General features: G+C 39.0%; 1 protein-coding gene across 2 annotated transcripts; it reads left to right on the top strand.

Moving 5' to 3' along the window:
- The first annotated feature begins 58,344 nt into the window (after nt 1-58,344).
- Nucleotides 58,345-137,578, top strand: ITGAV (integrin subunit alpha V). 2 transcript variants are annotated; one of them, XM_037043797.1, is made up of 30 exons: nt 58,345-58,735; nt 68,707-68,834; nt 87,554-87,645; nt 88,691-88,805; nt 93,812-93,873; nt 95,973-96,018; nt 98,951-99,076; nt 100,014-100,058; nt 101,140-101,183; nt 101,273-101,329; nt 103,250-103,302; nt 103,696-103,898; nt 107,871-108,062; nt 110,613-110,658; nt 112,398-112,505; nt 114,216-114,274; nt 115,735-115,889; nt 118,154-118,291; nt 120,591-120,658; nt 121,325-121,472; nt 122,011-122,103; nt 124,291-124,370; nt 124,732-124,812; nt 125,297-125,402; nt 126,008-126,166; nt 126,788-126,901; nt 132,613-132,726; nt 132,824-132,931; nt 133,550-133,672; nt 133,925-137,578. In XM_037043797.1, the coding sequence occupies exons 1-30, from the start codon at nt 58,551-58,553 to the stop codon at nt 134,018-134,020; spliced, it is 3,144 nt and encodes a 1,047-aa protein (XP_036899692.1). In that variant the 5' UTR covers nt 58,345-58,550; the 3' UTR covers nt 134,021-137,578. The 2 variants fall into 2 exon arrangements, with proteins under 2 accessions (XP_036899692.1, XP_036899691.1); XM_037043796.1 differs by having other exon boundaries at nt 58,346-58,735; nt 68,704-68,834.
- The last annotated feature ends 6,601 nt before the right edge of the window (nt 137,579-144,179 follow it).

The raw sequence follows: 144,179 nt of genomic DNA, 5'->3' as shown, positions 1-144,179 counted from the left end.
TGAAAATAAGAATTTTCAAGGTTTTGATAATATTCTTAGGTGCATAATGTAAGGTTTCGCTGCTCTCTGAAAAGAAATGCATGGTGCTAACAGTTTTCAGAAGCCTGTCCATCTTTCTCATCTTCTCTTTCCTTTAATAGTTGAAGATCAGAATACCAAATGCACAACTGTCAGAACTTGTCCAGAGGCAAACAATAGCAGCATAGGAAAAAATTAAAGTGAACCAATAGGATTTCAGAGGCTTTGACAACAAACATAGGCTGCTAACAGGTTTATTCTTGTACTGGCATTTTTATACCTGACTTAATTGTATACATAGGAGTTATATACTTGCTTGCAGAATTGAGAATGAGTCCTTGTATGAGAAATAGAGCAGTATTTAGAATTCACTGTACAGTGGCTTTCACGTAGAGATGTTTTGCTACAGTTTTAAATAAAATTTATTTTTCAGATGAGCTTATATAGTGAGCTATTTAAAAAGCATAAGCCAAATTTTAAAGAGGTTAATTGAGCCCTGGCTGGTATGGCTCAGTGGATTGAGCATGGGCCTGTGAAGCAAAGGGTTGCTGGTTCGATCCCCAGTCAGGGCACATGCCTGGGTTGCAGGCCAGGTCCCCAGTGGGGGACACATGAGAGGCAACCACACATTGATGTTTCTCTCCCACTCTTTCTCCTTCCCATCCCCTCTCTCTAAAAGTGAATAAATAAAATATTTTTTAAAAAGAGGTTAATTGATAGAAATGTCTGAATTAATTTCTCTGATAAAGCTGAATGCTCTTCATAGATCTTTTCTAAACTTTTTAAACAGCTTTATTAAGATATAATTGACACGGTAAACTGTACATATTTAAGGTGTGCAATTTGATGTGTGACAAATACATATACATGTGGACCCATCATCCCAATCTAGATATAATGCACATGTATAGTTTTCATAAATAGAATCATGTAACGTGTACTCTTTTACTTTCATTCAGCGTAATTATTTGGAGATCACTCATGTCATTGCAGGTGTCAGTGGTGTCAGTGTCAACTTTTTTATTGCTAAATAGTATACCTTTGGATAGAAGACGATTTCTCAGTTACCTTTTGATGAACTTTGGGGTTATTCCCATTTGGGGCCATAATAAAGTTACTAGGAACATTTACATACACATCTTTGTATTAATATATTTCATTTATTTTTGTAAAACAAAAGTGGGCTGTCTGGTTCATATGTTTAAGAAATGTTCACAATGTTTTTCAAAGTGGTTATACCGTTTTATGCCCCAGCCAACTCCGGTTGTTCCACATCCTCACTGACACTTGCTGTGGTCAGTTTTAATTTGGGTCTGTTATCCATTTGGGGTTAATATTTTAATATAGCTCAAAGGGCAGATAAAAGTTCACTGTTTTGGACGTGGTGAACAGTAGTGTTACTATTTCAACATTATACATTGGAAGGACTGTCCTACACTGAACTGCCTGTGCACCTTTGGTACATTTGTTGAAAATATACAGACGATCAAGCCCTGACTGGTGTAGCTCAGTGGATAGAAAATATACAGATGATCGGTTAGCATGTCAACTTTTTTTTAAACTCTTTTGTTTCTTTACGTCAATACCACGCTTCCTTGATAACTGTGGCTTTATATTAATGAAGTCTTGAAATCAGAATAAATTCTCCAACTTTGTTATACATATTTTTCAAAGTTATTTGGCTATTCTAGGTTCTTTGCATTTACATGTGCATTTTAGAATTAAGTTGTCCATGTTTACCAAAAAAAAAAAAAAAAAGCTGGAATTTTGACTGAGTTTGCATTAAATCTGTAAATCAGATTTACAGAGAATTGGCATCTCATTATTGAATCTTCTGGCCCACAAATCTGGTATATATCTTTACTTAGGTCTTATTGAATTTCAGCAGTGTCTTGTTGCTTTCAGCATGCAGGCTTTACACATCATTTGTCATTCATTCTTGTTTTCTATTTTTGATGCTATTGTAAATAGTATTTTTAAGTTTTAACTTAAAATTGTTCATTAATAGTATAGAGAAATACCGTTGATTTTTGCATTTTGATTGTATTCTGAAACCTAGCTAAACTCACTGTAGTAGCTTTTTTTGTAGATGTCGTGGTCTTACACAGTCATCTGATGGGCTTCTGTGAATAAATTACAGTGTTATAATCTGGATGCGTTTTATTTCTTTTTCTTGTATTATTGCATGAGTCAGCAAACCTGTTTCTGTAAGAAGAGTTTTATTCAAATATATTTATGTATCATCTTGCCTGCTTTCACGGTGCAGTGGCAGCATTGAGTAGTCACCACGAAGACTGAATGGCTCCCCGAAACCCGACTTAGCGTCTGTCCCTGAACAACAAAAACATTGGCCACACCGGGCCTCCCTGCACTGGCTGGGTAGTGGTAAAAACAAGCCATGTTGCCGTGTTCATGATCTTAGGTGAAGAGTATCCAGTCTTTTACCATTAAGTGATCATTTTAGTGGTAGATTTTTCATAGATTCTTTAGGTAAGATTAAGTTCTTTTCTATTCCCAGTTCACTAAGGGTTGGGATTTTTTGTTTTAATCAGGAATGGATGTTGGATTTTGTCTAAGCGATCACATGGCTTTTAAAAACTATGTTAATATTTAGTAGTACATCATTTAAAGAGTTAATATTTAATGTATCAACTAAGAAATATTTTCTTCTCTTTGATTTTCTGGGAGATGTATACAGAAGTGTGTATTTCTTAAGTATTTGGTGGAATTCACCAGTGAAACTGTCTAGACCTATCACTCCCTTTGTGGGCAGGTTTTGAATAACAAATTCAATATCTTTTAATAGATACAGGGCTGTTTAACGTATTTCTTGTGTGAGCTTTGTTAGTTTGTGTCTTTCAAGGAGTTTTTTCATACGTGTTTTCAAGGTATTGCCATAAATTTGTTCTTAATTTTCCTTTATTTTTTTTAGTATACTACTATATAGTAGGTAGTAATGCTAAATCTCTCAGTCCTAGTATTAGAGTTTGTATCTTCTTCCTGATCAGCCTTGCCTAGAGGCTTATCAACTTCTGATCATCTCAGAGAACCAGTTTTTGGTTTTACTGACTCTTGTCTCTAATTTTACTGTGTTTTGTTTCATCGGTGACCATATTAAAAATGATCAGTTTTACGTGTGAAAGGCCCAGCTCGAGCCTGGAAAAATCCGTTGCATCAGTAAGTAATCAACTCTGCATATTGCAGATTCCCATACTGCCTGGATTTATTTCACAATACTGGCAAAGAATCTGCATTCTTAACTGGACACATGTATGTTTCTCTTCCAAGCAGGTATTAAAGGCACATGGTCTCCTTTTCAGAGTCACTGCAGAATTGCTGCACTGTGTCTTGTTGACAAGTAGTCTAAGGTTCTGGATGTGTTGAAGTTGCTTAAAAAGATTCATTATCCTGCTCTGTTTTCCTCTTCATAGATTTATTATAACTCCAGTAGGCTGTACCATTTTTTTTCAGATATATGGAGAAATATGTGGTCTGCTTTAAAAAGTGAATTTTGTTATCCCTGACTGGTGTGGCTTAGTGGGTTGGGCGTCATCCAGTGAACTGAAGGGCCTCAGGCTCCATTCCCTGTCAGAGCTGGGTTGCAGCTAGGTCTCCAGTTGGGGAGGTAACCCACTGATGTTTCTCTCACACATCGATGTTTCTCTTCCTCCTATCCTCTCTCTCTAGAAATAAATAAAAGCTTTTTTAAAAAGTGGATTTTGTTAAATGAAGGAAAATATAGTTAAATAATTGCAAAGTCACTTTTTTCAGTCAGACTTCATATATTGTGTATGTTATTGGTGTTTACTGAAACATTAAAGTTGTGTGTGTGTGTGTGTGTGTGTGTGTGTGTTTTAAGAGATAAGTTTAGAAAGCTTGCTGGTATGCCTACTGTTTAATTTCAGCCTCATGGACAGTTAAGTGGAGTTTTTTGCATTTGAAGTGCTTTGATACGGCCTTGTTTAAAGGCAAAAGAATATGAATTCGCCTTAGAAGATGTAAAAATTTTAAATGCACGTTTTTTCCTTCATCAAATCAACCTTGAAATTAAATTCAAATGCCTTTTTGTATGTTTGTCCATTCCCCATAGTAATCTGTCCTGGTTTCTCCTGAGATTTGCATCACTAAGTAAGTGAAAAGGCACCACATGCTTTCACATGTGAACACTAAGCAAGCAGTTTGTCAGTAAGGTATGCAGTTCTGAGTACACTAATAATATAGACCATACTTGTATTCTTTAGTCTTCCTGTCCTCTCTGACGATTGTGGACTAAAGCTCAGCTTGATAGTTTATGGCAAGTTATGTAGGAAACTAACAATTTTGTACATATTTTACTGAACAAGAAAGTGAATGACAAAGAATGTAGACACACTTCAGTGACCTACATCACCTGCTGCTGTGTTTACGTGTGTCGGTCGCTCTAGTCCTGGTCTAAAAATATGTTTAGAACACTCAGGAGTTCCCACTCACAAGAACCATGTAATGAAAATGTCCTGAGATGACAAGCGAGACACAGTTCGTGAAGTTGCTCGTTGGTGTCCTGACCAGCCGGCTGTTTTCAGGCTCAGCATTCACATGCATGGTCGGTCATGTGGCCGGGCTCGGGATGGCCAAGTAATTACAGAAATATCTGTTAACTGGCTAATAACCGCATTTACTATTTACACTGTGAGAGTTTCCTAGATCGGTCTTTCTGAGGTGCTCCAGGCCTCTTTGCCATCTCTGTTCACTCTCTGTTCCTTGGCGATCTCCTTGACCCACGTGATGTCAGTAATCACTTCCATGTGGGCCACTGGCGCTCCGGCCTCACATTTCCAATAAGCTACCACACAGCTCAACATGAAGTCCTGCCAGNAATTACAGAAATATCTGTTAACTGGCTAATAACCTCATTTACTATTTACACTGTGAGAGTTTTCCTAGATCGGTCTTTCTGAGGTGCTCCAGGCCTCTTTGCCATCTCTGTTCACTCTCTGTTCCTTGGCGATCTCCTTGACCCACGTGATGTCAGTAATCACTTCCATGTGGGCCACTGGCGCTCCGGCCTCACATTTCCAATAAGCTACCACACAGCTCAACATGAAGTCCTGCCAGTACGTCAGATTCCAAACTAAAGTCATCATTCTCTCTCCTAAGTCTTTTCTTCCTTTTTTCCCAGTTCCTGAGATTTTGTCTAGCCGCTTGAACTAAAAAGACCTGATTGATTTTCCTACCACACCGTGTTTCCTCTCATATCCTTCCTAGTCATCATACCACTACCCCATATTACTCAGGTTCTCATCTACCTCCCTATTTACTCACATTATTTCTCTCCCAAACAGGAAGTCTTTGAGTGTGAAAGGAACATAGGAAGAGGGAAGCCGGTTCTTGAATACTGCTACTAGGACAACTGGTACGTGTGGAGACTGCCCCTGCCGACCTGGGCATGTGGTCACTGTGGTCTAATTTTCACTATTGCCTTTCTGCCTGTAACTAAGTCCTCCAAAGCAATACCAGGTCTATCTTAAAAGCATTGTTTTAATCATGAGGTTTCCATAGTCATAATTCTAAAATGGTGCCAAATTACTTACCAAATACAATCTAAACATTCAGACATGATCTTCAAAATCTTTGATGTGGTCGCGGCTTCCTGTCTCCCCTCATTTTTCCTAGTGTTATTGAGATGGGATTGACAGACAGCACTGTGTAAGTTTAAAGCGTACAGCATAATGGCTTGACTTCCACATATTATGAAATGATTACCACAGTGAGCTTAGTGAACCATTTATCATCTCGTATCAACACCAAAAGAGAAAATGTTTCTTCCTTGTGATGAGAACTCTTAGGATTCATTCTCCTAATAACTGTCAGTTGCACCATTCAGCCGCATTAACTCCAGTTATCGCGTATTATGTTCTCCAGTACTGATTCTGTATCTTACAGCTGGGAGTTCGTACTTTTTGACCATCTTCCTCCAGTTTCCCCAACCCCCACCTCCCTCCCACCTCCAGTAATCACAAATCTGATGTCTTTTTCTATCAATCTGGGGTTTTTTTTAGATTCCACATACAAATGAGGTCATACAGCTTGTCTTTCTCTGTCTTATTGCACTTAGCATAATGGGCTGGGGGACCATCCACGGTGTTGCAACATTACAGTTTCTTAAGTAACTCAGTGTTAACACTTAACTTTTCTGAGGTTGTCTCATTATAAAAATACAAGTTAAACTGTTTATTCCTCAGTTGTGAGGCTGAAATGGGGTACTGTATGGAAAGAACATAGCTTGGATCATAGGTACTTCATATTTGTGCCAAGTACTTGGAACATAGGCACTGAAGAACTGGTAGCTATTATATTTCCATATTGTAGTTTCTACCTATTCTAACTTTGTGAAATGTTTCTTACTCTCCCATAGTCTCCCAATGCCCCCATTCCTAAACCCTTCTTATCCTTGAGTATTCCAAAGATGTATTCCTTGAAACCACATTGAATCCCCCCAAACTGGGGGTCCAAAATTCACATGGCAGTTAGTATGTGTATATATATATATATTTCTACCTTGTTTATTTATATGCATGTCTTTGCTTCCGTGATAGAGTTTTGTTTGCTTGAGGACAGGAACTGTGTCATTTAGTATAGTGCCCTTCCCACCCCCCACAACCCCAGCACTGTGCTTTTAGGCAGTGAATATTTGTTAATTATTAAAATGTTTATCATTAACATTTTAATGAATTTCTTTGGAAATATGAGACCCATGAGTACTACAGTTGCCAAATATGGTACATTTGTATAATGATATACTACACAGCTGTTTAAACAGATGAAGTAGAATTTTCCATGTACTGACATGAAAGGTGACTGTGATATCCTGTTGAGTATCAAAAGAGAAAAAAGGTCAGTATGAGATATATATCTGTATATATCTTTTTTAAAAGCTCCTGATGCTATATACCTATTAATAGTAGTTGTCTTGGTAACATGGTGTTTATGTAGTATATTTGTGGTAGTTTGTAGCAGGGAGGGAGTATAATTTTAGAGAGCCTAACCTTTCATGTTTTTGTGTCCCCAAAAACCATATTAAATTCATCATTTTAACCATTTGTAAGTGTACCAGCTCAGTAGTGTTAAGTGTATTTGCATTGTTGTGCAACAGATCTGTAGAAGTCTTTTATTTTGTAAAACTGAATCTCTATGTCCATTAACACTAATGTCCCCTTCCGTCTTACCCCTGCCCTCAGCCCTGGGCAACTCTCTCCTCCTACGATTTTGACTACTTTTGATACTTCATGTAAGTGTAATAATACAGTCTTTGACCTTTTGTGATTGGCTTCATTTGATTTATCATGTCTTCCTGGTTCATTGATATAGCATGTGACAAAATTGCCTTCTTTTAAAGGCTGCATGTTATTTCCTTATATGTATATATCACATTTTCTTTATCCATTCATCTGTCTGTGAGTATTTGGGATGCTTCCACTTCTTGGCTATTGTAAGTAATGGTGCAGTGAACGTGGGTGTGCAAATATCTTTTGGACATATACCCAGAAGTAGGATTGCTTGGTCATATAGTAATTCCATTTTTAATTTTTAAGGACACTACATGCTGTTTTCCGTAATGACCACACCGCTTTACATTCTCACCAACAGTGCACCTATTTCTCTGCATTCTTGGCAACGCATGTTATTTTCTGTTGTTGTTGTTGTTGTTTTTTACTGTCGCCAGCCTGGTGTCTCATTGTGGTTTTTGTCTCATTGTGGTTTTGATTCGTACTTCAATTATGAATAGTGATGTCGAACATCTTTTCATATGCTTTTCATGACCTATTGGGTTGGCCGAAAAGTCCATTTAGTTTTTTTCATAAAATAAAAAGACACATTTTTTATTTTCACCAGTAACTATTGATTTCAATACTTTGAGTATGACGTCTATCTCCCAGGTGGTATAACATGGATCGTTCTCCATTAGTGTCTTTATTTGATTGCTGTCAAGTTCAGGTTGTCTACCCGACTGTGGAGCACCGTCCAGTGAGAAATCTCTAGCACCTTCACAAACCAATTTTGACACGTTCAGTCAGTCACAGCACCTTCTCCATACACTGCACAATCTTTTTTTGTGTTTCCATTGTGTTTTTACCTTGCTTGAAGTAATAAACCATACTATGCCAAAATGTTGCGTATTTTCTTCCATCTTCAGTATTAAAATGACTACACAAAAATTCACCAATTTTGATAAGTTTTTTTCAAATGCATGCTGAAAAGACAGCTGTCACAATACAATCTAACAAAATTGTTTTGAATGAAGTTAAAGACAACTAAGCACTACCAGAGACATCAAATGGAAAACAAAACAAATTTTTTTGGCCAGCCCACATATATCTTTGGAGAATTGTCTATTCCAGTCCTTTGCCCACTTTTTGATTGAATTACTTATTTTTTTCTTGAGTTATAGAAATTTCTTACAAATTCTGGAAATTGGCCCCTTATCATATGATTTGCTAATATGATCTCTGTCATTCCACAGGTTGCCTTTTCCCTCTGTCGTTTGCTTTGATACGAAATTGTTTTTAAGTTTTCTGTAGTTCCACTAGTCCACTTTTGCTTTTGCTCTCTGTACTTCTGGTGTTATTCCAAGAAATTATTGTCAAATCTATTGTCCTGAAATTTGTCTTTTATGGGTTTTTTTCAGCAGTTACAGGTTTAGCCCCTGTGTTTAGTCTTTCATGCAGGTTAAGTTAATTTGTTTATGTGGTGTAAGGGAAGTGTCCAACTTTATGTTTGGCATGTTTCCTGACACCATTGTTGAAGAGACTGACCTTCCCCTGTTGTGTAGTCTTAGCATCTTTGCCAAAAATTGTTTGGCCATATGCACAAGGGTTTATTTCTGGGCTTTCTATTCTGTTTCATTGGTCTATATATCAGTCTGTATATGACACAGTCTTGGTAACTGTTTCTTTGTAATTTTTTAAGTAAAATATGAGTTTATTTACAGTTTCTAGCCTTACAAAGCTCATTATTTGATTCACATATTTATTTCTCTCCACAGACTTTGCTAATGTCATATACTGCCAAAAAACCCAGTATATTTTTCTCCATAAACTATGTATAATTATTTCTAATGTTTGATCATAGTGACCTTTCTGAAGCATTACTCGATTTTTCTCCCTTTTTAATTTTTTAATTAAAGTTGGCCCCATTTTCTTTATAACATGTTATGAAGGCAGCAGATTTGAGGCCTCCAACTTTGTTTTTCTAGACTGTTTTGGTTCTAATGATTCCATATGAATTTGGGATTCTTTTTCTGTCTTTGTAAAGAAAGTTATTGACACTGTCATTAGAATTTCCTGAATCTGCAGGTTTTTCAGAGGTAGTATGAAATTTTTAACTTAACATAAAATGTTCAAATTATTTGTATCTTTTTCTATTAATTTTAGTGATGTTTTGTAGTTTTCAGTGTACCTCCTCAGTAAATTTATTCCTAAGCGTTTATCCTTTTTCATGTTCTAATGAATGGGACTTTTTAAAAAATTCCTCTTCAAATTGGTCATTATTCATCTGTAGAAAGGCCACTGAGTTTTGCATGTTAGTTTTGTGTCCTGCACCTTTGCTGAAATTGTTTATTGGTTTTAACAGGGTTTTGTTTGGGGTTGTTTTTTTTTTTGAGTATTTAGAGTTTTCTATGTATAAGACTACATCATGTGTGAACAGAGATTGTTTTACTTCTTCCTTTTCAATTGGGATGCCTTTTATTTCTTTTGCTTGTTCTGGCTAGACTTTCATTACTCTTGAATAATACTGGCGGGAATGGGCATCGTTGCCTTGTTCTGGAGCTTTAGTGGAATATCTTTCAGTCTTTCACCTTTGAGTACGATGTTACTGTGTATTATCATATGGCTTTTATTATGTCAAGATACTTTGCTTCATTTCTCATTTGTTGAGTGGTTTTATTATGAAACGGTATTGAACTTTGTTAAAGAACTTTGTTAAATGCTTTTTCTGCATCTGTTGAGATTATCACATAGTTTTTGTTCTTCATTTTGTAAACATGCTGTGTTACATTGACCAATTTTCTTATGTTGAGTTCTCTTTCTGTTTTGTACATGTCTGTTTTGTTTATATTATTTTGACTAGGGTTGTGTATTCTAAAATCCAAAAAATACCCAACTGTATTTGTGTGTGTGTTTGTGTATATACATATATATGAAAAACAAGATGAATAGCTTTACCATCTAAAAATAAATGTCTTAAGGGTCAGATGTGTTTATTTAGATTTATACTTTATTATAAATACATTATAAGTATTTAAACTTATAATAGAATGAATTACTGGATACTTAAGATGAAAGTATTTTTTAAAATATTTGTTTATTTATTTATCTTTAGAGGGGAAGGGAAGGAGAGAGGGAGAGAAATATCAATGTATGGTTGCCTCTCGTGAGTCCCCTACTGGGAACTGGCCTGCAACCCAGGCATGTGCCCTGACTGGGAATCGAACCTCGATTGTGTGGTTCGCAGGCCTGCACTCAATCCACTGAGCTGCACCAGCCAGGGCAAGATGAAAGTATTTTTGAAGGAATGCTTAAATTAATTTGAATTTTGTTAATTACTCTATTTAGATTTGATTTTAATTTAGTGGGGTTTCAAACCATATGGAATTAAGGAGGAATAACATTCCTATGCAGAAGCAGGAGTAGTGACGGTGATGATAGTGCTTTCTCTCTGTTGAGCGCTCACTGTGACCCGACTCTCATACTGAGTTCTTTACTTGCTCATCCCATGCATTCCTCACAACAACCCTGTGAGCTGACTACTATCATCCTCATGTTGCATAAAAGGTAAATGAGTTTCATGGAGGTTAAGAAAATGTCCCAAGGTCAAATACCAGTGTGAGAAGCAAACTAAATCTCAGCCAATCTTAAGGGCATTATTTTATGAATAGTTCTTTATTCTTAACCTTAGCTAATATACTGTAGAGCTATTGTTATTACCAATAGAAAAATCAACATTACTATGATTTAATTAGAAGAGCATCTGAGTCTATTCATCTATTCACTTTTAGACAATGGATGTACAAGATGAATTAATTGGGCTAAGGTACAGCAGATTCATTCAGCATGAATACTGAACCCTGGAACCCAAAGGATTGTGCAATGACACCAGTGAACTCGTAAAACGAAGCTTAGCCGTTTAATGAATCCATTCATTCCGTTCCTGGATCTACTCATTTCTTTCTCAGTGTGATGTTATCCTCACAATAGTCCTTATAACTGGAGCTTTTTAATTAGAATGACCAGAACCACCCTCATTAATAACATGCCATCATTACACATAGCATTAACTGTGTAAGGCTAACATGGACAGTTTGTTGCCACGGAGTAATTTACTGAAATCGTTATAAGAGAAAGAGTTAGTGTAGAAACTGACGATTTCGATGCTATGTCTGCTTAGCAAAGACTTTTGGTTCAGTCAGATGTGGAGGGGGAAAGTAGTAAATCTCCATCGGTTTGTTTGGTAAGCGTCTCAGCTTTTTCATTAATTTAACAAACACTTTTGCAACTACTATATGCAAGCATTATAGTAGGAGTTGGGGATAATAGAAGTTAAATTAAAAAAACAAAAAGCACCTGTCTCCACAAGGCCCCAGCCTCATGGGGAAATGGAAAAGTGCATGGGTGATGTTCGTACAGTGTGATAAAGATGAGTGTGGACCATGAGAGCATATGAGAGGATCATGCTTCTGGTAATAATACTTTAAATCTTGAAGCGTGAGCAAGTATGGCTCAGAGTTTAGAATAATTGGAACTTGAAGAGAGAAGGTGTCATGAGAGATTTCTGATTTATGGTTGAAAACATTCTAGGCATAGGAAACCATAGTTCAGATTCACGATAGATCCTAAAAATCCAAAAGCACGCTTTCACAGTCAAATAACATTACTAAAAAGGAATATTATAGGCTTGGTATTTCCCCCCCCCCCAAAAAAAAGATCAAATTCTTGAATTTTTTTAAGGCTTTTAATGACTTAAGTAAATTAGAACTGGCTAGAAATTGAGACCTGAAGTCCTGAGGAATGGAGGTGGCTTGTGCAGGGAATGAAGACGTCAGGGAGGCTCATTCCTGAGTGGATTCACCAGAGAGCACACAGAGCTAAGAGCTGACCAGCTTTTGCTTCTTAAGATGGTTGAAAAGCCCCACTGCCTACCGAACCTGAGGGGTCCCAGAGATGGGACCTTCTTTAGTAGTCAGTTTTGTCAAACCCAGAAAGATGCCCAGGGAATTTTATTGCCTATGTTATGCCATCAGAAAGGGCCAGGTTTCAATCTCCAAAAGGTGATTTCCCCCCTTTTATTCCATATCCCACTCATCCCAACTTCTTCTGATTCTTAATGAATTCCTCAGCAGCAACTTTCAAACATAGGTCTAATATGCATATAATTTGATAGACTTTAGCTTATTTATAGAGCATAAATTAGATTTAACTATGTTGACTAAATTATGTTTATTGAATTAGATAACCCAGAAAAAAGAATCTAACTTAATGAATTAAAATTATGGAACAGATGATTAAGTTATATGTGTCCAGTATTTACATGCAAAATTTATCCTTGTTTTTTTTATATATTCAACATTAGATTTAAAAAATCTATTACCAGAGTTTACCCCAATTTCAAGCTAATTTCTATCAACTTAGCTTTTTTTTCTTTCTGAAAAAAATAGCAAAATGACATGTTGGACCTTAATGTTTCCCATTAGCTTGGAGGGTATTACTATATGTTTCAGAGTTCCACATTTGAACACAGAAAGAAGAAATGTTTCTCTCTCCTTACACTCCTCCATCCTGGCCCTCATACTTAACTATGTAGAGACCACAAACTGACACAAGTTGTATATTCCATGACTGGATAAAAAAGACAGAATAAAATTACTTAGTCGTCGTGATTTCTCACTTCTCAGCATTCCTGAAAATTACCTCATGTCTGAACACATCCTCAACAATCAGACACCTCACCCCGTCTCCAGAAACCACGCAAACAAAGCCTGGCTGCCAGCACTCTGAGGGTTTCCTGACTCTGGACCCTCGGAAGCCCTGACTGGAGTGAAGTGCATGCATACGGCCCTCTCGGCCTCAGAAGTAAAAATTCATAGCCAGTGTGTCATCCCTCCTCCTGCTCAGCTGTGTAACCATCTTCTTTGCCAAGTGTTTTTCCCACCCGTGCACAGACACGGCTGTGTATGTGTGTGGAAAGGTGTGGCTGATTTGGACTTGAGTAAACTTTTTCTTGGAATGTTTTAACTATGATATAACACCACAAACAACGGCTTGTTACAGGAAAGGAAAGCCTGGTAACACACTGGTGGCCCCACATGGAGATGAGCTGCTATTGCAAATTCTTCAGAGAGCAGAAGCAAACAATGCTACATAGATTAAAACATTGTTTTAATTGGCACAGCACAGAACATGAATGGGGGTGAGGACATCTGCAGCAACAAATGAACTCAACATTGAATCTAAACAGAAAAGTGGATATTTAGTATTGCTGGAATACCAATAAGCTTTGGTAGGGCAGCTGTCCCAATGAAAACCCCAAAGACAAATTGTCTATCTACGTCTTAGTGTTTCAATACCGGGAATAAGGAAAGTATTTTGGTATAGATTCAAAGAATAGCAACAAAAAGAATGTGCGAGACATTCATTTAGAGACATTTAAAGGATTAAATGTGGGTTGGTTATGCAAAGGATGGAAGAAGAACCCCCGGCCTGCCCTTACATCAGTTCTTCCTGTTGTGTGAAGGGGGCGAGCAGGCCAGCTTCGATGACTGATTTGTGCTGGGGATGTAGCTCATCACAAATAGCTTTTGCATTGCCTGGGAACGCACAAAAGAAGAAGGGTCCCTCAGAGATTTCGGGAGGCTGTGGGCTAGTTTGAGTACACCATGCTCTCTTTATGCATAGTCTCCAGCAGAGTTCAAAGCACAAATAGGCACTTAATAAATAATGTTCACTTGAGTGAACTCACTAGATTTTTTTACTGTAGTTTAAAGTTAATCTCTTTGGGACAAATACCAAGTTATCTTTCTTCGAATGTTTCTAATGCAGTATACTTTAAACCACAATTCACAATTTAAACATGAATAATCATAATTTCATAGACATAGACCATGCAAAAAATTTTGTTCACTAAAAAGCCAGTTCAGGGGGACCCTGAAACCAACCCTTACACTAGATAGTAAATTTCACGGCATCTGGTAAGGACAGATGAGCTAATATATTCTATTTATAGTTTAACTCATCCCCCCGTCCTTGAATGGGTCCCAGGAAATAGGTGGAATATTGTCTCTGTGCAGTAGCATTTGATTATTCTTTAATTTATAGAAGTGCTGAAGGAAAATTTCCTCCTCCTATTTCTACAAAAGTCTCAATTGCAAGATTTTAAGCTCAATGGTAAGAACTCTGCAACATATTATCACCCTTGACATTTTCAAACTGAAAAGAATTCTTTTTTCCACTTGGTCTCTGGCTTCACTCACTGACTCAATAAATAACACTCATTTACTGTGGAAAGATTTAGAGACCAAACCCGGGCACACTGAAAACACCAAGAGGACAAGCTTCGGCGTGACACGGCCCTAGTTGCAAATCCTGACGATTCCTCTTAGTAGCTAGATGCCCTTAACCTTGGGATCCTTCCTCGTCTGGAGGAAGAAATGTGGAGAAAAAGATCTGCCCTGAGAGGCCGGATTTTAATGAAGAAAACGAATATGACGCACTCAGCACGAAGCCTCGGTTTGTAACTGTCAGCTCTCCTTCGCCGCTTCGCCTGTCTTCAGGTTGTACGACGTCACAACGCCTCTGGAAAGCAATACATTTCTCCATTCTTCACGTACACAAATTACGATTTTTTTTTCCTGCTGAGACTCGTCATTACGCAATTCCATCACATTATAATATGAACAATAATAAATTATGATTAAAATATACTAGCGATAATAATATTTTTCATGCCTTCCAAGTTGGCCAGATATTTTAAGAAACTCTATAACAGTCATGATCGCCTCATAGGACAGTCCAAGGACAGGGCTGATTCAGAGCCCTCATTGGGCTTGATTTAGATGCTCAAAGGATGTCATCAAGAACCCAGTTTTGAAGTTTTGACTTCATAATCCTCAGTGGCCCTGGTGATGCGGGAGAGAGAGGAGAATTCTGTGAGCTACCTGCTAAAGAGGGCAAAGAGCGGGTGAGCCAAGACGTTGAGGGCGATATCTGAGGGCAGGCATCCCAAGCAGACATCATGCGCAATAGTAACCAAGGGGTGTATTCGGAATATTGCAGAAACAGCAAAGAGGCCGGTGTGCCAGAGCGGAGTGAACCACACAGAGCATGGCGAGAGAGAAAATCAGAGAAGGAGCAAAAAGCTGATTAATTTAGGGTCTTCTAAGCCACTGCAGGGATATTGGCTCTTGTCCTGAGTAAGAAGTATAGCCATGGAGGGATTTAGAACAAAAGACTAGCATGATCTGCCTTACATTTTAAAAGGATCGCTCTGGTTGCTGGGTTAAGTAAGCCAAGGGGAAATAAGAGAAAGCAGGGACATTGGTCAGCACATTTGCAACAGAGCAGCTAGAAGATGATCATGCCTTGGACAAGGATAGAGTGATGACTTACAGGGAAGATTTGGAATCTGAGTATATAATTTTTAAAACTGATTTTAGAGAAAGAGAAACATCAATTTGTTGTTCTACTTATTTATACATTCATTGGTTGGTTCTTATATGTGCCCTGACCTGGAATCGAACCCTCAACCTGGTCATATCAGGACAACGCTCTAATCAACTACCTGTCCCATGCTGGAATCCGAGTATGTTTTGAAGGTAGAACCACGAGGATTTTCTCAGAGACAAGATGGGGGGAGTATGATAGGAAGCAAAGAATTAAGGGTGTTAGGAAAGGCGACCAGAGGGGGAATCTAAGGGAGAAAAATGAGCACTCGGTTTCGATCATGTGATGTGTGTAATGCCTACTAGCTAACACGTTTACAGCTGAGTACTTTCTGTTCCAGACACAATTTTAAGTGCCTTACATATGGGGTCCAGAACAAATAATGCCCCCTTTTTATTACATGTAAACCTTTTATCACAAAACCATAAGCCTGCAGTTCTGTAATATAACAACATCACACTCACACTCAAGCACACCATCTGACCCTTTAGGTGGAATGTTCAAACTGCTGTCCATCCCGTGCAGGACGTTCACACACCGCATACCAACCACATTCCATGACGGTACTTCTGCCAGACCCTGTATGTGAACTCATTTGGTCCTTAGCAGAACTCCATGTACTAGGTACTTGGAATTCACACCCTCAGTTACCAACAGTATTTAAAACCAAGAAAGTGTGTCTAGAACAGAAAAGAAGATCGAAGGCTGAGCTCAGTACACCACGGTGGTTAGCATTTACAGACATGAGGGGAAATCAGCAAAGAAGATCTGGAAAGAATGGGCCTTAGGGGAGGGGAAGAACATGAGAAACGGACGTCCCAGAACCAAGTGAACTAAGTGGATCAAGAAAGGTGAAGTGATCACTGTGTCAGAACCCATATTTTAAATAAGGTGGGGATTGAGAATTGACCGCATTTCAGTGGAATAGTGAGGGCGAAAGCCTGGGTTTGAGAGGCGGGGAGAGTGGAACTAGGGACAGCCAGTGAGCACGGACAATTCTTTTGAGGAGGTTTTTTTCTCTAAAAGGGAGCAGAGAAATGAGGTGGAGGCTACAAGGGAATGTGAGGTCCAGGAAGGTTCTTCGCTTTTTTGTGTTTTGTTTTTACACTGACTCTATTTTTTAAAGCAGTTTTAGTTCACAGCAAGGTTAAGCAGAAGGTACACAGATTTCCCATATTCCCTGAGTGTATGTGTGTATGTGTGTGTGTGTGTGTGTGTGTATATATATATATATATATATATATATATATACACACATATATATATATATATACAGACATATACAAGGGTATATATCTCCTCAATTATCAAAATCCCACATCAGCATGGTACACTTGTTTTAATCAATAAAACTGTGTTAATACATCATTATCACTCAAAGTCCATAGTTTACATTGTGATTCACTCTTGGTGGTGGGTTTCATTCCATGGGTTTTGACAAGTGTATAACCACAGGTGTCCACCATGACAGCATCACACAGTGTAGTTTCACTGCCCTAAACATGCTCTGTGCTCAGCCTATTGTGTCCCCACCCCGGCTTCCCCTGCACAACAACTGATCTTTTTAGTTTCCCCTAGTTTTGCCTTTTCTAGAATGTCATATAGTTGGAAACACACAGCGTATAACTTCTTCAGGCTTCTTTCACTTAGGTTCTTTCCTTGTCTTTTCATTGCTTGATAACTCACTTCTCTTTGGCACTGAATAATGCTCCATTTTCTTAATGTACCATATTTTAGTTTTCCATTCACCCACTGAAAGGCTTCTTGGGTGCTTGCATGCTTTGGTGATTATAAACAAAGCTTCTATAAACATTTTCACATGCAAATTTTTGTGTCGACATCACTTTTCAACTCCCTTGGGTAAATGTCAAGGAGTGCAATTACTGGATCTTATACTAAGAGACGTTTGGTTTTGTAAGAAATTGATAAACTGTTTTCCAAAATGGTTGTACTATTTTGCATTTTCACCAGCAATGATGATTCCAATTGGTCCGTTTTCACCAGCATTTATTGTTGTTAGCATTTTGGATTTTGGCCGTTGTAATAGGTGTGTATAATGATATCTTGTTACTTTCATTTGCGATTCCCTAATGACATATTTTCATATGCTTATTTGCCTTCTGTGTGTTTTCTTTGTAGGGTGTCTGTTCAGGTCTTTGGCTCGTTTTTTGATGCAGTTGTTGGTTTTCTTATATTGAATTGTGAGAGTTATTTGTATATGTTAGGTAACAGTCCTTTATCAAATATGACTTTTGCAAGTACACCATCCCACTCTGAAGCCTGTCTTCTCATTCTTTTGACATGTCTGTTGCTGAGTACAAGTCCTTAATTGTAATGAAGTCCAACTCATCGATTCTTTCTTTTGTGATTTTGGTGTTATCTGAAAAGTTATCACCCTCTGCAAGGTCATCTAAGTCTTCTCCAATGTTATCGTCAAGGAGTTTTATAATTTTGCATTTTGGTCTATAATCCACTTAGAGTTAATTTTTATGAAAAGTATAATTATTCTCTAAATATCTGTGGAATCTGTAATGATATCCTTTCATTTTTCTTTCTTCTCCTTCAGGTATTCCTATTACGGGTACGTTATACCTTTCATGGGTGTCCCACAGCTCTTGAACATTCCGTTCTGGGGTTTTTCCCCCAGTCTTTTTGTTCCTTTATTAGCTTTTCAGTTTTTGGTTTCTATTAAACTATCCTCAGACTCAGAGATTCTTTTCTCAGCTGTGTCCACTCTAACAATAAGCCCATCAAGAGCACTCTTCATTGCTGTTATACTACAGTGTTTTTGAACTCCAGTACTTCTTTTTTATTTTTTCCTAGAATTTCCCCCTCTCTGCTGACATTGCCTAAGAATTCTTGCATGTTGTCTTCTTTATTTATTAGAGCACTTAGCATCTTAATCATAGTGGTTTTAAACTCCTCGTCTGATCATTTCAACATCCCTGCTGTATTTGAGTCCAAGTCTGATGCTTGCTGTCTCTTTCAACTGTTTTTGTTTTGGGGAGGTTGGGTGTTTTTTTTTTTTTTTGCCTTTTAGTATGCATCTAAATTCTTTCTTGATAGCTGAACATGATATACTGAGTAAAGAACTGCTGGGAATAATATGCTGGTGAGGTGTGGGGGAAGGGAAAGCATTCTGGGTCCTGTGAGTAGGTCTCAAGTCTTTCAGAGAGCCTGTGCCTCTGGACTGCGAACTTCTGAAATGCTGCTCAGTTGTTGCCTCTCACCCCCTTAGGGGGACAGGATGGCCGGTGGGGAGTGGAGTTGCCTGCTTTCCTTTCTCCAGGTCGGTTAGGCTCTGATGAAATCCCAATAGTGCAGGCCCTGGTAAAGTAGTTTCCCTTATGGGCAGGTCTTAACACAAGAGTGTGCTCTTGCATATTTCAAAGCAATCTCCTTGCCTCTCCCACTGCTAGAAGTACAAGTGGATTTTTCTTGGATATTCAGTGTGATAACCAGGTAGGGCTCCTGGAGGTAAAACTCACAGAACTGAGGGGGAGCTCCCCTATGACTGGGTCCCCCTGAAGTTTTAAACACTCAGACTTGTTGACACTGAGCCTCCAGCAATTTGGCAATGAGAGTTCAAGTTTTCCTAGCCCAGCACTCCTTCTCACTCAAAGCTCCTGCTCCAGGAAGTTGTAATTCTCTAGAGTTACCTGTCTGTCTTTCCAATTTTGGGGAAAGTGGCTCACCTGTAACCTCACTTCTCTGATGGATCTAGAAAAGTTGTTGATTTTTTCAATGTTTCCAGCTATTTACTTGTTGTTGGGACAGAATGACAGCTGCCAAGCTCCTTACATGCCAGACCTAAAACCAGAAGTCTGCTTTTGTTTTTGTAGTGAAAAACTACAGCGTATCAGATTACTGCTGGGAATGATTTAGTGGGATGAGAGAGTTGACGACAAAGGAGAGGGGAAATTTCAAAGATGGAGTTCCTGGGGAAGTGAGGGGTGGGGGGCTCCAGTGCGCAGGGAAAAGCTATTGGATGCAGGCCGGAGCAGAGACGCGGGTCGCAGGCCCATAGATGCGGTGGTGAAAGCAGGTGGTGAAAGCAGGTGGTGAAAGCAGGTGGTTGTTCCCTTCTGGTTTTTTCTATCTTCTCAATGAAGAGGGAACTAAGTCATCAGAAGAGTGAAGATTAGAGAAATGGTAGCAAAGATTTGAAAAGAGAAAACGTAGGAAATAATCAACAAATGAATTGACGTGGAAAGCAGAGTAGGCTTTCAGGACTCTGCCAAGCCGGGAGTTTGAAGGGAGAGCAATCAGCAAGTTTGTTCTTCTTTAGCCGTGCTCAGCTTTCCCCGTTCAGGCGGGGGGAGCAGCGACTTTGAGTCCGTCAGGGAGGGGCGGTGCTGCAGTGCGTGAAGGCTGAGCGTGCAGATTCTGGAGTCGGACTGCTTGGATTGAAACCGCGGTCCCGCCACTCTACAGCTGTGCCGTCTCGAGCACGCTGTGTACTCTTGCTGTGCTTTGGGTTCCTTATCCGTTTCCCACTTAGAGAGGGACTAGAAATTCCGAAGAGGTCTGTGACATTCTCCTCCTCGCTGTCTCCCAGCCCACCTGCATCCGGTCCATGTACTCTGCCATGTGCTCTCCGAGCGTGGTCCAGTGAACAGGTACATAGTGCTTAGAACAGTGGTTTACACATTGCCTGCTAAGAAAGTGAGATGGAGGAAGAAAGTAGCAAGAAAGCTCAGGGAGCGTACAATGGAGTGACCTGAGTGAAAAGGGAGGAGTGAGGAACTGCCTGCTTTTTTAGATTCCAAAAACAAAAAGGTGGAGGAAATTCCATTTGCTTCAGGGAAACCCCTTCATCCAAAAGATCACTGTGGAATTTGATTTGAACCCAAGCGAGAATGAGGCAACCTGGAACACGTGATCTCTCGTACAGTTCAGTGGTGAAAGGAATATGTGCCAAGAAAGTGACAAACCCGTAGTGCAAATCAGAGAAGTTCCACAGCTTTGTTGAAAACGGTCCTTTTTCTGCTGTAATTACTCGAGTGGCCTAGACTTGATGATAACCCTGCTCAAAAGCAGCCTTGGAGCTGTTTCATGCGACCCCTTTCAGGAATCTAGAGTGACAGGCAGCTTGCTGCTGCGTATCTCAAGTGTTCCGTGCTCACTGGCCACAAAATTACTTCCATATTCCTCTTTGTTGGAGAAAAGGCAGTTTCAGTAGCTGTCCTTACAGAGTTCCACCAGAGCTTATTTTCCTGTTCATTCAGTGACTAGGTCATGTTTGCCAGGAGGGCCTGTCTTTCCCAAGGTGTCATGAGGCGCCTGCTAGAGAAGGAAGAAGGGAACGGTTGTAGGAAGTAGCAACGCATTTGGCAGCCATACAAATAAGCAAGTGATTCATACAGATAGGCAAGAGATGCCCAGTGGTGAAGAGTGCAGCCTGTGAGAGCAGACTGCCGGGGGTCAGCCCTCGGCGTCCTTCACTTCTGTTAGCTGCACACACTTCGAGATTTCTCTTGGTTTTCTCATTTGTATAATAGGCATCATCGTGGGGCTAAGCATGAAGATTCAAGGGGCTAATATGTAAAATATTCAGATGAGGTTTTTTCACACAATACTCCGTATAAGTATTATATGCCACAATCAAATCAAACACGCATGAATGGATTATAGTTTTTTCCTAAACCCTGTGCCTTGGGATTCAGCACGGCCAAAACACATTTAAATACCCCTCTCCTTTTTTTCTCTCTCCTTTTTCAAAGAACCCTGGGCTTGCCCCTACAGAAACTGTCTGCAGGATAGCTCAAGTATATAAGGGGCACAAAACACAAAGCAGAGATTTTTCAGGTAGGATCCTGAGTTCATACATTCCATTCTATACTCATTGAGTTAGGTTTGAATTAGAGTTGAGTTTGTGTGTATAAAGTGCCTAGCTGAAGTGTTTGTTATCTGCTAGGAGAAAAGAGGGAGGAAGAGAGTAGCGAGGAATCAGAGGGAGAATGACCTCCAGTTACCCAAACCACCACCGAGTCTGGTCTGTTTTCTCCCGCTGCCGCCGGGTGCGTCCCGTGCCTCCCGTGCCTGAGCGCACCGCTCCTTCGCGCTGCAGGACCCCTGTGGGTGCGGGTTGTTCCGCCTGAAATGCTCTTAGCACAGCAAATCTACCCGCCCCCTTTCACTTTATAACCCCTTTCCCCACTTCAGATCTCAGTTCAGGGGTTGGTTCTTCCTGCATGAAGGTTTTTTTGACTCCTCAGTCAGGCCTTGCACCCTCTGTTCCTTTGTTCCAGGGAGACTTCCTAGCACTTATCTTCAGCTGTAATCATGCTTATGACTATTTGTTTGTCTATTTGTGGTTAGTCTAATACATGGTAAGTGATCTGCATGTATGTATTAACTAGTGAATAAATATTGCTCCCATTCTGACACTTTGAAAGTTTTCTCCTTTTTCCTAAGTTTTTCACCGTGTGTTAGTGGTTGGACTAGCCAGAGGAGAAAAGGGTCTGGCCCTGTGCCATCTAGTGGGTACCTGACTGGGGCAAATGCAAAAAGGGCTTAAAGTTCACTTAAAAAAGCATAGAATTCAGCAATTGGCAGTGTTCTTACAGATTATCTTGTCCAACATTTTGGGTATCGACAACACAGGAAAATCTACCATTTAGAGGTTGAGCACTCTTGCCTGGACTTGAGCAAGCTACCGGGCAGGCACCACTTCATACGCAAATAAAAATGTGTTTCAAACTATAAGATTTCAAATGTGACTCATTAACATCTGCTTTCCTTAAATATAGTTTTCCCAGAGACTAAAAACCACCTAAAGGATAGAACAAACTCTCACAACTTAACACACAGCAAAAGACAGGCTTTTACGCCACTGGCTCTGTAGTCCCCTCACATACCATCGCCCGCAGCTTCATCACAGGACTCCAGTGAGGAACATTCGGAAGGGTCTTTGGAATCATGGCGATACAACTATTCGTTTAAGTTTGCTTCAACACGGGGCTAATCAAGGCAGCATCTAATTTCAGTGGGAAACTGCTACCTTTTGACTCAGTAAGTGGCCCAAATACTAGAGGACTGAAAGAACTCCGGCTACGGGGAGAAAAAAAACGGTTTGTGTTGAGAGGGTTCCCTTTTTGTCTTCTACTGTCTTTCCTCCTGACGAAATTGGCCCTGAGGCTGCTTCCTTGCTACCCAAAGCCCTCCATAAAAGTTCTTCAAGAACACAGGCCTGGTGCTGTGTCTCAAACATGCTTTTCTTTCTCTCCACCTCTCATTTTCCCCAGTAAAACTGAATGGCAAAAACATTTAATCAGAGAACACAATCATTGTTGATATGTGAATAGGCTGATAGCCAGTCTCAACAAAAAATAACATCCTTCACCCAGTTAAAATCCACATTCCCAGAAAGTCCCTTAGAAGTGACTCATGGAAATTTCAGTCATGGCATCAGACTTACGGAGTTGAAATATATTTGAGCAGTTGAGTCTTTCTTTCCTTCTCCTTTACAAACTGTGTAAGGGGCTTCCTGTAGTTGACTGTGGGCAGAGTTGACCCTGGAGATCAAACAGTTAGTTACCATCAGTAAAACAGCCTAAGAACCAAAGAGACCAAGAAGTTCTGTGCACATGAAACAGTGCTTCCTGCAGTAGCACCTCCAACAATGCTGAAAGGCAAAGACTGGACCTACACAGCCATAAAAGAATTCGTTTCTAGGCTACCTGAAGAATTTCTGCAAATTAAGGAAACGTGAACAAACCAATAGAAATGCAAGTAAAATTTGTGAATATGAGATTCACATAAAACTAATGTAAATGACCCACAAATAGTTGGAAACATGGGCGATGTCATCTCTAACCAGCAAAATGCATACTGAAAGAGCAATGAGATGCATTTTCGTCTGCCAGATTAGCAAATATTTAAGAGTTTGATTTTATCAAAGTTTGGCTAGGAAGTAGGGAAACCTTTCTTTTTCTATATACCACTACTGATGCTCATGAGAACATAAAGTGACAATGTCCTTTGTAAGAGCATACAGCATTGAAAACATGCCTTCTGTGGGAGCCATTCTGTATCTCCCCATGCATCCCAGAAAATACTTCCCACGTGCATAACGAGGCTTCTGCAAGGGTGCTGATTATAGCATCATTTGCACAGCCAAATAGGAAATGGTGTTTCTCCATTGTCTTATTCCCCAAACTGAAATCAATAGGTGCTAGCCCCCTCACATTCTAGAGAGATCCACTAACGATCCCTCAAACTCAGGATACCTGAAACTGCAACCATGATATTGGGGACAGGGAGGGAAATAGCCTAAGGGGACAATCCAACTAGCGAAGAAAGAATCGGGCCTTTCCCGAATGCAGTAAGCCAAGGCTACTAAACACTGGAGCAGTTCCCCCTGGGGATTTCTGGTTTGGGGGTAGTCAGTGTCTGTTACTGAAGACTTTGTTGGTTAGGCTTCCTAACAGTCCTCAGCCAGTCATCCACTCACCCCCAAACCTCTTAACACCTTCCTTGACTTCATCCTCTATCCGGTCTCCTGCGCCCTAAGCCCTGTCATCCCCCCAAGGTCAGACAGTTATGATTCATGAAAATGCTGAAAGCTAACCTGAAATCTTAATAAAAACTATACTTTGAGCTCTTGTTGGGTATCAAATGTGAGACATTTTATATACATCATCACATTGAGTCCTCGTAACAACTCTAAAAGTTGAGAACTAATATGAGCCTAATTTTACAGATGGGCAACATGTGGAAAGGTTTTGCAGCTTGCACAGGGTCACCTAACTGGAGAGAGATCTGGGCTTGGAGCCAGGCCACTCTGGCCGGCCCACTGGGTCGTATTCCTGCACAGCCTTTCAAGGTGCCCCTGCTTTCTCGGCTTCCTGCAGCAGGGCTCCCACCCACTAAACTGCCCCCCTACAAGGCCTCCCTAGACTGTTTCACTTGACCTTCCATTTGCAAAATCTTGACCCCTGAGAATCCACACTTTATCTTCAAGTTCTTCCATGTCTGCATGGTCAGTGAACTTGTTTTTAATCCTCATGGTATCCATGTGTGTCTTGAATTCTCTCTTTCCCGCACCGCATCTTCCCTTTTCCCGGTTCCTGTGTTATGTCAGTCATACACTATTAACCACCGAACCACATCCTTTACCATTGTTCTCTTCTCTCCTTCCACCCTCAGCATGATCGAGCGTAGTATAAAATATGCTCTGTAGGCTCCTACTCCCTGGGCATCGAACATTTCTAGAAAAAGTCACTAGAGTAGATCTATTTTCAATGTATTTCAGCTAAGCTCTCATTACCTTTCAGAAATTATTGTACTCAGCTATAGCCAGCTTTAATTAAAAGGTTTTTTCTATTAGAGTTGACATACAATATATTAGTTTCGAGTGTACAACATAGTGATTGGACATTTATATATCTTATGAACTAATTACCCCAATAAGTCTAGTATCCATCTGACACCGTACATAATTATCACAGTATTATTGACTATATTCTCTCTGCTGCATTTTACACCCCATGTACAGTCACCTTTCAACAGCAGCTCCTCCACTGGGTTCCCCTGTCCCTCAGTTCCCACCAGCTTCCTGGAAGTCTCTGAGAACATAGTGGTCACTTTCTTGTTTGCCTGTAAGATTCAAGATATATGATGGAGACCTCATGCAATTCCCCTTGGGCTATCTCGGCATCCCTTTTTTATTTTTTTAAAGATTTTATTTATTTATCTTTAGAGGGGAAGGGAAGGAGAGAAGGAGAGAAACATCAATGTGTGGTTGCCTCTTGTGAGTCCCCTGCTGGGAACTGGCCTGCAACCCAGGCAGGTGCCCTGACTGGGAATCGAACCTCGACCCTTTGGTTCGTAGGCCTGCGCTCAATCCATTGAGCTACACCAGCCAGGGCTATCTCAGCATCTCTTGACCATCTTAATCTGCCCATGCCTTTGTTTTACTCTTGCCTCCAAGAAAGATGTGCATCTCTGCCTTAGTAAAACCCAACCTAGCCCTATTCCAATTCTTCCCTGTTTTCTCCATAGTCTTACTCTACCAAGGACATTTCTTGATGGTCTTTTCATTTTTCCCCTTTTTTAGTTCCTACAAAGATTCCCTCTCCTTATAAAAATATTTCCCTTGACCTCAGTACTTTTTTTTTTTGCTCTTCTTTGGAAACATCTTTAAAAAGCAGGCTACCCTCATAGCTTCCATTTTTCTGACGCCCACTCCCTACTTCCTCAGAATCTAGATTTCACCCTTGATTCACTTTCTAAAGCCGTTCTTGGAAGGTCACCAATGACCCCATCACTAGCAAAGTCTACAGTTTTTCTCAAGCTTTCGTGTGCCCTGAGCACTGTAGACGTTCCTCCCCCTTTCTGTAAGGCTCTCCTTTCCTGGACTGGGGCTAGTGCTGTTTTGCTTCTAGATCACTGAGCTTCCCTCGATCATTCTTCCCCAGCCTCTCTCCTTCCTCCCATCTGCTCTGAGCAAACAGCCAGTAAGGTTTTTCCGCCCTTCTCTCTCCCTGTGCTCCCTCAGGGTTCTCAAGGATAGTCTCCATGCATCTGAGTCCAAAATCCGTACCTGAAGCCCAAACACTCCTATGTTACTAATGCACAGAGCAAACTGCCCTCTAGGTATTTTCAGTTTAAATTTTAAAACATTGTCTATCCACCTACTTGATTTTCTAAGTGAAATCGGTATCAGGAAGATTCTTTTAAAAACCCAGCTAATGGAGAGATGACAATTATCCACCTACTATAACTGTAGTGCTAGTACTAGCTGTAATAATAATAGTGATACTTGGAGTCTTGACTGTATGCCAGTTATTCTGTCAAATGCACTCAAGAACTTTTTAAATCTTCCCAACTCTGGGAGCTATTAGAACTATCCTCTTAAAAAGTTCTGCGTGTAGATCACCTCATAGGTCTTTATTACAATGAGATTATTGTAGTTATTCTTCTGATCCCCACTTTGAACATGAGTAAACCAAGGTCTAAAGAGGTTACATAATTGCACAGCTGGTAAATGACAGAGCGGGCATTTGAAGATGACTCTGTACAGATAGATGGTGATAGCTCTGTGGCCTAGCACCTACCGCATGCCAGGACCTGTGCAAGACAGGTACCAATGCTATCTAGCTTTCAGGGGTTCATGACATAGGTTCTCATTTTGACATATTAGGAAACCGAGGCTGAGAGACATTAAATAAAAAAACCCTTGGTTACAGAGCTAATAAACTGCAGAATTGGTGGTAGTAGAGAGTAAAAGTGGCAACAAATTCTTTGTAGTTTCCGCCATAGAGACATCGAGTCTGTTTCCTACCAGTTGGAGGATGGAATGGAGCCAGAAGTGACTAGAGTTATTCACTTAATGTCCCAGTGGCATCTCAAACTCAGTACTCAAGTCTGAGTTCATTGTCTCATCCCCTAAAACAAATCTTTTTTAAAAATGTGTTTTAGAGGGTGGTGGGGAAGCCTGGAGTGGAGGGGAGGGGTGGGGGGGGGAGACAGAAAACTGTACTTGAACAACAATAAAAATGTTAAAAAGTATGTTTGAGTCTGATAGATGGACACTTAGTATCAAACAAATAGGGAGCTAAATCTCAGCTCTACCCCAATCACTCCCATTCTCCAACCTCTGAATCAGATCTGCCTTGTGTATCACTGCCTGATTAATCTTCACTAAGTGCAACTCCAAAGTTAGTGCCAGTTCAAACACTTGTAATGGGTTTCCACCATCTGGCCCAAACATGTCCAGCATCTTCCTATGCTTTATTCTAAATTTCAGCCAGAATGAATTACTTGTATCTCCACAGACATTGCCTTGTTGCTTGCCCTCTCCTGGAATGCTCATGCTTTTCTGCCTCCCTGGTGTTAAAATGCTTCCCCCACTGTGTTCAATCTGTTAGGTAGTAACCATTTTATTTTTATCTTTTATTTAATCTTTCTCATATTTTTCCATTACTATTTAGCCCCCTTATACCCATCTCTCCCTGCAATCAACACACTGTTTTCAATGTCCAGGAGTCCTTTTCCTTTTTTTGCTCAATCCCTCTACCTCCTCACCTCCTACCCACTAGCTGTCATCCTATTCTCCACCTATGAATCTATCTGGATTTTACTTGTTAGTTCAGTTTGTTCATTAGATTCCACATATGAGTGAAATCGTAGCTAGTTGTCTTCCTCTGACCGGCTTATTTCACTCAGCATAATGTTCTCCAGGTCCATCCACACTGTCACAAAGGTTAAAATTTTCTTCTTTGTTATGGCCAAGTTGTATTCTCTTATGTAAATGTCCCATAGTTGTTTTATCCACTCATCTACTGATGGACACTTGGGCTGCTTCCATATCTTGGTGATTGTAAATAACGCTGCATTGAACACAGGGCTGATTATGTTCTTTTGAATTAGTGTTTTGGGTTCCTTCTAATATATTCCCAGAAGTGAGGTTGCTGGGGTCAAAAGGCAGTTCCATTTTTAATTTTTTGAGGTAACTCCATACTGCTTTCCACAGTGGCTGCACCAGTCTGCACTCCCATCAATAGTGCACTAGGGTTCCCTTTTCTCCACATCCTCTCCAGCACTTGTTGTTTGTTGATTTATTGATGATGGCCATCTGACAGGTATGAGGTGGTATCGTATTGTGGTTTTAATTTGCATTTTTCTGATGATTGGTGATTTTGAGCATCTTTTCATAGGTCTAATTCTGGATTTTTTTGGTGTCGAGTTTTGTAAATTCTTTATAAATTTTGGATATTAGCCCCTTATCAGATGTATTGGCGAATATGTACTCCCATTTTGCGGGTTGTCTTTTTGTTTGTTGATAATTTCCTTTGGTGTGCAAAAATGTTTTAGTTCAATGTAGTCCCATTTATTTATTTATTTTTCTTTTGTTTCCCTCACCAGAGGAGATATATCCAATAAAATATTTCTATGTGCAATGTCCAAGATTTTGTTGCTTATGTTTTCTTTTATGATTTTTGTGCTTTTGAGTCTAACATTTAAGTCTTTCATCCATTTTGAATTTATTCTTACAAGTGGTGTAAGAAATTGGTCTAATCACATTTTTTGCACATACCTGTCCAATTTTCCCAATGCCATTGCATGTGCTTGCTTCCTCTGTTGATTATTAATTGACTCTACAGGTGTGGGTTTATTTCTGGGCTCTCCATTCTTTTCCATTGATCTATGGGTCTGTTTTTATGCCATTACCATGCTGTTTTGATTACTATGGCCTTATAGTGTAGTTTGTTATGAGGTAGCAGGATTCCTCCAACTTTGTTCTTCTTTCTTAGGATTGCTGTTGCTATGTGGGGTCTTTTGTGGTTTCATATATATTTTTTGAAATATTTTGTCTAATTCTTCAAAATATGCCATTGGACTCTTGATAGGAATTGCGCTGAATCTATAAATTGCTTTGGGTAGTACAGACATTTTTAATGATATTAATTCTTCCTATCCATGAACATGGTATGTGTTTCCATTTACTTGTATCTTTCTCAATTTCTTCCTTCAGTGTCTTATAATTTTCTTAGTACGAGTCTTTTACATCTTTGACTAGGTTTATTCCTGGGTATTTCATTCTTTTTGTAGCAACTGTGAATAGGATTATTTTCTTACTTTCCCTTACTTTTAGTTAATTATTGGCATATAAAACAGTACCATGTTGTAAGTGATAACCACTACAAATATTATCTCTTCCATTAGTTTTTTCTTGATGCCTCTAGATTGAAGTGATTTCTCCTTACTTTGGATTTCACATAAAAACTTTCTTTTCCTATTTTTATTGTTTATCTTGTGTTATCATTACTTTGGAAAAGTTGTCATTTCTTTTACTAGGTTTCAAGCTACCCATGGAGGATAATTTATCTCAGTCATCAGCACATCGCTTGCAGTAACCTCCCAGAACCTTACACATAAACAATGTGGAGAATTTGGAGACTCAGTAAATAGCATTATTTTCCCTTTGAGTCAAACTAAGAAAAAGACATCAAAGTCAAATTGATGGAGAAATATTGCTTTATTACTGATGAGAATTGGAAAAGATGACCAGATGGCTTGATATTATACTTCTAAAACAGTAGGCTAATCACCTACCCTGTCACGGAAGAGCCAGCTGAGTGCAAGTCTTCCTCCACGCCCGCAGGGCCAGGTCTGACTGCCTGCTAGAGAACCAGCCCACAGTGTACCCGTTTGGCGCAAAGACAGACCCACTGACCGCAAAGCCCAGGTCTTTCTCTCAAACCTTCCAGAGACAAGTGAGTAACAGGGCAGAGACCTGAGGTCATAGTTCACCTGAAGTCCCTCCACATAGAAACACGAGGATTAGCCTTGATGAAGATGGTAAAATCTAAAAGGAAACTTTGTTTTCAATTATCACCCACCCAGAATCATGGAAAAGGAAAATAGAAGAAATGTGATTGAATTTAGGGGAATTTAGAGATATACATAAATGTAACAATAACTATAGCACAGGTGGCAGTATATACTAAACTTTATAATAAGTCCTGGGCACTGTTCGAAGCTTTTTTGTTGTACATAACTTAGTTGTCATCTCCATAAAGCACATATTAAATACTAATATTATCTCCAGTTTATAGACAAAGAAACAAGACTACAGAGAGATTTGAAAATCCAGTAAGTGGTAGAACTGGAATTCAAATCCTCTCCCTTTAAACCTAACTATTTATAAGGTAAGAAATATTGATGACCCTCTTCATATTGCTCTGTTCTCTAAACCTCCCCAACTCACACACCACTCCCCTGTCCCAGCAATTTAATAACTTAGGGTTTCTCTTTGTCACAAAAAAAGGGTATTATTGGCTTGATAGCCTACAGATGAGGAATATCTGTTACTGTGTGATCAAACCATCGTGTGGTTGCATCACTAATGACACTCCAGATTGCTTTCCAGAATCTAGGTGGCCTTCTATAAGCAGCCAAGAGCATCCTCCAGTTCAATTTTTCATTGACTTGATTCTCCAGTGTTCAATGCTTATTTAAATGGTGAAGTCTCTTGCCTAGAGATGACTTCTCTCCTTCCTTGCTCTCATGTCCCAACCCATGAATGTGTTGGTGTTTGACCTTTAAAAAGTTCAGTGTATTACTTAGGCACTTTGCTCAGCTAAGAAAACATAATAGAGGCTGTGTAGCACAAAGGCCTTAGCTGGGAGTGAAAAAATTCCTTGCCAACTAAATGCAGGCCTAGCAGACCAAAATAATTGTCCCCTGGGACATGCTGAGTTAGCACTAATCAAGAGCAATGTGTTCAGCAAAGAAGTAAGTATGCACAGCACTCAGTTACTGAGGACAGTTGCCTCCTATGCTGCTACTAGTGCAGAACTCCAGAAAGACACCTCTGCACATGCCTAACACCAGATAAAAAACTCTGCCCAGCATTACTGCAAGCAAAGATGGGATTGCCTTCACTTTAGAAATCCCAGAATCCCCTGGGATGCTCGAGCAGAGAAGGTTAGGAGAGAAGCGGGGTAAGGTGAAGAGAGCAAGGTGCATGGACTGATTTTTATAGTGCCACGGTTATTCAGCTATTGTTGGCTGCTTTAATGAAAACAAGATTTAAATTATCTTTGGAATGTGGACAAACCCTGGTTAGAGTATGATATGCCTTAACACAGTTGAACAGCCCCTCCTCAGCCGCAACCAAGGCCTTGGACACACGGTAGGAAGAGTCCACAATTTCACTCAGACGCTCAGGAAGTGTCTGAATCTGCCCTGAGCCTCCATTCTTTATTCCATTTGCTATGTTTTGGCAAATCCAGTGCCGTCAGGTCTCAACAATACTTGCTGAGCAAGGGCCTCAGATGGCCAAAGTAAACCTAGCCCATGCTCGCGTGAAGCCTTTGGCCGAGACTGGAGAACACGAGTTCCTGTGTGAAGTACCTAGGCAGTCCCAACCTTGGTACAAATGCTGTACAAATATTATTCTTATTACTGCTATTACTTCCTATTGCCTCTTGCCTGAATTAGTCTCTCTGCTTATTCCTCTTAGATTCATATCTTGTTTGGACTTTGATTTTGTTTCTTGGCACTTTCTTGTATTATCCTAAACTCCATATTCCCCAGACAATTAGTCAATTTCCATCATTCCCTCTCTCTCTCTCTCTCACACACACACACCCTCCAACTCCCACCATCAGAGCTCAGGTCTAGAGCCTCAGATTTAAATGGATGCTACTCAGCCTTTAAATTGATTAATTTACACCTCAGTTATAATTGAAAGGGAAAGAAATTAACTGTCCTGCTCTGGAAAAATTGAAAAGCTTTCAAAAGAACACTCATGTGGGCCTATCTGCTAAAAACAGACTAGTATGTGATTAAAATTAATTACTTGAAATTTTGTTTCCATTTTAAACTCTGCGTTGAATGAGCAATTGTTCTGTTGTGGGATGGTATACATCTTTCCAGTCAGCAGGCTATTGTTCAAAATGTGTTTCTAAAAAATAATGAGTTATGATGATTTAACACTTGCCAAAAGAATTATAATTCCTGTTTTGTAGCCAGCAGAAGCTCAAATGCTTCTGACTGTGTCAGATCTGACTGGAAACAGAGCCCTTAAGCGAATGAATCATTGAACAAGATTATGTATTAATACTGCCTTTTTGTGCGGCACCTCGGCAGACCTCTGCTTTCTGGTAGCTTGTGATATGGCAAGGAGGCAGGACAGGTGTACATATATGTGTACATACGTATGTATAAAGATGAACAATAAAAACACCCGGAATTATATGCTAACAAGTAGGATAGCCCAGTACTGCTAAGACTGTCAAAACTTGACTACAGAACAATTACTGGTACCATTTTATCCTTAAGGGAATTTCATACCTGTGGTCAAAGAAAGGGTATGTTCACTCAACATTCCCACTGTATCTACTACAGTAGCATTTCCACAGTGCCTACAACACATGGTGAGATAAAATAATGGGAAATGTAGTAAACATTGTTTGTCAGGCTGCCCCACCTCTACGTACCCTACTTCTAGTGAGAGCCCACAGTCCGTTTGGGGACTGACCCCTTCTCACTGTCAGTGTGTGTAATGCCTAAGCAGCCGGCTGCCCTTTCTGCTCTGGAGGGTGCCGTGTGAGCCAGTCTTGGCCAGAGCAGCATTTCGTGTGATGTCTGTTACTAATTCACAAGCAAGTCAATCGTGCCGATGAGACTCTCAGACTGTTTCTGGAGCCATCAAGGTGGCAGACTCCTTTCCTGCTGGACTCTCACTGGAAAGGTCGCACGGCCAGGGCTGCCACAGCTCTCTCATCACCACGGGGAGCCTTAGAATGAAGCCTGAGTGTGGATCCTGATGTGGAGATTAGGAGTAAATGAAAAGATGACAGAAACCAAGATCTTCCCTCCCCTGGATTTTTCAGTTACATGAGATTTCAATTACAGGAAATTCCTATCTTACACAGTTTGTGTTTGAGGGGTTTTTTTTTTGTATGTGTGTGTGTGTGTGTGTGTTTTGTTTTTGCCTAACACAACTTGCAAGTGTGGTTTATTTTATCTTAGGCAAACAGTGGCTAAATTAGGAGCAGTCCTTAAGGAAATTCCCTTCCTCTCAAATCCATTGAGTCAGTGCTGTCTCTTCTCCAGAAGCTGTGACTCATGTGGCTGCAGCCAGCCTGGTTGCTCCCTCTCAAATCAGGTTTCCTCCACCACCCACTTGATCCTGGGAGTATCCCGAGAGCCAGTGTGGGTGGGACTCTATCGCCTCTCCCCACTCCCCACCTCCTGGCATGGCCACTTACTGGCTACAAGACCTTGGGAGACCCTCTCCCAGCCCCCACCACTCCTCCCCCTCGCTGCCACCACCGCTGCAGGCCTTCCTCTCAGTGGGTCTCTCATGGACGTCATTGAGGAAGGGTCTCGTCTACCCATGCAGAACATGGGCATGAGCTCCTAGTGTTCTGTTCCCTGGGCAAGTAATATTTGTTAACACGCAGTGAATGGGTATTGAGAGACAGTCACTGCTAAAAGAGCTTTATGTAGATTACCTCACACAATTCTTTCAACAACCCTGGCCTGTGGTTTAAGGTTATTCCCTCTTTATGGATAATGAAACTGAGTCATAAGTCAGTTGAATCTATTTCACAAGGTCACATGACCTATAGGTAGCTGTATCACAAGGTGGGAAGTAATGTTACATTCTCCTGTGAATCTACTTATATTTGCTGCAGGACCAGGGAGGGGAAGGGAAGAGGATCCCAGGGTCAGGCAGAGACCAGATGATTCAGTTAAGTAGAGATGAAGTTGAAGAATATGTGTAAGAGCTACCTAAGGTGACAAAGGACAGAATGATATGTATAGCTACAAGGAAACTGATGTCTTCCAATTTGCAATTGCTCATAACAAACACTTTTGGGGAAAGATGTGATGCTTTACACACTCGTATATCTTTTACCTTGGATGGGCCTCACTCCAGAAACCTCGTCTTGTTATGTATTCTCTCAGGATTCTTTTCCTACCAGTGTGTCCTTGGGGTGTATTCATTTCACTAACTAAGCAAACATTTATTGCTTGTTTATTATGTACCAGGCACTATGCCAGGCATGGGGGTACAATTGTTGCAAAAAAAGTCAGTGTGCCAACCTTAATGGAGTTTATACTATCAATGTGCATATTACACAAATAAGTGTTAGCTTACAATTGGTGTTTCAAAAGAGAGATGGGTGGTCACATCTGCGAGTGCCTACAATGGGTGAAGTGGCCCAGGAAGGGAGGATAGGCAGAAGAGAAAGAAACAAAAAAGATACACATCTGTAAAACATTTGTTCTCATCCTCAGTCGCATTTCTTCCCGTTGAGACAAACCCCCTTCATTATTTTCTTTCTCATTTTCAACTTCTCTGCACTGAATGCCCCTACACCACACATTCCTCTACATGCACTGCCTAAGCCAGTCCTCCCGTTCCCCCTCCTAAGCTCTGAGTCTTTCTCCAGCCCCTCGCTCCCAATCAAAATGTGTGTGTCTGTATGTCGGCCTCATTCCCCAGGCCTTGTTCTAGGGAATTATACAGTTGTGATCACCCCGTATAGACGTGGCAGAGACTGCCGACTCCCTAGGCAATATCCACTGGCCCCTCTTCCTTGGTATTAGAACCTTGATATTATTGGATTCATTAATGTGCCTCGATAAAAATAGTAGATTTTTCAGCCAACCTGGAAGCTCGTTGTGGCCATATAACTAAGTCCTGGCAAATGATATGTAGAAATGTTGTATGAGAGCTACCAGAGAACTTCCTGAAAAGGTAACTAGTGTGGGCAGTTTGCATCTCTTTCTTCCGCATGTCTTTCTCTTTTCTGATGGCTAGTTTAGATAAGGCATGTAAAGGGGGAAACACACTCCTATCGTACTTTCTTGGTGTCCACTCCTCATACTTTACATATAGTCAGAATACTCTATGGCACTTCTGACATCAGATGTGTGGTTTTCCACACACCAACCAGTTCTTCAGCACCAGCGGGGTGCCCTAAAATTTAACCACATTCCGACACGGTCTACCTGTGGCTACCATTGGAGCACACAGGTTAAATGCTCAGCCCCACAAGTCTGCCCTGCCCCTCCACCCACCTCAAACACATGTTAAGCAAGTCCAGGTTTCCACCGTGCTGTAAATCAGAGGTTCCCACAAACCCCTCCCTGGCTTCCATTAATTTGCTATAGTGGCTCCCAGAAATCCGGAAAACAGTGCACTTACTAGATCACCCCTTTATTATAAAGGGATATAACTCCGGAGCAGCCAGATGGAAAGATGCAAGGGGCCAGGGACGTGGGCGGGGCGCAGGGGCCCCTCCCCTCTCCAGGAGAGCCGCCCTCGGCACCCAATCAGGGCTGGTTTCCCTGGCAGCCAGCCCTCGTCTTTGGGGGCTTTCCAAAAGCTACCTCATAAACTCCTGTAAGATTGAAAGATGTTTCCATGAATAACAAAAGACACCTTTATCCTCCTATCACTTAGGAAATTCCGAGGGTTTCAGGAGCTCTCTGCCAGAAACCAGGATGAAGACCAAATACATATTTCTTATTATAAATCACAATATCCCATGGTGGCTGGGGCTAGAGCAGCAACGGTACCTGGCACATCCCTAAGCACTGCAGCCCTTATCTTATTTAAGCTTCACCAAAACCGTGTGGCGTACATGCCTTCATTACCCATGTTTCGTGTAAGCAGATAACCAAGTTTCAAAAGATAAGAAAATGGTTGTGGGGGGCATAGTGAACTAAACTAATAGAGAGCCCTTTTTCACAATACTGAGAACTGTCAGGCAAAATAAATTATGTTTTAAATATCTAGTTGAGCTAGCAAAAAAAAAAAAAAAGAATGGGAAAGCAAGTTGGGCTGAGGCTATGTCTGCCCCTGGGTGGTTCTAAGTTTGAAATAGGCCTTAAAAATTAAGAAGATTTGGACCTTGACATTCAGCAGAAACGAGGGACCCAGTAAAGATCTGAAACCGAGACCTCTATGTGAACTCAGAAGCACGAAGGTCCCCACCCTCCGTTGCAGGAGCGTGGGGAAAAGTCTGCCCATGAGCCCCCAGAAGTGGCAGGAGATTTCTCTCGGCCAGGGCGGTTTGATTCTGGACCAGGGAGGGTCTCTGGTGCCTGGCAGGATGCAAGGAAAGAACCTCGTGGGGAGCACTTCCAAAAATAAAGCCACAGCGTGTTTGCACAGCACAAGCGATCTCTGATGAAGTCTAAGATCCATGAGAAAATATCGTATCATGAGTGAGGGTCAGCAGATTCTGTAACTGGGGAGATAAGCACCTCCATGGACTTGAGAAAATAGAATAATGTGAAATGGGCTACAAAATAAGTATTTTGAGAATAAGTATTTTGAAGGGAACCATAAGGGGGAAAAAAAGAAGAAGAACAGGCAGATTCAAAACCAGAGAGAAAAACTAGAAAAGAAAAATGTAGTCAAAATGTATCAGTGACGTGAAGTCACTCGGCTAAAACGTGATAGAGCTGGAACTTGTCTCACACCACGTTCTAAACATCAAGCTACCCGAGCCCCTTGCAGATCAATACCTTAGCTAACGAATTCTGCAGGAAAACCTCACTCATTTGTTTTGGCAAAAATCTCTTTGGAGTGGGCATATCACTAAAAATCACAGGCAGGGGGCTGAGGTAAAACCAAAGTAAACCCTTGATTTTCTGTAGAGAATTAAAAAGTTACAACAACAAAAAAAAGGTTTTGAAATTGGTGAGGTCAACAGGTAGATTTTTGTAAATCACCAAGCAAACAGATCCATTAACAGCTTTAACCTGAATGACACAGCTCATCTCTTTTCCTTTAAGCTTCTGAACTGTTTGTCGAACTGTTTGTCGTTTGTCCTGTGTGGTTATTTGGATGAGTGGGGGAGGAGTCCGGGAGAGGTTGCTGGGTGCAGATGGGTCCCTGAGCCACAGAGGCGATACTTCCCCAGTTCGCTCTTGTCTTCTCCTCCCTAACTGTTCTCCAGTCCTGACACATCAGGCCATTTCTACATCATTACCCTCAACTGAACAGGGATGGCCCTTAGAGTTCGCTCAGGTTTATTGCCCTAGAGAACAGCAATAACCAAAGGACGGAAACACTGTTGCTCTGTGCCACATCTGGGTCACGGAGCCAGATTTTTTTATATCAGACTTTTCATGGGAGATTTGTTGTATTGAACATTGAACAAATACATCATTGTTCTCAAGTAATATGGTCTCCAGTGCAAGGACCTACAAAGGTTACTGTTAGTGAAAAACTCACTTTGCTCTTCTCCTAGGTCAGCATTATGTTGTAGGTATTTCTCCATTCCCAGGATGTCAGAGGCAGTTAATCTCTCACACTGTTCTTTCCCCACTTTTCATGTCACCTCATGCATGAAGTGTTCAGAATGTTAGCAAACACAAAGAAGAATCTAAGCTGATGAATTCCAAAGAGAAACCCTACTCTTCTTACTTGGCAAATATTACTAAAATCATGAGTTATATGGTTGATGCCAGGCGGTAAACTGTAATGAAATGAATTTGATACACAGCCCTCTCTCTACCCAATGCCCGATTACAGGGTGCATCGTGCCTCGTCTCCTCCAGCTACGCTAGAACTCTCGAGAAGGTGTTTATTAAACTCTGAATCGTGCAAGTACGGGTTTCAAATGATTTTATACTGCCAACAAGGACTGGGCCTGTGTTTTTGGATTTTGTGTTTTCAGTGTGTAATTTGATTTCAGTTTTTGTCAGGCAACCAGAACCTGGAAGATGGAAGGGCACTGACTGGTATCGAGCCATCTGTTCGCTCCAGGACACGCCCGGTCACTGGGCAGAGCTGGTCAGGCAGATGAGCCGCTCTGGAAAAGTGTCTCCCAGGAGTTAGCCATTCACCAAGGGACGGTAGCTTGGTCATCCTTTCAGGCCATAATTACATGGTCTTCCCGTGGCCAGTGCTCATTCAGTGTGCTTTGTGCCCCGTGTAGAAACAAATACACACAGGAGAGTGCAGCGTCTGGTAAATGACACCAGTATTCTGGGAACTGAGGCTCGTTTCTTTGAAAGGTGTAAAGGAAGTGAAAGCTGAACTTTCCCCCACAATCATATCAGGTTGTGAAGGGCAGACGACCTGTGAACTGCCCCCAGTGGGCCTTTAAGTTTGGTCACTTTTGATAACACGAACAGAAGCTTTATGAAATAAAGAATTACCATTGCTTGTATTCTCTCTCAAAAAAATCATCTTACCTGTACAGAACTACCCAAAATTACACTTACAAACGCATTTAGGGAGAAGACAATTAATTAATTGGCAGGCCACTGAGGATGCATGGAGTGTAGAATCACAGATTAAAGGCTAGAGGAAACAACGTAATCCTTTATTTCTTGATGGAGAAGCTAAATTCAAGGGAGCTGTTAGGATTTGTGTCAGGCTAGTCAGTAGCAGGGTTTGGATCCAAATTGCAGCCTCTAAAAGTGAGTCAAGAGCTCTCTGGATGGTGGAGGACAGCTTCAGAGCAGGGAAGGGAGGATAATTAATTTCCCCCTGCAGTCTGGAAGCCGTGGATCTAAGGCCCAGGGGAATTCAAAGGCATTTAGCATTGTTTTTTTATAATTAGACTTTTCATTTCTTCCCTAATTCAAACATTTTTATGCCGCTAGTTGAAATAAGATTGTAGGGTTTTTTTCTTGTTACTTTGTTGAAAGTGTTCTAGACTTTTGCCACTGAAGTTATAGATTGCATGATTTTTGGCATATCTGCATATCAAGTCTACTATGTACTTTTTAAAAATGTGTTTAAATTTTAAGAAGATATATATATATTCCTGCCATCAGTGGAAAACAAAACAGACTCATTTGCACAAACAGAAGGTAATCTCAGAAATGAATACAAAACAATGTCACTAAATTCTCAGTAGATACTGTTTTCCACTGAAGATCCCCAGTCCAAGGTCTGTCCTTTATTAAAAAGGAAAAGTAACAAATGTGAGTGGGGATGTTAACACAACTTAACACCAGCCTGAACCTGACTTTTGTTATACTCAGAAGGATTGACAGCCAATGAAAAACACAAATAAAATTCTCACTGTGCAGTTTGTAGAAAACTACTGCAGTTAATGCATTTACTATCATTAGTGTATAAAATTAAGGTCCTTTTAGGATCCTGCTATTCCCTACAAACACCAGAAAATGTAGTGTAGCAGAGTGGAGGCCCTGCACACATTCAAATGTGTGGTAGCTACGCCTCTAACTTGATTTGTTGGGATACATATCCTGGCCTTACTACCCTTTTGTCTGTGTGACTGTGGGTAAGTCACAGTGCTCTAAGCTTCAGTTTCTTCATATTTAAAAGGCAAATAGCAATAGTACTTTTTGGACTGATTACAAAGATTTAATGGTCTAATGCATATAAAAACACATAGTGAGTAGTAAATATTATTAGTTTAGCTACTGTTTTATTATCATGTTGCACACTGTACTGCTATACTGGTGGGCTAAGCTTAAGACAATGTGTATAAGCCCCTCACGGCAGCAAGAGTAAACTACCATGGTTTAGAACAAAACGTTAATTTTTTATTGATTGATTTTACAGAGAGAAACACCAGTTTCTTGTTCCACTTATTTATGCATTCACTGGTTTCTTCTTGTATGCGCCCTGACTGGAGATCAAACCCGCAACCTTGGCACATTGGGACGACACTCTAACCAACTGAGCTACCCAGCCAGGGCTAGAACAAAACATTTTTAGGTGGCTATTTTGTATGCAGGACAGATCAGGTTAACTTCCTCCTCATCACAGGAGACTTCTGTTACCTGAGTCACTTTCTGCTTTACTCTCCCTCAAGCAAAAGTTCTCCAAAAGGGCACACTCAAAACCCAGAGTTCAAAGTCTACACAATGATTTGCTATCCACCCTCTAATGGTCTTGTTGTGCCTCTTCTGAGCCAATTGTTCCTGTTGGCAGCCTTTCAACCCATTGATGGAACCACCCAGGGTCAGGGGCATGGGTGGGCTTCTTAAGGTTGTTTTCCAGGGCATGGTAACTACTGCTGGAGTTGGTGAGGGAGGCTGGCCAAGTGAAAGTTCTGGCCACAGATTCCAGAATGTTGGATACAAGGTGGAGGATTGAGCAGAAGAGCTATGAAGTGTACAGGCTTAGACACATGTGAGAGAAGAGAAGACAATGTGTGATGAATGAAGTGGACCCCCCCCAAAAAAAAACCACAAATGAAAAGGAAAGAAAAATTCTATCGGATGACACTCCAGTGTAAAGTACAAGAAACCCCCCAAAGCTGAACAATTCTGCAAAAAATAATATAATTTAAGGAAGATGATATAAAAATGGATGACACTAAGCTGGCTGGTGTGGCTCAGAGGATTGAGTGCTAACCTGTGAACCAAAGGGTCCCCGGTTAGATTCCCAGTCAGAGCACATGCCAGGGTTGCAGGCCAGGTCTCCAGTAGGGGGCATGCGAGAGGCAACCACATATTGATGTTTCTCTCCCTCTTTTTCTCCCTCCCATCCCCTCTGTCTAAAAATGAATATAAGAAAAAACAGATGACACTAAAGTAATAAAATTGAAAGAAAAAAAAGAGTGAGGAGTTTAAGAAACAAGGCTTTTATAGATTCCCACAGCTAATTTTGTGTCACAATCTGTTTGTTTTGTATAAACATGTGTTATATACATGCTCTATTCTTACTAGTCTCTTTGAAGGCACACTTTTATCTTTGTTGACATGTCTTTATGGGAAAAACAAGGAAAAGATTTAATTTTCTTCCTTAAGTTGCATTCCTTGACTCTAGCCAAGCCTCACAAAGAGTCACAGACGATAAATTCCAATCTTTTCTAAGCCAGACCAACTCTGAGGTGATGGCTGTTTGGTTTCCATTAGAAACATTAAGAGAAATAAATTATTTTAGACTCATGGGGAAAAAATGTGTGTTACAGATATAAAATTCCCAAGTTTGGAAAATATTTAGTGATCTAACAGTTAAACTAGTAAAACCTATTGCTTGTTTCAGTTGCTTAGAAAGCACAACAGAAAGTGAGCACATTGAAAAGACTGCAGTGGCAACTTCACAGTGCCTCCTCCCAAGATCACAGCTCATGGTCATAACCACCCTGTCAATTTTGTTTTTTTAAAGGCTCTGCCTCTCAGCCGGGCAATGATAAACATTAAGCAGTGCCAAATTGGATTCATCAAAGACAACAGTTCTCCATTTTGGCTGCCCACTGGAAGCACCTGAGGAGCTTTAAGGAATACTCAGAGTTTGAGAAACATGGAAAACCTTGCAACTGAAGAGCATGGTCCGTGGACCAGAGCAATGCTGTCATGTGGGAGCTTGTTAGAAATGCAGAATATCAGGCCCCACCTCAGGCTGCTGACTTAGAAGCTGAATTTTGCCAAAATCCCCATGGGGCTTATATGCACTTTAAAGCTAGGAAGCACTGCTCTAAAGAATTCTTGTCATTGATCATTTTTTTTCTCCGATGTTAGACAGTAATTACATGATTAGTAAGAGAGGAAAGAAAAAGAGTTCAACTTTTGTTCTTTAAAACTCTGGAAAACAGACTTTCGTCTCCAACACTCTGCAGAGTAAGAAAGGTGGACAATATGAAGTGAGATCCGCATACACAGGTTGTCGGACCATGTAGGATGCCTGGTTAGGCGTACATTTCAGGTACGTGACCTTTTTTTTAGAGAAAACGTGTCACAAATAGTGTGTGAAACTTACACATAGTAAAAAAAAAAAAGTATTCATTGTTTATCTGAAGTCCAAATTTAGCCAGGCTTCCTGTGTTTTTATTTGCCAAATCTGGTAGCCTTGCATATATTCCTGAGTGTCTCTTTGCTCTCTAGGCTTTCCCAGTAAAAAAGGGGGAAATGATACCATACATGGCCAAGTCGCTGCCCCCTAAGCTGTCTAGACTGATTGACTGTAATGCTGTTTCTCATCCTGCCCAGACAGCCAGGACTCTGTGACTGCCCTAGAAGGGCTGGTGACTCACCCAGTGAGAGAGTAATGGGAAATTTACTTGCTGACTCAGGAAGTCATAAGCCTTGGCAAACTTTTCCTTCAGTCTAAACCAAAAGGAAAAAAATATCCAAAGCAAATGTTAAATGGAGTACAATGTATTTCCAACAGTAACTTGAGGTAGCAGGCAAATTCAGGGACTTGTATTCACATGTTTTCTATTAGTTGATTAAAAAGACATTTGCATGGTTTGTGCCACTGCTACACTCAGAAGCTGGTATTTTTCTTAAGCATTACTGCTATTTAAGCCCCTTCAGAGGCCACTTTCCAAGAATGCATTTTAGATCTCTTTTCTCAATGTTGTATGTAGTTTGCGAAAGTGGGCAATTCTTGAAGCAGAGAGGTGGGTGTGCACTGGATGGCCCAAGTCGGTGGGTTGTCGCTGCGGAACAATAGGCTTTGTAACTCTAGGTAAATTGGTGTTTCAGTTTTTCCTCCTGGAATGATTGTTTAGTTTTACAGTCTGTGCCTCGCTCCTCAGATTGGCTTCAGTCCCTATTTATTCTGTCCCACCATTTTACCATTTTAAAGTAAGACCTCTTGCTGTTATCAAATGATCAGCTATGTTGGAGGAAGAAATTAAATTTACATTAGCCAATTCTGACTTTTTTAAAATTTGGAAAAAGTTTGAGCTGAAAAACCTGAATAAAATAATTGTGAAACTATGCAATTTCATTATATTAATAATTTTTCTTAAATAATTTCACAGTTGCTTTGGAGTAGGTTGAAAATGGAAGTGTAGATACACACTCTTTTTGTGAGTGTCTGAATCTTTTTCTGCTGAGGTTGGACATATATTTAATGAGTCATTAAATTGACAAGCCTGGTTTCAGGACCTGAAAGCAAGCAAATTCATTTCTAGCAAACAGAGGAAGAAACTTCCATTTAAAAGCAGAGCCCACAAATATTATTTTCCGGAAGTTTCATAACCACTTCAATTCAGACATGAAGCTGAAGGCTAAAAGTATTGTGTATCTAATATATACTTAGCAATACACTGCAGTGTGGGAGAAGAGAGCCACAAATGCTTTGCAGTTGTCCATCAAGAAATGGAATCTATTTCCCAGCACTTTCAACCTGGTCTGACCTCGTGACTTGCTTTGACCAATCGAATGTGATGGACACGATGGTGTGCAAATAGAACCGCGGCCTCGGGAGAGTTTGAAGCTCTGACCTTTGCCTTCTTGGAACACTATCTTGAGAATGCCACCTGAGGAAGTCGCCCCTGGTTTCAGGGGCAAGTAGAGGGTGAGAAACCACGAAAAGAACTGAGGCACTCCTCTGACAACCAGCACCAGCTGACAAATAGTGTGTGGATGAGGCCATTTCGGACCTTCCAGTCCAGCCTCACCTCCACCAGATCAAGTGAGCCAGGAGAAACTACCAGCCAACCCTCAGAGAATCGTGAGAAATAATAAATCATTGCTTTTGGCCCTTACGTTTGGGGAACCAGCAAAGGAAGGGATTGTTACTTCACAACAGGTAACTAATGCTCCCCAAAAGAAAATGTTAAGAAGGCAGGTCCCTGGGCCCCACCCCAGAGGTTCAGATTCAGCAGGTCTGGCTTGGGGTCCTGGTATCGCACTTTTCCCGCAAGGACCCTAGATGGAGGTGAGGCAAATGCAAACAAGTGCAGATTTTTTTAGCATTTTTTGTGAAGGGAGGAGACAGGAGAATAGGGAAGGCAGCTGCTCAGGGAGGTTTACTGAGTGGAGAATAACGGGAAGTGCTGGTGAATATTCTGAAGCCACTGTAGAAAGATGAAGGTGAATCTGCCCGAGAGAAACAACGAGTCTTTTACCTGTGTGTACACCACGGCTAACTCCGAGACAGGTGCGACATAAGCTGGTTACAAGTGTTTAAAGCCTAGGCTGTGGTTGTGCCAGAGGGTGACCCTTGGAACTTCCGGTCCCTGCTTTTATCTGTCTTGTCAAAGCTGCTAAGGTGTCATCGGAAGAAAGGGCTCCACCGCCAAGATATATTTGAAAACCAGTGAGTTAAAACATGAAAGAAATGTTATTTAATGGAAGAGAAAGATTCACTAGGGAGAAGTGTTATTTTAGTCTCAGGAATGGCTGTTTCTCAGTGGTAGATGGGCAGTTAAACTGGGTGGGCTCATGGAGCTCTTTTGCTCTGGAGATGATGAGGACCGGGAAAACCCCCCACAATGGGTATCTTCCCCAGGATATTGGATGAGGTCAGGCTGCATTTTCTCTGCCGCAGTGACAGTGAGATCACTTGTAGTAAAAAGTCCAATTTCCAGCATAGAATCAAAACATACTCAGATATCTCCCTTGTGAGAAACTGTTTGTAAAACTTTAGTTGCTGAAATAAAGAGTAAGAAAAAATCATTGTACAGGTAGTTGACTAGTTGACAGGAGATACTTCCTGGCTTGTAGGGGTTTGAAGACTCTGATATCCACCAAATTATAATTTTTCCTCCCTTTCTCTTGGGAAAAAGATGGAATTAAGCTGTCACTTCAGGGAGGTCACACAAATGTATGTGTGATTTTGCCTAGAATATAAATAATAGATCTTGTAATAAGGAAAAGCATATAATATTTGCATAATTACAGTGAGAATTTTTTTATTTATAAATTATGCAACTTAACACATCTGTACTTGTCAGCACTGGCTAGGATGTATTACACTATCAAATTAAGTCACAAATCTCAGTGGCTGAACCTAACAAAAGCTTGGGTTTCACTCTATTGCGTGTGAGACCCAGTTAGTAAAAACATGATTGAAACATAATGTTTTTACATTCTTTTCCATATACCAAGACAGCACGGGTATAAAATATCATAAATTATGGTTCCTAGCCAATGAAACTCCTATAAAAATAATGATAAGCTTTTTGGTCAAAGCTAAAACAAATTGTCTTCTAAATATAGTAGCAACCAAAACATGGTAAAGCTGAGGAACTATTTTCAAACCATCACAGCCACAAAACTAGGGTTAACTGAGGAAATGGCTTGTTACATTAACAGGTTTCAGAATATCTAAAGGTAAATTTATAATTTATATAATTTATAAATTATAAATCTATAATTTATAGTACACAGAAAAAGTTTTAAGCCAACACTGCACTTTGACCATGAAAATATTATACCAGTGATCAAATAATTTTCACAGTTTAAAACTAATAAAACAAGATTTACATAACAATAAGAAAGAATGGGGGGATGTTTTAATGTTTTATAATAGAGATACTTGATTAAGACTGAAACTAAAATTTTGGGCCACATGTGGGGATGTTTCCCCTTCATACAGGTACTAAGATTTATGTGGGAAAAACTCCTTGAGGACATTTTAATATTAATCCGCAGTGAGCATATATTATATATTGTGTGTTTATATTTTTAAACTGCTTTTTAAACTCATACAGTTTTCCTTTTTAAATGATTTGTTTTCCAAATGTTTGTCATGCCATTTTTTTAGTGCTTATAAAATATTTTCCTCTGGGGACAATATTATAAATGGTTGGCAGATTTTCAGACATGCTCACAAAATCATATTTAACCCATATCATTTATGGCTATAACATAATGGAAAGATAAATTTTTTTCAAGAGCCTGGCCTTCTAGTTCCCATAATACTTTTTATTAATTTTACGACCATGGCCAAGTCTTATCTGAAACTCATTTTTCTTATACTGAAATATAATTATATGGCACATATAGTTATACGAAAAAGAGAAAGTTTTATTTTAAAATCTTGAGCATGAACCTTTTTTTAGGGTTAAAAGATTTTTTAACCTAGATTTTTATTTGAAAATTTGAGCCTGGCAATATAAGTCCTAAAGATAGTCAGCGAAGACAGAGCGAAACAAAGAGAAGCCTGAATTGCTCAGAATTCAGCAGAATTCTGAGAGAAGTGTCGACATGGTGTTTGCCCAGGAGGAAGACGTGGGGACCCTGGTAAAGAGAAGAGGAAATGAAAAGAGGGTCTGATGAAGGTGCGCAGAAACAACAGAGGAGAGAGAGAGGTCAAGAGTCTGAAAAGGAGACACAAGCAGGAGAAGTTCCTATATTAGGGCTGTTCAGGGCTCTGAAGAGCAGGGTTCATATTGCACTGCACCCTAACCCCCTGCCATCACCCTCAACCTTTCTCCAGCATTCTGCTACATGTACCTCCGTTGTACTTGGGTTGCTTTGAAGAATCAATGTAAAAGCAGTCCTGTGCCATGTCTAGGTTGAGAGAAGGTATGTGCAGGGTTAGGTGAGCAGACCAGATGCAGAAGTGAGGTGCGAGTGAGGCAGAAAACTCCACGTCAGCTGGAGCCCTTTGGAGAATCCTGGGAAACGTAGGGAAGGCAGTAGTGGGAATTACAGTCCACCAGATACATATCTTACATGTACAACTAAAATCACATTATTCACTTTAAGATCAACTTGAGTCTGATTCAGAACCCTTAGTGCTCCTGTATGGCTCCAGTTCCAGCGGCTTTGCTCCTTCTAAGCCTCGAGATCTCTAGTGAATCTGGAAGTCTCAGCATTCAGGTATGGTCTCCACAACCTATTACCTAGCCATCACATCAACAATAAGGGAGGTGTCCCTGAAAGGAAGGGCTATTGAAGGCAGTAAGAGGGAAAATCAAGAAGGACAGAAATGATGCCAGAGCAGATTCTGTTTTTTTTCCCCCCACAGCACTTGGCACATTGTAGTTCTGTGATGACTGAATTAACGAATGAATGAATTCTAGATATTAAAAACAGGGAATATGTGGTGCACAATCAAGCAGGTAATGGGGAAGAAATAAATTTTAACCACTCATTTTTGCATCTATAGCGATATAAAGTTGGAAGAGACTTTAGAATCCATCAAACACAATCGTTTCAGTTCTATAAATACCATTTATAAATATATTGTCCAATTTGGGGGGCACTGGCCACGTGGCACTATTAAAATTCAATAAAACTTAAAGTTTAATTTCTGAGTCATACTGGCCACATTTTGAGTGCTCGGTCATCACAAGTACCTAATGGCAGCATTTGGGGCAGCAGAGGGACAGGATATTTCCATAGCGGCAGAAAGTTCTGTTAGACAACACCCATCTATTGCACACCAACCTTAGCCTGAATTACTTCCAAGGAGGGTCATTCCCTGTTGGTTTGGGGTTGCACATAATCGTTAGGCATCCTTAAAGTTTTCCTCCATATATTTATCCTTGACTGTTTAGATATATGGAAAGATATATTCTCTATAGAGAGCATTTTACTATAGCAATGGTTTCAATTTTTTGGTAAGTTCAAAGATATTATAAACTAAAGTAGAATAATGAAGCTGAAATAGTTAGAATTCAAAAGTTAACTCAGTTTCTTAAAGATTCTCACTTATGCATAAAGAAGAGCATTAATTACTGTAACCGTCTCCATAATAGTAATTATTTGTTCAAAACTCAAAAAAAGAAAGCTAACTGTAGAGGTAACTTTAGGCTTCACAAAAATGCTGAATATGCACCAAAACTTTTATTTAATTCTTTTATGTTCCTATGAGCTAAACCTGGTACAATAATGGAGTTAAGAGGTCTGCATGTTACCCCTCAGGGAATGTAATCATTTCCTATTAAATCGAAATACTGAACATTTCATGAAAATTCCCTGTCATATTTCCATAATGACTGAAAGGTGGGAATCTTTAATTAGTCTTCAAGTATTTCGAGGAAGTAAGACTGGAGAGTTTTTAAAAACCCCTAAGTGAATCATTTGGATGGGACAAAAGTGGTGAGGGCACCAACCCATCTAAAGGAATACTGCTCACAAGAACTTCATTCATACTTGCTTTATTAACAACTGAATAAGCTTTCATAGGACATATAAAACTCTAATAGGCATTAAAAAGTGAACCAACCTGCTTTCTGTAGATAATAATAACATCGTATCATCAAGAAAACTGCCAGACAATGGTTCTGTTTTAGCTACTTAAAAAGTAGGAAGAGTGACAATACATACAGCCAGAACAGTTTCTATCCAAGTAGGGTAAGAATACGAATGTTTGGTACTCAAAATTTAAACCTATTGTTTGAGGAATGAAGGTGGATGTACTAGTAAGGATTAGCTGAGTTAAGGTATCACGGAAAACCCTAGTAGTATCTGCTTAAAGGAAGATGAAGGCATATTTTTCTGTCACATAATATAGTCTTCAAGTTTACAGTCCAAGACAGGAATAATGGGTCCCTGGTTATCAGAAACCCAGATTTTCAGCCTTGGCATCCTTAGATCATGACCTCTATTACCGAGTCTGGCTTCCAGCTCCAACCATGTCCAGGCAATGGACATGGACATGGACATGTCCATGGCTTCCAGCTCATTCATGTCCAGGCAACAGCTCAAAGAAACTGCAGAGGAAAAGGGGACCTGGTCATTGAACTAGCCCGCTTCTCAGAGCTTTCCTAGTAACTCCACCTCATAGCTCCGACTGACATCTTTTGGTCATTTATAAGGGAACTAGGAATACAAGTTCTTTTGTTTGGGGGTTCCCCCCCCCCAGCTACTATACAACATAAAGCTTTTATTACCAAACAGGAAGAAGACAATGAATGTCGGTAGGTAGCAAGTGGTCTCTGTCAGAGCAGGAGGGTTATCCCTACCCTGTGCTATACTTGCTTTTTTGGACGGGTCACATTGTACATACTTATTTATATTGGAAACAGAATTGTGTACTAGTAAAGAGCATGGGCTATATAATTAGAGTGATCCAATGTCTCAGTTTGCCCTAGAAAATCCCAGTGCATTGCCCATATAATTATTATCAGTATCCACATTACTTTCTAAAATGACCAAGTTGGATAATAAATTATATGATCACTTTTAGATATAATAGACTGGCTGGCACATCTCTAACAACATCCCAGCCCTGTGACCTCTGCAAATTCCAAAAGTTTTTAGAGGAAAACTTATTGTATTAGTTATGTATTGCTGAATAACAAACTGTCCCCTAAATGTATAGGCTCAAAGTGATCATCTCACAGTTTCTGTGGGTCAGTAATTGACGGCAGCTTAGGTGGATAGTTTCTGGCTCAGAGTCTCTCTGGGGTCAGATGAAGGCCTGACTGGGCAGAGGATCCACTTGGAAGAGCACTCCCACGGGGCTGGAAGGAGGCCTTGGGCCCTCACTACGTGGGCCTCTCCACAAGGCAGCTTGTACGTTCTCATCACACTGCAGCTGTCTTCCCGTTAAGAGAGAGCCAAAGGAAGCCGCAACGCCTTTTAGGACCTATCAGTAAACTTGCAGAGATACTTTCTCTCTATTCTATTCGTCAAAAGCAATTAATGAGATCCAGCTCACGCTCATAGGGTGAGGAATTGGGCACCACCTCTTGAAGGGAGCATATTTTAATATCACCACACTTAATTGTTCTCATCTGTAAAATGGGCTAAAATTGCCCATGTGCAATAGTAATTGTATTGTTATGAAGATGCATGATTCATATAAAGCATTTTAATAGAGTACTTGGCACGTAGTAAAACATGTCGCTTATAAACGTTAGCTAATATAACTTACTTATTTGTCTAATTAAACCGTAGTTTTTTGACAGGGGTCATGTAGATTTCTATTGCTAATTCAAGTTCCTGTTTAAGTGTTGAGCATGTAGAGGGGATGTAATAAGTATTTGATGAATAAATGAATGATTAACATTATTTTTTAAGACTTTATTTATTTTATTTTTAGATACAAGAGAAGGGAGAAAGAAAAAAAGGGGGGGAAACATCAGTATGTGGTTGCCTCTCACGCACCCCCTACTGGGAACCTGGCCTGCAACCCAGCCATGTGCACTGACTGGGAATCAAATCAATGACCCTTCGGTTCTCAGGCTGGCGCTCAATCCACTGAGCGACACCAGCGAGGGCTTGATTAACATCCTTTAATAAGAACAATTGAGTGGAGTATTCCCATAAGTGGAGAGAAACTTACTGCAAAAGTCATTTGGGTGAATTCATGTTTTCTTTGTGTTAAAAATCAGATTTTCATAACTCATTATAAAATAGGTCATGAAACATGCATACTAATGTAATGTGTACTAAGTTTTGTAACTTCACTAATAATAGTCACTAGTATATAATGCTATTATTGTAAGATCACCTTTTTATGTTTTTGAAATTAAAATTGTTCTAGCAAAATTGTGATTTATAGACATATATCTAAGTATGTCTTTTTGAGCCACAAAGATTTTTTAAACACTAAAGAAAACATTTCAATAATCATTTAAATGACATATTACTAAAAGTATGATTAAAGATGTATCTAAGGAAAACATTTCAGGAAGTATATGTACATATGTATTATTATATTACTAGTGTGTTTTGTCATTAATGATACATTTTCTTGACATTTTTTCCAAGGGAAAAATAAACATATGTAACTTTGTAGATCATAATTTTTAAAGATCTTTTGGTTAGAAGTGTTTCCATTGATCATAGATCTGAAGAAAAAAGTTAGAAAGTTTAGTTTACAGTCTCCAGTTACAGCAAGGCTGTATTTATATCCAATAATTAGCAGGAGGAGAGCATTAGCAATCGTCAAGTGCCAGAAACATTCTAGATTATGCCAAATGACTTCTCTTATGACTTATTACTTAACAAAACATGGTTCTCTGTTTTTTAAAGTTCTCTGTTTTCTTGATGGACTTCACATTTTAAAATGTTGGCTAATTCTGAATATACCACATATATTTTGCTTTCTATATCTAAGCCTCTCATTTGACTTTTCAGTGATAGAATTCTGAGTAACATAGTCAACATTACCCTCTTCCAATATTTTATTGTGGTGTAAGCTCCTTACAGAGAAATGTGATTTATGTCTGATTACATCAGAGCACACACCAACTCTTGAAGCTTTTAAAACAAATTAAATCTTTTTCGTCGTTACAGTGGAAGAAAATGCTGTAATCTTTAATTAGCTTAAATGGAATACATAATTTTCCTTTTACATTTTACATGTTAATCATTTGATGGGAAGTTCTGAAAACCACCAGGCGTGTCCTTGAAGTAAAGAAGGCCTTCTGGAGTGCACAGCGCTTTTTCACGAGGCACAGAAAACTTCAGGAATGCACAGAACGCTTCTTGCTATTCATGATTCATTTTTGTCTCCTTCATAAACCCCAAACAGTAGTCCCAAATTGCAACAGGGAATGAAAAACAACTACACTACGTTAGAAACACTATTTTAGATGAAATTAGTAGTAATCCTGTTTCTTTGTCAGTTATGAAGTGAGCGATGTTCCCGAGCCTTTCTACTTCTTGAAAAGTACATATTCGTTTATTCATTTGTGTAAGAATACTCATTGAACTGGCGGGGGCGGTGGGCTGGGCTGGGAGTAAAAGAAAGAAAACTGGACTTGAACAACAATTAAATAAATAAATTTTAAAAAGGAAAAAAGAATACTCATTGAGTTATTCCCTGTATGTGTTCAATTTATAAAGGTGGGGATGGCTTTTTTTTTTATTCACACAGTCATTCATTTGCCCTTAAACAAATATTTCTTGGCTTCCTGTTATTTAGTAAGAACTGTGTTGGGCATTGTACATTTGCTAATGGACAAGATCAGCATGTTCTTTACAATTTTATGTGTCAATTATATTTCAAGAAAGCTGGGGTGCAGGGAGAGCAATGGGTTCACTTTTCTCATGGAATTTACAGACAAGTCATCAACAGTTCTTTGTGATTTTTAAAATGTAAAGTCAGCAGTGTGTTCAATGTTATCAAAGAATAGATATTTTAATAAAACATAGCTCCTATTTTTAAGGGGCTCATTATTTCACTAGGAGAAATACTATGATGCTTGAAAATATCAGTAATTAATATCCCAATCAAGACGGTGGTATAGGTAAACACAGATCACCTCCTCGAACAACCACCTCAAAATGACAACTAAACCATAGAAGAGCCATTATTCAGACTGTCAGAAATCAAGCGGGATGGAAGTTGTACAACTACAAAATGAAAGAAGAAACCACATCAAGACTGGTCAAAGGGGCAGAGCCCTGGAATGAGCTGGTCCCACACTGTGTGGCAGGTAAAAATCGGAAGAATATCTAAGGAGTGAGGGGTCCCGGCCTTACAACAAGCCCACCAGTCCAGGGTTCCAGTGCCAGGAAGAGAAGTTTCCATAATTTCTGTCTGTAAAACCCAGCAGGGGCTGCGATTATGGAAGACAGAAACTGCCGGATTCACAGGCAGTCCTTCTTAAAGGGCCCATACACACACTTGCACAGACTCACTCCCTCTGAGCTCCAGCACCTGGGCAGCCGCTTGAAAGGCACCAGACCAGGCAAGTTAGTGCCAATGAATGTGAGCTTAGAGTCAGACCATCACACATTCAGAGTCTGCCTCTGCCACACTGCCTTCATGACCTTGGAAAAATTGCTCAGTCTCAAAGAAAATCAGTCTTTTCATCTGTGAATTTGAATACAGATAGAACCTATCTGGTAGGGTTTTATGACTAATAAATGACTTAATATATACATAAAATTCTTAGCACAGTGCCCAGCACATAATTAGTAAACTTAATAATAAAATGTTAATTATTATGAAGCCCCCAGACAATGGAATTAACTCCATCATTGAGCTCAGTGTTGAGCACAGAAGATACAGAAACAGTAAGACCGGTTCCTGACGGAAGGTTTCCCTGAAGACATGATGGTGCCCAACACACATCCTGAAAGAAGAGTAGGAAATAGCCAGGTAGAGAATATTATGTAGGTTTGTTTGTGGCAGAAGAATGAGAATGAGGGAAGTGGTTATGGAGAAGGGCAACGTTTTCTAAGAAGTTAGAACCCTATGAACAAAGATAGATTCTGAGGAAGTTGCAAGTAATTAAATAATGCTAAAACTACTTGGTGAGGTAGTTTGTGGTTAAGAGGAGACAGCTAAGAGCATGACAGTGAATGAGGTCATGCAGGTGCTGTGGAGATGGAGAAATGCAGTGAATCAGGGGAAGAGAGCTGGACAGCCCTAACAATGAAGTGTCAGATTGATTAGACAGCAAAGCCCAGAAAGAAGACAAGTCTCTTGCCTTCTTTATTTTTTTTCACGTATCCAGCACAGGTGTTAGGAATCATTTGCAATACAGGTCAGATATGAAAAGGCAGCCCTGGGGGTGGGAGTGGGGGTGAAGCCAGAGAGGCCAAGTCAATCTCCCTAATACAGAGCTGGCAGTGGAGAGGCGGGAGAGTCAGAAAAGCCACAGCGGAAAACCCTGTAGAGCTGGGTTTAGTGGAACTGAAGCTCGGAAATGGACAGTGGAAGGGGATTTCAAAAAGGTTTCTGTGGATTATGAGCTGAATCCCCCTTGATGTTCTCGGAGAGATAAAAAATTTGAAATTATTCTTAAATTATTTTAACTGGACTGAGCTCCTCTTTTTTTTTTCTTTTTTTTTTTTTTTTGTGCTAAGACAAAGCCAAGTGGAACCTTGGTTTGATTATGGTTAATTAAGGAACTGCTATGTAGATACTAAGAAGACTAAGAGAGTTCGGAAATAGCCATACAAATTTGCTGTGACTACTGTACTAAACTAATAGTAGTAGAAGTATTAACGGCAGCAAGTATTGTTCAAGTCTATGAGGTAGGTGCTATCATCATTCCCATTTTATAGATTAGAAAGCTGAGCTACCAAATGGTTGGAGTGATCGCCCAGGGTCCTACAAGTAACTTTTACTTGATGAGGCCGGGAATTGAACTCAGTTATTTCAATTTAGAGAAACCAGTGGAATCTATTTCAACTAAAGGACAGAAGCAGAGAGGGTGACATACAAAGTCGAATTCTTTTCACTAATATTTTATTTTCTCCATTGAAAAGTGGTGATACCTAATGTAAATACATTACGCAGTTCTTTTGAGTTGGAAAATCACTACAACATAGTTTAAAGGTCCTGCCATGGAGATGGGAAAGAGAGGACATAGCTTTCCTTCTACAGAATACAATACACTTTCTCCTCTCCCATGCATGCAGTACCCAGCACATTGTGGGTTCTGAATAAACACTTGCTGAATTGATATATACTGTAGCTAGATATGTACTATAATAAATTGCCTCAATATGCAAGGTAGGTAGATGGCTGCTCAAACATGACTACTCTGTTACAAAGGTGCACACATTTAAACCTGGGTGCCTTAAGGCACTATGTTAATCTAAGTTACTGTATCCTAGTAGAAATGTGGTTCTGGTGCACTCAACTTTCGGTGGGCACATGAGTGTTGCAATTGCTTTTCTTTCGTCCTTTATCCAGCCTTCTCATTTCTTCCCTCCCTTCCTCTGATCTGTAGGACTTCTGTCCTGGATCAGGACTTGGGCGGTGTGGGAGGACTTACTGGGTACAACCAGATCGTAGACCTCTTCTGCCTTTGCTATCTGGACAGATTGGAGTGGGGGTGAGGTGGAGAGGTACCTTTGTATTTACGTGTAAGTGTTTGTGAAGGAGAGCCTATCTCTCAAGGTAATTTCCTTTAGGCAAATTCCAGACCATGGCTTGTAAAACAAGCCCAAGCTTTTGCTGCATCTCTCTTAGTCAAATTTAAAAATAAAAATTTATAGTGCATTTAAGTACTGTACGTTTAAATCAGACCTTTCATTTTTTAATTTAATCTTTATTATGTTTTTATTACCATTTAGTCTTCTTTTACCCCCTACCCCTAGCAATCACCACACTGTTGTCCATTTCATTTATAAATATATACATATATATGTATATATATATATATAGCTTCACAGGATCAATAAAGACCTTTTAAGATTAATATGCATTGTAATTAAGTTTTAATAGTTACTTTGGAAAAACAATCTGAATGTATTCTTCTAGTGCTCATAAGTTTTTAAGGTCCACACAATGTATTTATACTCACAGTCCGTTCACTAAGTTCTTTATTTCAATAATTTTTAAAATTTTTCAGTTACAGTTGATGTGCAGTATTACATTAGTTTCAGATGTACAGCCCAGTGATTAGATATTATATAACTTGCGAAGTGATCACCCCACCTGACACCATACATGCTTATTGTAATATTACTGACTACACTCTCCATGCTGTACTCTACATCCCATGGCTCTTTAGCAACTACCAGTTTGTACGTCTTAGTCTTCACCCTTTTCACTTACTCTTCAACTCGCCTCCATCTGGCAACAGTCAAGATGTTGTCTGTGTCTATGAGTCCATGTCTATTCTTCTTGTCCATTTGTTTTTTAGATTCCATATATAAGTGAAATCATATGGCATTTGTCTTTGTCTGATGTATCACTTTCTTTAAGATATTTTACTTATTTTTAAGAGAGAGGGTAAGGGAGGGAGAAAGAGAGGGAGAACCGCCTCCCCCACCCTCCCATCCCGGCAGCAGCCCAGGCATGCACCCTGACCAGAAATTGAACTGGCGACCTTTCAGATCTCAGCCTAGTGCTCAACCCGCTGATCCACACCAGCCAGGGCTGTCTGATTTATTTCACTCAGCACAATGCCTTCTAGGTCCATCTATGTTATTGCAAATGGTAAGATTTCATTCTTTTTGATGGCCGAGTCATATTCTATTGTATATATGTACCACTTCTTTATCCATTCATTACTGATGGGCACTTAAGTCACTCTCATATCTTGGCTATTGTAAATGATACTACTTTGAATATATGGATGCATATGTCTTTTTGATTTAGTGTTTTGGGTTTCTTTGAATAAATACCCAGAAGTGGAATTGCTGAGTCCCTTTTCCTCTCTTTTTACAGCCTTTGTTTTAAAATCTATTTTGTCTGATATAAGTACTGCTACACTAGCTTTTCTGTCTGTTTCCATTTTCATGAAATATCTTTTTCTATCCCTTTACTTTCAGTCTGTATGTGTCCTTCAATCTGAATTGAGCCTCTTGTGAACATTCTATATAAGGCTTGTTTTTTTTTTAATCCATTGGGCCATCCTATGTCTTTTTAATGGAGCATTTAATCCATTTGCATTTCAATTAATTGTTGTTAGATATGTATTTGTTGTGATTTTATTATTTATATTTTTAAAAGCTTTATTTATTATTTATTTTTAGAGGGAGGGGAAAGGAGGGAGAAAGAAAGGGAGAGAAACCTCTCAGTGTGTTGTTCATGGAGGTGCTTAGGTGGTGCCCTGGCGTAGTCTGAAGCTGGCCACCTAGTGTGCTGACTCTAAGGCCTCCTGGGAGGTGCAGGCCAAGGTCAGCCACTGGCCCTGCCCAGGGTCACCTGGCATGAGCTACAAAACAATCTGCAGATGGCTGCTACTTGTGCTGGGCCTGGAGGGGCCCAGGGAAGGCAAGCTGTGAATGGAGTTCAACTGCCATTAGTGCTGGGCCGAGGGTCATTTAGCAAGAGGTATGTGACACACTGAAGCTAGATGTTGCTTGTATGGGGTTTGTGAACCTTTGAGAGAATTTAGGAAAGCCCATCGCATAAGTCAAGACATACTATTTACAAAGAAAAGCTACTGGAATGGCTTGGGTAGGCCCTCAAGTTGAGTGGGGTGGTGTGTCAGGGAATTATTAGGGCAGGAGGAACAGCGTAGGTCAGGTTGATGGAGACTGAGATATGGTACCTGCCTGTGCTTGGAGTGTGAGGGCTAAGCAAAGGAGCAATGGGTTCTGCTAGGACTTCTGTCTCAAGAAAGTGGTCCATTCAGACCCTGCCCTGAAGCTACACAACTCAGTTCCTCCCCATATGACCCTGGTACCTTCTGAGCTTCTGTCCCAGTACTGGGGCTCAGAGTGAGTGAGTCTGTGTAAGCCTGTGCACAGACCCTTGAAGAGGAAGGCCTGAGACTCCAGTAGCACCCTGTCTTACTCACCCACAGTCTCTACTAATTTAAACAGCCAGAAGTTATGGGGACTTCTCTTCCCAGCACAGCAACCCTGAGCTGGGGGTCCCAGTATGGGGTTGAGACCCCTCCCTCTGAGACCCCTCACTCCTCAGGGAGGACCTCTGCAGCTGAGATAGTCCTCCTAATACTTAACTCATACACATGGGTGTGGGACCAGCCCCTTGCATCTTCCTCTCTCCTACCAGTGTCCACATGGCTTCTATGTATTAGTGGTAGGACTTCTGTCCAGCTAGATTTCATGTGGTCCTCAAGGATGGGGGTTCTGCAGTTCAGCTGTAATTTTTATGTGGTGTGGGATGATGCCAGTACCAGGTTTATCTACTCTGCTATCCTGACCTGAAGTCTCTTGTTCACCAGGTTCTTCAGTGAGTGATACACAAGATGGGAAATTCACTTCTCTGGACAAGTTTACTCATTATTTCATGTTCATTCACTCACTCCTTCTTTCTTTCATTCAACATTTTATTGATGGCTTACTCTCTGCCTGGCAAGGTGCTAAGATTTAGGAATATAAAGAAAAAGGTCAAGGTTCCTGACCTCAAGGAAGTCTCTCAGTCTTTGGGTAGGGTGCAACATACCAAGGGCAAGCAAGCCCACTTACTCCCTCAGAAAGGGGTGCATACTCTTTCTTCCTACTCTAAAATTGTGTTTCTACACAAATGCCCTAAATCAATGAGCTTAATAAATCATACGACTTAGCTGATAAAGTAAGAATAAGGCTAGTCTGACTTGATTTAAATTTTTTTTTTTTTTTTTTACCAATTCTTTGCCTTGTCAGTCCTTTCCCGGACCACTTAAGTTAGGCTTTAATACAACTCCTCGGGAAAGAGGCTGGGTTAGCATTCTGCAAGTTTATAATTAAATTCAGTGTTTGTGTGTGGGATTGAATGGGGAGGAAAACGACCACTAATTATGGAGTTTCGCTTGTGAGAGCCTGCTAAGGCTTTTAAGTAGCAGAAACCCGAGAAGCCGATAAAGCTTTCCTCATTTTAAAATAAAAGTCGCACGGGAGTTCCTGGCAGGACCAGGGGAAGAGGGGTGTCCTTGGTGCTACTCAGGACGCAGGCGGGTTTGGACCACCTGGAGCGCCGCCGACGCAGACAGGGACTCTGAGGGTCTGGGGCCTCGGTACAGACGCCCCGTTCAAGGGAGACAAGGCGATAGCTCGCAAGGAAGTGCAATCGGTCTCGCCCCAGGGGAGGAAGACTCTGCTCCAGCACTTCCTCCCGCAAGGCGGCTCAGCCTCCCGGGCCGGCTCCTCCCCCTCCTCTGCCTCCGCCCCCCCGCTGTCGCTGCTCTCCGGCGGCGGGGGGGTGCGGCGCTCACTCCCGCAGTCCCGCGCTGCTGCCCCCGCCCCGCGCCCTGCGCCCCACTTCCCCTGCGGCCGCGGCGAAGCTCAGCCCTCCCGCCGCCAGGGCGCTGTCTGCGGCTGCTGGGAAGCTAGAGGCCCGCAGGTCTCCGCGCGCAGGCGGCGGGCCGCGGGCACTGTGCGCTCCGGCTGGGGTGGCCGCGGCTCGTGGCTCTGTGCCCGGCGCGCGCTTCAGCGATGGCTTCTCCGCCGCGGCGGTGGCTTCGCCTTCGTCCCCGCCGCCTTCTGCTCCTTCTCCCCGGATTCCTGCTGCCTCTTTGCGGCGCCTTCAACCTCGACGTGGACGGTCCTGCCGAGTACTCTGGCCCAGAAGGAAGTTACTTTGGTTTTGCTGTGGATTTCTTCGTGCCCAGCGCGTCTTCGTAAGTGGCCCCTCTGGGAAGGGGAGTCGACCCCCTCCCCCACTGCGCGCACTCACTCTGCATTTCCCGGGAGGGAGAGAAATCTCCGGGGGAGATTATCTCCGGGAGAGACATCTCGGGCAGAGATGCCGACTTCTGTCTGGCCGCATCACCCCCCCGCCCTCCCCGACCCCCACAAGCTGGTTTAGGTGCTGGGTGGATGAAACATTTGGGGAGATGAAACCCCTCCAACCCCTGGCATCCACCAACCACCTAGTTCCCTCCTCTCTTCTCCCGAGAGGCAGATCTTTGAAGCCGACCGGTGCTTCAAACTCGGGGAAAGTGGAGAATCAACAAAGGCTGGTCTGGCTGGACTCCGCGCCGCCTCTCTCAGTGTTCGGGATGTAGTCAGTTTCGTCCACCAAGTTCTGTTTCTCCCGTACCTCTCAGCCTTCTCGGTAGCCGTTTTCTGCTTCATAGATTTAACACGGGTTGTTTTGGTTTTCCCTAAACAAGCCCTCCCCCGCCTTTCTGGCTGATTCGTTTCTCCTCATTTACTCCTCTTCCAAACATTCTGATGACTAAAGTGACCATACTGTCATAGTAAATTCATTGCGCCCTATCTCTGGGATGTCAGACCTTTCATATTTGAGGGCGAGCAGATGAAATGAATGTGTCATCTGTTCTTTTTACAGTGATTCATTATGTAGGTCATTGTTCGGAAAGAAGGATGTTTGCTGAGTTTTTACTCACTACAGGTCGTTTGAATATTGCAGTATTTAAGAATTCGGTTATGTGTTCAAATTACCAATGTTGCAAGGAACAGGATTTGTAACAGACTTACTGCCATTAGGACTAGAAGTTGTCTCTGACTTTACGGAACGCTGACAACCGTCTCCCCACCCCACCTCCATATTAGCATTAGAAATACTGATTTATTAAGTGTTCATGGGTTGCCTTCTGATGTTTAAATCCTGTTTTCAAGAGGATGAATTTCTAAGTTCTTAGAAATTGTAACAACATACTTAGGTTTCTAATTGTTTTAAATGTCTTAAAGTGCTGTTTTTGAGGGGAAAGGGACGATCATTTTGATGGTTAGTAGTTAGATAGGACCATTTTTCCAATTTATACACGTCTAATTTGAAGGTGATCTAAATATTTCTCCATGACTGTTAGAACACGCTTCCAGGATTCTTTCTCGTAGTCTTTCTGGAAGTTGCGGAGTATCACTCAATTCGGCGACAGTCACTGCAGCAGTGAATAAATAGGTTGGAAGCAGTTAGTGGAAGCGCGCGTTGTTTTATGGAGTGAACTCTGCTGTTTCCAGCTGCAGGGCTTTCTGTGCGACCTGAGCACAGATTTTCCAAGATGATCGAAGTAATCATTAACTTTAGGCGACTTCCTCTTTTTTAAATTACCTTCTCTTTGATGTAATCATTTGTCAGCTTTATCTGTTATCTTTTTTTCCAGATATTTTTAAGTTTATGTCTTTATGCTCCAGAGGGCTTTAGTTGCTCCCAGCGCTGCTCTTTTAGATTTAATTTATACAGAAATTCTAGTAATTTTGAGAATGTATTGTCTTGTGTCAAGAGTTAGTACTTAGCAAGAGTTCGCACTTAATATACTTCATAATTGATGGAGTGTTTTGCAAATGTTGCTCTTGATTGGTGGCAACCCTGTGAGGTTAGTGGTGTAAATATCCAGGACCAGAGGATGAACTTGAAGCGTTTTCACTATGGGAAATGCAGTAACATAGAACTGTTGGCCTGAGATAGTTACTGTTTTTGGTTGGGAGGCTGGATGACTAATCTTTCATTAGTCATTGTAGTTGTCGAATATACTATGACCTCACAGGTTTACAGCACCTCCCACGTGGGCCTTCAAAAGTAAGGTAGAATTAAACTTGGTTTGGTGTCATGTAATATCTGGAAATTGTCGTCAGTGACTTTGTTACTGCTAAACTAGTAAACTCTAGGTATAGCCTAATCTAAAAAATAGAAATCAACTTTGAGATTTTTAAAAAAAGAGTGTATATAAACAAAGCTTTCTGTTACTAAGCTTTTCAGGTGTAACAAAGAATAATGCAAAATTATGCTTAATTTTGTAAAAAGGCACTTTAAAATGTAGCAAGCAGTGGAATTCAAGGTACGTGGGATGCCATTTATAATACTGCGAGCTGCATTGTTGTAGTGAATTGGTGTGATCATAAACTTCTAAGGAAAAGTAATCCACATAATAAAAAAGTATTTAAAATTCCTTTCTTCTGAAGAAAGAATACCTGGATTAATGAGGAAGTGACGGTAATAAAGTCTCTCTTTGCTGTTCCAGTTTCTATAAGTGTCTAAATGCTGATGGCAAGCTATAGAATTGTTTTATGTCTTTTAATTTTTCATGTCATAGAAAATCATTATTGAATTATTTCCATATTGTTGTGAAAACTAATGAATGAATGTTTTTTAAAGAAGGAAAAACAAGGCACTAATAAAAAATATTAAGATGACTCCTCAAGAAAATACTCCAGAAGTAAGTTTAAAGTATGAAACAAAAAGTGACAGAAATAGTGATTTCAAAATTATGTAAATAAAAATAAGCATGTCTTATTTTCTTTTTCTGTATGCTTTAATTTATGGTGGCCATCTTGCCACACTTATATAGAGTTTAAAGGTCATTTATGGGCCAAGAAGTAAAGTCATGTTTTTCTTGTCAAGAATATCTGGAGAAATTAAAAATTGCGCCCTAGGTTTAATGATAATAATGATAGATTACATTGGTTAACCTATTTTGTAATATACGAAGCCCTTTTACTTAGGCTGTCTTACTTGGCTTTACGCACAAACCACCAGGGGAAGTAGGGAAGCAGGTGAACTCATTCTTACAGATGGGGAAGCTGAGGCCAGAGCAGTGTGTAGGCTTTGGTTGTTTGGGTTAGTGGGTGGGGTAGGAGGCAGGGCTTGATTAAAAGAGAGATTGTGTGAAATTCAAATCTATTTAACTTTTACATTCAAAATTTTAAAATTTTAGGGAGACAGTTGAAACAGTTTTCTTATTTATTCTCCAACCATGTTATGTTAGTTTTCATTTTACATATGTATTCATTTTTAAATAATGCTATATAGTAAGGAACACTGGGTTAGAATGCTTGCCCTCCCCTATGAAACACTACTGGAGCCCATTTACAGTTACTTCACGTTTCTCTGACCCCAAGGGCAGAGTGTGGTGAGTGTGCCTTGGTTCCAGGAGGTCCTGCGGGATGGTCAGTGGTTCTCAATCCTAACTTCCTGTTTGCAACACTTGAAGACCGTTCAAAATAAAACTGCTGACTTGGGGGCATCTTAGATGCAAAAGTAGGGCCCTAACTTCATACCCCAACAGCCTGTGGATCATTTCTGCTTGACTGGACAGTCTTACCTCAATCCGACTAAAAATGAACTCTTTCTCACAAGAGATGTCAGTGACACCTCTGTTGCTATTAATGGTGCCATCATTTTTTTTTCTGTTGCTCTGGAAATAATTTCATATTCCTCCCTCTCATTTTCCATTTTTCTTTGTTTCCATAACTGCACTCTCCTAATATTAGTCCATGATTAGTCACCAGGCAGAAGGTCTTAGAAATTCTTGCTTGTTAATGTATCTCCTCTTTCCACTTCTGCTCCTGCCTCCTTATTTCAGCCCAGCATTCGTATTCATATCTGATGAGTATCAGATGTGGCCTGTGGCATTCAGGTCCTCATCTCTTTGCCCACTATTTGGCTCTCACACCTGCGACACATCTTACCTGTTTCTCACGGATTTATCTTACTGAAGCATCTTTTCGATCCTGGTATTTGGCTGCTAATATTTCCTCAATGGTGCTTCTTCCATGGCCAGAGAGAGAGCCCAAACTGCTTAATGTGGGTGAAGACCCCTTTCAATTCGTCCCAGTCTGCATGTACTTTTAAAAGTTCATGTCCCACCCTGGCAGGGTGGCTCAGTTGGTGGGAGCGTTGTCCTCATTCACTGAAAGGTTGAGGGTTCAATCCTGGTCAGGGTACCATGCCTAGGTTGCAGGTTCAATCCCCAGTTGGGCACATTTGAGAGGCAATGGATTGATGTTTCTCTCTCCTTCTCTTTCCTTCCCTTCCTATCTCTCTAGAATCAATAAAACATATCTTCCTGGGGTAAGGATTAAAGAATTAATAAATAAATAAGTAAAAGCCCATATCCCATTTTCCCCCTCACCATTGTGTAACCCTCTTCAAAACCCTACAACATGACACCAAATTGTTTTCATGAACTTTAATGTGGTTCTGGCTATATTCTTGTTTTCTTACCATAAACAATATACATGCACGGAGTATAGCCTTATTATTTAGAAATTAATTCCTGTGTTGATTATTCCGAACTAAGGCCCAAGGTTTATTGGATATTATAAAAGAGAAGGGAAAATGTATACAGTTTATAGTTACTGCATCTGTTTTACATCACAAATAGATTGTAGCATTTTTTTTAAATGAAAAGCAAATAGCTCTGAAGTAACATTCAGTTCGAAAGTTTTATATCCTTTTTTTATAAAGTATAACATAACTTTTCAGAAGTCCCTTTTGGTGAAAGCTCATTGGTCATCCCAGAGTCAGCCAAATATATTAAACATGCTTTATCTTGGAGAGAGGAGTCAGTGCTGAAAGCAGCCAAATAACTGAGTTCATTTGGAGGGTTTAAAAAATGTGCTTGTCATTGTTTGGCTGGTTGCCTCTCCTTGGTAGTCAAGGTCACATTCCCTGAAGCAGCTGCCCTTAAAGTAATACTTTGGGTAAAAAGTACACCCGAAGGGCATCCTCCTGGTTGGTTTCTCTGATCCTCTGGCCCAGGTCCTTCCCTCTCCCCTCTCTCCTTCTCTCCCATCTCCCTCTCCTCTCTGCTTTGCTCCCTCCCTCTGCTCCTACTCCCCTACCCACACCCCAAGCACACACTTTGCCCTTTATCTTTTAGAATTTCTTGGCATGCTTGTGTATATACATCTGAATTTTGAACACATTTCATGGAAATGTCTCAAGTCTTAAAAAGAATGGTGAGAATGGGGATCTTGCTACTGTTGTCGGGGCACACTCTTTTGGAGGGAAAGGTTGCAGACACAGGAAACTAAATTGCTGAGCTTCAGATTGCCGATGCTAATTAGTGAAATCTCTGTCAGCCTCAGCTAACCATGGTATCTTTCCCAAGCCTTCTCTCACTGTCAGGAAGTGTTTCAAGCCAACTATTTCCTACCCTTCTTCTCTCCTTGCGATTTTGCACTTGAGTTAATTAATGGCCCTTTGAGTAAGAAAAGATCTTTAAAAAATAGATTTTAAAATATAGACAGACTCATAGAGAGCTGGCTGACAGCTTTGTGGGGAGGTGGAAGATTCAGGGATAGAGCAAAAAAGAAAAAAAATAGAGAACTCAAGAACAGACAACAGGGTAGTGATTTGGGCAGGGTGGAAGAGGGTCTGAGGGGATAAATGGCAGTGGAAAAATACAGTAGAAATAGATTTTAACTATTATATTTGCTATGTTATTAGGGAGTATTTTATTAATTGTTTTTAGTTCTGATGACATTATCTCTTGTGTTTATGTGTAGGGGCAACTTTGCCTGAAAGCCCCCCTCCCCCCCACAGATGAAAGTAACGCTACCAAGACATGATCTGCTTGGGGAGGAGAGGTGGTCAGTTTCCCAGAGGAGAAAGGCCAAGAGCCCCTTCCTCAATGACTTTTATTGGGTTGTAATACACAGGAATACAGGCGGTAAGGATCAAACAGTAGGTAACATTTCAAAGAAATTTGAGGGCTTAGTCTGAGTCAGGAAAGGGGGTTGCAGAAACTTTGGGAGACTTACTCATTTCTTGCTTGGACCCTTAACGTATGAATGAAAGCACTCTTAGCAAAGCAGGTTTTACAGGATTTTTAGGAATTCTTTCTTATGCCTGATTTACCCAGATCCTGCTCTAGCAAGGCAAGGAGCTGCACCACCTCCCCCATCATCGGCTTTTAGGCTTAAGTGGATTAGAGCCAGGAAGTGCTTCTCTCTGAGGACATGGGACTTGGGCTATGTCAGAATAGCCAGGGGGCGAGGGTCCATTGCTCCCTCTCTGTTGCAGCACCCGCCCCGCCCAGTCCTTCCATGATGGCCTCTCAAGTGATCTTGTCTGGCTTAGGTTGCCCCTCCTCTTAGGAGTCTTACCCACATCTGACTAGCCCACCGTGCTTTGGGGGCAGAGGGAGTAAGCAGAGGCAGCGTTTGCTACCAGAGACAAGCTTTGTCTCCTAAGTGGCTCACATTCCAGGGGTCACTCACTCATCCTTAGCCATGGGGGGTTAGTTACAATTCCTGAAACCAGGCAGAGCGGTTCCCAACATTTATGGTGCTTTCAGATTTTCTAAGCGTGCTTTTAATCTACTATCCACATTCTGAAATTCATTTTTTTTAGGTAATTATAGTCAGCATTGTTATCTCCATTGAACCTGAGATATCGGGGACGGAGACACAGATATTTAAAACGACTTCTTCAGTCAATTTATCCAGTAATTGGTACCTTTGGTCCCAAACGGTGTCCCTTAGACAATACTGCTCATATTGCAAACATTTTTTTCCTGCTCGGTCACTTCTGTTTCCCTAATGAAATTATTGTAGACATTCATTAGATATTCTTGGATGAACTTCAAGTAACAATCATTTAATTTTCTATGAAGTGTTTAGAGGCTTTTTTTCCTTGTTATTGTGTTCAAACAACACATGACCTAAAATGCACCCTCCCAACACATTAGTAGGCTTTTGTGTTCTGTAATGTGTTGTTTTTATGTTTCTTCCATTTTTCAGAGAGCACCTTTTACCATCCTATAGCGTTTATGCTACACAAATACTTAATTTTTCTCTGCACAACTCCCTCTTAAGACTTTAACAGTTTTCTAAGGTAATTCTACTTTTTCCATCTCTCCATCTTTCTGCTTTAACAACTTTGTAGTCCTCTGAAAAGTAACTCCACATGTTGACATTTTAGACAAAGAACTTTATTCCTCAGCTTCTTTCCCCCCATTAACCCAGCGTTTAGGAACGGACAGTGCGCACACACTCCTCTTATATTGTATTAGTCTTCCATTTCTGTAGCATTTCCCTGATGTGCAAGAGTGCACACGAAGGTATGCTTGGGAAAACTTGATGAACACCTGTATTAGTATATCTAAGTACCATCATTTCATGCCTCTGATGTGCAGATGGTCCGATGAAAAGCAGCAGCCTCTTCTTGGTCTCATCCAGGGAACTCGGGCTGCCAGGCGAGGGACTCATGCTGCCGTTCTCATTCAGAACTCAGCCCCCTGTTAACTTCCCAGCGCTCTCTGTCTGACAGTGCCAAGTGGAGAAAGTATGTGAAATCCAAAATGAAGTAATTTTACAGATCATTTAAATAATTGACGTTTATTAGAAGATGGTTTCTTCACATGCTAGAGAGGTTAGGAGTAGTAGAAACGGTTTATTTATATCTGGCTATTTGAAGTGTAATACAGCTATCAGATTTACTTGCTACTCAGCTGTCAACTTAAAGTATTTTTCTTGAGTGCTTATTATGTGTCAGGTACAAAGATGAATTAGATTCTTCTACATTCAAGGAAGTAATTTATTGCAAAGTGGGAAGAATAACTTTGATAAAAAAAATTGTAGAAGATTGTGTAACGTGGTTTGTGATGACAGTCCAGAAGTGAATTTTGCTTCTTGGGTTTTTTTTTTAACCTTACCTGAGGACATGCTCATTGATGTTACAGAGAAGGAAAAAGAGGGGGAGAGAGAAGGAGAGAAACATTAATGAGAGAGAGACAGACATTATTGGTTGTCTCACATACGGCGCACACACACCCTTACCCGGAACTGAACCTGCAACCTAGGCTTGTGCCCTGACGTGAACAGAATGAAACTACAGTCAGATAATGCACCATCTGAGCCACATCAGCCAGGGCTGCTTGTAAAATTTTAGATGTTCTTAGAACCAGCTCTCCTGCCCTGATCTCCTGGAACCTGGCTGTTACCCACAACACCAAAATCATATGCAAAGCTGTGCTTGTATCAGATTTATTACGACTGCTGCAGAAATGTCCCTCCTCCTTTTTACATGTAGCCCCTGAAAGTACACTTGTCTGAAATGTTCCTCTTTTTCCCCATGTTGCACTTAAAAATCAATGCACGTGAAGAGGGTAAGTTTTGTGGTACATTTTTTACCCGTTGAACTGAAAAATTTCACATATACACAAAATGAAGCTATTACCCAGCTCTGCTGTAGACAAGAAGGGTGTGAAGACATTGAGCTGCCTTCTTATTAATGGCAGTTGAGTGGGGGGTGAGGGCTCTCTTATTCATAGTCAAATTTTTTATTTTGGAAAGTTTTTGCTGAATGAGAACAAATTTGATATCTTACCCAGAGTCATTTCGCTGTGAAGAGAGAGTGCGAGCATTGGTGTTTTTCTGATGCCAAGTATGACTGCATAAAGCTTTATGAAAGAGGGTGTGGTTTTGTTGGGAGTTTTGTCTATTTTGAATATGGAGTTTACACATTAGCGTCAGATTGCAGGATATTCGTAATGCAACAGTTCATGCAGCTCTCGAACACTCTACACATGACTTGGCAGATACCACACACAACAAATGAAATTGAAAAATAAAAGTTACAATGGATGCATTCCATATTTAAGACTGCCCAAGTAAGAACATCCAAATCTGTAGAGAATTTTTGTATTTACTTGAGTCAAACAGGATCCACGTGGAAACAAGATCTCAGCAGACTGAGTAAACTGCTTCCTAGAATGGCAGTTGGCAGCCCTTTTTATGCATTTTAAATTAAGCAGGGAAATAAGAAAGACTGTTACATGAAGGTGGGAGAAAGCAAGGATTATGGGGTAGTTAACGAGACTGTTCTCTTGAGGCTGATTTCCATTTTGGGGGGTCTGAAAAGAGGCATTTCAAAGGTGTGTTATTCTAGGTGCACAAAAATACTGGACAGTCCTTGCTTAAGGGACACGTAAACCTTTTACTGATGTAGTTATGTGACTGGGGTGTGGCTACTGCCATGACCTACCCAGTAAAGAATTTATGGTCAGGTTACCCTGTGAGGTTTTCTTTTGGTCCCTGGACTTGTCAAATTATTGTAAAGCACCTTTTGTTCTCCACAGTAGTAAAGGACTAATGACAAGACCACTTTTACTTAAAAATTTGACTCCTGATTACTTTGTCTTCCTATAATTTTACCCTGATAAGAAATTTGAATAATGATCCAATTCTTTGGCTAGGGATTAATTAGATTAGTGTTTTGAGGAGAAATTTGTTAGTCACTATTTTTTAAAAAATTGAAGTACAGTAGTTATAAAACAAGTTTTACACATGGAAAAATGGTAATATTTAGAACTACCATACTTCAGAATTGTTTATTTAGAATCATTTTTTTCCTGTTAACATTCAGGATATAGAAAGTGTATAGCAAACACACACACACACAAAAACCCCAAAATTAAAACAAGACTTCCATGACCCCAACCAGTGTACATTTGTAACAGCTCTGATGTAATAGAATCAACATATAATAAGCTGTACCTATTTAAATTTGACCCGCATACATTTTTAAATGACACGGAACCCTGAAATGAAGTTGCCTTATAATATGTTCTTAGCATGAATAAACTATATTGAATAATGTATGTAAATTAGAGAGCTCCGGATGAATAATGAACATTATGCCCTCGGCGGAAAGTTTAAAAAAATACAGGGTAAGGCAAAAGTATGTTTACAGTTGTGAATACATGAAAAACAGTTTGTTCTTGTATCATTACTTATCAATGATTGTATTACTTATCATGCGGACAAATGTAAACCTTTTGCCCCAGCCTGTATTTTTGTGGATAATATCAAGAGAACTGTTGCTCTTCCTGAGTCATAGGATATTGTTTATGCTTTGTGCTATTTTTAAAATCTCATCTTCCCTTTTGTATTTTAGCAGGATGTTTCTTCTGGTGGGTGCACCCAAAGCAAACACTACCCAGCCTGGGATTGTGGAAGGAGGGCAAGTCCTCAAGTGTGATTGGTCTTCACACCGCAGGTGCCAGCCAATTGAATTTGATGCAACAGGTAGATGTTGATGCAATGACCTCTTCTTAATTTGTCATTTGACTTGTTTTAGTGTCAATTAATTTTTGAAATCACTTGCTTCAGTTTAAATGTAAAAATTTAATAAAATAATGTGTAGCACTTCAGATCCTTAGAGAAAGTTACATAAGGACAAGTGATTTATTATATGATTTCCCCCTGATTTTATGGCATGTAAAAGCATTAAAAATACATCGAATTTCCGCTGCTTTGAATGTCTTCAACTTTAAGCCAATCACGTCAGTTTGCAGAAATCTGGGGAAAATCTGTTGAATTATTTTTGCACCTCTTCTGAGAAGAGGGAGATCATAGATACAGCAAGGGTTTTCTGTCCATTTTCTGTGGGCAGAATTGAAGCATGACTCACTGACAACTGTAGAAGATCATCTCTCTAGTCGTGAATATATTGAAGGCTGGGTTGTGCTACCAAACCCAGTTGAGGAATCTTTTGCATTATAGTAGATGTAGTTGACTTAAAAAATATTCTTATCCAAAATTTATTGGGAAAACAATGTGTTATAGTTCTGCTAACATTAGAATTATATCTATAGGGACAAATTTTAGTGTGAGGCATAATTGTAATAGTAAGGAGAAAAATAGAATAAGGAAGGTGAGAAATAAGAAATAACTTTAAGTTTACATTCAGACTGGTGAAATAAAATGATATAATCCTGTATACATTTATATAGGATTGGTACATTTATGTATATTTGTGAAAGCTTAGAGAAGCCTCAAAGAAACAGTGTGGCATTCTCTAAATACAATAATAGTTTTACAATTTTTTTAGTGATTCTGGTTTGCTGGCTTTGATAGAATATTTTAAGATAAGCCTACAGAAAATTAATTCTTTTTTGCATATTGTTACTTCCTGCTAGTTCTAAAATATATTCATTCTGGGAATTATAGCATCAGTGAAACAGGAATTATGATGTGGACTGTTCCATTCGGCATCGTGATCACTGACACTCATTAAACTGTTAGAGGAATCAGGTCACGTGTTTGTTTTTTTCCATTTGAGACCATCTACATTAAAACCTGTGTTTTTTTCCATGTATGGCTGACATTTGGAAAACCCCAAAAGTATGTAAATAGGCTCAGATTTACCACAAATAGAGAAAGACCTGTGCTGTAGAATATCCTAGGTCAGGGCATTTGTTTCTTCTAACAAAATATGATTACTAAGAAGATGAAACTGTAGTTCATTTTTGATAGTTTGAACTGTTTGGATAGGTTTCTGATGTCAACACCATAGGTTTTTGTGCAGTGCAAGATAATATATTCTGCTCTTTTTTGAGGTTTGGCTTTATATCCTATTTTTTTATTTTAAAAAATTCATGCACTTGGAATAAAACAATTCAAGCAGTCCAAAAGGGTATGCAGTGAAAACTAGGACTGTCTCACGTTAGCCTGCTCAAAGGCAATCACTCTAAACAATTTTTTTGATCCTTCTAGAATTTTCTTATTCATACGAAAGGGCAACTCACAAATAAGAATATGCTAAATATATTGTTAGGCTCCTGACTCCCCCCATTTTTACTCCATACCTAACATAGATCTTTCCATATTGATATATATTGATTTACCTCATTGTTTGCAAATTACTGATAATATTGTATGGTATATGTAGCCCAGTTTGTTTTACTCATATTTCTTATTGATAGGCACTTATATTATTTTCAGTCTGTCTTTACTATAACCACTGCTGTAGCGAAAAGCTTGTATGCAGTATTTGTGTGAGTGTGTGTGTAGGATAAAGTCCTAGCAGGGGATTTTTAGATCAAAATACCCCGTATATGTACATTAAAGTTTTGGTAGATAACTACAAATTATTCTTAACTAAGGTTTATACACCTATGTTTTGTGATGCCGGTACCAATGCCAATTATCGGTATTTTTTAAAAAAAAGATTTTATTTATTTACTCTTTAGAGAGAGAGGAAGAGGAGGGAGGGAGAGAAGCATGTGTGTGCGAGAGATACATTGATTGGTTGCCTCTCATGTGCCTCTAACTGGGGAACCTGGCCCACAACCCAGGCATGTGCCCTGACTGGGAATCAAACTGGTGACCTTTTTATTTGAAAGCCCGTGCTCAGTTCACTAAGTCACACCAGCCAAGGCAGCATATTTTTATCTTTGTCAATTTTATAGTGTTATAATATGCTTATGTCTTGTATATGTATATAATATATATAATGTAACATTTTATTGTTTTATGTTGTCATATTAATTTGCACCTGTTAATTAACATTAAGACTAAGCACTTTTGCATCTGTAAGCCATAATAATGTTCTGTTTCCTACGAGCTACTCTTAATATATTTGCACATACTTTCTATTGATTTGTGAATTTAAAAAATGAATCTCAGTTGACAACACTCCGTCCTTTTGGTTGCTTAGGTCAAAATCTGGGCTCATGCTTGACATTAAATTTGTCAGCAAGTAAGAAATCAACTGCTACTCGTCACTCTGCTCCTAACATCCTGCTCCCAGCCACCATTGTCTCTCTCCTGGACTGCTGCCCTAGACTCCTGAATTAGTAAGGGGGCTGCCAGAAAAGAGGTGGCACCCTGAAACTGGGATCGTTTGAGGAGCTTTTAATAGAAGGACCATTGACCAGGGATTGTGCAGGGTCCTACAGATTAGTCTTGCCCAGGCACTAGCTAACATTTGGCCTCTGGGCGTGAAGGAAGGTCCAGAGCTCTGGGAAGGAGCAGCCGCCTGGACGGAGCGTCAGGTGGAGAGGGCCACTTGACAGGAGCGGTGGCTTTGTCAGAGAGCAGTGGCCAGCCCAAAGGGGCTGCAAGGGAACGGCAGGGGGATAAAGCCCTGACCTCACTTTCCTTCCTCTTTTGACCCTTTGTACCTCTTCCTCTCTGGCTGAATCCACCTGGGAGCCCCTGGGGAGCAGTGCGTTTCATACTGGTCAGCATCCTGTCCGAAGAGCAGGCTAGAGAACGGTGGACAGGAGACCCGAGAGGCAGTTGGCAGGGCGCAAACACACCTCACTGTTCTTTCCAGTTCTTTCCTCACTGTTCTGCCCTGGATACTGTGATTGTTTGTTCTCTATGGCACCAGAGGGATCCTTTTGAAATATGCACATCATAACACTCCAGCTCCGATTCTACCCACATGTTCCCATCTGACTCTAGTAGCGGAGAGGACTTTTGCGTGTCTCAGTCCTGTATTTCTTTCTCTCTTTCTAGAGAGAGGGGAAGCTTCTGATGTTCTCTTGTGGAGTTCGCACTTTGACTGTTTGTTCTTCATTCACTCCGTGCTTACTCCACACCGTGATGCGATGGAAAGGAAATGGGCCTTGGAGCCAGACAGGCTTGGCTTCAAATACAGGCTCTGTCATTTTTCCAGTGTTCTTTCCAGTTGTTCTAAAAAAGGACAATTACGTGCCTTTTTTACATTCTGTACTACATTCTTGGGGTGATAAAGAAGAGTTAGAACTGATTGGTTTGTCTGCTTTATTGTTTCTGAGTTCAGAAGAGACAGTAATGTTTTAAGGGGTTCCATTCTTTTTTTAATTTGAGAAAGAAAATGTATCAAATAACTTTATTTAAATTAGCTCTGATTTATATGATGTGGTAGCTATTACAGCTATTCATCCATATCATATTTCTAAAACTTCTGGGAAAGCCCTTGAACTTAGGTATGCCCATGTGACTTTTTCTAGCGGATCAAACATGAGCAGAAGGGTCTGAGAGTTGGAGTATTAACCTGATTAGTGATAGTTTAATGATAGGTCCTCGTCTGGCTTGGGGCCCAAAGTGAAGCAGATGTGAAGCATAGACTCTCACTGACCCACAGTGTATGTGTACAAAATAATCTTTTGTTATTTTTGATTACTGGATACTGGGGAAGCTTGTGACTTCAGCACAATGCAACCTAATTGAATAATCCATACCAGGGATATTACAATTGTATATTATCAAATCATCTGTCGGGAAATGGTTATTAAAAGCCTTTCCAATTCTCTATGCCAAGTTGATCTTCTGTTAAGTTTCTCATTCTATTTTACAGGGTCATGAGAGGCTAAGCAGCTATTTAGCTAGTATTGCCTATGCCCAAAATGGCTTCTGGCTGGTAAATTGCGTTTCGACTGGGAAAAACTATAAATAGGCGATATGTATCTGATAGGAATGCTGTGGCTTTGGGGTTCCTTGAGTACAGGGACTCTGATCCCTGGTGTGTTCTTCGCAGGAACCCTAAAGCTAAGCTATAGGATCACCCCAAGAGATGTCATTCCAGGGTGGCGCGAGGCTTTGAGCCAGGGTCGCGTCTGCCCCCACCTGATCTCATTTCTTCATATCTGAGCTGTCCTCTGGCGAGGCAAAGAAGAGCTCTGGACAGCTGTGTGCACCGCCACCCAGGGAAGTTCATATAAGGACTCGTATCGAGGAGGCCTGTGTGGTTCTGTCCTATATCTTCCGAATAGACTGGTGCCACGTGTGGCCTTCGGTAGCTGGTGAGCCTGAAAGTGTAGTTGAGCCGTGAGAAGCCCCCTGTTGGTGGCGGGGTCAACATTTGAAGTTTGTAACTGTATGAAGTACTTTAAGCTCATTTGTTTCTTGGGCTGCTTCTCTTTAGAAAAAAACAGAACAGGGTTTTTTTTTTTTTTCCCTAAAGAATTCAGCTAACTCCAGAACCATAATAAAATTCTTTATAGTGAGGTTCTTTTAAAGGTGGTTGTTAAATATCGTGAGGAGTCCTTTCCCCTCCGCCTCCGTGTAGGCAACGTCTGCTCTACAAGCAGTTTTAGTGCGCCAAGCACAGCTCTTTTTCTTCATTAAGCTGCAGGTTATGTTGGTTTTCTTTCTTTTGTTTTTCTTTTCCTTCTGCTTACGATATGCTTGTTTTCCTGACTAGATTGTAAGCTCTGCAAGGCAGGGAACAAATTTATTTCTGCTCACTATTATGTAACCATTGGATTGCACATGTGTATGTATTTTATGCAGGTGTTGGGTTCTTCATGAAAAGTAATAAATATATAGACTCTGGCTAAATTTAGCCAACCAGGAATTTACTGGAAGTGTGTTGGTAACTCACCAGTTGCCTGAAAAATGAGCAGGAACTAAGAGATAACACAGAGAGGAACCATTAGTGTTGGGTTTACTGCTGCTGGACTCGGAACTGCTAACTGGGGAACAACATCATGAGAATAATTCTCATCCCTGCCTCTCTGCATCACTTGCTGGGGACTCATAGCTTTTATCCTAGTATCTGACTGGCTGGGTCTAAGTCTTACGCCTTTGAAAGTCAAGCCTCTTATCTCCCAGAGCTAAGGAATGATTATGAGCTTGTACGGGAACTAAAGCCTAAGATCCGCCAGAAGGAAAAAAAAAGGAATAATAGAGTACCTTTTTCTCTTTGTTTGCAAAACCAGGTAATAGAAAGAATCCTTTATGAATACAATGTATATCTATTACTGAGTAACAGACTAATTTTACTTTACCGAAGATGCACCTTAGATATTAGACAGTATATGTAATTTATTAGAAGGCCATTTTATTGTGGTTTGTTACATACATTAAGACGTGTAGTAGAGGCCAAGGAAGGAAGTCTGGATTTTCATTTTAAGGTAGTATCACACTTGGTTTCTTAGTTCTTTAAAGGGGAAAGATGAATACATACGATGTGCTTTTCTTTCTACCCCGGAACATGATTTTGGGTAGTGGAAGACAAGGGAAGGTTCAAAAATATGTTTGGAAAACCAATCTAATTTTATTTTACTTTAATTCTAGGCAGTAGAGACAAATAGATTCATACCAACATGAAGGAGGTATAACTGGACATTGTTTAACTGTCTGGGGACATTCAGGAAAGCTTCCCAGGTCACTTGGTGACATTCACTAGCTGATGAAAAGTGAGGTGGAATTCGCCAGGTGTGGAATAGGAGTCTAGCTCGAGGAAACAGTTTTTGCATAGATTAGTAAAAGATGTTTGTGAATGAAAAGCAAGTAATTCCTTGTGACCCACATAGAAACTTAACTCTTGTTTCTGTCAGTTAGCCTTTGGTAAAATTGGTTTTGTTATGCATTGTTTAGCTTGGTCCTAGACCTTACCAGCAACGTTAAATGAGGACTTCCCATATAAGTTTTATAAGTGCATTGCAAGGGTAGTATGGGCACGATAGGAAATGCAGCTGCACTTGGGGTGGTGAACACACAATACATTATACTGATGCTATATGAATAGAATTGTATTCCTGACACCTATATAATTTTAATAACCAATAATTCATAAATAAGACCGAAAAAAAGAAACGAAGATGGAAGTAAGCTAATGAAAGTTCTAAGTGAATTTTAAAAAGATACTCTCAACTAGCAATCTAACCAAATAAATTTACCGTAAAGCCTAACACACATAGAGCACTGTATTAAAAAATAAAAGGATCTAGCCCTGGCTGGTGTAGCACAGTGGATTGAGCGCTGGCCTGCAAACCAAAGGGCCGCTGGTTTGATTCCCTCAGGGCACATGCCTGGGTTGCGAGCCAAGTCGCCAGTTGGGGGCACTTGAGGGGCAGTTACACATTGATGTTTCTCTCCTTCTCTTTCTCCTTCCCTTCCCTTCTCTCTAAATAAATAAATCAAATCTTTGAAACAAAAAAGGATCTAGAACTCTGTGGGTAGGTCTTGGCTTTTTGGTATCTGGCCATGCTAAGTATGTTTGACATGAACATTACAGTGTATATAGTCTACTAATTTTCCTAGTCATTAATTTTGGTACAATTATATAAGTTATATTATCATATGGGTATCTTTAAAATACTGTAGACATGCCTTTTAAACAATTAAGGGACAATGTCTGTGATGAAAAGTTTAATTTACTAGAAAGTTTAATCCAAGATGGCAAACTTACTCGCTGCTTTGACTTTTTGAATTGCGTTTATTGAATTGTGAACTTTTTGAATTGTGTTAGGGCGCCCACAGGAGCAAAAGGAAACCTCAGTCTAGATTTATCTCTTGGATTTGTGAGAGTTAACTGCAAAACGTGCTCTCTTAGTTTTCTTTCCAGCATGTCTTCCTTATTTTTATTTTTCCTGCTAATTTTCTTGACATAACATGTATACAAAGCCACACCTAGGGTGTGAAAGAAAGGCCTACCATCTCGTTTTACGTATTTGTGTAGTGATTGAAATACTGCAATTTGCACTGATACAATAGTTGCCCTCTTGGATTTTTAAAGCCTTTCATCTCGTCACTTCGCCCAATTTGTAGTTTTAACCAAGGTTTGCATAATGGCTGAAAACCAGTGTTTCCCTAAATTGACAGGACCAGATGACCTTTGAAGAATTGTGGAATTAAGGAAATGAAGGGGTCATTTTGGGATAAGATTTGTTTGTTTTACACCAAGATGATTGATAGGTAGAAAACACAGTTTGTCTGAATGTGTGTGTGGAAAAGTGCACTGTAAGCTAAAGTTAACACGTGATTTAGTTTTAGGGTGAATGATCTTTGTATTTTAGGAAGTAAATATACTGCAAACGGTGTTCTGTCAGGGTGCAAAGTAATGTTGAGGATATTTGTGTAGCAGGTGTGGGGTGGTCTGTTATTTCAATGTTGTCTTTATGCCTGAATTACTTTCTTACATCTNGATTGATAGGTAGAAAACACAGTTTGTCTGAATGTGGGTGTGGAAAAGTGCACTGTAAGCGAAAGTTAACACGTGATTTAGTTTTAGGGTGAATGATCTTTGTATTTTAGGAAGTAAATATACTGCAAACGGTGTTCTGTCAGGGTGCAAAGTAATGTTGAGGATATTTGTGTAGCAGGTGTGGGGTGGTCTGTTATTTCAATGTTGTCTTCATGCCTGAATTACTTTCTTACATCTGTTGTAATAAGTGACTATAAACTTGGCTTAAAAACAACACACATTGATGACCTTTAGCATAGGACGTCAGGTGTCCAAAATGGGTCTCAATGGGCCAAAGTCAAGGTGTCTCCAAGGTGTCTCCTTGTGCTGGGTTTCTTCTGGATGCTCTGGGGAAGGATCTGGTTTCGTGCCTTTTCCAGTTTCGAGAGGCCACTCGCATTCCTTGGCTTGTGGCCCTTTCCTCTGTCCTCACGGGCAGCAGAGGCTGCCATCCCCGTCTTGAGAAAGACTCCATCATCCGGCACTCCCTCCCCTGCCTCCCTGTGGTGATTGCATGGGGCCTGATGAGATAATCTGGAGTCATCTTTCATTGCAAGGTCCTTAATTTAATTACATCTGCAAAGTCTCTTTTACCAAGTGAGGTCACATGTAAGGTTCTAGGGATTAGGACTTGGACATCTCTGGGCAGCGGGTGGATCATGAGGGGGGCATTATTCTGTTGCCACGGGGCCCTTTCCTGTGTTTTGCCGTTTAGTATTGGTTGTACTGCAAGTTTCTTTAGGGCGAAAACCATGCTTATGTAAGCAGGCCTTGTCCCCGCCCTCGTTCTTTTTGCTTTAAGTCTATGATTATGAGGAATGCAAATTAGATTTAGAAGGTGTCGGTTCAGATTCATGCTCCGACACTCACCAGATGTGACCTTGGGCAAGTGACGAAGTTTGCGAGCCTTAATTTTTCCCATTTGTCGCATACACATAATACCTTTTGCTCAGGGGTCTTGTGAGTGAAATGAGGTGATGTCCATGAAGGTATGGGAAAAATCCTGTCCTTGCAACATGCTTTCCTTTTCTAGGAGTGGATGTTATTAACACACTGATTGTGACCTGTTTTCTCAATACTGAGTCTTTCTGAAAAAAAAGAACCAGACTGACAAACTGCCCAGAGGAGGCAGAACAGACAACAACTGGCCTGGCAAAGGCCTGGGCCTGCTGATGTGATGGTTCAATATGTCCCTTAAAAAGAGGAGATGCTTCTGTTTTCCAGATCCTGTGAATGGATGTCACCTTTCACCGGTAATGTCTGTCCTAGAGAAGGTCAGAAGTCAGGTCACTTCCCCACCCACCCAAGCTGGCTTGCTGGAACTTTACCACTGGTTCCCAGAAGGGCTTGGCTCTAGCCTGTGGGCACACCGTGGCCAGGCCAGTTCTCTGGTCAAGAAAAATGTTTTGGAGTATTTTCTGGGTATTACAACACTTTGTATTTAATAGGAAATAGAAAACATGTAGCTACTCTCGAGCCGCTGTGCCACACAGTTTTCAACTCATCGCCATTAAAACAATTAGGCAAACTCTAAAACAGCTTCTGAAGTATGACTTGGTCCTCTTGGTGAACTGTCTCTTTCAGAGTTGTGTCCAGATATTTCTGCAGTTGCAGCATTGCAACAGTCCTGCAAATTAGACACTTAAAATACAGAAACATAGTCTCCCTTCTCTTGTTAATAGACGTTTTTATAGAACTAAGGAATTTTCTTTTTAATGAAACCGGTTCTCCAGATATAATCTGTTATAATCTGTTATAATCTGTTGGAGAGCTGGTAGGCAACCTAGAAATCAATTAGTCCAAATTCTTTATTACCAGGTGACAGTTTTAACACTTTAAATGTTTTCCCCAAACTGAATTTGTATCCTTTAAAGCTTCTTGCCCGGCCACTTCGACTGACCCATACCCATTTTGTAAAGACTTAACATTGACTTGGCTTAAGAAAAATCTTCAGCAAAGAGTTTTTGTTTTAAAATGTTAGACGCTTTCAGGATCATTTCCTTCTCATCCCTGGAGGGAACAAACCAGCATTGATTAGGCCGTGGGGGTTTTCAAAGGGCCTGTGCTCTGCTGGCTCCAGCAGCGCCGTCAGACTTCCTCACGGCAGGGTCCGCCAGCGTTGATTCTCTGTCCCCTCCGGTAGTGATGGCTCAGTAAGTAACTATATTCCGATCCCAGGGAAATGAACTTCATCATGTTTTCTTCTGGCTCTACTTCTCTGACTCTTCTTGTTTGGTTTTGGAAAAAAATGATATCTAATTTCTATAAAGGGTGTTTCTGGGACAGCTGTACATAAATTAGAAACACTTCCTCATTTTCATAGATTATGATTTTAGACTCTACATTTATATTCACAAATGGTTCATTTTTCAGTAATCTGACTGCGAACGTTTTGGAATCAGGGACCTTTCTTGTCATTTTCCATCAACAGTTACGCTTCTAGAGACATTTTAGAGGCACTGAAGTTCACAAATCAGATCACCCTGTCATTGACACGGATATCTAACCACTGAGTGTTGGAATTTTTTTTTTATAAAGATTGTATTTATTTATTTATAGAGGGGAAAGGAAGGAGAGAGAGAGAAATATCAATGTATGGTTGTCTCTGGTGTGTCCCCTGCCAGGAACTGGCCTGCAACCCAGGCATGTGCCCTGACTGGGAATCGAACCGCGATCGTGTGGTTCGCAGGCTGCGCTCAATCCACCAGCCGGGGCTGGAATTTCTTTCTTTCTTTTTTTTTTTTAAAGACTTTATTTATTTATTTATATTTAGAGGGGAAGGAGAGAGGGAGAGAAACATCAATGTATGGTTGCTTTTCATGCATCCCCTGCTGGTAGTTGGCCTGCAAGGAACCGGCCTGCAACCCAGGCATCTGCCCTGACTGGGAATCGAACCGCGATCCTCTGGTTCACAGGCCCGTGCTCAATCCACTGAGCTACACCAGCCAGGGCCTGGAATTTCTTAATTAAGGAACTATTTTTTAATTAAGTCAAAAGAAATTATTTACTTACATTTTTTCAGTAATATAGGATTTTGATTTTTTTAATGAATTGTTGCGATATACACTTTTAATAATTTGACTCTAAGACACGGAATTGAGAAACAGGAAGGAAAATGCTTATAAAAATTTCTGGGTGGAGCTTTTTCAATTTCCACATTCTTGAATTTTGGGAACTACAACTCCTCTATGTGTGGGAGATGAAATATAAACATAAAGTTAATTAAGAAGAAGATGCGGAAGTTCCTAATTTGTATGTGAGAATTAGTGGAAAGATATCCATACTACAGTCCCGTTCCCCGCACCCCCCCCCCCCGCCCTTTTAAAACATGGTACAAATACTGCAGGATTATTAACTTAAAAAATGAGAAAACACTGAGAGGCAAAAGGGAAATAGAAACCTCCCGGCCCCACCACCCTGGAATCTAGTGGCTGTAGGATATCTTTGTTTGTGGGTGTAACATGTTTGTGGGTGTAACATGTTTGTGGGTGTAACATGTTTGTGGGTGTAACATGTTTGTGGGTGTAACATATTTGTGTGTGTGCCTTTGGCCTGTGCATATGTGTGTGTGTGTGTGTGTGTGTGTAGAAATACATAAAATTATAATGTGCTCATTCCATCTCCTATTGTGTTGGGTATTTTGCTGGTTTTTTTTTTCATTAAAAATGCTTTGAACATCCTTGTTAAATCTTTGTTTGAGTTTTAGTTATTTAGAATCCATTTTTAAAAGTGAAATTCAGAAGTTGAAGGGATGTTTTTTTCACATACTTCTGATATATGTTTGCCATATAGGAAAATGATACAGCCTGTTTCCAAATCAAACATGAGAGCATCCTTCTTAGTCTGCAAGGGAAAACGTTGATCCGGTTTTAAGGTGCACTTCCGATTTCTAGTAAGGTTAAGTCTTTTGTCGTTAGCTCTTCTTGGTTTATTTTGTTCTGTATTATCTTTTCTTATTCTTGGTCTGTTACTTTCCTGTTATGTTCTGTTCATTTTGAACAAGTCTTTATTACATGCACACATTTCTGTTCAGCGTTGCAGCCCCCTGGCCACCTGACGGGTTTGCCACTTGTTTTTTCACAAGCTTCACTGAGGTACAATTTACCATAAATCTAATTCCAGAGCATTTCCGTACACTAAAATGAAACCTCTTAGTCATTGTCAGCCACTCCCCATTTGCATCCCAGACCCTAAGCAATGACAAATATACTTTCCTATGTCTATATAGTTCCTTTTGGGGGATATTCATGCGAATAGAACACAGTGTGCACTCTTCTGTGCCTGGCAGGTCACTCGTATTGTGAGTGCTCTGTTCCTTTTTTATTGCTCAGTAGTGCCCTGGGAACCGGTGTTTGTCCTCTCACCAGTAAGTGCACACTGGGCTGTTTCCACTTATTGGCAATTGTGAATGGTGCTGCCGTGCACATCCGCGCGCAGGTCTTTGTAAGGACGTGTTTTCATTTCTCCCGGATAGTACCGAGGAGTGGGATTGCTGGGTCACATAGTAACTCTGTGCTTAACTTTTTAAGAAACTGCCAAATTATTGTGAAAGTGGCTGTGCAATCGTACCTTCCTACTAGGAATATATGATTGTTTCCGTTTCTCTACATCTTTCTGAGCACTTGTTATTTTACGTCTTTTTAAAAAACTATGATTATAGTCATCCTAGTGAGTATAAAGTGGTATCATTGCACTGTGGATGATGACGTTGAGCATGTTTTCATGTACTTATTAGACATCCGCATGTCTCCTTTGGAGGAATATCTATTCTTGTTCCTTGTCTGTATTTGTTTTTTTTTCCTTGAGTTGTTCAAGAAAAAAACTACCTAAGATCATGAAGGTTTGTTCCTGTTTTCTTATTCCTGGGCCTGCGCCTGTTCCCATGGCGTCCCTCCGATATTTACCCACCACATGTGACTGTGGGACCAACCGCCTGTTGTGCCAGCCACTGCCACCTGGTCGCCACCACACCATGTCCTCTCCACCCCTCCCGCCCGTCTGGATGAATGTGACTTCTTTAAATCCTTGGTTGTCAGACTTCCATACAGTTTGGTTTTCTAGAAGTTGTGGGTGTTTTCGTTTTGAGGTTAGCCATGATCCTCCTTGTAGCTGAGCAAGGAGGTGAAGTGGGTCTGCTTACACCACCGTCTTGGCCAGAAGTCCAACAGACTATTTTCTTGGCTTCTTGTAAAAAATTAGTTGACTGTAAATGTAGGGGGGGCACTGATGTTAAATTGTACTATTTATGTACTATTAAAATGTGCGAATTATGTCACCTCCAACTGTGATACTCATTCATTTCAAAATGTTAATCTCTGAATACTTGCAGCTTTGAACCAGTGAAGTACATAATCACATTATCACTAGGATGGAAATACGTGATACTGGCAGCTGTCTCACTACCTTTTCATTGTCTTCTCTCCAATTTCTTTTATAGCATTTTTGACTCTCTAAAATAATTTTCTGTAATTATTTATTATTCCTCTGCCTTGATAGCAGGGCCCTTACCTGTCTCACCTACTGCTGTATTCCTGGCATTTAGACATGGGAGGTAGCCATGATTTGTTTATTTAAATGAATGATCAAAGATGTTTCCTTCTCTGACATGTTAATTTTCAGGTAAAGGAATAAGCAATATTGGGAGGTTTCTGTTTCAGGCAAAAAATAAGAAGTGTGACTGAGCAAAAGTAATGTTTGACGTACAGAAGCTGCTTAAGGAACTCTGCAAATTGTTTTATTAAAGGATGACTGTGGGGTGGTGGTGTGTTTTTATTTATGTATAATCAATATAACATTAGTTTCAGATGTATAACAATAATTTGGTATTTGTATATATTGCAAAATGATCACTGTAGTAAGTCTGGTGAACATTTATCACCATATATAGTTAGAATTAATTTCTTGTGGTACAAAATATTAACATTTACTCTCTAGCTATACAGTGTCAGTAACTCTAGTCACCATGCCATACTTTACATTGTTTTAATAGCCACTTCAGGGGAAAATAAATAAGCTCTCTGACGACCTGAATTGTTTCACTTTTTGTAGTCATATAGTAATGAATGGGAACTGAATGACTAAAAGCACAGGTAACTTACAAATATTTTCCATTGCCTTCGCATTCTTCTTGGCTTTGGCCTTTTCAAAAAAAATGACATCATCTTGTTGCTTCAAAGGATATTCTTTAGGCAGGAAAAGAAGAAACAAAAATTTAGCTTTAGGGTGATAAGGTAACTCTGTCCTAAAAATAAACATTCCTGTAATTCTCCAGCAAGCTGAATATTCAAGAGTGTGTTTTGAAACACTTCAAGGCAATGAGAAGAGCTGACTGAGTCTAAAGCCATCACAATTTGCTCTGCTCTGTAGGCTTCTGTCCCATAGGCTACAAATCAAAGGAATCTGATAAAGTGCAGTTTACAAAATTAAAAAACAACAAAAAAAGACCTTAAATCTTTCGAGGGTCTAGTGCTTTACTTGCTAATTAACTTCAAATTTTTCTATCAACATTCTCTGTATTTTTGAAAGTGAGAGTATAGAGTGTGATGTTAATTTATAGAATATGGGACATTTCTTCTCATTTTCCCCATTGTTTGAAATACACTTTAATTTATTTGGAAGATCAGAGCAAATATTCCAAGGTGTTCTACAGAATTCTGGACAGAAATTTTTGTTCTTTCTTTACGGTTGCCTGAAGCAGCATTTCCTCCCGCTGTGGAATTTCTGCAGTTGTCTATATCCAGTTTCCCTTTTTCTGCAGTGGTCTGTATCCAGTTTCCCCTTTGAGCTCGGTGGCATGGTCCAAACAGCCTGTGGAGTTTCGGCATTACTAGAAGTGGTGACTTCAGGGCTGTGACTCAAAATATTTACTTCATTCATGGGACCCTGATTAGCTGCCAGTTTCAGCCAGGTCATGAATGAAGTTGTCAGTTTGTTTGGAGAGCAAGCTTTCCTTTTCTTTTTCCCCCACCCACCTCTAGTCACACTTCCCCTTAGTAAAACTTCTGCCCAATGTTAAATCAAGCACATTAAGACTTAATCTTTGGGGGAAAAGTTCTTAGTGGTAAAAAAAGGAACTTCCTACTGAGCAACATTCTTGAAAATAGAGTCCTGTGAGGTTATGACCTTGTTGAAGCAGAAGGCATTCAAAGGAATGGGTGATACTTATTTTTTTAAAAAGACTTTTGACTTAACTTTTGGATTCCAGTGTGTGCCAGTGCATTATATCCAAATATATTTGACTTGTTTTGTTTGGTAATGTAATCGAAAACACATTTAATTGCGTGATGCTTTAAGACATTCTTGTCATTTCAGGACATATATAAGTTTTAATAAAACTCCAGGTTTTTCTAATGTACTTTTTTTTATTATCAGAAAGGGCCATATTGTCTGATGTTTTTTCACCTTTGAAAATAAAGGTGCTCCTTTATTTTCATTAAATACTGTTGGCAGACAGTTTGCCATGTGGAAAGAACTATAGATTTTTGGAAGAACTATAGTATTGCTCCACAATACTTCATGATAAAATTAACAGCAAAAAGATATGTAAAATTTGTACTTATTTTTTGTCACATTTTCTAGCTTAAGTTAAACCTGATGTCCACAAAGGCAGGTAGCCATAAGTATTATGGGATGGGGTGTTTTCAATTCTTTTTAAAAATAGAACATAGAACATGGTAGCAATGAGAAGCACATGCTACTTGACAGTGCTGTGCCTGGCTTATTTCACTGATCATAGTGTCCTGCAGATCCATTCACATTGTCCTAGCCGGCAGGATTTCCTTCCTTATGGCTGAATAATATTCCCATGTATGTATATACCACATATTGTTCTACAGTTTTTTTATTGAATTTATTAGGGTAATGTCGGTCCATCCTGTGTGGAACTCTCTGCACTTCTTTTTTTTTATTTTTTAAGATTTTTAAATTTATCTTTATAGGGGAAGGGAAGGAGAGAGGACAGAAATGTCTGTGTATGGTTGCCTTTTGTGCATTCCCTGCTAGGAACTGGCCTGCAACCCAGGCATGTGCCTTGACTGGGAATCGAACCACAATTGTGTGGTTTGCAGGCCCGCATTCAATCCACTGAGCTACACCAGCCAGGGCTCCTTCTAGCTTATTTTTAATTTCAGATGTTCTATTCTTTATATCTGACTGGTTCTTTTTCATGTTTCTTTGTTGTTTTTCATGTTTTTTAAGTTCTCACTTAGTTCCTTGAGCACCCTGATAACCATTTTTTGGAATTCTGAATTTGGTAAACTGATTGCCTCTGTTTCATTTACCTCTTTTTCTGGAGATTTCTCCTGTTCTTTCACTTGAGGCATGTTTCTTTGTCTCCCCATTTGTGGGTTTGTATCTGTGTATTAGGTAAATATGCTACGTATCCCAGTCTTCGTAGGGTTACCTCATGTGGTACGTGTCCTTTGGGACCCAGTGACACAGTCTTCTTGATCCTGTGCTGGATAGTCCAGGAAGGTCTCTTGTGTGGGTTATGTGAGGCCTTCTCCTGTGACTGAGTCCTGATTGCTGTTGGCTCGTTGGTGCCTGGGATTGTCTGTCAAGCTGGCTGACTGAGGATTGACCCTGGCCTTATCGTACAAGCTGCTGTGCAGGCAGATGCTGGCCACACAAAGTGGAACTTGCCTCAGCAGATTCTGGTGCCTGCTGAGGTCGCCCTTTGGATATGCTACTTGTGAACCTTAGTTCCACCCAAGAAAGGTGGTGTCTGTGGTGTGGGAGAGGGACTCAGCACAGGGGTCCTGGTGGCTGTCCCTTTAGCTCTCTCCACAGAGGTACAAACCCCAGTCTCTCCTCACATGACTCCAGTCTGCTCTGCCTTTCCTTTGCCAGAGCCCAGGATGAGTAGGTGTAAATGAGGTTTTGTGTGTTGGCTGTTTAAGTGGGCACTCTGCCTCTAGCAAACTTTCTTCCCTCCCTGATAGACAGAATCCCCACTGATTTTCACAGCCAGATGTTAAGTGGGTGCCTCTTCCTGGTTCCGATGCTCTTGGGACAGGGAGCCTAGTGTGGGCTTAAGACCCCACACTCCTCAGGGGGAACCAACCTTTGCAGCTGAGACCCCTCTGGCATCTCAGCCACTGCCCATGGGAGAGGGGACCATCCCTTTTCACATCTCCATCCTTCCTACCAGTTTTTACATGGCTGCTTCTATAAATCCTTGGATGTAAGAGATCTGTTCAGCTAATTTTCAGTTGGTTATTCTTGTTGAATGTTATATATTTTAGTTCTAATTCCAGTTTGGTCCTGGGAGGAGGTGAGTGTACCTTCCACCGACTCCACTTCCATTGTGTATCCTCGTATTTTCTTTTATTCACCCATCAATAGACATTTAGGTTGCTTCCATGTCTTGGCTATTGTGAATGTTGGAAGTGTGGATATCCCTTCAAGACAGTGATTTTATTTTCTTTGGCTATATATCCGGAAGTGGGATTGCTGGATCATATATTAGGTCTCTGTTTAGCTTGCTGGATCATATGATTTATCTTGAATAACCTATATATCATTCCACAATGGCTGTACCAATTACATTCCCATGGACAGTATACAAGGGTGTCTTTTTCTCAACATCTTTCCATTTACTTTTTTTTCTTTGTGATAATAGCCATCCTAAGTGGAATGAGATAATATCTTTTCGTGGCTTTCATTTGCATTTTCATGAGAATTCGTCAACTCATATCCATTCTTAAATTGTCTTGAACTGAGAGCAGATTTGAACTTGAACTGCAACTTGTATTAGTAGCTTATTGGCAAGAACTAGTTATGTGGCTTTAACCTGACTGTGGAAGGATGGGAAATAAGGGATTTGATGGACTGTTTGCTGATCTGTAGGTCACTGATGTGTACTGTTTTGCGTGGAGACAGTGTGGTGAACATAGGCTTCAGAGGCAAGCCAGCCATTGTTGGGAAACCTTGATTTTCATGGTAAAGGGCATATATTATGCTAGCTATTCCATTTCTCTCTTCCTTTCTTTTAGTTATAAAACGGTGCCTTTGTGACCACTGACAAAGAACAATGGTGTTTGGACTACGGATAGAGAGAAGCCTTTGGAAATTGACACAGTCAAAAAAACTTTTGAAATAATGAAAAAGTTAAAAGAGTATTATGATGAACAAGGTTTCACCCTTCATGTTGAATATAAGACAACTGGCATTATTGAAATTTTCATTAATCATTTATATTTATAACACTTTAGTTAGTGTTAAGTCTTCAAAATGGAATTGAATAACCATAGTACTACCTTAGATGGGTGAGCTTCAGGGAACAGATTTAACCAAACCTTTTGATGATATTTACGTGTTGGCCTACATTCTTGAATTTACTCGTGTCTGCTATATTTGTCCAATATATTTATAAAGAATGATTATTATAAAGAGATTTGGAGTGGAACCAGAGTTTAAAAATTATTAGTCTCTTCTTACCAAAATACCAGATGTAGATATTTCTGTATTTTTTTCTTTATTTTTTTAACAGTGCTTTACGTGAGTACCTGGTACTTTGGGAATAATGTTCTCAATAATGTAGCTTGAAAAAGAAATGTTTGCATTTCTAATTCTAAACCTTATTCATTTTTCTGCCAGCCACATCACATCTCCTGGATTCTAGTTCTCCCATTACAATGTCATTGGCACCATCTTGGTCTTTGACTTTGGTCTTTTACTGCTGGTTTTCTGCACCAGAGTTTCATAGCCTTTTGTTTTTCTAAACACCTTTGTGCCACAGAAAGAACTTCTGGGAGTACAGTAGGAATCATAAGTATTTGTTTAATAATTAGTTATGTTACAGTTTAGCAACTGAAAAAACTTGAATTGCTATTACTTTTTCACCTCTCCATTATGGTAACTGATGAAGTTAATAAAAACCCTAAGACATTTCTGTGTCATCTTGTATTTTATTTCTCTTATCAATTGAAAAGTATATGAGATAAATAGCCAATGTGGTATTTGATTTATCAAAGGCACACTATTCTTAAACCTGGCTGAATGAAAATAAACTGTGATACATCGATTATGTATTTTGTTTCTCACCCCTCACAATATTTTTTTTTAGGCAACAGAGATTTTGCCAAGGACGACCCGTTGGAATTTAAGTCCCACCAGTGGTTTGGAGCATCTGTGAGGTCAAAGCAGGATAAAATTTTGGTAAGTCTTGTGGATACTTGCTCATAGGTAAGTTTAGTCTATTTAAACGGAAACAAAGAAGTTTTATTTTTAAAAGCTGGTAGTAAACCTCAGTGTGCTCAGGGGCACGGGGTGCAATGACATAAAGTAGCTCTGGTCAAAGGCCACCCTGTCTCTCTTACTCTTCACAGGCTGGGGTTCGACTTTCTGCCTTCATTCCTACATTCTCATTTCTCCCACCTCACTTGATAGTTCCCCTCGCTTTGTTTCCATTCAGTCAGGTTAAGGAATGGTGTGCCTTTGATTAATCAAACCCCGTAGTACCTACTTCTTCAAAAATACCACCTTTGCCTCATCTTCCCCTGTGTCGTGGCCCTAAACCCTTGCTCCTCTTTTCAGAAACTTTTAGAAAGTGTTTTCAGTAGTAACCATCTCTACGTCTTCACTGCACATTTTCTTCCCAGCCATTCCAGTCAGGCTCAAGTAGGCATAGGCAAGGTCACCCTTGACTTTTAGGCCACTGAAATCCGCTGGTCCTTATTTTTATTGCCTCCTCAACACTGTTCAGCAAAGTAGGTTGCCCTGTTCTCTTTGAAATAATTCTCCTCCCTTGGCCTCTGGGACGCCATACTCTCCTGCTTGTCTCCCATCTTGCTGGTTACCCCTTTGCAATCTCCTTTAATGGCGCCTCTTCTGCTCAGTTTCTGATGTCAGGGTGTCCCTGGGCTCTGCTTTGGGCCCCATATTCTCTAACTAGAGAGAATACCTTTTACCTAGTTTTTATTTTGCCATGGCTGTAAATACGGAGGGTGGGGTGGGAGGGCAAAAGCAGGTTTACAGTTGTGAGTAGGCAAAACACAGAGCTTGCTCTTATATTACTACTTATTAATTTCATATTATTTTCCATACAAACACCTATAAACCTACTTTTGCCCCACCCTGTACATCCTGTATGTCATACATAATCTTCAAACCTGAGGATTATTTCTCTGAGGTCGTCTGGATTGTCTGAAGCCCTAGTTTTTTCAGAGGACTTTTATTCTTGGACTGCCTCCTTTGATTTCAGGCCTGTGCCCCACTGTACCACTGGCGGACTGAGATGAAACAGGAAAGAGAGCCCGTTGGAACGTGCTTTCTTCAGGATGGAACAAAGACTGTTGAGTATGCTCCCTGCAGATCGAGTATGTATAGGAGGCTGTTCCGGCTTTTAAGAGGGTTGGGAAGCCTAGTCTGTTGAAAACATGAGTGTGTGTGTGTGTACGGGTGGGTATTAATATCTATTGACATGCTGTGATGTTTGAGGACAGCAGAGTGAAACCAGTCCTTTTAGGGTAAAGTAATTACACGTGAAGTCAGTAAGCTTGTCTCACCAAGAACTAACTTTCCTTTTTCTCAGTTGCTAATAATTGGTATGCATTTTTGGAAACCTGTATTTTTAGTCACTTTTAGTCAAAAGATGCTCCATCAAGCTTTTCTAACAAAGATGTTAGAGATTCTGAGTCAGTAGGTCTAGACCAGGCCCGGGTGCCTGCGTTTTAAACTCGTTCTATGAGGTAATTTTGATGGGTACTGAAGTTTCAGAACTTTAAAATAAAGTTTTATATTAATAATGATGTTAAAAATAAAAATTTTGTCTTAACATGTCAGAGTTCGTATTGGAAGGTAAATCATTGAGCCCAGGATTCTGGGTCTGATTTCCTTGCTTTTATTAGAATTTCTTTACCAATCCATTATCAAGCTTATCCCTTTTTTGATAATCTAAAATGAAAGATCTCACACTTTTCTTGAGTATTGTTTGGAGTTTTAGGTGAAATTGATATTGTGATTAAAGATGGTTTTGAGCACTTACAGTTTTGATTGTCCTTTTTCAAACTCTGTATCCATCCTTTTTCCTCAGAGAGTCACACCTCCTCTCGCCTTCTCACCTTTGTTTTTTTTTAATTTATGTAATTTTTTTAAAAAATTTATTTAATTATTTTTCAAGTACAGTTTTCTGTCTATTACTCCCATCCCATCCCACCCCCCATCGCTCCAGCTTCTCCATACACTAGGGACATAAGAGTAGCTTATTGAAATGCAGTGTGGTGTTTATACCTAGAGCACTTTTTAGGCCACTATTTTTTATGTTCCACTGGTCACCGGATAAGTACAACATGTAAGACTTTTACTGCTAGATTATTTTTTCCGTGTTAAATGGCCCATGAAACTACTCAGTTCTCAAAATTCTAAGCAGGTGAACCTCCAAGAAATGGCAAATGATTTCATGAAACAGTCATTTCTAGCCTACCACGTGACCCTCCTTGTTGTGACTGAGAGGTAGACATCAAAAGAGTGATCCCTCCCAGAATGGCATTGTCAGGATAGGCTAGAAGGCACTCCTTGCACAGGACAGACGGGGTGGCAGTTCTGTCCTCGGTGGTGCTGGGTGCCGTCTGTATCACCTTCATGTTGGTGTTTTGGTCTTAGCACTGTCGTCTGTGTGGTACGTGGGAAATGTGAGGACGGAATTTGTGTTTTAAATTTCTGTATGGCAGAAATGCTGCTGTTGTGAGAAGGTAGTATCATAGCTATGGAGAGTGAGCTAGGTCTTGTGTGCCAGGTCTGTAACTTATTTATATGGCACGTGCACACACAGCCGCCCTTAGGCCCCTGTGACAGGTGTGGGGATTGAGATTCAGACAGTTGAAGGAATTTTTTTTCCTGCGTCTTACAGCATCAAGTGGTCTCCTGAACCAGGTCTGTTTTATTCTAAAGGAATTTTTCCCCATATTACTAACAATAGAAAGTGTTTTCTAGTTCAGTTGCCTCTGTGTTAAGTAGTTTTTCTACAAAGCATACATCCTGCTTTCACGAGAACAGGATGTTCTCGAGAAAATAAATTTCTCGTGAAATACATTTCCTGGTGTATTAGAGTGCACGAACCCTTCTCCTAACAAGCATTGTGATGATTTTCCCTATGGATATTCTGCCACATTAATCTAGTAGTTTTGTTATTTCGTCTCTTCAGTAATAAATAGTTCTTTTCTCACCATGTATTTAAAGGAATAAGGCAGCGTGTGCATGACCCTTCTGTTATGTAATGCATTCATTTTTATTTGATTTAGGCATGAAAATTATATAATATTCTAAAGCCTTATTTTCTGATGTATTTAACATCCAAATCCGGTCAGCAAACTGTGGCTCGCGAGCCCCTTGTTGCAGAGGAGGCTTTACTGGAGCACAGCCGTACCCCTTGTTACCTGCTGTCTGCAGAGGGCCAGTTGAGTGTCGCCAAAGAGGCTATGCAGCCCCTAGGCCTAAAGTAATTACTGTCTGGCCCTTTACAGAAAAGGTTTGCTGATCCCTGATCTAGATAATAAAACCTCAAATCTTAGAAAAAGTACAAATCACCATCTCAAAACAGCGAAGTAAATGCCTCTCTTGCTGTTGCACATGGCTGTCTGGATCCCTTGATTGTTGTGCACAATTTCCCACTCAACTTCTGGACATTGAGCTGCTCCCTACAGGACCCAGTTACAGGGGCAACCTGCCTGGATAAAAATGCTCACAAGTGGGAATCTGAGAACTTGGGTTACAGTCTCGTAATCTAGCCTTGTTACAGCCTACCTGTAGCTGTGGGTGATTCACTTCACCTCTGTGGGCCTTTGTTTCATTGTTGGGAAAACATTGTTTTGCACAAAAGACTTCCGAGGTATGAATTTAGTATCTTGTGTCTTCATCCTTCAATACATCATGCAACCCAGTTATCAATTTTACATGGGGACGCCAGCTTTGTAGAGGTACACTGCTAACATTCTGATACCTTTGCTTGTTTTGGTGGTGATTATTTGTGGAGGGTTTTGTTATTGGTTTGCTTTTGTTTTTAACATAACCCATGTAGACCCCATGGGCATCTAACTTCACTGTCTGTAAGAAACTTACCTTATTACTAATTACATTTGCTTTTTTCTTTTTATAACTGTATGACCATTCTCGGCATTACACACTGGGCAAGTGTCTTGCTGTTCTAACTGAAACACTCTTTCAATTCCTTGCTCAGACTGAGTCTTTTGTTCCTTTCTGACTTGTACACAGATTTTTCTTCATTTTAATTTCTAGTTGGCTTTTCCTTTTCCTTGATTGTTCCTCTCGAATTACAAATACATTATTGATTTGAGGTATTGCAGCCTGCTGGTGTAGACATACCTGGGCTCAGATCCATGGTTTCTTATTTATTACTAGTTTGACCATGGTCAAGTACTTCACTTCCTTGAGCCTTAGTTTTCTTCTCTGAAAATTGTGAATAATAATAGTATCTCTCATAGGGTTGCTGTAAAGATTTAAGAGAATAATGCCAAGGAAAATGCTGTAGAATAGTGAGTACCTGGCTCATAGGAAGGGGTTTGATAACCATTAGTTGTTCTTACTGTCATAATCAATAATATTATTATGTCATTCAATCATAATATTACTATATAATCAACACTACTATTATTATTAACAGCAGGTTTAAGAAGCAGGAGGATTATTAACGGTCCATAGAAATAAAAAGAAAGGCCTTCAGTGAAGTAGGCTATAGTCAACATAAAATTCTTAACATTGTCATAAACACTCAGTTTAATACGTACCTGTTAGGAAAAGTGTAAAGGAGAGTAGTGTTAGATGTTCTGGGAAACCATATAAAGCATGTAATTGTACAGTATGATAATAAAAAAAGGATGTCTTTATAAATAGCTTGAAATAGTTCCCCAGATGCAACTTGAATAAAGGAAATCCGTGGCTGGCTTGAGGTCAGAGCAGAATTCCTTAGCATGAGTTCACGAGACACTGGAAACCCCAGCCCTGCATTTTCCCAGTCCCTCTTGGTTAGAAAAATTTACACTGGGATAGCATTACACTCCTGAGGGTATTTTCTTTAAAACAACCTCTAAATTTAGGTATTAACTGTGTAATCTTGGGGCAGTTCCCAAGTTTATAAAATGGGTTCAAAATTTTTGATGGGAGTATTTGACAGAAATTCTTGCAAGTTGTCCTGATGACTTAAAGTAGTTTTTTGGTTCCTGTATTTGGGTGGCAAATACAGCGAGACTATAGCATAATTATTTTTATATTATAACATTGGCTACAAGAATTCCTTGATATTATCAGACTGGGCACATCATAAGGTGATTGTCTAATCATTGTTGTACACCTGAAAGTAACGTAATACTGTATATCACTTGTAATAAAAAATAAAGAAAAAATTCCTTGATAACTAAAGAGTAGGGATTTTCATTCTTCCTTGTTATTAAAATAAAACAAGGGGGAATCTTCAGGTTTATCCTTACCTTTATTCTAGGTACAATATTACTCATGGTTAAGTTTTAGTTTAATTAATTGACCAGTTGTCCAGAAATTATCTTTCTGTGAGAACTACAAAAAAGGGGTAACTACGAAAGAGTAGAATGACGGAGTCTATTATCAGTTGGAAATACTTGGAAGACTCATGTTCAGAGACGTTCGCTTTTATGAGACCCCGGTACTAAATGTGCTGTGAGGGTAGGTTCATCTTTGCTTTTCTCAGGATGTTTTTAGGTTCTGGCTATCTCCTGGAGCTCTGAACTATGTTTCTTAAAAAATTTTGTTTCTGTTATTGTTGTGGACTATAAAAATATACATAGGAAATATATGTACTAGGGACGTATGCATCTCTTTACTGGCGTAAAGACCTAAAACTAGAGTATAATAAGAGTAAGAAATAGGAATTTTAAATTGGAGTTTTTAATTCACGAATCACAACTCATCATTGTTTTATAAAGTCAAAATAGTGGGTCATAATTAGTAATTTTTTAAAAATAGAATGAAATAATATAAAATATTAAGTATATTATTTTGTGAAATTATTTTATTTATATATGTATATGCTGTTATTCAGGGCTGGGATTTAAAATATAATCTTGCTGTAGTTTGTGGTCAAAAATAAGAAGTTTAAAATTCACTCTCTTGGGCGTTCTTTCTGTTCCCTGGTAATTTGAATCTCTGTTGCCATATCTGAGAAAATGGAGCTGATAAAACATGCAGACTTACTTTTTTAGAATGTGATAACTCATTGAACGCCTGGGTGAATGAAAGCTCTCAGGAACTAGTATGCTGTCTTACCATTGCAGTGATGTCAGATTTTTCTCTTGTTTTGTGTTGTTTGTGTATATTTCCAATCTTTTTATTTTAGAAAATATTGATGCTGATGGACAGGGATTTTGTCAAGGAGGATTCAGCATTGATTTTACTAAAGTAAGTTCTCATTTAAGACTAAATGAGATTCCAATTACCTTATTGTCTAAATCATGGTTAAAAATTGGTCAATACTTCAGCTTCTCTGTAACCGTTACTTGCTTTATGAAAACAGGTAATGAAAATGACCCATGCATTTTGACATTCTTTGCATTCCATAATTCTTTTCCCTAGATGTCGCTTTGTTGAAGTTGACATCAAAATGGGAATGGAGGCCAGTAGAAGACCTTGTCAGTGGATGATAGAAAATGGTTATAACTTAATATTACAGTGGCCAGTTAGATTAATTTCTGGAATATTAAAGTTTTTTGGTTTGGGTTAAAGTTGAGGTTTTACAAAAGTTATCAATGGGAGCTTTGTTACAGAATTAGAGTACAATTATGTAAAAGCTGAGAGGCACGCATGTTTGCCATCTATTGTGTGCCTACAGGCACCCAGTAAAACTGAAGCAGTTTGATATAGTGGGCCTTATATTTAGGACTCTGTGTACTTTTAACTAAGCTAATATGCTTTCCTGAGTTGATAGTGATAGTTTTTATCTAGTTTTCTAAAATAAAAATTGCATTTACATTTTCAAAGGAAAATTTTCTTGACTACTTTCCTTTGTATAATTTTGTATGTGTAATTTTTTTTTGGTGGGATGTGTGAACACTTTGAGAATATCAAATTGAGAGTATTAAATTGAGAATATTAATTACTTCTTAGAGAATTCTCAAAACTAGGTTGATTAAAAATAGCTTCTTTGGAAAGTTTAACATGGCTTTCTTAGAAAATGCAAGTAAAGAATGCCTTAAATTTATTAAAATAATAGCAACTATAATCATATGATTCAGAAACACTGGTAGAGCATTTTAAAAATTTTATATTTTATTATAATTTTTTAAACTAAGTCTTTGATAGTTCTAGTTAGCTTTCCCTACTAAGTAATTGATTTTAATTTAGTCAGTGTGACATTCATAATTCAAAATTTAAGGAAGCAAAACAGAGATAATGTTAAATATCAGATTTAAACTTGCATGATATACAGGTCCAGCACAAATAATGCCCTTTTTTTAGAACATAAAAATCTTTTGTTACACAATCGTAAGCATGCAATTCTGTAACATAACAGTATCACACTCAAGTACACCACATGACTCTTTAGGTGAAATGTTCAAATTGCTGTCCATCTTGTGGGAGACATTCATGTGCCTACCAACCACACTCAGTGTGCTGGACCCTGTGTTTTCAGATAGGTGGTATTGTATTTTTTTTAAAGTGTTGATGTTTTCTGTACCTATGCCTGTACAACTGTAACTCTAGGAATATTTTCATATGGTGAAGAGTCATTGCTAAATGAACCATTTACTTTCTTCAACTCATTTCTGGAAAAAAAGGAGTCCTTTTAAAGCAGACAACTTACAGGTCTCTCTTCCATAGCCAGGGCAGGAGATTGTCTGTTGAAAGCTTGAAAGGGCTATAGAACATTTGAACAGGGAGGTAATTTTTCTAACCTCTAGCATAATCTAAAATATTATGCTTAAACACTAAAGGTGCATAGTTTGTTAGAGATATAAGAAATGTTAGTGAAGTGTAACTTTTATATATAATATACCCTGAACAATTTACCTTTTAGCTTTACTCCTGTTTTGAGCTGCAGGACACTATAAACATTTCCCATAGATGAAAACTTTGTAGCGACTGTTAGGAATGAAGTTTGCATATGTAGTCCCAAAGGTAACATACAGTATTAAGGAGGGACTTTTCCCCTTATTGGTAGCCCTATGATTTTTTGCAGTATGTACTCAGTACCGAATTTGTGAAACAGCCGAGATCCATATTAAAAGAGTATATCATAACTTTCCATTTTTATTTTTATTTTATTTTACTGTATTTTACAAAAGGTACAATGAACATAACTGAAACTGAGCTACATGAGTTTGAGATTTATGATTTTGTTTGCTTTAATGTAAATGTATGTGTTATAATCATATATGTATGTGTGTGTATGTGTGTGTGTGTATATATATATATAGCTTTTGTTGTTTATTACATTGCTTTCAGTTTTTAAAGCTACCTGCTTTTAAATATGTATCTTCTTGTTGTTTGATTTAATCTAGGCTGACAGAGTACTTCTTGGTGGTCCTGGTAGCTTTTATTGGCAAGGTAGGTTAATGTTGTTTCAATTACCCATTGGTGACTGTGTTTAAAACAGGCATGTCTTGCCTTGGCTGGTGTAGCTCAGTGGATTGAGCCACCCACCTTCAAACCAGGGGGTTGCCAGTTCTATTCCCAGTCAAGGCACATGTCTGGATTGAGGGCCAGGTCCCCAGTGGGGGCCATGTAAGAGGCAACCACACATTATTTCTTTCTCTTTCTTTCTCCCTCCCTTCCCCTCCCTCTAAGAATAAATAAATTAAATCTTAAAAAAAAGAATCTTCTGTCTTACAATGTGCCTATAAGATTTTTCAAATTATTTTAAAGAAATAGAAAAATACAATATAGATGTAAAATCACTAGACTCTTATAATACTTTATAAGATATAGAATATATCTTATATAAAGATATATAAAATATATACCATAATATATAACGTATTACATATACTCCTCGTAGAAAATAACCTGACTACTTTAAAAGTAAATTATGAAGTGATCTGAAATAATTCACTTCACTGTTTGTGAGGCAGACTGCTCTCTCTGTGCTCCGGAGCTGTGATGTAATAAGCGTTAGGCAGTGTGTGGAACTTACCTGTCACAGGTGAATTGTAGCATGCTGAAAACTCACAGTTCTAAAAGTATTTTGAATATACCCATTGGAATATTTAAGTGATTACTTTCTCATTAATCATTGACATCAAGAACGATTTCTTAGCCCTGGCTGGTGTAGCTCAGTGGATTGAGTGCCAGCCTGTGAACCACACGATCGCGGTTCGATTCCCAGTCAGGGCACATGCCTGGGTTGCAGGCCAGTTCCCAGCAGGGGACTCAAGAGAGGCAACCATACATTGATCCTTCTCTCCTTCTCCCCTTTCCTTCCCCTCTAAAGATAAATGAATAAAGTCTTTAAAAAAAGAAAGTAGTAAACAGGAAAATAATAACCTATAAAAAAAAGAATGATTTCTTTGTATTTGAGGAGTTTTGAAAATGAGAACCTTACTAAGTTTCAAAAGAATGTAAGTAAGTACACTGGCGTTGCTGATTGGTGTGCCGGTGAAACACTACATTCTTCCAGCATCTGGGAAGTCTTAATAAAGTTACCATTTGAATAAAGTATAACAGACCATTACTTGCTGATACTTTGAAAATAAGTAACTGAATCTGCTTAGATACACCTGTTTAATATATTCGCAGGCTTATTTTTTGCTAACAAGTGCTGTTTACAAGGTTGGGACTCTTGTTTCTTGGAATCCTGATAATCCAGTGTTATCAGTATGTGGAAGAACGGGGAAACCTCTGAATATTGATTTGAAAGTGCTTTCTGATACTGAATTTCACTTTCGTATTCTATACTAGGCTTTCCTTACCCGCTTCTTTGTAAGGAAACCCATACTTTTGCTTTATAGAAAGGGAAGCTAAAGTAAGAAATTTCCTGAAGGAAAATAGGATGAAAGGAGAATGAGAAGGAATGAGAAATAAGAATCACCGAAAAGTTGAAAGTGATGGCAAAGGAGAGAATGAAAAAAAAATTAGGCAAAGACCAGGATCAGTATGAGAGACATTAACTAAAATTACAACATTTGAATTTCTGTAAATTATACAGCTCTTGGAAATCGGAATGATTTAGAAAAATTATGCTTGACTTTTACAACAAAAATAAAAAGTGCAAATCTCAAGTGAGAAAATAAATATGAATAATTATGTTAATAGGTGTACAATGTAGACTTGTTTTTCTTCTTCACAGCCAGGCATGGCGGTCACTGGAGGGATGTGTCTCCTCAGCATGTGTGGGAACCAAAGATAGATTTTGTGATTCTCAGTCAGGGCTGCTTGTTAACTCCGCCTTTCCAAGAGACACAGCTGTGAACATGTTTAAATCACTTGTTCTTTTAATACCTCGTGTATTGCACAATCTATGCATTCCTAGTTACTGTAAATTTGGACAGATATAGATACTATTAATATTATGTCCATTGGAATTTCATTATAAATGGTATGTAGTATGTAACTAAAAGATTCAATAATGTTTTAATCAGAGTAAAATCAGGGTTCACCCTGAATAATTATGTTAGAGTGAATTTTCCCACAGATCTCAGAGTTGTCGCTGTAAGAATGGAAAAAGTGACAAGGATGTTTTGTTGCAAAGAGAGGATGGATTTTCCTGTGTTCTTTGCTTCAAAAAATTATTTAACGAATTCCCTCCTGTGTGTTGGGTGCTGTTGAGGCACAGAAGGTCAAGTGGGGAGCCAGACAGAAAGTGTTTCTGCCCTGTGGACTCCACGCATGTGGCCGGATGAATTGGAACAGCACTGAAGTTGCTAACTATGCGTGAATTTCGTTCTAAAACAGCAGAAATGATGATTTTTCTCATGTTATGGAGATGGCATTTAATAAACCTGTCAGCCTTTCCTAGGGCAGGGTTCAGTCTGATTTTTGTATAGTTGGCTAAATTTCTCGTCCCCCTCATTGCTTCAGATTGTGCAGAGAAAGGAATTCACCCCGTTCAGGCTGCTTCATAAAGGTGTCCAAATAGTTTGGTATAGAAAAAAAATCAATTGAACCAATCATTTTTTATTATTAGGGTAAAAATATTGAATTACTACAGTTGATTTTTCAAGTTTTCATGAATTTGGTTTAGAAACAGCCTGTGGTTTTATTATTCCATGTATTTAACATTGATTTCTTTAGTGAATTTAAGACATTCTGTATTTAGAAATTTGTGCTTATTAGCAGAGACCAATTTCAGGAACTCAGCTGAATAGAAATAATTAAAAGTAATACCAAATTCCTGATTTAGTATTACAAAGAAGAGTTATTGAAGGCTAATAATTAGAAATACTAATATTTAATGCTATTTTCTTTCTTGTAAGTACCCATCCGTCGTCTGCATCACAAAGTTCTCATAAGAAGGTTATTTATTTTGTATATATTTTTCCAGGTCAACTCATATCAGATCAAGTGGCAGAAATTGTATCCAAATATGATCCTGAAGTTTACAGCATTACCTACAGTAACCAGCTAGCCACCCGGACTGCACAGGCTGTTTTTGACGACAGTTATTTGGGTAGGTAACACCTAAAGTGGATTCACTTTCTGGAGTTGGGGTAGATTTGTCCTGTGGTTGCTACTGGAAGCAGAAAAACCCTTTACGTAAAGTAGGTAAGGGTTTTTTTTCTTACACATGAGGAACATATAACTTCCAATTGTTAATGAGTACTTAGGTTATATCATGTTTCAGTAACTGAAATTTAGGAGCATGATTATTTGTACCATGATGATAGTAATAGCTATAATAGATAACCTTTAAAATAAGCTTGCTGTACTCTGGGTATTGTGCTCGGTACTTTTCAGTGTTAACTTATTTAATTCTCAGAAGAAGTGTATGAGAGTGTACAGTTGTTATTTCCATATTATATAAAGAAACTCAGGCAGAGAGGCAAAGTAACTTGGCGAAGTCATTCACTTACAACTTTTGTTGGTTGTTTGTCTTACTCACTACAACCTGCCGTTTTGAGATTCAGAACCAGACAGTCCTGGACTTTTATTGTTGACTATGTTAAACTGTGGTTTTATTCTTTAGGATTTATTAACTCTTGTTCTCTTTTTAAATTTCTCTTACTCATTAAACCAAGTGCACTTGACAGAAGTAGTAATTTGCTGATTGAGAAAATCTTTTGTTACTACTTTAGTTTTAGTAGTGACTAAAGATTAATGTGCGTAGTAAAGTAGTAACAAAATGATGAATCGCAAATTTTCCCTGTTTTTAAATAGCTCCTTTGTAAAGTTGATAAACATATTATTTTTCAGAGCTATACTCTTTGAGCATTTAGCTCAGTTATTTTCTTTAAGACACATTTATCATACACATATAAATATCGTGCCCCTAGAGGACAAAATTAGAGGGATTCCTTGCAGGTATCCTCAGAGACAGCAGAGTCAGCGAGTTTGTGAAGCTACGGGGTCTGCCCCTGATGTTATTTTACCTTTGCTTCCCTGTTTAGGTTACTCTGTGGCTGTCGGCGATTTCAATGGTGATGGCATAGACGGTATGATGTGCTTGAACTATATTTAATCCTTTTCTAAAAATTTAACCCAAGCTTTTGAAACTAGTGGCATGGAAAGTTTTCAGGAGTTAAAGTGCTGTGAAACCACTGTCATGGAATGTAACAGGAGAAATGAGGGGGCCATCCTTACGCTGGCATGAGCTGCTTCTGCATTAAACTTCTTCCTCAATAGTGGCTGAAAGTGAGCCAGTGCCAGGGTTCTCAGTCTCTTCCCCATATGTCCTTTTCTTGGCATTTTCAGTTCTATCTTTAATGCCTTCCTCACGGCATTCTGTAGACTCGGTCCTCTTGAAAAGACTTAGTTTCTTTTTTCTCTCTGAGTAGTTTGTAACCGTCTCTCAGGGCTCTGTCAGTAAGGGTGGTACCCTGCCCTTTCTCTGTCCATCATTCTTCAGAGCTCAATCCTGAAATCATAGACTTGACCTGATTTTGATCACATTTCTGTGTAACTGCTACCTCTACCCTATTTCATTTGTTCTGTATTGGTTTCCATTACTGTCAATATAGCTTTTCCTTCTGAGCTGGCTTGATCTTATCTGTTCTTTTTAACCAGATTAGAAATGCCTTGAGGGCACACATGCATCTATTTGAGGATCCTCACGAATCTTTCTATTTTGTAGATATTTAATTTTGTGCTTAAAAATGTACTGTGGTTATTTATTATCGGATACTAATTTTTTAAAAATCTTTTACTTCTTATCTTTGGAAACAAAACTTAAATCTTTCTGACCTATCCCCTTTCTCCTGCAATTTCCAGTATTGGTCTTAGAAATGAATAATTAAAAAAGAAATGGAGTGCCCTGCCCAGTGTGGCTCGGTTGGTGGGAGCGTCGTCGGCAGCTGAAAGCTTGCAGGTTTGATACCTGGTCAGGGCGCATACCTGGGTTGCAGTCTCACCCGCTGTCCAGTCATGTACAGAGAGGGCAGGCAGTTTATGTTTCTCTCTCCCACTGATGTTTCTCTCTCTCTCTTCCTATTTTTCTAAAAAGCTATGGTAAAATGTCCTCAGGTAGGGATTAAAAATGTTTTTTTCAAATGAGTAATTAAATTTTTTTCTTTTCAGACTTTGTTTCAGGAGTTCCAAGAGCAGCAAGGACTTTAGGAATGGTAGGGAAGTTAAAACGTGTTTTTGAAAAAAATACCTGGGTTATCTTATATGTTCCTATATTTCATATATTTTTGTTTTTCCTGCACAGGTCTATATTTATGATGGGAAGAACATGTCATCCCTACACAATTTTACTGGTGAGCAGGTATGCTTTAAACTGATTTTTTCACTTAACATCCTAATCTCAGCATTTCCTAATGTCTTAGAATTTTCCTTGGCAATATCCTAATGGTTTAATGTTCAATGTATAATAAATATTGGTTCAATATTCAATATTATGGATATAAAATAGGCTTGAACTATTTCATATTTTTTTTAACCAAAGTAATTTGTTTAAGCAAATACTTTTATAATTGTGCGTTATGGGTTTTTTTTAAAGGAAATATAAAATCAGATTGCTTACACACAAAGCCCCAAACTTCCTTTCTTTTTGCTGATGGCATTCACTTCTCCTTTAAGAAATGATCTAAGACTTCTCATTGTAGTAGATGCAATTTTATTAAACAAGTTAATAGTGATGAAGGAAAAGTTAATTAGTACCAGAGGACAAATACTTCCAGTTCCCAGATAAGGGGTTCGGGCCCACTTCTTGCTCGGTTGAGATGGTGGGGCTTTGCAAGGGCATCCACAGGATGGGGAACTAGCCCCAAGGTCGCCAGCAACTTCTTCCCATTTGTGGGGCAGTCAGGGCGGATGCAGAGGGTTGTGTTACGACAGGCAGGTGTGGGTATCTCTTTGTGCTATTGTGACTTCTTTGGCTTTAGGAGCGTTGCCTGTAGGCAGTCCTGATGCTCCTTGGCAGTTTGTGGGGGGAAACTTGGGCTTTGCTTTAGGACTATTAGAACAGACCTGGACTCTCCACACTCAGTAGTATTGCCCTGGACAAGGGGTTTACCACTGTAAATTCCACGTCTCATTGTCTAAAAACAAGGATGCTGGTAACTTCCTCATGAGGCTGCGGTGAGAACCAGACGAAAGCATGTCAGTCATAGCGCCCAGGACCAAACTTGTCTTGGTAAAAGGCATCCTTTCCTTATACTTTCAGGCCACCCTGAGGGAATAAGGCTCAAGTATAGTATTCTGTTAAATTTCAGTCATCACATCAACATGGTACCCCAAATGCAAAACACTTTGTTATTCATTCTCTTGTCTTGGACTGGGATACAGAATGTGTCTTTCATTTTCTCAATTACACAGTATTAACCCAAAATAGATAATGTAGAAATCTCCCTAGTCATTCCTTCCTGGTCTCTCTGCTAATCAAATTTTGGAAGTTTTGCTAACTCTACTGTTTTGGATTAGTTCATCTTTAATTTGTCATCTCTCCTAGTTTTGCCCTGCATGGTGGGTTCTCTTTAGAGCTTTCCTCTTTCCCGTGTGTTTCCAGCCGGGCTGCTCTGTCTGGGGTGACCAGTGGTCTGCTGTGGTGGGAAGAGGACATTCCTTCTCCCTCTGCATAATGAGCCCGTGATAAACCCAAGCGCATTTGTACTGTGTGTAATTAAAAAGCAAAACCACTGGCATGTAAGCAATTCAAATGTGAGACAAAGATGAGTTCTATTCCCTGTCTTTCCAAACAGTAATTTCTTGAAAGTTGAAATAGTTTCATATAGGGAGAGCTGATTATGGCCTATGGGTCGTTATTGTCTATTACCTCTACTGCATAGCCATCCATTTATAGCCTCTCAGATTCAGGTAAAACATTTGTCTGTGACTGAATGTCTTTCTGATAGTTTGTCTGTGTCTGGTGTTTTCTGGACAGTGGAGAAGAAGGGACGTAATAGGTTAGGCCTGGGAAGGAGCGTTGACTTACTTGCACTTACATGGTGTGTGTTTAGGTCACTGCAGTGACATCCATAGCATATGTTTTGCTCATAAATGTAGGTAAATAAGCCTTATTACCTGATTGTCATTGTGTTGGTAAGATGAACAAAAGAGAAGAAATTTAGACTGAAGTACTATATGTGGAGGAAAAAGAACCCTTTTTACTTGATAAAAATACTACAAATATCAATTGTTAAACTAGTTGGAAGAAACACAGGCATTTCTTTTTCTTCTTATCCAGATGGCTGCATATTTTGGATTTTCTGTCGCTGCCACTGACATTAATGGGGATGAGTAAGTTTTAAAAAATGTTTCCAGAAAGCTTTCCCCGCGTGTTTATGAACACTTTGCTAAAACTAAACATTTCTTCTTCTGTGTCTCTGTCCCTTTCCTGCTAATTTTTCAACTGGAGGAACCAATCTGAAGCAACCTTACCGTGAAATCTAGAAAACCTCTGTTTTCCACAATTTCTTTCAATAGCTTTGATAATAATGAAGGAATGAAGTAATTTTATGAATTAGGCATAGTTTTGAAACAGTTGAAGGAGTGTTCAAGTTTGAAATGACCATTTATGCTTTCAGTGTGGCTATGGGAGGTGTGGAAAGAGGGAGTAGAATTGTAGTCAGGAAGTGATATTAGCAGACGGAATTTGATCTTGCTTTCATGAAAATGACTCTGCTCTGTCAGTTATGCAGATGTGTTTATTGGTGCACCTCTGTTCATGGATCGCGGTTCAGATGGCAAACTCCAAGAGGTGGGGCAGGTCTCAGTGTCTCTGCAAAGAGCTTCGGGAGACTTCCAGACAACCAAACTGAACGGGTTTGAAGTCTTCGCAAGGTTTGGCAGTGCCATAGCACCTTTGGGAGACCTGGACCAGGATGGCTTCAATGGTGAGATCAAAGTCCAGCAGCTGTGTGTCCGCGATTATCTGTGTCCACTTGGAAAAGTCCTGTACTCCCATGCATAGCCCTCCTTCTTGGAGAGAATTTGAGTGACAGTGACACACTAGGTTAAGTGTCATGTTGCTCTTCTTTATTAAAAATAAGAGCAGAAATTAAGAAAGTTGATTCTCATGAGTTATCATTCAAGCAGCCTCACAATCAAGTGTTGGAATAGTTGATCTGAAAGGAACTTGCATTGGCTTGGAGCCCTGTTGTGCTGGTGATTATGTCTCCTGCGTGGTGACAGTGCCCTCTGCTGTCCATTTGGGTACAAGTGTGAAGTAAGCTCCCAGGCAGGTTGTCCTGTCCAGACAGTGCTGCCTGGGATGCATACTTCAAGCTATAATTTTGTTGTGACTGTCCAGAATATTTTTTAAAGATTTTTATTTATTTATCTTTAGAGGGGAAGGGAAGGAGAGAAGGAGAGAAATATCAATGTACGGTTGTCTCTCGTGAGTCCCCTGCTGGGAACTGGCCTGCAACCCAGGCATGTGCCCTGACTGGGAATCGAACTGCGATCATGTGGTTTGCAGGTGTCCATAATATTTTGAGGGAAGTTATGTCTGTCTTCATGAGGGGAAGTAAAATAAATAAGCTCATGGTTTTATAATAGTGCCATTTAATAATTTAATTAATAGCTGTAGATATTTTTAAAAACCTAAGTTGGCTTTGTTATAGAATTACAGATTACACATTACCAAGATTTTTTAAGAAGAATACTATTAAAAGCATTTCTAAAACTCACAGAATAGAGAGTTGATTGTTAGTTTGTGTCATCAACAATATAGAGGAATATGCCCATTAAATTTAAAGAAAGTTATAAATTGAGAAGAAAACTTCAAAAAACACAGAGGACTTACCTCCCAAGAAGTAGTGGGAAAGGAAAACATTGGTGCAGCCTCAAGACTCCGCGCTGCTTCTGGGTTGGGTATGTCATGCCTTGGAAGTGTCACCTGTGAGGTTAACCCTGAAGGTTTCAGTGTTAGGGAATAACTACTCCAAGAGACACTTTGCTTCCTGAAATAGAGTCTTACTTTTTTACTATCATGAGAACATAACACAAATCAAATGGAACCTTGGTATATGAAGTTCAAACTAGAACTTGGAAAGAATACTATGGAACACACCAAATCTTTACTTTTACTTAGGAAGCACAGGGCTGGCTATGAGGTTGTAACTGGAATAAAGTGGGTTCTTTGCTCTCGCTGGACCTCTGCCTCCAGGTGTCCGGGGGGAGTCTGGGCACGTTTGTCGTCCCTTTGTCTCAGGGTGTCCCAGCCACTTTAAAGAGATTTTTCTTAATGTAACGATCTGGCCGAAACCTCATCCTGGTTTCTGTTTTTGTTTTTTTTTTTAAATTAAAATGTACCATCTGTGAGCACAACAGTTAAAAATAGGAAAGACATATAGAAGTTTAACAGCTATTTTACAGAGGGATTTTAATTCCAGAGCTAGATTTAGAGCATCAATTTTCAGCCCTTGTCATCTCATGGCACAAATAAACTACTAAAATTCTGTGACACACCAAAAACACGTTTTATGCTGACCTGACCCAAAATAGGTGTAATTTGTATTCATTCACACAGGATGGGTATTGCTGTGTTGGCTGTTGTCCTTTGTTTTTTTCGTTTGACAAAGGAAAAGAGGTCGATGCCCTGACTCAGTAGTCAGGTAGTGCGTGTTTGAAAGATTCGTGCGGCACCCCAGTGGAAAATCGCTGCCACAGAGGATGATGTTGTTCTCCCAGGGTTTCTTCTGGGGTCTTAGTGTCCCATACAGGAGATTGTGAATGACAGTGTCTTTAATGGAAAATTATCTGAGCTGTGTTTATGTCAATACATATATGTTGTATGTAGCTATAGTTTATACATATAAAATGAACTATCACTTCTAACCTGGATCTTTTCTTTGTTCCAACCTGATGACATTGACCCTTTGTGTCCCTGTATTCCTCCCTTTCCACCTGCACCCACCAGGGGAACCCCAGGTACCATCAAGAGGGATACAGAAAACAACATAAGAAAGTTAGGTTCCACAGTGATGAGCAGTTTCTCTCAATATCCCTCCGGAAAGGCAGAATGAAAGGAAAAAAAAGAGAGAGAGAAAAGAGCAGCTTAAATGATCAAAGAGAGAAACTGGTTGCATGAAAAAACAGGACTCTAGTCTAGACCGATGCCAGCCAGGAGGGAAGATGATTAGAATGTATAAAATAATGAGTCTTAGAAAAGTGAAAGATCACTTTTATTGTAATAATATTTAAACACTAGAGCCATCTTCTGTTGGAAAATTATATTTTAATGACTACTTTCTTAATAAGGCTTATGTCAATTTCAGAGTTATACTCATCTTTTGAAACTCAAACCAAGGATAATGTAAATATTACTTACGTAATTTAATACAACTTTTTTAAGGATAAAAAATTCTTGGTGCTAACTGCAAGCCAACAACTGTTCTAGGTGCCAAAAATGAGAGGATAAATTAGAGGCCATCCATGTCCTTAGGGAATGTAGCATCAACCTGAGCAACTTTTATGTAAATGAGTAAATACTGGAATGTAATCACCACAGTGTTGGCGTATTCCTGGGCCTAATGGTCTTATACAAAAGATGAATGATCAGGTCATCTTTGTTGTCTCGGGATGCTGCATTGAGGAGGATGAAAACGTTTGGGGGTATGAAGTAAGCTGGGGCAGCTTGGAAGGGCTGGTGCATAAGGACTGTCACAGGCAAGATGGACATGTCTTGCTCTCATGAAACTTTTTGGGGGAAGAGCCATCGAATAAACACACAGGGGATGAATTCAGGTAGTGAAAAGGCTGAGGGTGTAAAACAACCCAAGGGCAAGGAAATATGATAGGAGAGTGTGGTTGAGAGGCGAGAATGCAGTGCTTCTTAGTGTGGCCAGGAGGGACCTGCCTGGCAAGATGGCATTTGGTCTATGATTTGGACAAGCAGAAGGAAAAAGCTGGGAAGACTCTGGAGCAAGAGCTGTGAAGGCAGAAGGGAACTGCAAGTATAAACCCAGAGATGGGAACTAGCTTGGTATGGTTAAGAAAAAGGCTCGGATTGGTAGGAAGAGTGACTGAGGGTGAGAATTGGGTGAGAATTGGAGGGAGGCAGGATTGAATCGAAAAACCAGGTAGCCTTTAAAGCTTTGGCAAATAATTGAAGGCCTCTAAGAAGGAAGGTTGCATAATATTGAAGTTTGGCAGCTTGAGGAGAATGGATTATAGGAGCAGGAGTAGAAGTGGGAAGCCCCTTGGTCTGCTTTTGGGGTCCAGACCACGGGTGGTCTGGAGTGGTACCAGGAGGGGCAGAGGGAAGTGGACGTACTGGGAAAATATTTTAGAGTTACGAAAAGTCACAGCGACTAGTGGGTATTTTTTTCTTTTTAAAAGAATTTCAAACTTTTTATTTGTTTATTTCAATGTAAGTTGAGCAAGATTGTGAATTTTTAACTTTCAGGTTTCTAAGTCAGATTGACCTCTGTCTCAAAAAAAGCAACCCCACACCATGCCCAACTAAATTAACTAGAATGTTGAAAGCTAGAATGGACTTTTGAGGAATGTTCTGACATATCACCCTCCTCTCCATTAAAGGATGAGGTATTTAAGGTCCGGGAAGGTTAACTGATTTGTCCAAAGTCAGGCCCAAGAATGGCTAGCTCCAGTTAATGTACTTTCCATATAGTTCTACTTGAATTTCCTTGAATTAGATTGTCGCTTTTGTGTAAAGAATACATTACTGAACTTTGAATCAATATTTCTCTTGATAAATGGGTCCTATAAATATTAAGATCTCCACATAAATAATGATGAGTACTAAGACTTCCTTTTTCCATCCTTCTTGTCCCTTTCCTTTCTCCTTCTCCTTCTCCTTCTCACCATCCCTCCCCCTATCCCTTTTTCCTTCTTCTCTGCAGATATTGCGATTGCTGCTCCCTATGGGGGTGAAGATAAAAAAGGAATTGTTTATATTTTCAATGGAAGATCAACAGGCTTGAATGCAGTGCCATCTCAGGTCCTTGAAGGGAAGTGGGCTGCCCAGAGCATGCCACCAAGCTTTGGCTATTCAATGAAAGGAGCCACTGATATAGACAAAAATGGATATCCAGGTACTTTCCTAGAAATGCATAGAGCTTCAGAGATTTTTCAGTCCTAATAGCAAATAGTCACTGTGCTCTTGATTTATGTTATAAATTATTTCAATTCAATATTTCAAGTACAGTTTAAGCCCCTACCATTGTTTAAGGTGCTGTTCTTATTACTGAAAGGGATATGAACTAAGTGCAGCTCTGTTTCCTGGGTGTTTCCAATAAAAAAACACATTCTCTGAGTTTCTTCTGTTGTTTTGAGGTCTGTGATGGAATGTCAGAGAAAAAACTGGAGAAGTTATAAACAAAAGCTAAATGCTCATTCTAAGTTTTTGAATGTTATCCTTTTTTTATTTTCAGTAATCTAACATTTTTGTGGACTTGACTAATCGTTGTGATTTAAAAACATATTACTTAATTGTCTTAATAAGGCTTGTGAAGAATATAAGCTAACTCAGTTCATTATTATACCATTTTCTGGATGAGAAAAGAGACAGGAAGGTAATTTTTCTGAACCTTTCCCACTGGTTCGAGCCAGTGCAGAAAGTGTGATTTTTTTTTTCCTGGCTCATATGTACTTTGGAATACTATAATGGACTTAGAATCATAATGGGTCTATTCTGTAAATGAAATGTAGTGCAGGAAATTTAGACTACCTCTGTTGTCGAAGCAGTTAAAATGAGCTCAATATGCAAGTATGTAGAAGTGCTTTTAGAAATAAGACAGGAAGTTGATTCTTACTATGTCAGTGTTAATTCAAGAATTTTTTTGAATAAGTGCAATATAAGTATAGAACTTTTAGAAAATACTGCAACATATTTTACAATCTCTTTTCAATGCATTCATACACATTTTTAACAACAGAATTATACTTCATGTACTGTTAGCATATTTAATTAATTTAAATTGTCAGAAATGTTTCCTCAAGTTATTATTCTTCAAAGATTTGAACTTTATGTTTTCCATTTTCTCACCTGGCTGTATCATATATTATTCTACCTTATTGTGGGGCGTGTATATTCTTGTATATAAGTCTGCTGCATGTATCTGATTATTTCGTTAGAACAAAGTTTTAGAATTGCTATATATCAAAGCCAAGCCCTTTTTTTGTTTTTTTGTTTTGTTTATCAAAGCCAAGTTTTGTTTTGTTTTTTAAGTTTGTTGATATGCATTGTCAAATCACATTCCCATTCACTCCAAAGGTTTTTGCAACTTTTTAAAACACTTACCAGCAGTAAATGAGTGGTCATTTTTGCACATTTGTGCCCATATTAGGTGTCATTTTTTGTTTCTTTGATTTTTGTTTTATTATTTTTTAAGATTTGATTTTTTTACTTTTAGAGAGGGGAGAGGGAGGGAGAAAGAGAGGGAGAGAAATCAGTGTGTGAGGGGTACAGTGATTGGTTGCCTCTCATGTGCCCCCAGCGGGGGACCTGGCCCTCTACCCAGGCATATGTCCTGACTGGGAATTGAACTGGCAGCTTTTCAGTTCACAGTGCGGTACTCAATCCACTGAGCCACACCAGCAAGGCCTTTTCTTCCTTTTAATGTAACTTTATATGATACGTGGAAAACATTATCTCATTTTACAGTTTTTGATTATTAGTGAGGGTAAGCATTTTGGTTTATTTGCATATATTTACTTTTGTGAATTTCTTTTTTACATCTTTTTTTCCTCTGTTGCTATTGGGATATTTTACTTTCATTCGTTCATCTTTTTTAAACTTGTGGCATTGTCTTAAATATTGAGTATATTAGCTCCTTAACTCACATACGTGGGTTGGCAGAAGTAGGTTTACAGTTGTTTGTGTGGGAAGTAATACAATAATTAGTAAAAAATAATACAGGAATGAACTGTGTGTTTCATGTGCTCACAACTGTAAGCCTACTTTTGCACACCCTTGTGTATTTCTTAATTTGTCACATTTACTTTTGGGGCATACATAAGTTCTTGATTTTGATGTAGTACAATCTGCCTGTCTTTATGTTTTTTTCATGTACTTTTCAGCCTAGATAGGGTTCATCAAATTGAGCATGGTTATACTGTGAGATGGAGCTCTGATTCCTTTATTTCTAATTGTGAATCGTTTTTACCTGTTACATAAAAAAACTAATGCATTCTGTTTTTGTTGATTTGAGTGCTATCTCCTATCATTCTGTATGTACTGTGCTATTTTGTTTTGTTTTGTTTTTTAAATAAAGTAAAACAAAATTTTTAAAAAGAAGTTTTATAATGAAATTGTGAAATCCACAAGTATCTATCTATACGGACTTTTCCTTTGGTGTACGTGTGTTTGGGGGTTATACTTCCCACTGTTGCAGATTTCTACTTAGTATCCATGAACAGGATTTTTGTCTACCTAAATGAAATACTAGTTTTATGTGAATGTTTGCTATTGATGGTAGCTTATTTCGAATTTCTGTAGTTTAGCCTTTTAGAGGTTATCTTAAATAACCTAACAGAGAATGTTTTAGGACTATGTCTAAATATTGTATTTATTGAAAGTTTTATGTAATGGTATGTGAATTAAAAAAATCATCATTATTAACATTTTTTTCTACTCTTTTAAGACTTAATTGTAGGAGCTTTTGGTGTGGACAGAGCTGTGTTATACAGGTGAGCACGTTTCCATATCTATTTTGAATTATTTGAAAGTTTTATAGTTAAGTCCCAGTATTTGAATTTTAGTTCAATTTTCTGGAAGTAATGGTAAAATTTGTTTGTTCTTTCAATTTAAGATTTATTGCAGGCAACTAGTATTACAAATACTACAACAAGGAGACCCCAAAGTAGAGAAAGTTGTAATTTTTTATTTTATTTTATTTATATATTTATTTCTTTATCTTTAGATGGGAAGGAGAGAGGGAGAGAAAAATCAATGTATGGTTGCCTTTTGTGCATCCCCAGCTGGTAGTTAGCCTGCAAGGAACCGGCCTGCAACCCAGGCATGTGCCTTGACTGGGAATCTAACCGCAATCGTCTGGTTCGCAGGCCCGCACTCAATCCACTGAGCTACGCCGGCCAGGGCCTGTAATTTTTTATTTTAAAACCACTTAGAATTTTCCTCTTTGTTTTTGAAATTGTGTCGAGAGGTATTCTCTTACATTTTAAATTTCTCTTAACAATTACAGGAGTTCACATTTTCCTCTGAGCGATAAGAAATTAACGTGGTGTTTGTGCCACCGAGTTCTGTGACTGCAAAGGCAGCATGTAATGACTTCCAAAATAATTGTTTTTTAAAGCAGTGTGTAAATCCACATAACCGTGTTTCCCAGCTTTATACAGACACCCAGTTATTCTTTTTAGTTCATCAATTACTCACGCTTAAGAGTATCATCTGGCATCCCAGGTAGATTTGAAGTTTACTCTCCCATGGGCCATGTTCACACCTAGTGGGAAGACTGATGTTGGAACTGTGTCATGGAGTTGGTGATGGGGCAGCTAGATTGTGGCTGTCGGGAGTGGAGTGTTTTTCATACAGATTCCAGAGTTTACTGTGATTGGGCAAGCATACTGCCCTGAGCCTAGTGTATTTTTAAATTTGTACACCTGAAATTTGGAAAACTTTTAATTTATTGTTTCAGTTTTAAATAGCCATTAACAAAGTAATACATGCACATAGTAAATACTCAAATAATGTAAAAAGGGCACACAATAGAAATCTCGTCTCACACTAGTTACTAGTTTATTAGTATATCCTAGTAGAAATGTTCTATGCATTAAAAAATTGTGTGTGTGTGCATCCTTTGTACATTGTGGGTTTTTTCCCTGTCGCACCACGATTGTATCTTGGATCTGTCTTAGAGATCGTCCGTAACAACACAGGTGGGCTGGTGGGTTTATGGCACTTGCTCTCCCCGCTGTATTGCATTGTATCGGATACATATCCCATGATGCATTTAACCATTCCACTTTGATGGATGGAGTTCAGATATTTGACTAATTGTCCCAGTTTGCTTGGAACTGAGGAATTGAACAGGTCATGGGACTTGCAGTGCTAAAATTAGTGCAGTCCTGGGCAAACTGGAACAGTTGGTCATTCTAAGTTGTTTCATTTCTTTTTGCTTTTGTGAACAATGCTTCAGTAAACACTGCATTGCATGTGCAGTGAATGTGAACCTGAAATGCCTAGATCAATGTAACCTTTTTAAAATAACTTTTAAATTTTTCTTTCCGTGTTCCCTCTCTTTCTCTTCCTTTCTTCTACCCTTCCCCTCCTTCTCTCTTCCTGCCTTCCTTCCTTCCCTTCCCTCTTCTTCCCTTTCCCTTCTTTTCCCCTTCCTTCCCCTTGTCTCCCTCTCTTTCTTTGCCTCCCTCTCTCTCTTTCAAACACACACTCTCTTTCTCTCTAACAGAGCCAGACCAGTTATCACTGTAAATGCCGGCCTTGAAGTGTACCCTAGCATTTTAAATCAAGACAATAAAACCTGCCCACTGCCTGGGACAGATCTGAAAGTTTCCTGGTAAGAGTAGTAGCTTCATGATAGTTACTATTTAGATTATTGTTTCCGTTATTACAAAAACATACAAATGAAGGTAAGGGGACTGAAATACTGTTACAGTGTGGCTGTGCTCAGTTTTTATGTCATAGATTAAATTACAGAAATATCATTCCAAAGAAGATATGAAGAAAGCTTTGGAAATATGCCAAAAACTAGTGTAAAGTTTTTTAAAATGATACATACTTATTGAATATATTCAGAAAGAAGGAAAAGCTAATAAGATCTCAGAATTTATTTATATTTAATTCTGAAAAGCCCATGAACAGTTTAAGTTTTAAAAGATATGATCTTTTTCACATTTGATATTTATGAGTAGCTATATAAAAAATATTATTTTTCTCCAATACACCAGTCTTCTACTTTTCCCCTTACTAGTATCTAAAGAAAAAGTATTTTTTTGTAAATTTAATGTGTGAATTCTTCTATAGTCCACTGTTTTTGAGGTCTCCATTATTTTTATGCTATTCTTGCTATATTGTATGACTTTGCTATATTTTCATTCTACCTGTATTTGTATATTATTTTCTTAAGGTGTTTTTTTTTTAAATTGACCTGTGTTTTGCTTTAAAACATTTTAAAATAAAATGGAGAAACAAGTATCTTTCTCATACATGTCAAAATAAATATAATCCTAGTAAGGAAAAATCTTGACCCATATACTATTAATCATCATGAGTAACCCGCTTTGGGAAACAGTTTTCGAGTTCCTGGCACACAGAAAAATAGAGAACTTACAGATGGAGGATGGAAGTAGAATGACTGGAGCCTGGGGAAATTTTGTTTCAAAAGAGCTAATGAAAAAAATATTTTTCCTAATTTTGGTTTTGAATTAGTATTATAGTTATTCAAATCACTTTTCAAAATTTTATTTCTTTCATTTGATTGTATTAAAAATTCTGGAATATTACTTTTCATTTCTACTCATTGGTAGGAATGTTGCTTTCAAGATTTTTGACTTTTAAGATTTTCTACTTTTCTTACCTTCACTCACCCTAGCAAGCCCCTTTGAAGGTGCTAATCATATGGTTATAATACTTCAAATTATTATACTTAATAATTTGAAGGCTTTCAATATACTGAAGCAGTAGTTTTTATATGTTTTTGATTATGACACACAGTACAAAATATATTTTGCATTATAGTCCAGTATATGCATGTATATAATTGAAAGAAAAGTTTCATGAAATCTTAGCCTTGATACCCGAGTCAATTTTATTTATGTAATTAGTTTTTTTTATTATGCTGGACACAACCCGTTAAACTGATTCCAGGACTTGTTAGTAAGTTGTGAAAAACACTGTTCTATAGGAGTTTGCTGGTGAAAGGAAGCTTTGGTGGGGCTTTTCATTAAATGGGACATTATTTTAAATCTGGATTGTTGTTTCCCTCATTGAGTTTAACAGCTTCTATGAACTCAAGAGGAAGCTAGGAAATTTGTTTTTCCCCTCATTGAGGTCCTCCTAGGAAAGGAAGTGAGCTTAAGTTACTGAAAGATGAATTAGATTATTCTGTATAGTTTCACATTATAAATATAGTATTAAGACATGGAGAAAGATATAAAGTTTCACAGTATAAACTGTATGAGAAATGTGAGATTTTTGTGATATTTAAAATGTCTAAACTGAATTATAGGATTTGTATTTTTTTTTGTTTTGTTTTTGTTTTCTACAGTTTTAACGTCAGGTTTTGCTTAAAGGCAGATGGCAAAGGAGCACTTCCCACAAAACTTAGTAAGTGTTCTGTGGAAAAATTGTGTTATTTTGGTGATGCTGAATACACAGCACTTAAAAATGTTTTAGGATATTTAAGTAGTTACTCAAATAGTTGATAATGTTTTTATTTGAGTGTTTACATTCCAAGGCATTTAATATTATAACATAATTACTTTCTTGGAAACTCTTAACCCAATTCAGAAATAATACATTTATTTATTGGCATTGTGAACAAAGCAGCCCACTGAATTGTAAATATGTGTACAAAGTTGTGAGAAAAATGAGCTTGAGGGGAATGAGTATCATTGTTTATAAGTAGATGATCTACTGAGAACTTTATATTTTATGTCTTGGAGAAGTCCCCAGCAATCTCTGGAAGAGAGATGGTTAGAAATAGTGAGAAGAAGGAGACAAAGTTTTGGCACTAAGTTTAATGCAGATAGCAAGCCCAGACTCTTCATTTCCAAAATGTGGTTTGTGTGGTTCTGAGAGTAAGGCGGAGTTAAGTAATTGTTGCCAAGACTGTCAGTATGTTAGTGCCAAGTGCTAAGGTGTAATAATGTAGCAGGGCAAGAGGCCTGAATCTTTGGTACGTGTGTTGCTGCATGAAAGTTCACGGAGTGTGGCAAGCGAAGGAAGGAGCTGGGGGTGTCTCGAGCATTTTACACAGAGGAAATGGCAGTTTCAAGAGGCCAGAGGTAGGAGCAGGCTTTCTGTGTTTGAGGAACAGCAAGGAAGGCAGTGTGGGTGGGTGGAACAGAACTGGGAGCAAAATAATCCTGGGTTTTCACCCAAATTGGACACGAAGCTCAACATTTAGAGAAACTTGAAAGATTTGTGAATTTAAAGATCTGCGCTCTTACCTCTTTGGAAGAAACTGCTTAAAGCCCTGGATCTTAGACGTAGTGAGCCCAAGAACTGCGCTTCAGACTATTGCAGCACATTTGTTTGAAGGTGATCCTAGACCCAGACCACTGTGTTTGGTCACTTGCTTCATCAGGGACAGATTATGTCACGCTTTGCTATGGTAGCTGTTCATTCATTGTGTTTAATATGGTGGTGTGCGTGCATATTAGTAAATATTTCTTAGTCATACTCATCAAGGGTCCTGCTACTTGCATTAATGTCTGAAGTCTCAATTTACATATATTTCATGCTCTGAACTTCCTCCTCTCAGCTTAATAATTTAATACAGAAGAGAAATTTCTCCTCTATCTGGTAGCTGTTTTACTACCATCATTATCTGTTGTCTGAATTAATATGACATTACTTTGGAGACAGCTGGATTGATTAATTATTAAACATTTGTTCAGAATTAATATGTTGTGTTCTCACTACAATGTATAGATATGCTTAATGAATTAGGAGCCAATTACACAGAGGAATAAAAACCTCAGTTTACCTGAAAACTCGTGATATCTAGGACAGGTAGGTGTCCCTAAAGATTATGTTGGTTGTAAATCCTTTGGTTTGTATAGATTTCCAGGTGGAGCTTCTTTTGGATAAACTCAAGCAAAAAGGAGCAATTCGACGAGCACTGTTTCTCCATAACAGGTCCCCAGGTCACTCCAAGAACATGACCATTTCCCGGGGGGGCCAGATGCAGTGTGAGGAACTGATAGCCTATCTGCGGGTAAGAGCTGTTTCTCTGGTCCATTGCATTGTCTTTTTACTTATTGTTTGTTCTTTGTATCCAAATGATTTTCACATTCTGTACATTTTCGGGTATTAAATCAATAGGAAAGCACATAAAAATAGTCTTGAGGAAGTGTGGCTTTTTAAAATGTCAAATCTGAGAAATGGACTCCTATTCCTGGTGGACTAGATAGTTCAAATAGTCTTCCCATGATAATGCTACCGAATAAATTATGACAAATGTATTTCTCAAAAACTGCAGGACTCTGAAGATAGTACAAGAAATGTCTAGGGTCCCCCAAACGAGCAACCAATTAAAAAACTTCATTGGCTAAACCTTATTTGTGAGTTGTAAACAAATGTGTGATCCAGGGTTACTGGGGGGTGTGGGGTGGAGCCAGGCCCGAGGGTGAGCGGTAATTGCAACACCAGCTCAGGGGTTCAGACTTGCCTGGGCCCTTCTGCCAGCCAGGGGTCCGGGCCTCCTGCTTTAGGTCTGCGCACTTGTACGAAGCTGAAGTGTTTCAAGAATGAAGGTGCAACCTGACTTCAGCAAAATGAAATGCAGGGCCTCTCTGTAACACTAGTACGGCACCAATGATTTCTGCAAGTTAAGTTAATTTAAATTTTTTTGTTAAAAAAGCTAAATATAAGCCATTAGACTTCAGAGGCTTGAGATGTTGGAATTATCAGTTACAGAATATAAGTAATTTGTGTAAAATGTTTAAAGCAACAAATGATGAAAGTTCTAAAAAAAAGACTAAAATATTAGGAAAGATTTAGAAGAATGCATCATTAACAGGCTTGATTTAACAGACCTGCATGGAACTTGGCATCTAGCAATTGGAGACTATAAAAAAATGACTATTTATAGGTCATAAAGAGGTTTAAACAAATTTCAAAAATTTCAAAAAACTGTATAATTCATTAACCAATATAACCCCATAAACTCAATATATATTTAAAAAAAGAAAAGAAAAAGAAATCTGTGGGATGTCAGTTTACCAGAATGTAAAGGCAAATACATATAGTCTTAAATGCTATTGACCTGAATTGAAAGATTAAGAAAAAAATTAAAGGAAAAATTCTACAAAACTAGCCACTGAAAACTATAGATAAAAGAGGAAACAAAATTTCATGTCAGTCTTACACAAAGAGATAGATGCAGAATTACTAAGCTAATTAAATTCTAACAGTTTATTAAAAAGACAAAACTTTGATTTATCCTAGGGTGGGTTAGCCCTAAAAATACAGAAGTGTAACTTAACTCATAAGGAAAACCATGATTATCTAAAGTGTAGAAAAAGCTTTTGATTAAATAACTCTTCATGATTTAAGCAGGACAGGTACCTCAAGTTACAATTATAAAGAAATACCATCTTATATTTGCACAAAATCTGCCAATGCCTGTCAGTTGGTGAAGATGTGAATTAATGAGAATTCTTAACACATTGCTGATGGCAGTGTAATTTGGTTTTAAATTTTTATTTTAATTTGTTCAAGTACAGTTTTCTGCCATTGTTGTGAAGACGTTGGAAAATAACGTGGCCTAGACTGACAGACTACTTGTTGCTATGCAGAAGAAAAAACATCACAACATTTTTTTTGTAATAGCAAAAACAAAGAGCACCAAACCATCCAAATAACCTTTGAAGGAGAATGGGCAAATAAATTTCAGATTTGTTATGTGATGAAATATTACTCAATGGTAAGGCTTAACCTCAGCCACATGCAACAGCATGGATGAATCTTGAGTATTGAACCGAAGGGAGCAAATCACAAAAAAATATATATGATCTCATTTTAAAATAAACAGGAAAAGCAAACTGACGAACACATTGTTGAGACATATGCACTGTGATAAAACTGCTGAGAGCACACAAGGGAATGGTGACCCTGAAATTCCGGTTAGCAGTTACGTCAGAGAAGGAAGGCAGGCGGTGAAAACAGAAAGGAGCACATAGGTACCTTAAACGATATCAGGAGTGTTCCAGTTATAATACGGAGCGTGCATTTGAGTGCTCATTTTATTTCTATGCCCCCTATATTTTTTGTCTGATCAAATATTACACTGTAAAACAATAACTGATTAAATGTTCTCAGTGCATAATGATAATCTTTCTGGATACTCTATTCTTATGTATGTAGTTTTACAGAGAATTTTGGTAGTATTGGGTCGAGATGAATAATCCAGCTGTTTCTCCAGAGAGTTTGGTATCAGAGCTTGATGTCATCATTAATTTGAAGCTTTTTCATTTCTAGGATGAGACTGAATTTAGAGACAAACTCACTCCAATCACTATTTTTATGGAGTATCGGTTGGATTACAGAACAGCTGCTGACGCCACAGGCTTACAGCCCGTCCTTAACCAGTTCACTCCCGCCAACGTCAGCCGACAGGTACAATTTATCACTACCTTCATACTTTAACTTTTGTTGTGGTGTTGCGATTCATATTTTAAAATATCATAAGGGTTGCTTTTATAATGCTGGGATTTCAGTCGAAGTCAGTGGGGAAGGAATCTGGACTTACAGTGTGGAGATATTTAAAGCCACTTAACCATTAGTGATGTGGGAAGAGGGGGTCTCATAACACAGATAATTCAAGAACAACAAAACGCCAATTTATTTATATTTTATTTTAGTATTGTGTTATTTTGCTAAACAAGTTTTATATGTCTTATCTTTGATTTACATTTTAATCATAAAAATGCACATATATATAGTACATGAATTATTTTAATAAAACCAAATATATAAAATTTCATAGAAACTGTATTATAGTATTTTAGAAAATTCTGTGTAAAACACATGTGTTCAAATATTGTGATTGTATTTCCTGTTCTTCCTCTTGTTACACGTTCATATTTTTAGATTAACATTTTTTTCTCTTATAGAAGGATTTACATTCAATTTTGGTTGTTATTTCTTTGTCTAACACTCTTCTTTGTGTGTAATCTGAGAAAACTATATTTGGTAGAAGTATAAGGCAAATTAAAATACATTTTAACAATGTATTTTATATTTTATTTTGCAAATAGTATATGTCACTTTCTATTGCCCATTTTTATAGGACTTTTAAACATAGTCATGTGTAAAATTATATCCTTTATATTTTTTATTTTTAGTGGATCAACAGTATTATCTTAATAATTTAATAATGAATATCTGAGCCTTTTAGAGTCTGGCATTCAGTTTTATACATTTTTAAAGGTTAATTGTCTCTTGTATTTTTACATTATGTGTTTTGATTTGAGATCAAATTATTTTCTATTTAGAGTTTTAGAATTTTTGAAAATCATTTATCAGTGTTAACATTACATTTGATTAACTTACTGAGATCAATAATCTCTTTAATACCAATACAGTTTTGAAACCAGGTAATTGAGTAAGTAAGCTAGCTTTTGAAATCCTCTGAGAGAAATACTAACTTTAATAGTATTTGGCTTTCTTATTTCCTTCTCTTGCTCTTGTTCTTCATTATTTGAATATTTTTTCCTTTATATCCTTCATTTATTTTAACAATAACATTATTCATCTTTAAGCATTTTTCCATCTGTGTTTGGATTTTTATTATATACTCTCATTTCTATGTTAATTACCCACTCACCATTCTTAATATTTACTTCTTTTTTAACTGGGTCCTTTATTTCTCTGGTCACATTACAGACTTGTTTACTGTGGTCTCCATAGAGTCCTGCCATCCAATAGAAGGATAACATGAGCCACATTTGTCATTTTTTAAAAGATTTTATTTATTTACCTTCAGAGGGGAAGGGAAGGAAAGAGGAAGAGAAATATCAATGTGTGGTTGCCTCTCATGCGTCCCCTGCTGGTAACTGGAAGCATATAGTCATCTTTTTCTTTCTTTTTCAAGGAAGCCTTTTATTATTTTTCCTCTTTAAATCTTTTTCTCTCTTTCTGTCTGCCTTTGGACCTGAAGCCCTGTGGATGTTAACAATAGACAAACCAAAAATGACTTCATTTTTTTCTCTTTTCTTAATTTTTATATTCTTTCAAATCCTCCTTAACCTCTTCTGCTTCCTCCCACTGTTCCTCTCTTTTGGGTTTTCCATGCTGCTCAGTTGGCACTCTCATGGCCAGATTGAGAGGAGAAATTCGGGGTTTTGCTTACTGTATCTCTTCTGGATAGGCTAACCCGAATGGGTCTAGATCTCTTTCCTTCATCTCTTTCCATGTGGCCATGCATATGCTAGATTTATTTTGCCCAGTTTCTGTTCCCTTTCATTTGATGTCTGAATTGCGGTAATATCCACAACTCCTTTTTCTGTTAAACTCTGTAGCCACATTTCCACAATGTTGGCAGAGGCGTAGTCTGTGATGAGAAGCTCTTAAGGGAGTTTATGTTGCCCGGGATCACAAAACTTAGCTAGCAGCATCCGAACCTTCATTTCTCGACTGTTACTTTCTCTTCTACATGACACTTCATTCCAAAGTCATAACAGCTTACTTTGAGATAGAACTAAAAGGTTCCAGCTAATTCTGTTCTGTCCTAGGAATTGTTTTCTTCCTTATCATTCATGACTATTTACTGACCTGTTGAAGTAGGCAGGATTCCTTTTCGCCTTAGGTATGCAAATAAGTTGATGAATTTATGTAAATATATGTTTCTGTCCATGTGTGACACGTATTGGTGGTTTTTCTCATGTAGGAAAAATAAATTGCTTTTCTTTCCTAGGCTCATATTCTCCTTGATTGTGGTGAAGACAACGTCTGTAAGCCCAAACTAGAAGTTTCTGTAGACAGGTAAGGTTTGCTCCAAGTAATAAGCAGTATAATAAGAAATTTAAATGGAAGACACTTGTTTTTGTACTCAAACTAATAGTATATCTTAAAGAGAATTAGTTATGTTAGAGTATAATACATGATTTTTATAATAGTAAAACTGTCAATATTGGAGCTTTAGAAAATATACTGTGTTTTCCTTAATTGCTTATGTTGACAGACCTGTTCCCATTCTTCACTGAGTAGTGTTAACAAAGTAACATTATATCCTCTTAAAGGTACATTTCATTATTGATATACTCCTCTAACTAAAGGAGTTCGATGACCATTTATATAGTGCATAAGTAATAAAGAATTTTGTGGGAATCATGACAGATAATTAATTCAGTTTTTTGGAACAAGCCAAAGAACAATGATATACCAAGAAATACAAAATTGCTTTAGTAATAGATATGAACGACAGTGATGTCCTAGTGGCTTCCACGTGTTCTGTCACTTAGAGAAGCGTTGCATTGGCACCCAGTGTGCTATTTCCAGTTTTCTGTTGAGCTGTGAAGTAGTCTTAAAATATCTGCAGACACTGTTGAACATGTCAGCGCTATCAGTGTGTTCATCTCGTTTCTTTGAACCATCGCCCTATCCCCACGCAGTCCTTCTCTCATGGACTGAATGTGTATTCACTTGTAGAGATCAAAAGAAGATCTACGTTGGGGACGACAACCCTCTGACATTGATCGTTAAGGCTCAGAACCAAGGAGAAGGTGCCTATGAAGCTGAGCTCATTGTCTCCATCCCACCTCAGGCTGATTTCATCGGGGTTGTCCGCAATAGTGAAGTAAGCAAGCTGCCTCTTTAAAAATCGAAACACACTCATAGGTCTCATTAATATTAAAGAACTCCTCCCATATTAGAGCAAGCTTAGCCATTCTACCTAAGGCTGAATTGCTAGATAGTAAAGTGCCTGTTTTATGTAAGTCCTTTCAAGCCTAATACTTTGGATAATGCATTGATAATGATGTTTTTTTTTAAATTGCTGGCTAAGTGCCTGAAACAAGGTCAGATAGATAAAGTGTCTAAGCCTGTCCATCAAATTATTTGTCAGAGGTAGTGTGGTTATGTATCTAAATCCCCAAGGGATCTTTCGGAAATACTTTTGCATTTATATGTGGCAGTTGTACACAATTCTGGCTTTCACCTTACCTCACCCCACCATTAAATACTCGTAGATGTATTTGCTTTGTAAATTGAGAAACTGAAATATCCAACTGCATGACATTGTCTAGGAACTTTTTAGTTTTATGGCTTCTGCTTTTTAAATTCTTTGGTAATTAGTTAATTTTCCTTTTAATCTTTTTTTTTTTAATCTGTCAAAGGCCTTAGCAAGACTTTCCTGTGCATTTAAGACAGAAAACCACACCCGCCAGGTGGTATGTGACCTTGGAAACCCAATGAAGGCTGGGACTCAAGTAAGACATTTTATTTTATTTTTTTCATTTTTTATTAAGATTTTATTTATCTATTTTTAGAGAGGCAGGAGGGAGGGAGAAAGAGAGGGAGATATGTGAGAGAATCATTGACTGGTTGCCTCTTGCAAACCTCCACTGGGACCTGGCCCGCAACCCAGGCATGTGACCTGATTGGGAATCAAACCGTCAACCCTTTGGTTTGCAGGCTGATGCTCAGTCCACTGAGCCACACCAGCCAGGATGAAGTAAGGTATTTTAATTAAATGGATTTTTTTATTCTCTCAAGAAAGCAGCACATTTTTCTGTGGGTTTGTCCATCTAATTTTTTAATGAACACTTTAAAATAGGAACTTTAAATTGGTTTTAATTTAGAGTGCAGTGATTAGCAATGTTTTATTTAGTTTGAACTAAAATGCTAAAATAATGGCTTGTGCTATTACACTGTATTCAATAAACTGGTGTGTACATTCCCTTCATTTTGGTAAATGGATGAAAGTGCGGTTTAAGGACTGAAGAGGTAACTTTGCTATTTTAAGTGAATACTTTAATGAATATTCAAAGCTACTTGGACAAATGCCAAGACTGTCATTCCTAGGTGAGATAGAATTTCTCATTAACTTGAAACCTTCCTGGTTGTCTCGGACAGGACCAAGGAGCAGCACGTGGTTGAATCAGGCTTCCCTGCAGGTCCGGGGGAAGTTAGTCCAGGAGCTTGAGAGGAGCATTCACTCCATGGGTCACTTCCCCAATCCTCCAAAAAGTAAACAAAATACAGGGTGGGACAAAAATGGGTTTACACTTATTCGTATGGAAAATACAATAATTAATAAATAGTAATACAAGGATAAACAGTGTTTTGCATACTCACACCTGTAAACCTACTTTTGCTCTACTCTGTATTCCTCATAGAATTCTTAGTGTCAAGGGAAAATGGCAGTATATCCTTCGTTACTTTTTTCAGTCGACCTAGATACTGGTAATTTGAAGATCTGTGATAATATGTGGCTAAACATTCCATATTTACTGTTAAACACCATTCCTCCTAGTAAATGTAGCGAAAGGATACATACTTGCAAGTTGTAGTAAGTCCTAGAGATCTAATGTATGGTGCTGTGAATACAGGTAATAATACTGGATTAGCATCACCAAACTTGCAGAGAGACTAGATCCTAACTGTTCCAACACAAAAAAGAAGTGATAACTGTGTGCCGCGACAGAGATACTATCACTACAACAGCCATCATATTACAGTGTATAAATGTATCAAATCATGCTGTACACCTTAAACTTACACAGCGTTACGTATGAAATACATTTCAAATCAAAATGAAATATTCCATACTTCTGTAAGTATATTTTTCATTAAAAGTCATTACTTCTAGATGTATGATTCTTAGGTAATGGGACTTGAACAGAGTACCTAGAATTACATTTTTCCACATATATTTAACACAATGTTTCGTTAACAAGTTGAACATATTTTTTATTTTTTCATATTCTCATCCTCTCCAGCTTCTCCACTCATAGCTCATTCATGATGGATGATTCCAAGTGATTTCAAGTGGCCAGTTCCAGGCTTTGTAAAGTGGGAGGCAGTTTGAAGTCCCCAGAAATGCCTTTTCATGTGTTATTTATATGAGCCCAAAAGCCTGCTTTCCCTTATCCTGTAACTCAGTTGTTCTCTTTAAAGTAACAGTTTTCCACCTGTAGTAGTTAGGATGCTTGGTGTCGATGGAGTTGTGAGCAGCAGGGAGAAATCCTGGTTCTGGTCCTGTTCATGCCTTCTTTAGACATGTTCTCTCACTCTTACCGCCCATTTTCCCCTCCCTGGTCCATTAACACAAGTTCGGTTGTTGGCTTCCAGTAACCAAGTCACTGTGTGTGATTGTTTACTTACATTGAATCAACAGACACTGACTTTTGCATTTTTTGAAAGATAATGAATATTATAAGGAGATATAATTAATAACGGCTGTTAAATAGACTCCAGTATAGAATGGCTCAGGTATCTTAAAAGGGATTTGATAGAAAGATCTGATTTAATTATCTTTGTTAGAATATTTTAAGTTTATTGGAAGCTCAGAAGAACCCTGCTTAGAACATTCTTTTCTATTTGGACATTGATTGGAAATGTCACTAATTAGACACTGTTTTCACTAACACGACCGTTTTTTCCTCTTCCTTCAGCTCTTAGCGGGCCTGCGCTTCAGCGTGCACCAGCAGTCGGAGATGGACACCTCTGTGAAGTTCGATTTACAAATCCAAAGGTATAAACTCAGCCTTTTTCATTTATAGTAACTATTAAAATATTTGTCATAAATGGGTCATGCAATATATTTTAAAATGGAATAGAATTGACTAAAATTTCAGTACTTGATATACCATTTTAAATCATTGTTTATGTCATAAGAACAATTTTGTCTTTTGAGTTTATGAAACAATTAAAGTTAGATAAAACTTGACCATCTTCTTGGAATTAAATGCTAATGGAAATAGTTATTTTATTTATTTTTTTATTTATTTTGTTGGTTTTAATTTGTTTTTTTTTTAGTGTCACTACATTTGCCTCAGTATAATTTTGATGATGATGTTCAATTCATTTCTAAATATATATTTTTTGTTTTTCAGCTCTAATCTTTTTGACAAAGTAAGCCCAGTTGTATCTTACAGAGTTGACCTTGCTGTTTTAGCTGCTGTTGAGATAAGAGGGTCAGTATGATTACTCAGTGGAGTATCTCTTTCTCATGATTTAATTTACTTTAAAAAGTAGTTACTTTTTTAAAGTAACTGCTAGACCCCATAGCTACTTTTGGATAATGGGCACTTCATGTTTAATGTGATGGTTTTAGCAGAGCAATAGATTCTGTAGAAAGCATGCTCTAGGTGTATGTTCCAAAGCCCCAGGCATTTACTTGGTTATCCTCTGGAAATAAACCATACATGACAACTGCGGGGGCAAAATACGTGTATTGAACTTTTATGCAAATTGACATCAGTTCGCCTATTACAATAGATTATCAATAAATAGTTGTGTGTGTGTGTGTGTACACATGTGTAGGTTTTTCCTTTTAACTATGTAGTGCTTTTTTTTTATTAGTTCAGCTTTTATTCATTTAGATACAGAGTACTCTAGGAAATGAACTGACTGTACCATTTTGATATTCATGGTAGGTTTTCTTTGGTCATTGTTTAGAGTCTCAAGTCCTGATCACATCTTTCTTCCGATTCCAAATTGGGAGCACAAGGAGAACCCCGAGACTGAAGAAGACGTTGGGCCAGTTATTCAGCACATCTACGAGGTTTGCGGTTCTCGGGTTTAACTGCTACCTGGCGGGAATCCAACAAAGAGAGGAGCAGATAGGCTTCTTTTAAAAGACAGGTCTATTTAATTTTTACATAAACGATGTATAGTTCATCTGCCAGAGAGATCTTTGAATTTCCCCCCTATTATATACAAGTTCATTTTTATTAGACAAGTAACTTAAAGAAAGCAGTTCATACAAATTGTTGTTCAAAATCAACTAGTTCTACTTGAATAAAAGCAGTAGGTCATTGCATATTTTCACATGGACATTCAGCAGTTCCGACTAAAAACTGAAAACATCTATAGAAGATCATCCAAGTTTTATTTCCATGGGAAGAAGATTTTCTATGCCATCTTTCATCAATAACTTTTCCTATTTTCTTCTTTTGTTTATACTTTCACCCTAACACCGCCTGCCCTGCGGCACATAGACTGAGTTTGATTTCTTTTGCTTGGTAACAGGCATTCTGTCATGTTAGAGCAACTATGGAAACTCTGCTATGTCAAATACTGTTGCTAATGATCCCTAAAGTTGATCTAGGGGAAGGATTGTAACATCGATTTTTGCCCAAAGGATTCACATTTGCTCTTTCTCATTAGCTGAGAAACAACGGTCCGAGTTCCTTCAGCAAGGCAATGCTAAATCTTCAGTGGCCTTACAAATACAACAACAACACCTTGCTGTACATCCTCCAGTACGATATTGATGGGCCGATGAACTGCACTTCAGATGTGGAGATCAACCCTTTGAGAATTAAGGTAATGGCTTAACAGCAGCTCTTCATGATAATGCGTCCCCCCCTAAACTGGAAAAAGAAATGCATGAAATAGCCTATTTTAATCCATAAACCCATTCTGCAAAAATATTTTAGTTTGTGACCAGTACACTAAGGATTAAATGGTGTGTTTCTGTAACGAGTAAGGATTGATTCTGTGAAGTCCTGGTGAACCACTTATTTCTGTGGCATTAAGTGGAATTCTGTGTAAGAGGATATAGTCATTTCCATCCTAGCCACATACCTCGCACAGTTTGGACTACAGAAAGTTAAGTAAACAAAACAAAAAATATATACTCACAATTGACATTTCTCACAGATGTATCCTGTGAATCTCTGGCCTTTTCAGTATGTTTTATCAGTTTCTTCTATAGACTGTGCAAGGGGAGAAAAATCATGGCTGAGCATGGATAGCTTTTTTGGTTTTACATATTCATATTTATTTTCTCTGCTTTTCACCACATACATTATTAAGTAGTGGATTCTCTGTTATATCAAATTTTTTAGTCACTGTGTTTCAATTACTTATAATAGTTTATGGGAAAATGTCAATGTAAAATGTTTGCTGTTATTATTTACCACCAGTTTCTTAATGTAATCCTAGGTTTCAAGTTCACAAACAACGGAGAAGAATGACACCCTTGCCGGGCAAGGTGGCCGGAATCATCTCGTCACTAAGCGGGATCTCACTCAGAGTGAAGGAGGTGTTCACACTTTGGTAAGTGTCATTTCGACAACAAGCGCTTTAAACATTTAAAAACATGTGATTATAGAACTGATGCCAAAGTACATTTCGAAAATAACAACAGCTGTGCTTGAAAGAACTACATATATTTTTATACCATTCAGTTCTCTTAACTTTTCTGTTCCTAGTCAAATTAATGCCAGGTTTTCTTCAAATGATCTATCTTTGTAGCTCGGTAGCAAGCATATTTTGTGGTCCAACTTTTTGTTCTGACTGCAGTCCTTTAACTGGCCTCTCTCCTGGTCTCACCTTAATGTTTGAGACTTCAGTCAACACTGCAGGAAAATCCCGGAGACCTCAACAAAAGTACATTGTAAGAATAATTCGCATTATGATTCACTTTTTTCATTTTATTATTCTTTTTTATTGTTGACACTTTTACAGGTGTCCCCCAACTCCTCCCCCTCCTTTGCTCACCTGCACCAGGCCCCGCCTCCCCGTCCCTCTAGCTACCATCACACTGTTGTCTGTGTGTGTGTGTTGCATATCTACGTTCTTCGGCTGATCATCTCACCTCTTTCATCCGGTCCTTTTCCGCCTCACTCCTCTCTGAGGTCTGTCATCTGTTCCATGTATCCATTTTGTTCATCGCTTTATTTTGTTCATTAGTTTCCACATTAAATGAGATTATATGGTATTTGTCTTTATCTGATGAGCTTCTTTTACTTTAGCATAATAATCTCCAGGTCCATCCATGCTGTTGCAGAGGGTAAGAGTTCTTTCTTTTTTATAGCCATGTACTATTCCACTGTGTAAATGTACCACAGCTTTTTTATCCACTCATCTACTGATGGACTCTTGGGCTATTTCCAGATCTTGGCTATTGTAAATAATGCTGCAGTGAACGTAGAGGTGCATATATTCTTTCTGATTGGTGTTTTGGGATTCTTAGGATTTTGTCTACTTCAGTCATTTGTTGCTGGCATATATGTGCACATATGTATATGATTAACTTTTGTTGAGTCAGCCTATATAATGATACTAGTGTTATAAAGTAGCTTATCAGTCAAGTTTTTTAAATTTAATAGTTCTGCAAACCATCAGCTAGCAGAGACTCTGGTAAAGTGTTTATCCTCATTAGCAGTCAGTCACCAATTACTTTCACATTAGCAAATTCCACGGTCCTCCTTAGTTCCTTGCTGACGATCAAGTGCTCAGTGAGTTCGCGCAGTGGATTGCCTCTTCCGTTGGGAAGCACTCCTCATTCACTTCTAGAACACTGCTCTCTTCTGGTTCTCTGCCTACCACAACTGGTTACTTCTTAATCTCCATTTCCAGGCCTTTAGACTATTTTAGGGCTTACATTTCTTATCTGCACTACCTACATTTATTCATTAGATCTGAGCTGTCCAGTATTACAGACACCAGCCACATTTCAGGGGTTTAATAGCCACATGTGGCCAGTGACCACTACTTTGGAAATGCAGGTATCTCTCTACTGATGATCTCCTCATTGTCGAAGGTTCCGTCATACAGTGCTGCACTCGGTGATCTCACCCACTCTTGCTGTAAATACTGCCTCTGTGGGCGTCACTTCAATTTCTATTTCCAGCCTTACCCTCTGTATTGAACGCCAGACTCCATTTTTCAACCTCCTACGGGAATTCCTCTTAATAGTTAATAGGAGTCTTAAACTTAATTCTAAGAACAGAACCCTGACTTTTCCCCACCTACTCTTTCTGTAGTGTTCTACATTTTAGTAATATCAAGTTCATTCTCTGTCTAAAACCTGGGCGTCGTGCTTGACTCCTGTCTTTCTCTTAAACTTCACATCCTGTATATCAGCAAATTTTGTCAATATCTATTTTAAAAATATCCAGAATCTGGCCCCCTTCACCAGTTCTGCCACTGCCACAACTTAACAGGTCATCATCCTCTCTCACTGGGACTATTGCCAAAGCTCTAGTTGGAGTCAATATTTTGCCCTCTTCCCCACTGCAGTTTACTTGCTACACAGAAGCCACAGCGATCCACAGAAGCCATAGGTCAGTCACATTACAACCTTCTCACCTACCTCAGAACACCAGAACCTGCAAAGCCTTTAAGCCCAAGGTGATAGAGGCTCTTGTGCCCTAGGCCTGTCTTTCCTCTTCTTACTCTGCTCCTCTCGTTGTGATATCTTGTCTTTCCTTAGACAGCACCAACCATGTTTCTACTGCCAGGATTCGAAAATTTTTCTCCTGTCTTCCTGGACTGCTCTTCGCCCAGATACCCCTGCAGCTCACCTGTTGGTCTCCTTCTGCTGTCCGTAACTGACAGAGCCCAGCAGGCCATCCCAGACCAACCCATGTGAAACAGAAATTACTTTCTACCCCCACCTCCCTTTGGACTCTGCACTCTTTATCTTCCTACAGAATTATACCTTTGAAAAAATTGAGATAAAACTTAATTGATGACTGTTATATAACATAACAGTCATCATTTTCCAAAACTGTACAATTTAGTGATTTTTGGTGTATTCACATTGTATACCCACCATCATTGTCAAATTCTAGAACATTTCATCACTTCAAAATGAAATGCTGTACCTGTTAAACTACCCATTTCCCCTACTTCCATCCCCTGGCAACTACTAATCTGCTCTCTGTCTCTAAGGATAGGTCTCGTCTGGACATTTTGTGTAAATAAAATCATGTAGCATGTGGCCCTTTGTGTTTGGCTTCTTTGATTTAGTGTGATGTTTTTGAGGTTCACTGTGTTGTAGCATGTATTATTACTTCAGCCATTTTAATAGTTCATTTTTATTGTATTTTTTCCATCACCATTGATCCTCCCATATCCTCCATCATCTCCACCCACCCCCTTGCCCCCCACAAGCACCACCCTGTTGTCCATGTCAATGAGTTCTTTTTCTTTTTTCTCAACCCCTCCACATCTCCAAATCCCACCCCTACCCAGAGCTTTCAGCCTTGTTCTCCATGAGTCTGTCTCTATTTTGCTTGTTAGATCAGTTTGTTCATTAGATTCCACATGTAAGTGAAGTCATATGGTATTTGTCTTTCTCTGACTGGCATATTTCACTTAGCATAATGTTCTCCAAGTCCATCTGTGCTGTTGTGAAGGGTAGGAGCTGCTTCTTTCTTTCTGCTGCATAGTATTCCATTGTGTAAATGTACCAGAGTTATTTTATCCACTCTTCTACCAATGGGCACTTGAGTACTTCCAAATCATGGTGATTGTAAATAACATGACAGTGAATACAGGGGTGCATATATTCTTTTGAATTAGTGTATCAGGTTTCTTCAGGTATACTCCGAGAAGTGGAATCGCTGGGTCATAAGGCATTTCATTCCCAACTGGCAATGTATAACTGTTCCAGTATCTCCCCATCCTTGCTATCACTTGCTTTTGACTTTTAAAAACATATTATTTTATAGTCAAGCTTATCAGTGTGAACTAGTGTCTTATTGTTTTATTTGTATTCCCTAATAACTAATGATATTGAACATCTTTCCATTTGTGTATCTTTTTTTGAGAGATGTCTATTTAAATCATTGGTTCATTTTTAAATTGACTTGTTTGCCTTTTATTGTCGAGTCGTAATACTTCATAGAGTCTGAGTCCTCCTCTCCTCGGAGCTATGATTGCTCATATTTTCTCTCATTGTGTAAGTTGTCTTTTCACTTTCTCAATGCAAATTTTTGTACCCTTTGATGCAGTTTTTTTTTAATTTGAAGAAGTCCACATTTCTTTTCTCAAGTCTATCTCTTCCTTTGTTGCTGGTACATTTGCTGTCGTATTTAAGAAACCATTGCAGAACCCAAAGTCCTAAAGATTTATACCTATGTTTTCTAAGTCTTACACTTTTAGCTCTTATGTCAACATCTCTCTCTCCCTTAAATGGTCTTGGCAGCCTGTTGAAAATGAATTTGCCATAAATGTATGGATTTATTTCTGGGCTCTCAGTTCTGTTTTATTGATCTACACATGTATCCTTATGCCAGTGCCAAATCGTTTGAACATTGTAGCTCTTCAGTAAGTTTTGAAATTGCAGAGTGTGTGTCCTCCACATTTTCTTCTTTGTCAATGTTGCTTTGGTTATTCAGAGTTCCTTATAAATTTATATTCATATAATATTCATTTGAATTTTTGGATCAGCTTGTCTATTTCTACAAAAAAAGGTAGTTGGATTTTTGACAAAGATTTTATTAGATCTGCCAATTTAGGAATATTATTATCTTAGTTCTTTCAGATCTTGAACATGAGATATCTTCATGTTAATTTTTGTCTCCTTTAATTTCTTTCAAAAATATTTTGTGATGTTCAGTGTACAAGTCTTGTGCTTCCTTGGTTAAATTACTTTACATATTTTATTATCTTTGGTGCAATCTTAAATTTCTTAATTTCAGTTAATTTAATTGTTTAATTTCATTTTCAGATTTTTTAGTGCTATAGAAATTCATATCTATATTAATCTTGTATTCTGTACATCTTCTGTACTTGTTTATTAGCTCTAATAGTTTTACTGTGGATTCTATAGTGTTTTATATATGTAAGATCCTGTCACCTATGAATAGAGATAGCTTCACTTTTTCCTTTTCAATCTGGATGCCTTTTATTTAATTTTTTTCTTGCCTCATAGCACTTGTAGAGAATTTTGAACAATGTTGTACAAGAGTGTCGGTGGGCATCTTTGTCTTGTTCCTCATCTTAGGGGAAAGTATCCATTCTTTGACCATTAAACATAATGTTAGCTGTAGACTTTTCACAGATGCCCTTTATCATGTCAAGAAAGCTTGCTTCTATTATGCTGAGCGAAATAAGCCAGGCGGTGAAAGACAAATACCATATGATATCACCTTTAACAGGAATCTAAACAACAAAACAAACAAGCAAGCAAAATGTGACCAAAGACACTTGAAATAGGGAACGAGCTGACAGGGTCCAGAGGGGAGAGGGGAGAGAATCACAGGGGAAAAGGGGAAGGACTCACAGGAACAAGTATAAAGGACACGTGGACAATAACTAAGGTGGGGGGCAGAGATGGGAAGGAGGTGGGGAGCACTGGGTGGGGGGCAGGGTTGAGAATACAAGACAGAGAACTGTACTTGAACAAGAGTTAAATAAAAAAAAATAAGGAAAGCTTGCTTCTATTCCTGGTCATGAACTGGAGGCTCCACTTAACTAGATGCGTTCGTTGCGAGCTACATGCGTGTGACACGTCTGATGCAGGCTGGGCAGCGCACAGATGTGAACATTTGTTCATTTTGGCCGCCTGCCTTCAAGTTAGCGATAAAAATACTGAATGTAGCAAAGACCATCAGCATGTCACTTGATTTTTACATGAAATAACTGTGAAAGATTCGCTGTTTTTCTTTTTAACAGGGATATTATAGTCCAATTTTTATGTCTTACCAGAGTCACCATGTTCTGGGTTGGCCCAGAATGTCGAGAATCTAATCATAGATTCTCTGAAGAATGAGTTCTAACCATAAAAATAAACTTTTTAATATTATAGATCTTATTCTTCTATAACAAATTACATTAAAACCAACTCATGTTGAACAAAACTCACTCACTCGCTTTAATATAAGCCTGTTCATTTTAAACATTATTCCTACAAGGCAAAAGAATCTGGGTCATCGCTTTGGCCTTCACATGAAACGAGTAAAATGGCTGACTTTCCAATGTTGAGGCGATGAGAGAACGCCCTTCTCTCGTCAGTAAATGTCATGTCTGGGCAGGGTTGTGGCGTTGCCGAGTGCTCGAAGATCGTCTGCCAGGTCGGGCGGCTGGACAGAGGGAAGAGTGCCATCCTGTACGTGAAGTCTCTGCTGTGGACCGAGACCTTCATGAATGTGAGTGGTCAGACGCAGCACTTAAAGAGCTTACCCTTTTTCCCAAAGAAACAAAGTCTCACATTTAGGAAATCATTTCACTGTTACTTCCGTACAGAAGGAAAACCAGAATCATTCATACTCTCTGAAGTCATCTGCTTCATTTAATGTCATTGAGTTTCCTTATAAGAACCTTCCCATTGAGGATATCTTCAACTCCACATTAGTAAGTCATTGATTTGGGGAAATGGAATAAATGTACTCAGTTTAATGTCATAGAGACTTTTAATGTATTTTAAGTAATGGCAATTTGACTATTTTGATAATTTAAAGTAATTAAGAGTTATTTGACAGTATGATAACATAATTTAATATTATTTTACTCCCTCATCCCAGATTATTAAAGGTAGAGCTTTTATTTTACCATCTTGTCCTATGTAACAGATTCTTCATATTTACTGAATTTCATGGAGGGAAATTTTTGGAAACTTCTCAGTAAGTTAGAAAGCTGGAAATTAACTGCAAGGAGGGAAGGCATTTTAAAGATCTTTAACTTGAGGATTAAAAATTGGACAACGTGTCTTGGTTCAATAAACTTTCATATAGGTCAATCCATAAACTGGATTGACCTATATGGAAGTAATTTCACAGGTGACGAGTTCACCCGTTGTTGGGAGTTTCATGTGTGTATGGGTCTGCCATCAATGCCAGATGTGTAATAATAAATGCAAGAAAAGGCAGTAATGTAAATGTCACTAAAATAAAAAGTAGTAGTCATTCACATAGTTGTTGAAGAGGTCGGTGAACTGTTTTTAAAATGCAAAACCTTCTTTTCCCCCAACAGGTTACCACTAATGTCACCTGGGGCATTCAGCCTGCACCCATGCCCGTGCCTGTGTGGGTGATAATTTTAGCAGTTCTGGCAGGATTGTTGTTACTGGCTGTTTTGGTATTTGTGATGCACAGGGTAAGTCATGGACTTAGGAAGAGAGGGAGGGAGGAGGAAGCAGGAAAAAAGGGGGAAGGGAGGGCCTGAAAGGAGGAGGAATTGAACAGGAAGGGAAGGAGGAAAGGGATCTTTGATGATGATGGTGATGCGTGACGAGGATTACATATTATTTGAAGGAAGACATTGTCTTGGTGATAATATAGCCACTTAGAGTATCTTTCATGTTCTTCGCTGGTAAGGCAATAACGTTAGTTTTTCTTTGATTGACAGATGGGCTTTTTTAAACGTGTTCGACCACCTCAAGAAGAACAAGAAAGGGAACAGCTTCAACCTCATGAAAATGGTGAAGGAAACTCAGAAACTTAACTGTGATTTTTTAAGTTATGTGACATCCTGATCCATTAGAATTGCCAACGTCATAGAGTTCATTTTCCTTTGTGAGGACTGGAACTACAAGACTGTACTGCTGACGGTGCCCATTGGTATTAACCACAAAAGGAGGGCAATATCTGTCAACTGTTTCTTTACGAATTAGTTCAGACGTACATTTAATACACATCTACTGACTTGTGTTTTTAGGTACTTACATAATAAAATTTGAAGTGATAGTTCTTTAATGTACATAAGACAGGTAGTGCCTCAATTACCACTTTGTGTAAAATAGTAGCTCCTATAATTCCTGTTTCTGGTTTGTTTGTTGGATTTTGTTTGCTGTTGTTTTTATTGTTATTGATCTAAAGCAATTCATGCTTGGACCTTAGCACCGACATCTTTTGTACAGGTACTTAATGTTACTACACATCACACTACAGTTGAGTTTTCAAGTTACTAAAGACTTTATAGTTCCATGAACTTGCATTTAAATATTTCCTATATGGCAAACTTAAAAAAAAAAACTGTCTCCACCAAAATTCTTTCCTGTAATAGATAGGTATAGTTATTTTGTTTTAATACGATGTTTGGGTACATGCTATTAAATTTTTATTTATTTAATTCATAACCCACTTATAACATTTTAATTATTTAAGTTTAAGCTGTATTCTAAATCCTTTAAGTGAACCTATACTAAAAATTAGTTCTTAAATCAGAAATGCCTCTTTTGCGTAATAGCTTAATTTCACCTAAACATTGTGATACTTAAAGCCATATGGAGTTGAAAATCCATTTCCAAAGTACATTTGTTCTGGCCATTTACAATACAAAAACATAAGCATTTGAATTTAAAAAAAACTACGTGTGTAGTTCTTTGATAGAGTTGCTTATTAATAGTATGTTTTTAGATTAGAGCAAGAGTTTTTAGTTGAGGTTAATTTATTTTCTTCCTATATATGTTTTTTTTAAAAATATAGTTCCACAACTGTTAACTGATAACAGGTCAAGATCAATGAGGAATCCTTACACCTTTAGGAATCTGCATCCAACCCCTACATCCCATGAGAAATCCGTGAAATTGAAATTCTTAAGGTAGCAATAGCATAATACCACATATGTGGATATTACCTCATTCTGAGCAAAGTGTAATATGCAAAACCAGTCTCAGCTATCAAAATAACTTTTAAAAAGTACTTTTTATAAGCAATTCAATTTATTGGAAACTTTTAAAACTTTCTTAGGTTTATTACCATAAATTACTTTTCTAGAACTTTTTAAATAAAAGCTGCACAGATGGCAAATTGTATTTTTATATATCTTTAGGGCGATGAGTTTTTAGAGGTATATGTGATTTATTCACAGTCCTTCAAAGCCTAGGGATGACTATTAATTACAATTATTTTTGTGCAATTTCATCATGTTATGCATTAGAAATTGAGAGTTTGAATAGCTTTTTAACTGCTCTCTTCATTAGTCAGTGATAAATATTTCCCTTAAATAATTGAAATTTATCTTGCCACGTCTTATCTTATAATTCCCTACATAAGTGGCTGTAGTCATAAAATAGAGGCACATTAAGTGAGTTATACAAGTTAGAACCTTGACAAGACCCTGTATTTAGCTTTAGTAAATTTCAAAATTAATAGATTTTATAATATAGGGTTTTTTCGGTAGCTGAAGAGGTCATAGTCACATGCAATAACCATTAAATATAAAATGTTGTTAAGAAAAAATTATCCTAAGACTTCCCACCAGACGGTCGCTAAGTTGTTCTGTGACGACTTCCACCTTACCTGTTTTCCCATGGACTGGCAGTCATACCTGAAAATTCTTATTGGACAGAAATTACTCTTTCATAAAAAAGTTTGCTATTGCACAGTCTATTCTGTTATGGCCTTTATTTCAAGGTTAAGGTCTTGTACAGGAAATAGGATGTTTTCATTGGAATTTAACATGATGTTTTAAATTGCCTTTATGAATTGTAGCCTTAGGCAATAATATGTTTTTAATGAAAAACTTATATCTCTAAAAAAATCACATGGTAGAAGTATACTTTTAAAAGCCTACTCTTTGAGAGAAATGTTTGGATTCTTTTAACCCTAAAGTAGCACATGAATATATTTGGTTGAAATGTCAAATAACCCTATAAAAACTTTTAACTTTCAAATATTTTAGATACTATTGTGTGATATATTGCAAATTGATATCTGTTTTGAGTATAAAATACTGAAAATGTAATTCAGTTTAAAAATACAGAAGTGAGATAGAGAATATTTAAAGCATTTGACATTGGTAAGAAATATTGATACTGTTGTTGATTTCTTATATAGGCATTTATTTGAGAATTGATATTGTGAAAAACATTTGTGTGAGAGTCATTCTTACATTTTCTTTCCTGTACCCTTCTCTTGTAATTAATTATTATAATTCTAATTAATTATTATTATAATTCTGATGAGTTCTTAATTCTGAAGTGTAAAACAATCCGAATGTTAGTGCCATGACTGTACCTGTGTTACGAAACTACTTAGTCATAGTAAATTCTCATTAACCATTATATTTATATAAAGAGAAAATTTAAGTCTTAGGAGAAGAGACTGTCCTGGCTTCTTTAAGAGGGCTGTGGAAGACTTTTAGTAGTGAGTCCTGACCCGGAAGGAGAGATTTATGCAGCAGTGGCGTGTACACAACCAGCAGGCAGAATTCGTAAGCTGGTGGACATCCCTGTGTTGCAGAGTGTAGTGCTGAACGTGGTGAAGACCGAGTCCATCTTGGAACACCTGTGTGTGACCATGGCTTGTCTCAGTGCCGCCTTGTTTGTGCTCTTGCATGGCTTGCTTATGTTGTAGTTTAATATCTAAGGAAAAATATAAAATTTGAAAACTGAATAGAGGATCAAAAATGGTGAATGAAATGACTTTGTACTCAGTGTTTCGGAGAGTTTCCCTTTACCTTGGCAGCAGGCTAGTTGGAATGACCAACCTGTGGAGTGCAGTGTGCATACAGGAGTGTATTCCATTGTAGTTTCTGAAATATAATGGATTTCCTCGGAGAGGTACCGAATCTTTCATTTTTGTTGTCATTGTTCTCAAGTGCAATATAACAATGTAACCAAACCCAGATAATTTCCAAGGCATTCTTCGTTTAGTAAGCCTAATCTAAATTGAGATTTATTAATATTTTATTAGCAGGAAGAAGTGATTCTATTGTACTATGGAAATACAAATGAAGTTATTTACTCCTAAAAGGTACATTCTACATTTTATTTCAAGCTGGACATGAACTGTTCTGTACCAGTTTTGAAACACCTTGAAATCTCCTGAAGTAACTTAGAAACTGTGTATATCAATTTCGCTTGCTACCTAAGTAACATAGATTTTCTTTATTTAGCTTCTCTTCTGATCACCCACATTGGGTGAGACGTAAAACGAATGTGTTCTAAAACATGTCATTTGCTAACTTGATTTGAATTTGTGGAAACTGGTACGATGTTCCACTTAGTGCCCAAAGTGTAACTTGTGACTGTACAATAAACGTGAGCGTATGGTGCCACTTCTGTGGAGAGACTGTACTTGCCTTATATGATACTGTTTAGTTTTGTTTTTAATTCACATGAGCAAACAGTGATGCACCAAAAAGGTGACCTCAGTGAGATGACATGCCTCTCTAAATGTCTGAATTCTTAAGAATGTTAGTTATTTGAAAAAAGGGAACACAAAAGAATTGTGTTCAGTAGATCAATAGGATTCATCCAAACTGAAGCCCAGAGGAGGAGGAGGGAAGGAAGGAAGGAATTAAAAAATAATCTGAGTCTGTCTCTGTCTTGCTTCTTAGTTCAGTTCGTCCGTTAGATTCCACATATGAGTGAGATCATATGCTATTTGTCTTTCACTGACTGGCTCATTTCACTCAACATAATGTTCTCCAGGTCCATCCATGCTGTTAACAAAGGGTGAAGTGGCAGGCTGACAGCTCTGGGTTCGGGGTAGGGGTTGGAGGTGGAGGCATCGAGCAGAAAAGAAAAGGTCTCAGGGACGCAGACAATAGGGTGGTGATTGCAGGGGGTGTGGGTTAGAGGGAGGTGGAGGTGGAATAGGGTTTAAGGGGACAAATGGTACTGGCAAAACACAATAAAAACTCCCAAGCTTGTGGGCACCTAGATTTTTTTTAGTCATTCTTTAAATCTGTATGTTCTATACACTTTTTCGTATGTATGATACACTTCTTAATAAAAATGAGGTTTAAATAAATTATAAAAGAGTCTTAACGACCCATAGGACAATCTAACTAGGGTACAAAAGGAGTCTTAGGAGAGAGAAAATGGGTCAGACAGAAGCTTCCAAATTTGATCAAAAATAGCCTACAATTTTTGAAGCTCAGTAAGCTCCAATCAGGATGATGAGAGAAAACTAACTGCACACCTTGGCCAAACGAGGAAATTCCATTAGAAGGGGCTTACCTGCTCAGCTGGAATGTCCCTAATCCCATCATCTAAATTTGGTATGGCTAAGGCTTGGGTTATGGTCTGTCCTGAGGCAAACTTCTCGATATGTGGAACTATGAAACGAAAGAAACAAGTCACTTGCTCCCAACATAACATGCTGGGAGAAGCCTACGGTAACAATCACAGATGTTCTGATTTAAAGAAGGAAAAAAGAAGAAGTCACTGATCCCAAGCAACATTAAAATCCAGCTGGGCAAACTCCATTTGGTTTAAAACAGTTCTGTGAATAATTCTCAGCAGCTCATGGCTCCACATCAGGGCATCTTTCCCAGTGACAGAGTACATTTGCAGCTGAGTATTGGTAAAATTTTGTGGGTCCAGCATGCCTTTTCTTTCATAATATGTCTGTTACATACCAAACTGGCAGTATTTCTGCTGATACACTATTCACATGAAACCCAGGGATCTCTGATCTCCAGTGGCCACTAAAGATCAACTGACTATAAATGTGTGGATGTATTTCTGGGCTCCCTACTCTGTTCCACTAGTCTGTATGCTTATTTTTATGCCATTACCATGCTCTTTTGACTACTAGAGCTTTGTGTTGTGTTTTGAAATCAGGTAGTGTACTATTCCCAGCTTTGTTCTTTTGCTCAAGATCGCTTTGGCTACTCACATGTTTTGTGTGTGTGGTTTCATATGACTTTCAGGATTGCTTTTTTCCGTGCATTTTTCTATTTCTGTGAAAAATGCCATTGGAATTTTGGTAGGGATTGCATTGAATCTATAGATGGCTTTGGGGCATATGGGGATTTTAACAATATTCATTCTTCCAATCAGTGAACATGGGATAGTTTTCCATCTATCTGTGTCTTCTTTAATTACTTTCATTGGTGTTTTACGGTTGTCAGTGTACAGATTGTTTCCCTAAGGTTTTTCTTTTAATGCTCTTGTAAATGGGATTTTCAATTTTTTCAAAAATTTTATTTATTTATCTTTAGAGGAGAGAGGGAGAGAAATATCAATGTATGGTTGCCTCTTGTGGGTCCCCTGCTGGGAACTGGCCTGCAACCCAGGCATGTGCCCTGACTGGGAACTGAACCACGATCCTTTGGTTCGCAGGCCCGTGCTCAGTCCACTGAGCCACACCAGCCAAGGCAGATTTTCTTAATTTCTCTTTCACATAGTTCATTAATAGTGTGTAAAACCAACTAATTTTGTATGTTCATTTTGTATCCTGCAATTCTACTGTATTTGTTGATTAGTTCTAACAGTTTTGGTGGAATCATTTAAGGATTTTTATAGGTCAGATCATGTCATCTACAATACAGACAAACAAGTTTGTAATACTTTCGGATTTCAATGCCCTTCCCTTTCCCTTCCCCTTCTCTCTCCCTCTTTTCTAGTTGCTTTAGCTAGGACTCCAGTACTGTATTTAATGGAGGCGGTGGGAGTGGGCACCTTTGTCTTGTTTCTGATCTTAGAAGAAATGCTTTCATTATTGAGTATGATGTTAGTTGTGCGTTTGTCATATTTGGCCTTTATTCTGTTGAAATACATTCCTTTCACACCTAACTTGCTGAGAGGTGTTTTTTTTTTTTAATGATTAAAGGATGTTGAATGTTGTCAAATATTTTTCAACATTTCTTGAGATGATCATATGATTTTTCATCCTTTGTTTTTTGACTGTGGTATATCACATTGATTGATTTGCCAGTGTTGGTGGGGGATGGCCTGGACCCTGAGTCCATGGAGGCAGACCTTGACCCTGGGTTCCCTGGAGTCTGGATCTGTGGGTGCTGGTCTGGTGCTGGGGAGGGCCTGGAGCCTAAAGCCACAGGGGCAGTTCTTGCACAGGGGCAGGCCTGAAGTTTGGGACCATGGGGGTTGCCCTGAAGACTGGGCCCAAAGGTGCTAGCCTGGGGCCTGGGGCCTTCGGGGGTGGGAGGAGTGTGGAGCCAGCCTGGCACTGGGGCAGGCCTGGAGCCGAAACTGCAGGGGTAGATTCTTTCTTAATTTTTGACAACATTTATATTTTTTCCCAGAATTATTTGGCTTCCCTATATTAATTTATCCAGTCTTCCTTACCTATACCAAAAGGTTTTATGCAATTTTTCTTACCACATATATCACACACATATGAAGCTGATCCTCATTACTCATGATTTCATATTTCTGAATTTGCCTATTTGCTAAAATATATTTGAAACCCCCAAATCAGTACTTTCACAGTTATTCCCGAAATGTGCAGAGCAGTGAAAATTTGCACTGCCGACATGCACATCCCCGGCTGAGTTCAAACGAGGCAAAGCCCTTCCTTTCAATTGTCACTGTAGACGCCAGTGTCCTCCTTATGGTCTATTTAATGACAATTCTTTTCCCAGTTTTGTAGGTTCCATTGGTGATTTTGCTGATTAGAATGACCCCTAATTTCGTAGTGCTCGAGTGCTGTCTAGTGTTCCTAAGGAAGGCAGGCATGTGTCTTCCAGAGAACACGTGTGCTACATAAGCTTCTTTCAGGCATGAGTTGCTGTTGGCTGTGAGCTCAATGTTAATGGGCCAAGAACACATCATAAATACGGTGTCTTTAAGTAGAAACACATACACAGGTTATGTATTGAGGGGTTGATGAAAATGTGACCAGAGGAACCTAACTGTATTCATCTTGGGAGCAACAGCTCAGTATTTGCTAATTTAGTGCACACAGTGACTTTACAGAACATAATTACCAAGAAGAATGAGAATGGACTCCACGTGACATGAAATTTTATATACATTATAAAAGGTATGTAAGTAAAACAGAATAACCGTATAACATTACCAAAAGAAAGTAGCAGCTGACATTTACCAAATAGTTTCCATAGCAAGAAACTCTTAAGTATTTTACATTATTTTATTTTGTTACCTTCTTTTGGTGCTTCAGTTTCTCCCACTATCCAGTTGAAAAAACAGGCCTGGATCCCTGGCTGGTGTGGCTCAGTGGATTGAGCACTGGCCTGTGAACTGAAGGGTCGCTGGTTTGATTCCCTGTAAGGGCATATGCCTAGGGCAGGCAGGTCCCCAGTAGGGGGTTCATTTTTTCTCCCTTCCTCACTCTCTAAAAATAAATAGAATCTTTAAAAAACTGAGTTCTGTTAAGTCACTCGGCTGAGTGGTGTGAGTGGTGTACACCAGAACACTGATTCCAGGGCCCTCCTCCAGAAGCAACAGTTCTTCCTCTTAAAATTGACTTACTGATTTCACCGACCCATTAAATACTGTTTAGACATTGTAGGAGGAGATGGGGACACAGCTGTGAACGTGATGGCTCTGGCCCTTGGGGAACCTACACTAGTGAGGATATAGGCAAGTAAATTCCAATTTTAAATGGAGTACTAGGGAGAAATATGAGATGTCATGCAAACTCAGAGGGGGCATATCATCAAAGGTAAGGGTGTTGGGAAATATATAAGATATATTGATTTTTATGCCTCTCTTACCAACTTTTTTGATTCACCAACTACTGTGCCTGATTGCATCAGATACTATGGCTTTTGTCTATGGCCCAGAAATTAAGCATAAGCTAGAGGTGCCATGGAGCATTTAAAAACCACCTAAAATCCATCTTGACTGACAAAATTGTCTCTCAGTAGTCCATGATATTGAAGGATGTGCTGTCCACCCTCTGCTGGGGGCCATAGAATCAGTGGCTTGCCTCCACGAGGTCAGCTGCTGATTTGTTAGCGATGACTTGGCCACCGTGCAGCAGGATGACAGAAACCCTGGCGGCATTCTTTTCCTCTTGATCTGCCAGTCAGGTCTCTGGAGCCATTTCCATTTTTTTTTTTCCTTTCTTCTCTCCAACAGTAGGGGTAAATTGGAAGAAGATGAAACAAAAACAGCTTGATGGGACTAATGAAGGCCTTCTGCATCCAGCCTCCCCGCCTCACCCCTGCTCGCACAGGGGAGGCAAAGCTTTGGCGGCACTGGGGCTCAGTGTGAGGGTCTCACTCCGGCATTTATTTCCCAAATAACTCTACCCACATAGTTTACCGGGTATGGAAATCACTTTTGAAGAGCAATACAAGCTATTGTAAAACTTTCAAGTTGGGTAGAAGGGTAAAATTACACATAATTAGCGTATCCTTGGGTGAATCGGTAGCCTCTCTGATCTTCAGTGTTTCTATTTGCTAATTAAGATAATGAAGCTAATTTGTATGATTGCTCTGAGGATACAATGAGTGAGCGTACCTAAAAAGCCTATTATTATTTTTTTATTATTTTACTTTATGGTTATATAGGCACTATTTCCACACCCTTGACAAAAAATAATTTCCTTCCTGGGAAGTTGGTTCTTCTCCAGGAAGGTGGGAACATCGAGTAAGAATGGTGAGGGTAGAAAGGTACAGTTCGTTCAGCCAAATCAGCTGAATCAACTATGATTGTACATGATGCTGAGATGTCACAGTCAGAGCCCAATGACTTGACCTTATACAATGCGTTACATGGGCACTCTAAATGCAGAGATTGCAAAAGAACAAGGCTTGGTTTATCACTTCTTCTGCAGTCTGTATTATCACTTAATCTTGATAATGTCATAAACAGCCACTCAGGATCTCAATCTGACAATTTGGGTGTCACACCAGACATATCCATCTCTTTCCTCCCTTCCCAGCCCAAACAATCAACAATCTCTGTTGATTCTCGTCCTAAATACTGAACTTCCTTCTTCTTTCATCTCCTTCCCAGCCTCACAAGCCTTTGGCATCTCCTCATGGATTTTTACAAACCCCTCTAAACTGGCCTTTTCCAAAGTATTCTTCTGTAATCCATCCTCTGTACTGATAGGAAAGTGATCCTTCTAAAATGCATACTGGTAGCAATTCCCTTCCCTGATTAATTTCTTTCACTACCTCATAATCACTTGCAGTGTAAATTTCAATTTCCTTACATAGCACCCAAGATTATTACAAGAGTTAACATGTATAACGTGCTTGGATGGTGCCTGGCATGCAGTAATTGCTACAGAAGTGTTTGCTATTATTTTTTTTAATGACCCGATCTCCACTCTCCTTTTTCAGTCGAAAACAGCCACTCTGTCACAATCATTGCTCACTGTTTTCTAAGCCCCTCTGGGCTTTGCATGCATGCAGACCACACACGTGCACACACAGCCCTTTTTGGTAGACCTGCTTACTCCCGTCTCTGTGTGGAGCGCATTCTTTTTTAAACCCCACACCCCACAGTATTTCACAGCCCCTTCTGCACACCACATAGTCAGTTTCTTCCAATTCTTTGCGATCTCTGCACATGGTAGTGTTTCTCTGGCGGCAACCACCGCACTGGATCACAGTTTGCTTTTATGTTCCACTGCCCTAGCAGGTAGTAAGGTCCTAGAACACAAGGGCTGGATCTGGCTTATTCCAAACACCTGACCAAATGCTGGCACGTGGTAAGCACGTAGTACTCACTTAGTAAAATACTTCTCGAACAAATGAAAAGTGTCAGCTACAATTAGACAAAATGTAATTAAGAATATTTTATATAGAAAAAAATCCCATTTGAGCAAAAATGTGAACTTGAGTAAAAATCTGGAGAGGTACAGTTTAATTCCTAATCAGTGGTGGCTGTGAGGCAGTAAAGTCTACGGCTTTCAAAGCCCCTGGCTTTTCTATCCGCTGCTGCTGTTCAGATTTCTAGGAGGGTAATCAATGTACAACATATTCCTCT

This window comes from Sturnira hondurensis, unplaced genomic scaffold (genome assembly GCF_014824575.4).
Source record: "Sturnira hondurensis isolate 20B ecotype Veracruz unplaced genomic scaffold, ASM1482457v3 Scaffold0004136, whole genome shotgun sequence".
Taxonomy (NCBI): Eukaryota; Metazoa; Chordata; class Mammalia; order Chiroptera; family Phyllostomidae; genus Sturnira; species Sturnira hondurensis.
Note: the sequence above shows the minus strand (reverse complement) of the source record. Positions and strands in the feature narration are given on the sequence as shown.

What these genes read in the sequence shown, in the direction of transcription:
- ITGAV (XM_037043796.1), top strand. Translation starts at nt 58,551, where the DNA reads ATGGCTTCTCCGCCGCGGCGGTGGCTTCGCCTTCGTCCCCGCCGCCTT. An exon ending in ACTGACATTAATGGGGATGA is followed by an intron (nt 103,303 to 103,695) that starts GTAAGTTTTAAA and finishes CTGCTCTGTCAG; the next exon opens with TTATGCAGATGTGTTTATTG. An exon ending in GGACCAGGATGGCTTCAATG is followed by an intron (nt 103,899 to 107,870) that starts GTGAGATCAAAG and finishes TCTTCTCTGCAG; the next exon opens with ATATTGCGATTGCTGCTCCC.